The 102,138-nt window shown below is 40.1% G+C and overlaps 1 protein-coding gene across 1 annotated transcript; it reads left to right on the forward strand.

The window, feature by feature from the left end:
- The first annotated feature begins 2,968 nt into the window (after window positions 1-2,968).
- On the forward strand, window positions 2,969-90,914 carry FAM171A1 (family with sequence similarity 171 member A1). Its single transcript, XM_059818488.1, has 8 exons — window positions 2,969-3,062; window positions 54,798-55,025; window positions 60,411-60,503; window positions 65,539-65,697; window positions 70,790-70,966; window positions 84,646-84,762; window positions 87,269-87,383; window positions 88,146-90,914. The coding sequence occupies exons 1-8, from the start codon at window positions 2,969-2,971 to the stop codon at window positions 89,845-89,847; spliced, it is 2,685 nt and encodes an 894-aa protein (XP_059674471.1). The 3' UTR covers window positions 89,848-90,914.
- The last annotated feature ends 11,224 nt before the right edge of the window (window positions 90,915-102,138 follow it).

Raw genomic sequence — 102,138 nt, forward strand, 5'->3', positions numbered from 1 at the left:
TATGTCATATGATGACATCTCTTAGTCATGGAATCCATATAGGTGAGCTGTATTTCCCAGGCTAAATAAAACCCAAAAGCTATGAGACCACCAACCTAACAAAGTTGAATTTCATACCTTTAAGGTAACTTACTGAAGTTAGGTAGCAAAACAACATAGGAAGGCCAAAGCAGTCTGTAATTCCAATGAGTTGTGGTAGTTGCCAATGCACAGCCAAAGGAGAGGGGAAAGTGCAACAGTGAGTGGCTCCAAGTAGTATTCTTTCTTCTTTGAAGGAAGAAGGCAATGATGAAAAGTTAACCTTTCATATGCCTGTAGCTTGTAGTACGGATTAGGAAACATCTTTTGCTTGAATGTAAATCCATTGCAGAATGGGTCAAGTGAGCAAATGCAGCCAAAACTGAGTCTTGAAACAGACCATTTGTTTACTAGTGATAAAGCAAAATTTTCTGGTTTTGTAAAAGATCATTAAGGGAAGGGCCTATGTAAACAGCTTTCTGCTTTCTTAAATGTAAATTCTGGACAAAATTCAGTGCAATATCCTATTTCTCAGTGCAGTATCTCATTTCTTCTCCAGCCCCAATCATTATATGTTATCCACTGGTGTTGCAAGGACCATGGTATCTGTTTTCTGTGAAAATAATACAACTATATTCAGAAAAATGCATAGTCCTCTTTGTAACAAATTGCTCTAGCTTTCCTTATGGACAGAAACAGGTTTTATAGAAGTTTCTAGCTATGAGCTCCTCTTATTTATGCTAATTTAAATCCACAGACATCCAGAGAAAGGGAAATGGGATCTCAAAAAAGATGCTATATAATGTGTGACTATTTGCCACATGGCCAACCTTCTTTCTTTAGGAAGGAGTTGCCTCACAGTCACTAACAGCCCCTAAACCTTGATCAGTTTTGTCATAAATCCACTGGGCTCTTCAGACCATGCTTGGTACATGATAATCGTTTAGACATGACATGAGTTTACAATATTGAAATCTTTGTTTTATGATAATCAGAAGAAAGATCACATGATCTTTCTGTGAACTGAATAGCTTTTTTGTACCTACTTTACAAATAAATCCTCCAAATTCTCAGGATAAAAAGATAAAGTTACAGTGCCTACACCGTATTTGGCAACTCTCAGAAAATGTATTTGAACAACTTAATGGTAAAAACAGAGTAAAATACATTGTAATGAATTGGAGTGTCTCTAAAAAGGAACTGCAAAATCAGTTTTAACACTTCTGAGGCAGAAGAATTTCGTAAAATTCAGAAAAGAAACAACCTGTAGCTTGTAGTATAGCTACTCTGGTCAAATACTGAAGTGACAAAATAAACAACCATACTTGTTTCTAGAAATAAATGTATAACACATTGCATTTTTATGGCAAATTTTATTTAAAAAAAGACGTTACAAATAAAACCTGAAGCTTTAAGACACCCCTGTGAGAGATTAAACTTGTAGGTATACAAACTTCAGTCTCACAGGCAGACTGAAGCATTAGCAGTGTTTGGGAGCAGATCGTGGGAAATCCATGAGCCGGTGGGGCAGAGGCTTTGCTTTGCACAGCTGTGTAAAGACGTGCCATAATAGCTGTCTGTAACAGCAATCTCTGCACTGGAGGAAACATGAGGAGCGCCTGCTCTCCCTCCCCGAGGAAGCATAACGCCCAGCAGAGCCTGGGGAGGGAGGAGCGAGTGCTGTTGCATTGTATTCTGTCTCTGCTGGCCTGGAGGGAGGTAGACCAAGAGATGCTCTTACGGATGGTGCAAAACACAGCAGTGAGAAAGTCCCCGGGGAGACTGTCCCTGCCCTTGCTACAGTTTCCACAGTGCTGCTTCTGTCATGCCCTGGACGGTGCAGCGGTGGGAGCCCACCGCGCTGCCAGGGCCCCGGGGGGATTCTGCAGGCCCGTGGCAGAGCCGCGGCTGAGCTCAGCCTTCGATGCCAGCAGTTCAACCCCGAAGTTTGCCTTTCTCGTGCAGTTCGCGATAGCGTTTTTTAAAAGAGTTTGTATAAAAAACAGTAGACGGATGCATTTTCTGTTGGTTTTTGGTTGTCATTTTTTTTTAAACCGCTTTAAATACAACATCAGCAGCAGGGGACCAGGCCGGGGGACCACGCGCGGCAGCGGCGGCTGGGCCGCGGGGGACCCTGTGACTCGACACGTCTCAGCTGTGCCATTATAAGCCACCACGTCCGTCTTCCCCCTCGTCCCTCCCGCTGGGCTGCGGCTGAAGGCGAACGAGCCACCGCGGCGGGGGACGGTACCACCAAGGAGGCCATTTTGCAGCCGTTGGAGGGGGAGAGATAGAGAGGGCGGTGGGCGCGGTCGGGCGAGACCCGGCCCCGCGCGGCAGGTAAGCGCGGCAGCACCTGGGGGGGAGAGGAGGGGCAGGCTGCCCGCCGAGGCCACGCGCCTGCCCCCGGGCGGCAGCCTGTCTCGTGGGCCGGCGGGCCCCGGCGAGGCCGCCCGGCACTCCGCGCTGCTGGCCCCGCTGCTCGCCGGGGAGCCGCGGCCCCTCTCCCTGCGGCGGGCCGGGAGGGCAGGGCGGGGAGCGGCCGGCAGGGGGCGCTGTTCCGCCGGGCCCGCCGCGCGGGGCAGTGGGTGCCGCCAAGGGTTAATGAGCGGGCGGCGGAGCCTGGCTGCCCCTGCCGGGAGACCGGCGGAAAAAAATAAACGGGGGGAAAAAAAAAAAGAAAAAAACCAGATAGGCAGCCGCGGCCGCGGAGCACTCCCGCCTCTCCTTCCCCCCGCCCGCCCGGGGGGACAGCGCGGGACGCGGAGGCTGGGGCGCAGCGGCGGGACGACAATGCAGCAGGCGGAGAAAGCAGGAGGGGCAGCGTACGGCAACATGGAGGGAGGCGCGGAGCGGGCCAGCCCCTGATGCGGCTCTTTCTCCTCCTCCTCCGGGCAGCGGCTCCGGCGGCGATTCCCTCCCTGGTGGCGGCTGGCGGCGGCGGGTGGAAATGAGCAGGTCGGCGGCGCTTCTCCTCTGCCTGCTGAGCTGCAACGTGTGGAAGGCGGTGACCAAAACCTTAGGGGCGCCCGAGGCGGCTCAAGGTCGGTGCGGGAAGGGCGGCGGGACCGGCCCGCTTTGTGCGGTGCTCCCGGGGCGGCGGGGGCCTGCATTGTGCGGGAGGCGGCAAACTTGGGGGGGCCGGGCCGGGGGTTTGGGCGGGGGGGGGGGGGGGGGGCGTTGCGAGACCTCTCCCGGCTCCCACCCCCCGCCGGCTGCGGGGCGCAGCGGGGGCGCCGCCCGCTACAGAACCCCCCACGCCCGGGGTGGCGGAGGCAGCCCCGCGGCGGAGGCGCTTTTGTTAGCGGAGGGGGCAGGGGCTGCCGCTGGTCTCATTGTGCTGCCCCCTCACTCCCTCGGCGTCGCCAGAGCTGTTGCATTGCGTCCTCCTCCCCCGGTTCCCCCCCACTTCCCGCCGTGCCCGCTGCGGGGCCCGACGCGGCGGTGAGAGGCGGGCTGAGGGACACCGGCGGCCGCAGGCCCTGCCCCCGGCCGTGCGGGACCGCCGGGCTGCGGGCTCGCCCCCCAAGCTGGCGGCGCCGCTCGGCCCGCCGCTGCGGGACGTTTCCGGGCCTCGGCCGGGCCTTTTGTTCGGCGCGGTGGGCTGCCCGCCCGCCGGCCGGGCGGGGGCCTGTCACGGCGCCGGGAGGCCGCTGCGCCCCTTGTCAGCCGGGGTGAGACGCTTCCCCGGCCGGGCAGGGTCGTCCTCTGCCCTCGCCCGGGCGGGGGCAGAAGCCGCAGCGGGGCAGTGCCCGAGTCCCCCGGGAGGCCGCAGCGGCTCCTGCGGCACCTGGAGCGGCTCCTGGGCCGGACCAGCGTCCTGCCGTGGGCTGCTCTGCCCTGATTCTCACAGGTGCCGTGGTGAGGCATCCCCTCGGTGGCGAGGTGCACCTGCCCTCCAGCCCTCACCCTGCGTGGAAACTCGGCGGGCGGAGACACTCCCCGTGCCCCGCTTGCCCTCGGCCTTGCGTTTGGTGGCAGGAGGGCACCCCCTCCGTCAGCCGCCTCCCGCCGGGCTCCGACAGGGATCCTGTGGCAGCATCGCGCCTGTCAGAACCACAGCTATGTTAGGAAGCAGAAAACTTGTCTACCTAAGGGTACGAAACGTGCTAGGAAGAAATGCGTCCTCCCCCATGGTCAGTGTTAGCCTTGTGGCATGTGTTGTCAAGTGCCAAAATGTGTCATCTGCAATGAGAGATAGTACGCTGGCTTAGCCTTCGTGGCAATGGGTTGGCAGCAGCCTTCCTGTTGCAGTGGGGTGGAAGTACACGCAGAATCATTAAGGTTGGAAAAGACCTTTAAGATCATCAAGCCCAACCATCAACCCAACACCACGTGAAGAGTACGCTATGTCCTGTTTCCTCTAAGCTTTCCTGTCTCGCATGTCAGTAAGAATCAGTAAGCGATGCTTGCTACAGGAAGGAAATCGTTAAAAGTAACCTTTTTGAAGTCTCTTCTTTCGTGGTTGTATTTGCAGTACACTAAGTAAGATCTAGGTGGGCCTGTGCTCTCGTACAGAGTATTCAAAAGGTATTGGTATCTTGTAGCAAAATCTACCATGCTAGGCAATCTGACATCAAATGTAACGCCAGATTCTGCCTTTTTATAAGGACAAAACAATAGCAGTTCTGGAATAAGAAGTACTAAACTATAACTCAAAGGCTGGTAAACTCGGGACTATACTGAGTTTATTGATAAGCGGCCAGAAAAACAACTGTGTTCATCCCTTGAAGCTAGCACTTCAGATACCAAGCTAATATCAAAATGTATTGTAATTTCTGTATCATATGGAAAGGCTCTTTCATATATGTGAGCAAGGTGGTGAGGTATTGGCAAAATTTTGCCCTTTCAACTGCCCTGTCGATCTCATCTTCTATTGTCAAGCTCAATTCATGGTATGTGGAAAGATTTGTCTCTATAGCTGCTACATCCACATCAAGCCTGATAGCTGATTATTTAAGTAATAGCAGCTATGTCAGTGAATAGAGAACACTTCTATCTAAATAGAATGGTCTAATTTTATCTTCTGTGTAAGAACATCTGAGTGTTCATAGACAGCATCATTTTCCAAAGTCTAATTACGACCCTAATTTTTACTCTTTGGACATGCACATTGGTAAGTGGATATGTAGAGCTAATCTCATATTGAAGTGTATTCTGCTCACTAGTTACCGGCTACTTAGCATGACTCTTTTTTGAAAGTTTATGCAATGCCAGCTTGTAGGCTTGAGTAAGTTCCTAATCATCAGGTGTGAACATCTTCTGGGGAAAAGGGTTTTAGTACCAGGCACATTCCTTGTTTGTATACTGAGCACAGTAAGTGCTAAATGGTTGTAAAACCTAAACCAACTGTTTTTCCCTTCTGCCCTTTTAGCACCGTGGTGACAGTTGTAGCTACAGGTGAAGGGCCATTGCCAAAGTTCAGGGATGTTTGCAGATGACTGACTTTCCCCTTGTGGCTGGGAAGAGACTAATGAAAAACCAAGGGACTGGAATAAAGGTGGAGGTGAGGAAGACAGAGGATGCCATCAGGGCATAATTGCTTCAGCTGCAATATTTATTATTGGACAGGTTACAAGAGATTAGGGTGGAAAGCCCCTCTCGTGTTGGGACAGATTAGATGAGACTCGGTTAAGATGTTCCATGCCTGTGTTAACAGACCAAATAAATAGGTCTTGGATTTGGAGCTATTTGAAGGTGGGATTTGTAGTCAGTGTTCTGGTTAAGGAAAGGATGAGGAGTGATGCTTTGCATCAAGCATTTCTCTCTTTCGCTGCTGTCAGCCATATGTTCAGACAGTTCCAACTTCAAATTCTGCTTGGCCAGACTGATTACATAATTTGTGAATACGGAAAGTGTTGGTAATTAAGCTCTGCATTTAGCACCCTATTTAGAAAATTGGATGACTTTAGCATGCTGTTACCTTATTTGATTCATTATGCAGATCTGTTTTGGCCTCTGAAGGTCACAGAGGTACTCTCTAAGTTTCAGTAACTTATTTTCTTTAATATGGTGAAATCCGCACAGATGAGTTGTTAATTTTTGTCCCTGTTGATGCTTAGAGCCACAGCAGTGTACCCATGAAGGTACACTTCAGGGTTGCTAAGGCTTTACCTCTTTAACTTCTCTCAAATACTTAAAACCTGACAAGTGTTTCAGGTGAGGACTTAAATCGTGGGTGTGTGGGTGGGGGGTGTTTGTTTTTTAATTGTTCTATCAGGTATTCCCAAACTTAAATTGGTTTGAATACTGAAATGAATGTGTAGAAATTTTGATTAAAACAAAAAACCCAAACCAAACCTTAAGCTGCGTTCCTGTTGGGAATTGGTGATTTGTCTGTGTACAGACAAAATACACATTGAATTTTCTTCATATGAACAGATCCCTTTTAAACTTAGGGAGCCTTTGCAAATAGGGATTTAAGAGTTCTATGAAGAGGTAACACTAACCCAGGGAGAAAGTAAGCAAAATCAGTGTAATCTGAGAAGGGGTTAAATTTCTTTGTTGCCTGTAAACTTTGCTTCGCAGTAGACAAGGATGATTCATTCATAGATTCTAGGAAGGCTCTTTTAAGAGAAATCCTAGAATATTGTGGTGTAGTGCAGAAGTCCAGTATGACTTTTGTCTGCTGCAGTGGGTATTGGTTTTAATTCATGTCTTCATTGGTCTTCGTATTTCATTAGTTCTTCAAAATGAAGAAGTTATGAATAATAAAATAACATTTGAGTAATAAATAGCACCCAGTTCAAGGCCTAGTTTACTAGTAGATGAATATGCTCAGGATGTCCCACCTTCATAATACCAGAATGAGATCAGACAGATACTTTTTTGCGTAGTATGATGGTGAATAAAAGTTCAGCTGTTGTTGCATAGTCAGAATCTGCGGTATCTTCTCCCTCTGTGTGTGTGGAGGACAGGAGAGTTGATGCTTGAGTGCTGCTGTTTGGAATTGCCTGCCTGCCTGCAGACAGCCATTACATTACTTGACATTTTGGAAGCTAATTTCACAGCCATTTCAGCTGGAAGTTTTGTAAAGGCTTCTTTTCTGGACAGCACAGTAACAGCTGTGAGGAGACTCTGAAGTTCTTGGCTTTTTTTTTAAGCCAGTTGTCCCAAGCTTGCAGTTTTAGCCATGATGATAAAATTTAGATGATGCAGAAATAATGCCCTTTCATCTTGCACTGCCGTATTATCTCTTCTCAGCTGCAAATTACTAATGACCTTCAAATGCAAACATTTGTTTCATTGAGACCACAAATGGACTCATAAGAGTAGAAGCTAAACTGCTCTAAAGCAGTATAAAAGACGTTGTTTTATTTTAGTGGAGGAGCAAATTATTTACTTCATACTAGATGGTATTGTAAAATCTTAATGAGGATTTGTTGATTTTATCAGTTATCAGATCCAGGTAAGCACTAGATTTGTTTTGGGTTTTTTTTCATATTTACCTTGAACTACTAATGCCTGCAAATGCCTAGTAACTGCCTAGTAACTGATTCCTCTCAGTCAGATGAACAAGTTACCTAGGTGAGCTGAGGGTTTAAAACTACAGTCTTTTTCTGCTAAACATTTGTGTTCACCCTTTTGGCTTGTAATACCTTGCAGTAAGTGATTCAACTTACCTTAAATAATGTGTGTATGCACTTGTCAAGTGACAGCAAATTCTCACGCTGGCTTTCCCTGTGGTCATTTGTCTGCTTGTGCCTTGAGACAGTGTTAATTGCCATGTGTTACCTAACACAAAAGTTAAAACAACCTTCTCCCTCTCCCCTCTTTTTTGTCTTTTTTTTTTCTTTAAACCTCACACTGACATCTCTTACTGCTTGAGACTAGAACCTGGTTCATGAAATTTTTAGGGATGGCTGCTTTCTGTGCCAACTTCTGGCCAAGTGAATGGTTTCAAATAGCAGTCCCCTCTTTACAGCAGAGGTTTCTGGTAGCAATGAAATGCAATTTTACCATATGCCTGTTAATTTAACAGAAGCCTGTATGTATTTGTGTGCTGGAGAGGAAGAAGGATTGTGCTTCTAGGTTTGTTGGAAGACTTAACATCTCCAATAGTTTTGGTGTATGGAGGAGCAGAAATGTCATTCTACCTCCTGTTAGTACAAACTTCAAATTAGCTTTTTACTCTTGTCGTCTGTGGGCAATGACTAGCCACAGTCTTGGTGCATGAAGAAACCTGAGAGGAAAATGCATGGCAAGGAAACTCGATGCATGGGTCATGTCAGTATAGGTATGCATAGAACCTGGCAGCTTGGTGGTTCAGCTTTAATGGCATTTCTTAACAACATTGCTTGGAGTTTCGCTGTTGGATAGCCGTATGGTTGGGATTGATGCTTCTTTTGCACATATCTCAAATTACTCTAGTATATTTGAGCAATACAATTGTGTCATGTACCTTGATCTTATAATTTAGGGAGATAGCTATTTTTCCAGTCAGCCAAAGGCAAACTAAATAATCTCTCCAAGATACCTGCAACTTGAAATCAAAGTGTGCACTTTCAGTATTTCTGTTACCTTATACCCGGATTACCTTATGCAAGCTGCATTTTTTGTAGGATTAATTTCCCTTTGCTCCAGTATATATCAGTTCTCCCTTTAGATATGAAGAAAGGCAACTTCTGAGAGAATGGCACTGTCAGTGTTCTGCCTTTCCCACGGGTCTCAGTGGTTTTACCATTTACCTGTCAAGGAGCACAAATAAAGGAGGCAAGAAGCCTGTGTAAAGGGTTGTATTTACTAGAACAAATGAGTTTAATAATAATACATACTAATAATATACACTAAAACATTTTGTTTTGGGAAATACCAAAGAGAACTGAGTGCTGCTTTCTTTTTTTTTTTTTTCCCTCCAAAAATTCCAGAAACATTTTCCTTTTAAGTTGGTTTACATTAGGTTTTCAGTTAATGTAATATCTGGCTTGTTGTGCATGGGTGATAAGCATTATACACATCCTTTTTACAAACACAATATTTAATTTTATTGGAAACCGGAAAGATACGTATATATTTGTTAATACAGAGCCATAAGCATGTGAACATACTGTAATTTCTTGTTGCTTTTAATAAGTGTATTGAATCTTTCACTTTAAAATATTAAGACAGAATCATATTTGACATAATGGTGAGCCTGAGCCCTTGAAAGTGGTATTTAAGTATATTTCAACATAGAGCTACATTTTCATTTCATGTAAAATGCCAATGTTCTGGTTCAGGTATACCTGTGTCACTTTTTTGCTAGCTTGAAGAGCAACAGATTTTGAGATGATCTGAAGGAAAAATTCATTTATGTACAGTATAGTCTGTAAATTTGGCTCCCTCACTAGCTACTTGGGGAATTGGGTATATTTAAGCAGAACTGTTGTGGATATAATGTATGTTTTGAATAGAAGCAGTCTCTGCAGGCAGGGCACAAAAGTTCCTGGAAATCCAACACCAAAGCTGTCTTTTAATTGTTCCTACTCTTAGCTTTTGCAGTTCTATGAGTTGTCACTGCCTGTGCCATACTGTGGAGGCATACTAGGGAGTGAAGTCCTGTCTTTATCCATTATCTGTACACCTCATGCACCAGGAGGTGAAGCCTCCTTGTCCCTGTGAGTAAGGACCTGCACCATGGAAAACTCTGCTATGCTGCTGTAATGGTTGTTTTTCAGATGAGGAGGCAAGAGCACATAACAGTAGAGGGAACCCCACATAAGCCTTGCTGGACTTGGGGTGACTCTTGTAGGAGCCACCCTCAGCCTCTCCGCCTTGTGGGAACAAGGCTTGGAGGAGACATGGCAGCAACTGCAGTTAGCAGGGAGGAAATGGAGTGTTGGGGAGGGGGGGAAAGCCAAGGGGAAGGAAGTAGCAGCATCCTTTTGGCTTGGGGACAACAAAGGAGCTGAATCCAGTAAGGTGCAAAATGCTTCCAGTTTTCTTAAGTTCTAGCTGTAAAAGTGCTGAGAACTACTGTACTGTGTGGTAGGTGTGAGTAATACAATAGCAATGTTTAACAGTAAAGGGGAGCTTACCTTGACGGTCAGTAAATGCTGAGATAAATAAGGTACTCCTCCTTTGTTAAAGAAAACAAAAAGGCCTTTCTTCTTCATGCAGTAATTAACAGAGGTGATAGCAGTGTTGGGAGTTTCCTCTTGTTTCATCCCACCCTTGTGGTTGTCATTACTGAAAAAAGGGTGTCTTTCATCCTTTATAAGCAAGGGCATATACTAATACATCAACAAGTATTTATCAAACGATGTTGTGAGACTTGCTTGATAATAAAGCAACAACAAATTAAGGTAAATGTTGTATTTGGACTGCTGCTGGGAGGAAATTAATGTATCGGCAGTTTTGTCCAGCCCTCTTGCTCTCCACCATACCATGAACAGTTGTGCGAAGTGAAAAGTTAAGATCCAAACATCTCATCTCTCAGTCTGTACTTGATATGTGAATGTAAGACTTCTCATGCGAGGGATATGCAATTCTCATCCAGGGTAGGAGGCGTCTCACCTAACTCAGGTGTCTGCAAGTCTGCAAGTGTCTACATCTTAGCTAGTCATCCATAGTCCTTTTACAGACATGAAGATCTAATTTTTTCAGCTAATGGAGCCGAGTGTCATTCCTGTCACCTGGAGTAAGCACATTTGGTCAAATGAATTGTGCTGTGTAGATCTCCACTGACTAGCATGGCAGCCTAGACAATGCTGTTTTGTACTCCTATTTAGTCAGATGAATCCTCCCTCAGATGCTGCAACTGGAAGTTTCATCAGCATGGTGTTGCCCTCTGGCTCAGCCTTAGACCTACAGAATATATACCATGTAATAAGCTATGTGAAGGAACACAAACTGCTGATTACCTGGCTGGGTTATCTTGCATTTCTCAAGACTCAAACATTTCTAAACCATTTGTCTTTGTAGCATTATGCTCATGAGCCTGAGTGTTTCACTCCCAAGAGTAAATAAACAGAAAGGTTTAGAAGCAAGTAAGGAGGCTTGCAGAGTTGTTTGGGCTTGTCTACATGTTTTTTCCATGTTTTTAATTAGCTTTGTATTCCCAAGAGTTGATTCATTCTGGATTAAGCCACATCGTTACTCTCACCTTTGTCTGTTTTCTCTTACTGGCATTTGTGTAGCAATGTGGTAAACCAGATCGAGGAAGTCATCTAACTGAAAACTCCTGTATGCATCAGTTCGGTCTTCACTTGGATCACTTCCCCAGTTGGATTCCTCGGGAATTACACAAATGCTGTTGCTGGTGCAGAGAGGAGCTGATAAAGAAAAACAAGGACTTCATGGCAGCAGTGCCAGTTGATGCAGGATTAAATTGTTTGTAGAATTATAACATAAGATGGGGGCACAACATTTAGCAAGTTAACTGTTTTAAAAGTTACTACTCAAAGGAGATGGCTATTGTCTGAAAATGTGATATCACCCCATTGCTCAAAGAAAAAGCATAAAGAATTTCTTGCCAACTAATTTGCCTACGGTAGACGAAAAAACTGCATTAGAGCAGTGAATACTGGCAGACCTGGACCTAGGTACTGGCAGATGATTTGAGATGCTTTCAGCTGCAACCATCTCTGTCTCCATCAGGACAGGTTTTCGTCCCTGCCTCAGATACTCCAGTTTGTACCCTGCATGGTAGTTTAAACAGAGCTTCATCCACAGTTGCAGCTCAAGTGAACTGTGAGATGTAGTGCTCATTGAGTATTTCTCCCAGTTGTAGGGTAATGGGTGGGTTAGTACCCGAGTCATCTTTTCTCTGCTCTCTGGATGTCCCAAATGGCTTGAGAGGAAATTATGCACTTTGGCCCGTTTAAACACCAAAGAAATGTGGAGGGCAGTACTGGGCACTTAGCATAGCATTCTGGTAGAGTAGCTTTTGTCAGCTAGCTGTGAATGTACGATCTGGCTTAATTAGCGCATGATGCCTGATAGTGTCTGGTCACTCTTCTCTGAACTGTCTGTCAGCCAGAGCAATTCCCACTTTCCTCCAGATAATTGCCTTGCTTTCCTTAGTTACTGCACTTCTGCATTGATGTCTCCTAGATTAGGGTGTCTGCTGAGAGATAAGAAGTCATTCCTTATCCTGCCCTTCCTCCTTCTGTCCCTATGTCGGCCCTCTCATATCTTGAAAGGCTTGGAGTGCTTTTGCTGCAGACTGTCAGGAAGGTCTGCTAGGGAGTGTTCATGGCCGTTTCTTGTTTCTGTTTGAGTTGGGCAAGCATTGCTAGGGAAATAAATGTGTTCAGGAGCTCTGGAGACAGGACTGATGGTCTGCAGGGGGTGAGGTGGACGAGGGCAGGAACACGCCGCTGGGCAGCAGGGCGATAAACTTGTCCAGGCGCCGCATTGTGTTTGCAGAATGTGTGGTGGCATCAGCTCAAGATGGGAGCAACAGTTGCTCTCTTCGCTTCCCTCTGAACTGTACTCTTGGCAAGTTCTGAAACCTGCTGAGTAGCATGCTGACCTGGACAAATGTTACAGTAGTTTAAAAAGCTACTTGTGGTAATAATGTTGACAGACACAGTGAAGCACAGCAATATACTTGCTCTTTTAGCTTTACTGCTAGTACCCAGAGTATTCTTGCAACTCAGCTTATTTCAGCATGTGTTGCTGCAGTTGAGGTCCTGGCAAATAACTTAAGTTTGAGCCAGTCTCTAGGTTCATGATGTATGATTTACAGGAGCCAGGAACACAGATGTTTGAAATGAGAGCTGTATTTTCATTGTTTTGCAGAGTGCCTGTGTGTGGGGACTGTTACTTTTTTCCCTACTATTAAACTTTAAGATGAAGCAGCTTGTTTTCTTCACAAGTTAACATTTCCTTTGTTCTTACAGGATAGTAATAATTTCATTCTTCAGTATATGCTAGCTAAAACTTTTTGGAGGGAACTATGGCATTAAACTTACTCAATGCAAATAGTGTTGTTAGCAATCTACATGAAAATTAAAAATACACTTACTTCAAGCAGCCTGAAGCAGTAGGAGCAAAAGCGTCTAATGGGATGAATTTCAAGTTTACTTATTGCTGCAAGCTATTGAGTTATAACTGCAGCAGGCTTTGGAATATTAAGCTAGTAAACGTACTTTAAAAATAAGTTGTTGAAGAAAGAGAACCTGTTGTACTAAAATTCTTGTTGAAAACTATTAGTTTTTCCAGACATTTGATTAGATAAGAACTTCCTTCTTTAGATCAGATATGAATACCTATCTGCTCTGTGAAGCTTTACCTCAGTGAAAACTACCTGGCACTCTTTGTCTATGTTCAAAGTCTTGCTGGAGATATTGTTTTAATTAGTAATTTTACCTGTGAGTATGTAGTTAATCTTTCAGTAACATTCTCTCTTTTTTTTTTTTTTTTAAGCATGGTTTACTACTGCTGCCAAAAGAGCTGAGTGAGCCCTCTCAACAGTTGTTGTTATTAGAAAGGGGATCGAAGCAGTGTCATGTCACAAGTTAACTTTCTGCACAGAAAAATCCTTGGGTTTTGAGGAGTGAGGGGCTAGGTAACAGAGGGTAGAGCAGTTTTTGTGGTGGTGTCCTCGAAAGGTAATGGTTAGTCCCATATGCGAGTTAATGCATGCTTTTAAGTGAATACTCCATACTTTCTTAAATTCTTCTGTGTTGAAGAAAAATCAAGAAAGAGTGTATATAAGCTCTCAAGTTCAAACTTTTATTTATAAGTGATAGCCCTGTAGATTCCTTCAGAGCAGTAGAGAATCTTTGTTTACCATGGATGATTGCACATAAACAAAGATGCTTTTTAATATCTGATGCATTTGAGTATTAAGTCTTGCATCAGTTAGCCACTCAGAGTGATCAACTGTCATCTTCTCTTGCCCCTAGCCTAATTGCATGGTGGAAAATACTAAAGCTCAAATTCTTACGGCCAAACTGAGGTATTTCTTCAGTCCAGGTATTATTTAATCTGCATACCCATGCCTTACAAAACTGTGGTAATTTTAGGATTTCCAAGAAGGTATATATTGAATTGGAGGAAGAGCAAATGCACAGCAGTGTTTCCTGACCATGATGCTGACATGGGGCAGAAATTTCATTGCTTCACTGTTACTTTATGCCATTCTGTCTGTCTACTGCTATACAGATTAACAGCTAGTAAGGATGTACTCTAAATAGTCCATCATGAAAGAGCTTTGGTACATCTGGGGGCTGGCTATAAACAAATAGTATCTGATAGTATCGTGTTGCAGGGCTGGTCATTGCTTACTTTCTGGTGTGTCTTTGTGGAGATAGTAAAGTGCAGCCTTCATTACTCCAAAGCTTGTTAAAATTCAGAAGAGCTTTTAACAGCCCAGAGGCTTTGAAGGAGATGCATACATTTGCCGAAAGGAATAGCGCTTTCTCTTGCTGAGTTGCATCTCTAAGTTATTCTTAGAGCATCTTGAATGTGTATTAAAAGTTAGTATTAATAAAAGGGCGTATCTTCCTTGGAGAAGAAACACTTGTTGCTTACTCTCCATTCACAGGATGAGGAATATACTTCTGTTGTGCAGAAGATAAGGTCAGGAGTAAAGAGAAAGTGCAGTGACCAAGATGGCACGCTGTCTAGGTCAGGGCTGGGAAGTAAACCAAAGCCACACAAGAGTCAGGTCTTAATTCATGCCATTTTTACTTCAATGATTAGGGAGCATGACTAAGATACTCTGTCATGGCAGTTTCTTCTTGGACCCTTGTGAAATAATTTTTAGATTTGATCACCCTTTTCTTGCCATTCCATGCTTTTCTTTGTCACTCTTGCACAAGTGTAAAGGGTAAAGGCAGAAAGCTGCCTGACAGTGGGCAGCGCAGTGGTGCGTCAGTAGTCTGGGCTTGCTTTCGGCCTCCTGGGAAGCCAGACAGCCCCCACCTGCTACACTGATGTTCAAATTTGAGGACTTTTTTTTTTTTTTAAGCAGATATATAGTCGTTTGTGCCCACAATGGAAGGCAAGCTTGGTTTCTGAATATATATGTGTAATGAAAGTAAGGAGAGGGGAAAAAAGAAAGGCAAAAAGAAAAAGCATAAATATGATGGGATGCCATGTTGAAGTTCCTATATAAGAAATGAAGTTTGAATGGGTTCCAGCTACAAGTACTAAGAAGTGTCTTCCTTTTCCTCTTGCTTTTTCCTTTACCTTCCCTTCCATATTGCATTGAGCTTAATTTTTAACTTTACTGCAGTCTGCCAGAAGACAACCTACATTTTCTAAAGTAGTCATGTAAACAAATCTGTATTTCAAACATACTCACAACCTTGATATTGCTAGTAACATCAGAATCTCATTTCATGTTCTTAAGCAGCAGGAGGATAAAACACCTCAAATCCAAGGTGCTGTTATAAAGTCAGTATACTTGCCTGTAGTTACAATGCAGAAATAAGAAGCATAAGAAGCAATTATTTTAATTCAAAGAGTGAGGCCACACAGATAAATGTTGATTTCAGAGAAGTTTGCTGATAACTATTTGAACTTATAAATAATGTTCTCTGTGCTTCTAGTATAATATTTGGTTTAGATTTTTTTATTTTAAACCCAGACTGATGACCCATGATTTTATGAGGTCGCCATGTATTGCATTCACTGGACCTCTTTGCCTGAGAGGGAAATAAAAATATTGTATGTTTTATACCATGTTAAACAGAATAGGGGGGAAGAAAAGAACTTAATGTTATGTCCATTGATCCGTTTCCTTGTCATGAATTATTCAGATAGTAGTATGATTTGGTTTGTTAGGCTTTAGGGTTTTTTTTAAGCCTTGTGAAGGGGAGAAAAAATACAAACATAACTAGGTATTATACTGATGCTAGGTATTATCTTCACACCTTAATTTATCTCAGTTTGTGTTAATTACCAGGTTTCTGAGACAAAAATAGTGAGTCAGTACGATTAGCTTTCTTGAATGACTCTGAAAAACTATGAATTTAGTGTTTACTGGAATCTTCCTGTCTTCTTACTTCTTGAAAACTGGGATGGATACAGTTGCGGGTTAGAGACCTCAGCGTTTGTGCACGCACATGCAGACATGCACACATGCTTGTCTTGTAAGGCCATATGGTATGAATCAAAGCTTACCTCACAGTAGTAAAACTGTAATGCATTTTCCACCATTTTCAGTTATGTGTTCATGGCATGGTATTCTGTACTTTGAAGAACTTGTAGTGATTGTCCTTTGTAAATGGTCATTATTCTATGAAATTAATGTGTTATCCAGGATACTTGGCTTCAATTTTGTCCTTGGATTGCTGTGCCTATTTCAATAACACCAGAAGTTGCTGCTTCTTTTCTGCTTGCTTGCTTTGTTCAATGCAGCTTTGGCTTGCAAATGTATACAGATGTGTTTGTTCTTTCTTGTTCATGGCAATAGATTTGAAATAAACCCTTGATAGCAGATAGAAGGCATGTGAATTAATTTAGTATATGAGTATGTGTACTTCCTTGTTCAAGATTTTTAAACAATCTGTTGAGGCCTCTAATTAAGCATCACTGGCTTCTGTTCTTTTTTCCTGCAGTTCTCCTGATAACAGTATGCAAATAACATGAATTCTTGCAAATTTCCAACTTCCTCAGAAAAAGTGGATCTTAATGTTAGACTTTTAAATCTTTTACGTAAACCTATATCACTTAGAAATTTTTTTCTGTCATTCTAGTAGCTCAAGACAATTCAGCCTTTAGTCTATGATAGTGCCTTTGATACTATTAAAAATTATCCATTCTAAAAACACAAATATGCTTAGCATTAAAATGGAGAGCTGACCTACTTTATCTCTTTTTATCTGTATTAAGGTAAGTGGGGTTCCAGAGGTAGTTAAGATACCTTAAAAACTGACCAGGTGTTGAATCAGATGTATTTACCCAGAACCAGTGAGTTCCGTGTATTTCTAGTTCTTTTTCTTAACTCAGTGGTGCTTTGTGCTAGAGCCCATGTGATTTTGTATTGATGCTTTTGACCAAAGGAAAAAAAATAATATCATACTTCCAAGATAGTATTACCTCGATGTAAAGTAAGACATTCAATTAAAGCCACAATATCTTGTAACAAGAGAATGGGAATTTCATGGATATTTTTAATACAGGTAAAAGTGACAGAATAATGTCTTATTCTGCAAGTTATGCTAGTGAAAATCAATACTAGTAGGTTCTTCTCTTTGGTACTGATAGTAGGTTCTTGGTTTCTAACTACTCCTGTACCCTCAGTATACCTGTTTGGAACTGATATGCTGTCATGCATCAGAAATATAAAGTATCAAACAAAGTCATGCATATTTAAGTAATATAATGTGTCTTCTACACTGATCTTTTTGTACAGTTTGTAAACACTCTGATCCATCTCTTCTGAGTATGTCTGGTGGCTGAATCTTCTGCCACACTTGTCATTTTTGATAAGAGGACTTCTGTTGCCAGCAACTGACCTTGGTGGAGTGGCCAGTAACTTCTTCACGCAGTCATGACCACCTTGACTTTCAGAGGAGATGAACATATGTCCTCCTCAGCGTGCTCCCATGGTTCCATTAGAGCAAGGAGCACACTCAGGCCCAAGTATGAAGGAGATGAATAGTTCATCAGGGAGTTGTACTAAGACTTACTTAATTGTTTCCCAGTTCTTGTTTCTGGAGGCTGTCCATCCTTGTGCCGGTTCTAGAGATGTTTTATGCTTTGTCAGATTCACTTGAACTTGCCTCTGACTGGCGTTTCCAACTGTGCATTATAAAAGTTGTATTATCTGGGTGTTTACTCATGAGTTAGCTGTCCCTGACAACTTGGCAATGTTTCAACCTGTCCTTCCAGTTGCTTGAAACACAGCTGCATTTCACCTTCTGAAATACTCTCATCCGTGTGTCTTGTTCTTCTCCCAGATTCTTAATCCCCATCAGAAGTGATTGAGAAGGATTTGATTGCTCAGTGGTTCCTGGAGAGAGATGCTGAATGTGTAGGTGGAATAAGGCATTTCACTGGCCTTTACTAGCACACAGGGATGTGCATAGATGGGGCTGTAGCTAGAACTGTGCTTCTGTGTGTGTGGTTTTCCTACTTGAGGGAAGCATGGTTAGCTTGACAGCCATGGCAGTATCTCATGGCTACTAACTGTTGTGGTTTTGGCCAGTCCTTTGTATTCTTTTTGGCACATTGGAGCCAGACTTAGAAAGGTCTGTTGTGTTGGCTTTCTGCCAACTGAGGATCCTAAACTGCAGCTTGTTCAGTGTGGGCTGCTGTGGCAGAGCATACAGCAGTGAGCAGGCTGTGCTCCTCTTCATACTCATCCCAGCCCCGCTGCTGCTGCTTTTTGAGTAACTCTGCATCCAAATCGTATGGATCTGTGCAATAATTAAAAGGATGATTCTTCTGAACGTTTGGTGAACTCACTGGGGGAAATAAAGAAATAAAATAATTTTATTGGCTTCCGTTCAGAAGAACAGTGGCTGCTGTGCAGTTGTTTTTGCCTTGGTGCGTGAACTTGGAACAAATGTCTCATTGTTTTGCTTTCAGTACTTGCAGGAGGCAGATGCTGGGCTTGCACTGCCTACCACCGCTGCAACTTCTTGCTTGGCTATTATGTATCTGTAAATAGCAGTACTGCATGAGGGCCCCAGCTTGTAGCTGGGATTCTGCTGGGCTGTAACCTGTCAAGTTGTTACATTTTTTTCCTTTTTCCATTGCCACGGAGGTAAATAGCAGAAGTTCTGCTTTGTGACTCCTAATGCTGTGAGCTGTGCAGTAGGGAAAGGCAAATAAGGTAGCAACAGAGGAAAAAAAGTTCTTATGAAAATGCAAGTTGTTGGAAGAGGTAAACAAAATGGAAGAGGATACACGAAAGGTACCCATCTGTGTCTTACTGGCTTTGGCTGCTTGTTCTAAACCGGTAAGAGAAAAACCAGTAAGAGAAGAATGGGTCCACCCTTATTTGCCAATGGCTGACATGCTCAAGACTGCTTCAGAGCTACTATCCTACAGTACTGAGTAGGAGCTGAAGGGTAGTTTACTGTTCATTAGTTCTTGCTGACAGCTTGGGGTTGATGGAAGTGGATACTTTTTAGAGGGAGTAAATTTAGTGCAAGGTTATGAAATGATGGGGTAGCAGTTTATCTGTCTTCAAATGTTAGCTTCTCTGTCAGCGTTGGGTCTCTCTGCTTTCAGAGGGTTTGTGTTGCCCAGATATAGGGGCTTGATGTAGTGATGTGTGACGTTTGTATGATGAAATAGCCTTTCTCCATAGGTGCAGAAAAGAGGAGCTTATGGGGAAAAGGGCATTTACTTGAAGATTTATAAACATAAGCACTTCTCTTTCTTAATCAATTGTGCAAAAGCTTCTGTCCTAGATGTTCCCTTCAAAGACAGCCTTGGATTGCTATGTGGCGCTTGTCCTTCAGTTCTTGTAATGCTGACCTCGTCTCTGATCTGATTTCACTGTGGCTGGGTTTTAGTGCTATACATTGGTCTTTACTTTCTGAGTACCGTTAACAAGAAACCAGTGTGGTGTGTGCTTGAATAGTGCCTCAAACTGCTCCTGTTTAATAAGAATGCTCAAGGTTTTATGCTCTTGTTTGTCCCTTTCACTGCAGAGTGCCATTTGGCTCTGTCCTTGTCCCTCCTCTCTGCATATCTTCTCCCTCTAAAAAATCATACTGCTCTCTTCAGCCTTACCTATCACTTCTATATAGGTCATGTTCAATTCTACATACTCTTTTAATTTTGATTTCTCTCTCTGGTCTCAGTCAGCTCCTGGCTACACCATAATTTATTACAACTGACAGATTTGGAGGAGGAGGTCCTCTGCTGTGTCGTATCTCTGACTATTGTACTGATGGCAGATGATCGTGCTGTGACGTTCCTCTGCTTGGGTGCTTTAAAAAAGTTCCAGGGTGGAGGAACTGATATGTTTCGCAAATTACAAAACCCAAAGGAGTTTAAAGTAACAGCTGCCAAACAGCTTTAACTCTTTACTTTCAGTCTTGGTTTATATTATGAGTGAGCAATGAAGTTCACATTTTTTTTTCATAAAAAAATATTGACTGCATTGTGAACTGATGAGAATCAGATGCTAACTTTTTATTGTGTGATTCTTTAAAGAGTTAAAACATGATAGCAAGGGTGTTAATCTAGCAAATGTCTTCTGTTCATGTTTTAAACCCAGCATAAACAGGCATGGATGTTTTTAATAAAAAGACAGATATTTAATTCCAAGAAATACATAGGTCTTATGCCAGAATAAATGCAATTTGTGATTTCTGGTTAATTTATTATTATTATTATTTATTATTTATTTATTTATTTATTTTAGAATTATTTCCTCGGGGGCCATTTGTAGTCTTTGGAGCACTTCATAACTTTCGGTAATAGTCTCAAGATTTTGTGTATTACATAAACTTCAGATTTCCTTGCTAGTAATCTGTGTTTATTTGACTTTCTGAAAGCTATTATAGACACCAGCAATAGCCTGTACTTGATTTTTGGATTACTGTTTTTTTTTTTTTAAACTTTTTTCCCTCCACTTCTTTGGTCTAACAGGTCTACCTTGTCTCCTTTGCTTTCAGACTGGAGCAGGATGATTGTTAACTGCAGAACATGGAAAGCAAATATTTGCTAGTTGAAAGTAAAGGGAGGCTGTCTATTTCTCCTTTTTGGTGTGCAAAATGATTACATGTTGTTTTCAGAGTGAGTAGCTTGGTCAGCATGGCTGCAGTTGGTGCTTGTATGCAGAACAGAAGTGGGGACTAGGTGGAAGTCCTTAGTGTTATATTGTGGGTCATACCAAATGGCCCTTCTGCCGTCTGATCTGCGAATGTATTACTGCAGAAGTTACATGTGGTGTGCAAGATGTGACCACAGCTCTCTTTGTAGATGGGGAGAGGTAATGAAGTGCAGCAAATGTTAACTTCTGTGTTTGACCTAAATATGTTTGGAACACAGTTTTGAATATGAATCGTGAGCCTGATGAGAGCGTAGGAGTATGGGACTGGAACAGACTGGATTGTCATCTCTGTAGCAGGTGCCATGTGAGCTCTTCTTGAATCTGATTGACCTCATCTTAAAACTGAGTTCTGCTTGATTCTACCATTTCTGAATCAGAGGATGTTTCAAAACATTTTACTGTTACTAGTAATATTGTACTATCCAGTGCAAATTTGTCAATGCTTTTTTATCTCCAACAGCAACTAAAATAGTGAACTCATAGCTCAGGAGTGACCCAACAGCTTGATCCATCTGGTTGACTGAAAGTCACAGTTATACAGATACCTTAATGTTTTGTTTTGTTTTTTTTAAAGTAAAAAAAAAATATACAAACTAAAGATTGGGCACATGGGGTCACTGCCAACAGGGATGCTGAAAACCCTTAGCAGCACAGAGGCACAAGTGTTCAGAAAAGAAGGCAATTAATTCCTATCCAGTTTGTATTCAGGACAACTTAGGTAACTGAACTGTAGAGTTAAGCTAGTCTGAACCTGATAACCCTCATACTTTCCTTCTCCAGTCTTATCCAAATGAATGTAGCTTGCACGTGGTCCTGTTTCTTAGAATGATAACATTTTAGACCAGCTTGTGAAATAGAAAAATAGCAGACAAGCTTGCAGGCATAAAGTTTTTATCCATGTCTCAGATAAAGTTGGCTTTCCAACTTGTACATACCTCAGTACAATTGCTTTGACTTTTAAGTTGTTAAGTTAATATCGAGACAAATTGAAGGGGGGGCGGGGGGAAGCATGGTTAACATCCATCAAATTGGGGAAAGGAAGGCATTGAAATAGTGGAGGGCTAGGATCACAGAATGGTTGAGGTTGGCAGGAACCTTTGGAGGTTGTCTGGTCCAACACCCCTGCTCAGGCAGGACCGCCCAAAGCCAGTGGCCCAGGATTGTGTACAGATGGCTTTTGAGTATCTCCATGGATGGAGACTCCACAACCTCTTTGGGTATCCTGTGCCAGTGCTCAGTCACTGTCACAGTGAAAAAGTATTTCCAGATGTTCAGAGGGAACCTCCTGTGTTTCCGTTTGTGCCCATTGCCTTTGGTCCTGTCACTGGGCACCACTGAGAAGAGCCTGGCTCTGTTATCTTTACAATAAAGTCGGAAATGAGGAGAAACTGTGACACATGGTATTAGCATAATTATGCCACATTCAAAGCTGATTTTTCCAAGTTGAACTTGGCTGGAAGGTGGTGCTACTGATAAGACCAGAAAGGGTGGAAAGACTTTTGTGTTTGAAAAATTAACAAACTTTTACTAATTGTTCCTTCAGTAGAAGATACCTGTTTTGGAAATCAAGCCTTGCATGTTTCTTCGAAATTATTAATTCCATACTAGAGCCAAGAAGTTGCCAGTATGCCAGGTTATTTTGAGTGGACTTGTATTGCTTTCATAGCATTTGTTGTTAAAACATGAACAATAAAGATAGAAGGTGGACTGCCAGAAACTTTTGATGTTTAACAGTTGCCTGTGATCTAAAATGTCTCAAGGATGATGTTTTCACACTGCATCTGTCTATCCAGAGCTCTGGCTATGTAGAATGTAATACACAGGGACCTATGGTAGTACCCTGCTTGTATAGTTTTTTTAGTGCCATTTGTGTTGGCACCTATATCTTATTTGATAAGCAATTTTATAACATACTCCTTATACTGTTTCCTTCTTACAGGTAAGATATGATCATATTATCCTTCCAGATCTAGCAGAATCAGCTTTGAGTGTTGAAGCAGTTAGTGAGAGATTGCTGTTGTACAGTTTGGATAACTTCAATTGATTTTTCACCAAAAACCTGTCAGCAGCATTGGTGCATGGAGTCACCACCTGGCTGCTTTTGCGCTGATACAGATGAGGTATGCTCAAGTAATGCCCTGCAATTCTTCAGTTGTAGGAGTAATAATACGCAGATGAGGGATGGTACTAGCCAGCTTGGGTATAAGCATCTTCATCTGCTATTGATGTTTGTGATCATGCAGTTTTATACACCTTTGGTATGCATGGTGAATAGCTGTTATAACAGTATTTGATCCCATTCAAAAGGCAGTCTTATTCTTTTGAATGGGATCAGAAGTGAATGTTATGTACCTATACAGAAAAAGTTGCTGCTGCTAGTCTGAGCTCACAGCTTTGCAAAGCTATGTGGGGCTGTGTTTATTCTCTTGATGTCAGTTTGTGCCACCTGGCACAGCTCCATTGCATTCAATTTTTCCTCCTTTCCCAGAAAGGAGGAAACAGGCGCTTCAGGCCCTGAATAATCTTCTAAACATCAGTGTGTGGTGACTGGAGATAATAAACGAATTATTAAACTTTATTTCTTGTTTGTATAATGTTTTTTGGTACCTAGCTTTTGAACTACAGATGAACTTGCTCAATCATACCTTTGTTTTTTTCTCATGGCATAATTAACTTAGTTTTCCTCTAGTAGAGATTGCTCACATAAATCATTTTATATGATAGATTGCATCAGCATTTCAGAGTATATCATTGCATTCTTTTTTGACTTTCAGCTTTCTGGGACCTAACACTGCATCCCACCCAGTACTTCCAAAACTCTTGGCTGCCCAAAAAAAAAAAGGGGGGGGGGGGGGAGGGCGGAGGAGGAAAAAAGATTTCTTAAGATTTCTTAATTGAGCTGGTTGTCTGAAGGCCAGACCCTGTCATCCCCAGGTTAATCCATATGACCTGCTGCCTTTCTTCAAGAATTTTGGAAAAGGCTATGGATAATAGCAGGTGATTGAGCTCCTGAGCATAGTAGGAGTTATTGTCACTGCCTCTGCACCAGAGTAGGAGATGTAGCTGGAAATTCCCCACCTCAAGTACGGCATGGAGCCGGGGACTTCTGCAGTCAGTGTCCGGCTGCTGGATGGCCTGGCACAGGGGGCTTCTCTCAGGGTTATATCCTGCCTTTACAGTTCTTGAGACCAGACCACCTTTTAAAAGCACTTTTTTCTTTTTGTTATCAGTTCTAAATCCCTAAGAGTTGTTTTCATGGAAACATCGTAGTTCAACCTATTTATAGCATTTATTACTGTAATGCTGTACTTTCAGTTGTTACAGATAGGAAGCTAATTCTTATATAAACTTTCCTAAACGTTTTTATCCCAAGATCTTTGTATTCTTTTGCTTACCTTACTGTCCTTCACATTCTGTGGTCTGTGGTTACACAGTTCTGCTTTTCTTAGGGAGTTGAAATGTTCTTTTCAAGGTTGATTACCAGAAAAGTATGTGCTTGCTTTGTGCTGTTGTTCTGTTAATGGCAGTCACAAAATGAACCTCATAATATTAATATTAAACAGCATAAATACATCCAGTCATACCCCTATCCTCCACTTAGCATATACACTAATGGTCTTGAAATAAATGGTTTCATGGTGTGTGCCATAACCCACTAACATGAGAAAGCATCATATTTATCAGGATCACTTTTTAGCAAAGTTTGAGTCTTAGAAGATTACAAGTAAAAATTTATCTAACTTTTAACTTGATAAAGGCTTCGACATGTCTTCGGATTGCATTTGTATTTAGACTTGTAGAACTGATGTCTTGGTGTTGTTTTTATACTACTTTTGCTCTTTTATTTGCAAGAGTTGGAAAATGGCTATGACAAAGAACATTCATGACTGTTTTTCAGTTGTTTCCTACAAAGCTGAAATTTTGATGGATAGACTCTTGTAAAAGCTGTTTTGGGTCTTTAACATGTTAACATTGAACATTAGCTGCTGTTAATATTGAATAGGGTAATAGTGCTGTTCCTGTTAAGCTTATGGAGCCCAAACCTTACTGTACCTGCGGTAACAAAGCTGTTAGTAATGTTTCACAAGGATTTTGCTTTACATTTGGCATTGCAAAAGTATTTGTGTAGACCAAACACACTAGTCTGTGAATAGATACTGAATATTTTTACTAGTGTTTTTTTATTCACACTTCTAATAATAACATTTATAAAGTTTTAATTTTATAACATTCTTTACAACATGAGGCAACTATATTACGGTACGAATTTGTGTATTTTGGGACCAATAACAAGAATTTCTAAGTTGGAGGCTCACCAGTTGTTAGTTACAGGGGCAGAAATAGATACAAAAGTATTGGTCAATCACAGAGTGTTTTATGAACCACCAAAGTGATTATGTTATCGAAAAAGCAGATGTGATTGCAGAATGTGCTGGGTGAGTTTTTCTCAGCAGAAAGGGTAATATTAATGCTGTTGTAAAGACATCGGCAGCACCTTCCCTGAAATTCTATGCTTCCATTCTGTTTCTTATTTGGAAAAGATTAGTTCAAACTTTTGAAAATACCTTTTAAGTTGAGAAAGCAAAAGAGGATGTATCTCAATTAGTGGAGAAGAAAAAAAAAAAGAAAAGGGGCTTGGCAAAATGAAGAGTGAAATGTGATTTGCTCTTTGCAGATATAGATCATGTTGAAGGAAAGAATAACATTTGACATTTTGGCCATGAGAAAACTATGCAGGTAAAGTAATAGCTATTGAGGAATGGGGTTTTGGCATAGCAGCCAACTGCATAGGGGTGGAAGATGTGTAGTTACCTTTTTAAGACAGAACTTGAAAAGCTCAAGCTTTTTTTACTATGTATGTTTCTTGTGGTGACAGAGGCCTGGGTTTGACTAGCCACAAGATTCCTTTATGTCCTTTATTCTAATTTAAAACATTCCTACTAAGAACAAGTGAAAAGAATAGAAACATAGAAAAGATGTAATAGTACAATGAAGATCCAGCTAAAATATTTTTCCTTTGTTTTTCAGTGGAATACTGAAAAAAATCCTTATCAAAAATGGCCTGAGGTGACTCAGTATTTAAAGAAAAAACTAAAACCAATACAAGAAGTTGAAAAAGTGACTCTCTAATTTCTTCAGATTTACACTTCCTTTTGTACTTTTATTGCAGCTTATTAGGGATAGTATGTTAGTATTTCTTGATAATTTTTGTACAGATTACCTTTTTTTTAAAGCGTAAGTCATTTTTGTCCCTTCTTATTGCCAACAGAACTCGTACTCTGTTGAAAATAATTAGTTTTATTCTCAGTGCACGTGGAAAGTCATTAATGTGTGGATAAGGGACTGAAAGGAGAAATATTGTAACTGCACTTCAGTGCTGATTTTAATGACTGGAATACGTAAGAATTCGCTTTCTTGTTTGTGGTGGGTTTGATTGTTGTTAATCACTAATACAAAACCACAACTGGATAGCAAGAGGGATATGAAAAACAAACCAAACTTGTAAATGGAGCTCCTAATTTTGGGAAAAGTTAAATGCCTATTCTATGATCACACAAAGGTGTGACTACTGCGGATGTTGTCCTAATGAGTTGATGGAATGAAGTTTATATAATGGTGGCTGTGTTCTTCAGCAAACCTGCTTGCAGAACATCAGTCTGTGGGTTTCTTTATATGCTCATTTGTAGTGTAAAAGACTTGGGTGATTGTGCTGGTTTTGTCTGGGGTAGACTTAATTTTCTTCATAGTAGCTAGTATGGGGCTGTGTTTTAGATTTGTGCTGGAAACAGTGTTGATAGCACAGGGATGTTTTAGTTACTGCTGAGCAGTGCTTACACAGAGTCAAGGCCTTTTCTGCTTCTCACACCACCCCACCAGCGAGTAGGCTGGGGGTGCACAAGAAGTTGGGAGGAGACACAGCTGGGACAGCTGACCCCAACTGATGAAAGGGATATTCCATACCAGATGATGTCATGCTCAGCATATAAAGCTGGGGGAGGAAGAAGGAAGGGGGGGACATTTGGAGTAATGGTGTTTGTCTTCCCAAGCAACCGTTACATGTGATGGAGCCCTGCTTTCCTGCAGATAGCTGAACACCTGCCTGCCGATGGGAAGTGGTGAATGAATTCCTTGTTTTGCTTTGCTTGCCTGCACGGCTTTTGCTTTACCTATTAAACTGTCTTTATCTCAACCGACAAGTTTTCTTACTTCTACTCTTCCGATTCTCTCCCCCATCCCATCTGGGGGGAGTGAGCGAGCGGCTGGGTGGTGCTTAGTTGCCGGCTGGGTTTAAACCACAACAGTGATAAAGTGGCAAAGGCTGAAGCTTTAAATAGACTACCCAAGTATTCTCAATACTTGGGTAAGAACAGAGAGCTAGTCTAAATATAGAGAGCTAATTGATGCAGTATTTAGCTATAGTTTAATGTTATGACCAGCAACTGAGATAATTCAGAATTTTAATAACATTAGACTTTTTGACGCAAAATGTATGAAGTTTTAATAAAGCTCAGCAAATTTGAGTAGCTCTCAAATTGCTTTTGAGAGGAAGTGGTCAGATTTGTTTCAAGAAGCTTTCTATGGTAATTTGTTCTTTGCCATTCATAGTGCCAAACATGGGACCCTGGGACAGGTATTGACTTGGGAACGTTGTATTGCTGAGTTTCACAGGAGAGCAACAGAAGTCTCTAGTTTCTGTCTATGGAAAACCATTATCTCAGAAATAGTTAATGTCAGTCTTTCCCTCTCAAATGCTGTACTTTGTCCTGGGAAATTTGGTCTACTCTGTGTGTTCCTTTGCCTTTATTTCACATCCATATTGAAAATATAGTAACATTATATTTTAGCTCAACTTTTCTGCATGGTTCTTGGTGGGAATTGTACTTCTGATATTTTGCAAGAATGCTTTGGGTTATGGAATATCCTTCACGAGGTCCCACACACAGCTAAGTCTGTCCACGTTTACTGCAAGTAACTATTTAACTATTTTCAATAGTATTTAATGTTTTAATTATTTTTCAGTCAAAGAATGTTCTGTTTCTACATTTGGTTTGACAAAGTTGGTTGCTGGTTGAAAACTGGTCCCAAGTGAAACTGCAATAAAAGTAGCAGAAAAAGGACTTGTTTCTGGTATCTGTGTGGCGTTGTCTTGTGCCTTGCTTGCTGCTCCATTGTGGTACATACAGTCCACTGTGGCTTGCCTGCAAGTTGATCTTTTCTTGGATAGTTCTCTCTAACAGTTTCCTAGATTTTTCTTTTTTGGGGGGACGGGTTGCGGTTTTTTTCTGGTTTCATTTTCTTCTCTTTTTTACTTTGCTTCAGAATTTTGTTGGACCTCAACAGACCATACAATGCCATCCCATGGCCACTGTGTCTATCTACAATGAAAGGGTAGATTTTTAACCTAGGTCAGTCTGAACTGAGCAGTTCTTTGCCTGGGAAAGACTTTTTTAATCCTAATAAAATGGATGGAGGATACTTCCTGATTATCCAAACAACTCTCTCATGGGGAGTTTCTTGATAACCATGAAACATCATAAAGGATGTATGTTGTGAGCAACTCTTCTTATCTCCCAAAATATAAAATTGAGTAAGAAAAATGAATAGACTGATATTCCTGCATACATGAAAACCAGAGTACAACTCTACTGTTCATCACCCCAATCACTCATCTTTTTTCTCTACCACCTTTCGGCTGTACTACCACCCACTACTCCAGGCCAGTGACTTGATCTGGGTTAAAACTAAATCCTCCCCTTCGTAGGTAAGTTTTTAACTAGGGTCCATTAACCAGCTTATGAATGTGGGGAAGTGGAGGGAGTTGAAGGACTAGAGTTTTCCCCTATGAAACCATTAAGTGCAACTGTACCCTGGTAAGTCCCTTCTGGAACCACATCTGAAGAAGGTCTCTTCTTGTACCCACTGGAAATTTGCCCCCCATCAGTTCTTTTAAAATTCCTTTATCGATTATAAGTGCTTGACAGACGGAGCCCCATCTGTCATGATACCATTATCTGTTGTAATTCTAAATTTGCTCTCACTTGTAGTGTTTGTGAGAATACTTTTGGCATTGTTCTTAATTGTTCCTTGGACTGCTTGCAGAGTTATAACCTTGAACAGTGAATTAACTCTTGGGGAAATGGCGTAATTTATTATATGAGTTTATGCAAGACAATACTCTTTCCCCTATCCTTTACTTTTTCTCTTTCGTATGTGTGTTATGCAACTTTTTTTAATTAGGCTGCCTTTGTCACTTTCTTGCCAATCTGCAGTATCGAGCCAATGCCAAAGGCAAATACGATGTTAGATACAGTAGTGGCCTTATCTGGTGTGGCAAATCCTATTTCCATTCTTAAATGAATATTTTTTTTAAAAATTTATCTGTTACTGTAAAGTCTGATATACCTAAATCCAAACCACAGTAAAATATTGCTAATTACTTTGTAGTAATTGTGTATTTTGGGTCTGAGTGTAGATTAAGCTATGTCTAAAAGCATGAAGAAGTGTATGGGAGTGCCAATATAATGGTTTACTCAGGTGAACAGGTTTAATTATTTCAGTAGTCACACTAGGAAATTGCAGAACCCAACAAAAGATAACACAATTCATAGGATCACTGGTTAAAGTTCAGCCTGTATACATCATTCAGGAGTCCCTGATCTGTAAATTAATATTTGTTCCTACTGTAAAAAAACAACCCAAACTGCCCAAAGGCACATTCTAGTGTTGCAGCCTCATTTCCCAGCTTTGATACTTGGTTTTAGTCAAATCGGTGACTGAGTTCTGTCACAGAGGATCTATCAGGTGGACTGTACCTACCCTCTGGCTGTGGATAGCCCTAAATTTGTATGGCTAAACCCCATCTCAAACACACAAAGAGGAATCAATGGACTAGTTAATTCTCTGTGTTGCTTGTTGTCAGTTAAAGGACACTGTACCCTGCATTGTAGTAGGGGAATAATTGGCAAATGTTTGTTTTGTTGAGGACAATACATTCCTATTTTTGAAAAAGTTAATTCAGTAGTGGAGTTGGCTTACTTTTAATATTTTGCATAATTTCTGTTAATATCTTGACAAATATAAAACGACTGGCCAGTTAAGAGGATATCTGGGTTGAAGAGGTTGATAATTCATGCTCCATTGTAGATGTTGCTTTTGCTGTCAAGAGATAACTTACCACGTTTGACAACGACTTACATTGAACTTGACTTCATACACTCCTAGAGCTGCCTGGGGGGTAATTTTCTTATTAGATAGTTTTCTTAACTTGAGAAAAAGCTCTCTTCAAACATCTTATGGCTCAAGAGGCTACAACCTTTCTCTGGTTCAGTGACTGGAACTGGGATGTCCAGTTGTCTCCTTACACCAGCAAATTTTGTGTTCATTTTGTGCTCTAACCTGCTGAAGAGATATTTACTGGCAAGATGATTAGGATGTGTGGAATATGGAAAAGTTGATGTTTAAAGTCACTAAAACAGGTATCATGACCCATAACAGGGACATGAATCTACAGAGTAGACATGTAAGGACTATTGATACATTTTTATCTGTGTAACTCAGCAAAAGTGCAGCCCATCAGATACTTTTTCAGACTCTCTCTGTCTGATAATCAGACAAAGATGTGAGTTGAAAGTTACTGAAGTTAATTGTAATGACTGTTCATCAGCCTGTCCTTGCAACTGTTTGGCTCTTTTGTAGCTCTGGTGGATATACTGTAGATATTGCAGTGATACCAAACCCCCCATCTTGTCTCTTGGTAGTATATATGTGCCTAAAGTACAGAAATCGGACTTTCTTTGTAGAATTGACAGCAGGGAAGCAGCAATTTGAGTAAAACCAAGGAAGAGCTTGACTCTTTGCTGCTTTTTTATGTAAATTATATTGCGAAGAAGTAGAAAAAAAAAATAGCTTATAGCTGGACATAAGAAGAGAGAGGAAATAGAGCTTTCTGTCTGGAAAAAATGAAGGATCTTTAGACTGAGTTGGAATCTCATCTGGAACCTCATGAAGGTCATCATGCATCAGTATTCATAGCAGGTTTCCCTCCTTCTTTCCCCCCTACACACACACATATTCACACTCACTCACTCTTTTTAGTAACAAGCAAGGGCTTGGAAAAAGTAATAACTGGTATCCTGGATCCAAGATATAGAGCACTCCTCGTAGTCTTACTTCCTGTAAAGTTGGAGAATTACTTCAAAAGGATAAATGTCTTTACTTAAAGTACCCATGAATATTAACATTCTTCATGGAGATTTTTTCCTCTTATCCAGACAGTATAGCCATATTCAGATAGAATCATAGAATAGTTTAGGTTGGAAGGGACCTTAAAGATCATCTAGTTCCAACCCCCCTACCATATCAGGTAGCATTGATAAAGTTACAGAGCAAGACGTGTGCGGAATGGACAGACCTGCAGACCCTCTAGATCTTTCTAACCAAACTTCCTTTAGAGAAAAGGACTGCCTTAATGGTTCATTTCCTTGATGTTCATCCTTTCTGTGGTGTGTGTTGCCTGATCTGTAGTCCCAAACTGGATGGCATCTGTGTGCTGTTGCAGAATGAACTCAGAATAGTTCTGATGCAGTCAAATATGGGGTTATGTCCATTCCAAGTTACCTTGTTTAAAATGCGAATTGGGTGTGTACTTACCTGTCATCAATATCTTGGAGAAAAAATGTGACTAGTTTAAAAAATGGAAAGTAATCGAATTATACCTCAAAATCCTGTATGCTTTGCTTCCATGTGATAATTGCATCAATGCTGTTTTCCAGTGGTGCATGCCAAGAGGCGGTTTCTGTCCTCAGGAGAAGGAAACTGTGCACATTCTTTCCTTTTGTCCTTTTCCCCAACCCAATGCACAAAGGCAGATGAGGGATAAGGGATCGAGACCTGCAGTATTCTTCTATGTTGTATTCCCAGGAAGAAACATCCCTTCAGTCAAATGTTCATGCAGATCATTGAAGACATTTTCTGAAGATTTAATTTGCTCTTTCTTCACTCATGTAGCTTTTTTTTTCATCTTCCAAAAGTAGGTTGTCTGAAGTCACATGTACTGTGTAGCCTATAAACACAGGCTAATATGGTTAGCGAGCCTTTTCTACATTCAGCAAAGAAGTCTAATTGAAGGCATCCATCCAATAACTTTTCTAAATATTTACCAAAATTGTGCAAGTTTTGGTCATTTACCATAATGCTTAAATCCGCTAACAGCCTTAAAAAAGAAACTTTTAAAAAAGCCCACAATAAACAAGGTAGTGATCTAAGCCAATTTAAGTTGGCTAAATGTGAAAGATTTTATGCAGTATTTGGAAAAAATACAATTAAGCAATGTGGGTTCGATTTATGTTATTCTTGGCAGGTAAGTGGTGTTGCTTTTGCATCACCATATTGCCTTTTCACTTGCATGTATCATGTTGACTTGTGAGCAACTATATTTACTTGAAAGCGAACCTTTCATTGCTCTTTAAGCCCTGTTTGTGCAAAACCATGCTTTTAATGAGCACGCGCATTTAACTGTAACAGATTGAAAACAGGAGGACTCTCACAGTAGAAAAATTTGTATTTTGAAAGCTTGCCCACTACTATCCTTTGTTTCCGACGCTAGGGTAAACTAATGCAGTGTTACAGCTCAGGCTTCTGCTTGCGGTTGGGCTTTTTTTTTTTTTTGTTTGGGAGGAGGGGATTGGCTGTAATTGAGGGGATATATCCATTATATTCACATATAGGTACTGTTAAGTAAGGTACTTTTAACTTCAACTAACATTCAATGTGTATGTTAACTCAAATGTCAAATGAAATTGAGGTGTAAATGCAGTCATTATTGAAGAGATCTTGAGGAGGCATCAGGAATGAAAGCACTCCAAGGAGAAATGGAATCCAATTGATTTTAAAAAGTGGCTTGGTGATGATAATGTTCTCTGTTAAGCATGGAGGAAAAACAGATAGCTTTTTAAAACAGTTTCCAGGCTGCTTTAGTGTTACGTCTTTTCCATACTACTCTTTCACTGTATTTTCTCAAAGGACATCTTTCAGCAAGACCACTCTTTCAAGATGGTTTAGAATAAGATAATTTATTGCAGCACAGTTTGAGTGAGAAGTGTTTCTTGCTATATAAAATCATACAGCATCCACTTTGCTTTCTTCTTTAAACACAGTGGACAGCAGGCAAAAAAACATATGGTTGCAAGATACGGGGGCATCTAAACTAAAATCTCAACATTATTCTTTTCTAGGTGTAACTAAAAGGAGAGGGGAACATATAAAATGCAGGAGTCCTAATTTTGTAGGCGGGCTTGTTTGTTATCAATACATTTGTGGATTGACTTAATGAATATTCTAGGAAAGCTGGAACTGGAGCATCTGAAAACTAGAATATCACTTAATTTCATTGCTTCAGTGTATTCTCTTAGGACATGATTTTCCTAGAAAACTATGTGGGTTTTATGCATTGCTTTCACCCTCATAGTGGTATCAGTATTGATAACAGGCTGATTAATTACATTTTTAGCGACTTTGTAGTGGTCAGAAAGCAAAGGGAGATAATACGACTGAGGGTTAAAGATTGCTTTGTGAAATTGCTCTAAACTGACAAATAATGGTTTGCTGTCTTTGACATCTGTTAAATAAATGAATAGAGCTGAATTTAAGTCAACTAAAGGGAACACTGCTGTGTTAATCAGTTTCCCTTTTGCCTTTGCTTACCAGGTACTTCTTGGAGAGACAGTTTGACTACCACTGGAGAAATGGTGACCTTTCCTGGAGGTGCTGGATTTGAATGCTTCTGGCAGCCTAGAACAGATGATATAAAATCCCTCCATTATGTCTCCAGTGCAGGATTTTTACGCTCTTAGAGCTTTATCTGATAATTGCAGCACTTTTGATCTGCAAAGAAAAGAAGTCAGAATAAGATAAAAGATCTGAAAGGCAAGTCAAATGCCAGGGAGTAGCAGTCCTGCATTGAACAGTCCTGTTGCTTTCTTCTGGTGTTGAAACCTCCAGAGCCCTGGAGGAGCTGTAGTCATGGGGAACAACCTCAGTAGACCTGGAGGGTAGCCGAAAACCATTGTGGTGCAATCGTCCTGCTCACGGCACTGTCTGTCAACTGTTGGTACATGGTATCTGGTTTACAAGGGGGAAGGTAGATCTTCACGGAGTTCTGCTTCTGGCTCTGTCGCTGTAGGATTTTACATTGAGGTCAGTTTTTATCAGTGGGCATGCTGTGCATGAATGGTATGATTCAAGCAGCCACACCACATTGCTGGATACATCCTGAGGTGTGACATATTTCAATTCTTAAACATATTGTGTTCATATGGTACTGAATAAATATTCCTGGTTTTGAGCTACAATACTGAGAACCTTCCAGTCCTCAAAATGTCAGATACAGTAAGCTTTTTGCTTGCAGCTTACAATTAAACAACCGCCAGACTGAATGGTGCTGAACCTAAAGTTTGCCTAAAATCATAGTATGATTAAGGCCTTTCTGGTCAGGTTTCTTAGCTCTGTATTAATACCATATGATGCAGTGTTCTAGCCCTGAAACAAAGCCCATGTGAAGTGAAAACTGGTTTCTTGATTTAACTGCAAGAAAGTTAGTCCTCACTCTCCTTTATGCGTCTGAGCCAATACTTCTATTAAAGAAGTAATGCATAAGGACTGTAATGCATAAACCCCACAAAGTTTTGTAGGAAAATAATCTCCTAATTAAGAGAATACAGGCAGTGAAATTAAGTGATGCTCTAATTTTCAGATGTTTCAATTCTACCTTGTCTAGGCTGAAGGCAATTATAAACTTCACATTCAATTGTTTCTTTTTTATTAAATGACTCATCTTAAACATTCTTTCCTTCTCCTCCATGAAAATATAATTTTAAGATAGGCAATGTGGTGGTATCGCTAATAGCTGTAAACTATATGAGGGTCTATACTAATAAAATAGGTTGAATTCCTGTGGTGGCCAAGTTTTATTCTGCTGCTGGCATAGAGCATGAAGAAAGCACTTCATGTGCAGCAGCGGGCTGTTAGTGCATGTCCTGCTGTGGTGAACTGTTGCCTTCTCCTCCCTATAACCACAGATGCCATAGTAACCTTCTCAGAAGGGAAACTGCTACTTTTAAAACACTACCCACAGACTGAATTTTCTACATTGCAAAATCTCAGCAACCTATTATGTGTTTCACTAGCTGTCAAGGTATTGACTGTGAAAGCTTATAATGCAAAATTAAAAACTCTGTATCCTCGTAGATTTGTCAAAAAGCTGCAAATCTATTACAAGTAGAAAAAGCAAAGCATAGTTAGATGTCTCAGTGATCTGCACAGCCTTCTTTACCCTCCACAATTTTTTTTTTTTTCCTTTTGCCTGGTTCTGCAGTGTAACCTGGGGCTCCATGTGCTGCTGAGGCTGATTCATTGAGAAGATTTGCATAAAGCAATGTTTATTTCTGTTTATGATAAACCCAGAATAACTCCTTTATTATTCTCTTGATATCTTTGCCCAATTAATTTTAAAAAAGAGAGATAGTCAGCAGCTCACCCTTGCCCACAAATCAGGCAATAACCACTGGTCAAAATGAACCCTGTCTAAAACATTACCATGTAGAAATCAACTTAGTGGATTTTTCATGTTGGTGGCAGTGGAGTGTGGATGGCAGGGTGTGTGTGTGTTTGTTTTAAGACTGAGTAAGGAGAAGAGCCTCAAACTGTGGCTTTGGGACTTGAGTGTGGTGACCCCACAAGGTGATAGAAGAGCGGTTCTTGATTCCCTGTCTGCTGCTGGGTTGCTTGGTTTCAGTAATGCAAGGAAATCTGTTTTCAGCACTCCCACATGACGGTTCCTGTGGCAGCAAAGCAGGGTGAGAGTTGACTTCTGAAACAGGCACATGAGGGGTTCTGCAGTGAAAAATCAAGGCAGTGATTAGTGCGTCACCAGATTCCTGCTTACTCTCGCAAGGAGGTTGTTGTCCTCAGCCCACTCACCCCATTGCGAGCCCTCTTGAGCTAGCTTTGAATAAAAGAGGCATTGTGAACGTATTTGCCAGGGACGCAGTCTCCCGTTCAGCACAATGAAGAAATACTTCCATGTGGTCACTACGCAGTTCACAAAATATCAAGCCCTTATCAATCTTTTTTATTAAAAACTAAAAAAAGGAAGTTAATAGAAACATTTGTTCCCTTACAGTCACCTGGTTCTCTGTTGGTCCCATGTGTCATACTGTAACATCTCTTGTCACACTTCCCTGGAGGAGCAATGTAGGAAAGAGCATGTTGGCTAGTCGTGCACTACAGCTCAGGCTCCTTAGCATGAGGAGTGTCTAGAACTGAGAATCTTCTCCCATGCCTGCCAACGGTCTATTCCCTCAGTTCCCAAGGGTGCTTGTCATCCTTTCTTCCTTATAAAACTTTAGCTAGTCACCTTCCTACCTGACTCTGTCTCAGAGTCTGGGCAGAACCTAGGCTGGAAACTGGAGGGATCTGGTCACCTGGTGAACTTCACTGCTGGTTTTCCTACATTAAACCTACTATTAAAGTGGTATTCTTGGAATTCTGTTTCATACACATCAGATGATTTAGGTCTTTTATTATTTTTTAAAGATCAACTTCTGTGAAGAAGAGACTGTTTTGTTTTTTTTTAACTAGATGTGAATTTAAAATATGAATGTAGGATTTTCCAGAGCAGATACAAGAAAAATAATTTTAAATATTCTTTTAAATACTCTATTTTGTGTGGTTTTTTTGAAGCTCTTTTGTAAACTATGGATTTATTGTGTGTGTTCTATTTTAAAACACAGGTTGAGTAAATCTTCAGATTGTAGTGTATAAGACTTGAGTAATAAGCTGTCCTCACTAATGGTGCTTTTGAATTTCTCAAAAATCCCAGTATAGCAGAAGCCAAAAAAGCAAAATAAATGAAGCCTGTGAGTCTGTAGAATGTAGGTATGATAGGCAATGCTACTCATACTTGTAATGCTGTTGACCATGGTGGTGGTGTCCACGTGCTTATACCTTAAAAGCTTGCTTTTTTGGGTGCTTGTTTATGGTGGTCTGGCAGCTGGACGTGAGTAGGATGTAAAACCAAACAACTGCCTGGTAAACAGCTTCTGTATTCTATATGATCTCTGGCACTTCAAAGTAAAATTGCGTTAGTGTTAAGAATTAATTATCATCTTCGTGTACTAACCATTTGAACAATTCAGAACTAGTTTGTTAGACGTGTACAGGCCAGAGCATTCAAAAATAGGAGCCTAACCTTACACTCCAAATGTTGCTTGACTCTTTCCTAAAGGTGTGCTGGTGACATAGGAGCATGAATCACTACAGCCTCTGGAATTGTAGAGGTGTATACAGACTCCTTGGAAAACGTCTTTTTCCAGACTTGCTAAAGCTTGTGGTTTCTGAAGTAGCTTAACCTGGTAGTGAGAGTCCTGCAGTTGTCCTTTGCAGCACCAGTGAGCATTTCAAATAAGTCTAGCAGAAAATTTCTGTGTAAAAGCTAGCAAAAATTTTCCTGGCCTTGAGGAACATAATTAAGCTAATTAAAAAAAATAAAAATCATCATCTGTAGTCATTCAATATCCAAAAAATTACAAAGATTTTTGGAGTTAAGGTGGGATAGAAAAAGCAGCTATGACACACATTTCATATTTAAGCATACTATTTTTACTAGTTTTCACTTTAGGTATTGCTTCATAGCTGATTGCCGATGTGTTTCAAAGATGTATAGACGTCCTCCACCACCGTTCATCACTGCAAGTGACAAATCTGTTCCATTTGACTTTTTTTTCCATAAAGCAATGTGCAGATAATCTTCTAGCACTTACTTAGCTGCTTAACATATGGTTTACTTAAGTGTTTGCAAGAGCCATGTTAGATGCCTTTCTCATTGCAGCTTGCTCTGGTTTTATCTTGCAAACTGCAGCAAGTGCCCCAGATGCTGATTGCTGTCACACAAACTATGCCTAAGCTTCGGGGGGGGGGGGGGGGGGGGGGGAGAGGGGTCCATCATGCGCCTTGTAGTTCTGGCCAGGGTGGGATCCAGATAGCTTACAGCTATTCCAAAATTTCATCTTGTGGAAAGCAAGTTGCAGGAGTCAGAGGGGATGGCATACTCCTAGGTCTCCCCCCAGCACAGGACTGGGATCATCCGAAGCAGTGTATACAGACCCGAAAGCCAAGAAATTTCCCTAGGTCCCATAGCAGAAGGATGAAGTTGGTGTTTTTACACAACTCGGGTGGTTTCAGGGCACGCGGTTTGATCTACATTCCCCCCACCTCCTGATACCCTGCTGCTGGTTTTGATGCTTGCATGACGTGAAGTCAGTACTTGTATGAGTCACTCTGTGTCTCACACAGGGGTGGGGGGGAGAAGGGAAGGAGGGGGAGAGGGGTGTTATATTGTTGCAGTCCCTGAGCACCATCAGAGCACAATGTGTGGGTAGAGAAGTGTTTGTATCTCTTAGAGCCTGTCTTGGCTGCTGTGAAGGGAGAAGGCAGGGCCTTGAATTATTTTTTCTCCCCTCTCCACCTCACTTCCTTCCCAGCGAGCTGACAGCCCTGGGATGGTGGGGTGAGGGTAAGAGGCTGTGGGAGGTAAGAGGCCAAAATGACCTGGTGGGCCTGCAGGAGAGGATGCCAGCTGCTGAGCAGAGCTGCCCTGTTCTGCAACCTGGCTCCGCGACAGCACGGCTGCGTACAGCCCTTGGACCAAAGCGTCTTGGGACACAGCAGTAATGTAGTCCCGTGCAAACCAAAGAGAGCAGTCTGAAATACTCAAACTTTTTTTTTTTCTTGTCCCAACACTCCCACATCCAGGGGGAGATGATACTTTGCATATACAAACCCCACATGCGTAGGAGGATCTTAAACTTGAACAGCCAGCTGCTGTAATAAATAAAACATAGCAAATGATCCCAAAGAGAAAGGGGAAATGGGAGTCAAAAGGCCAAGGTGTTCTGGCCCAAAGCAGATGTTGGCAGTATCTAGGGTGGATGTCCTGGAAGAGGAGTGAGTTTTGGATGATGTCAATGAAGTGTGTAGGTCCAGCTGTGGGGGATGGCGTGAACCCCCCAGCAGAGCACTGAGGAGGAAGCCCAGCTGCTCTTTGCTATCTGTAGGGAACATAGCTGTGCACTGCCTCTGCTGCCTTACACCTCGGTCCTGAAGAACTTGGCATGTAAGGAAAGCGGAGCAATGGGTGTATTAGTGACCAGGGCCTGTGGCACTGTGTAGGTGTTATACTTGCACTACCGCACCAAGGAAAAAACTTTCTCTGTGTCTTGCCTGTCTTGATACTCTTGGATCATTTTTAAGGCAGGTACAAGTAAGAGCAAATTGCAACAGTCAAATCTAGAACTGATGGGAATTACTGGAACGTGATAAAAGACTTACAAAGGAAGGAGGCTCCAATATTCAAGGAGAAAATACCTTTTTTTATTTTCTTTTTTTTTTAAACACTCCAGTAAGACAGAGGGACAGCATCTGCAGACCTATGACTTTCCCATAAGCATCTCTCCTCGTTGTAATTTCCTTGTTGCAGTAGATGGAGAATGTCCACCTCTTCCCATGTCTTCCTGCCCCCTCCCATCCTACCTAAGCTGCCAGACATGGCAGGTAACCGGGTGGGCTCCCAGCTGTGTTAGCTGTCTCTGCCTGTGGTGTTAAAGTCCATTTACTGCTCACACCAACTCAGCCCAAAGGCCTTTCCCTTCACAAGGATACATTCACTCATCTTTTTTTAATCTAATATGAGGTGAAAGTGCCACTGAACACAAAACCTTGTGTAGATCCTCTGCGAGCTAATAAATTGTTAGAATTAATTTATTCATAGGCTTTAATTTAACTCATGCAAAAACTAGATGCTGCCCTATCTTCATTACATTTTCACCTTCTGTTATTGCCCAACTTTTCTTTTTCCTAGTGTGGAGCTCCTTTTCCTAAATAGAGTCTGTGGGTATCTGCTTCTTAAGAACTCCAAACCAAGAAGCAACCCCACTGTCATCTTAATAGACTTCCTTTATGATTCAGCAATAGTTTTCAGCCTTTGTGCTTTTATGGATCCTATTAAAAATATTAAAAAATCCAGTAACAGTAAAAATGCTAGTATAACACCAGTCAGTAAGCCTTGTGGCTTGCTTTTTTAAGAATTGCTCTTTTTCAGGTGTCATTTGTGAATCTCTTGATGTAACCTGTAGGCTCAAGGGCCTTGTACAGAGCCTGAAAAATACGGCAATGAAAACCAAAATAGACCAATAGGTGATTGCTTTCCTTGAAAGGGATTAGGTCAAGTACCCATGTGTTAACTGTTGCAAATGAGTGATATGCGAGAGTAATTAGGGCTGATTACACAAAATGAGAGGAAGATGCTGTTTTTGTTGTGAGTCTGCTGGAACCTGTGTTTTCCTCACCCTAGATGTGGGAGCTCCAGGACGGGTGTATCAAGTGGCTTTCCTGCTGCTCTGAACTTCATGGTCATACCATGTTCCAAATACTCAAAATATTGTGCTACATGATTTTGTGGGCTTCTTTTAATTCTGGATTTCATCGATTTGGGAAAAACGTTTGTTAACTTCAGAACTGAGCTGCCACACCTGCTGGAATCAGCATGCCTGCTGTCACCGCAGTAAGCGATATAAAAAGGATGCATATTTTCAAGAGGACTCTTTTTGGGAGCAAAGTTGCAATTAAGCTGTTGAAAGCTGAGTAGTCTTAATTTAAAAAACAGTTTCAAATTTCTGTGAATATTGTAGGATGAGCTTCTGAAACCTATTTTTCTCTGCAGGTTGGTGCAATCTCATGTGAAACTTGGGATGGGTTGTCTCAAACTTTTGCAAAGAGCCAAAAGTGAAATATATGTGTTTTGTTAGGTTTTTTTAACTGTGGCAGGAGTGCTATTTAAACATATTTGCTATAATTGGCTACAACTGCTATTTAAATAAAACTAAGCTTAAACAAGACATATTGCTCTAGTGTAAATGCATTTTTTTCAGGTTTTTAATTTTAATTGCTTGATTGAATTCATCTGTAGCAGAGCTTTCTTTTTCCTTTTAAAAAACATGTTTATTAGTAAGGGATGAAGTTTTGGAGTGGGAGGATAGCAGGGCAAACTTACCTAAATGTGAAGCAAGGTGTTTGACAAACAGCTCTGAAAATTCATAGCTGAGGTACTAAACATGTCTTGTCATCTTGTCCAAGTTATTTCAGCAGTAGCTTATCAGGCCAAAGAGGAGGTCGTTTTAAGCCAAGGTTGTTTTAAGACTTCAGCACAAGAGCGGATCCCCAGTCCGGGTTTCCTCGGTGAGACCATCAGCCTCGTGCACCTTCTTACGCTGCACCAGGAATCTGGGCTGGGGAAGATGCTCTGCAACTGCTCTGCCTGCCAGAGAGGCTTCCTAGTTTGGAGTACTGCTGCCTTTTGCAGATCCTTTCCCCATGCCCTCTGATGTTGCCTGGGCAGCAGAAAGGAGAGAACCATCAAGGCCAAGGCCACATGTCTTCAGAGTCCAGGCTTTGTTATGGCTGGTGTAACGGGCAGTCCCCAGGGCATTTTGCCAGGTAATCACTCTAGTTTGTGGAAAAGGATAGGCATGGTGCAAAAGTAGCTTATGGTTTGCAAAGCCATCTGCTCTTACCACTGTCTGTGTTGATGGTAAGTTTAGCACTGCATCCCTAAGTGAATCATGAAATTTCACCCTTTATGCTTCACAGGTACCTGTTTGATTTTTAGAAAAATCTTTTCTACCAAGGGAATTGGAGCAAAGACTCTAGAAAATAAGTTTGCTGAGGTTCCTAGTTGAAAAGAGATTTTAAGAAATTCCACCCACCTAACTGCAGTCTTAACATGGCAGTAACAAAAATGAATTTCACAAACAGCCTTCAAAGTAGACAGCAATGTTTTATATGTAAGCATACCCATTTAAAAGAATACAAAATGTATTTTGCTTGGCTTTGGTACTGCAGGTAACAGAAGAATCACCTGAGTTATTATCTTGCATATTGTGTGCTACTTATGATCCCAGGGTTTTTGTGGTCCATGTGAATATAACCACAAAATAATTTCAGCTCAATTTTGATATTCATTTAATGGCCAGAAAGATGAACTTAAAGTTCGGATATTGAAGGTTGTTTCATTCACATTAGCTATTAAGGATTGTTACTTGCCATACTTCTTTAGTTAACTACCCACTCAGATGGGAGTACCTGATTGAATGGTCTAAAGCTGAAGATAAAATCTTTTTTGCTCACATTGAACATCTTGGCATTAGCGTAACCCAGCCATTTCTGGGAGAAACTTGAGTCTGCAGATATGCTGTTTTATATTGCCGTTTAAGGCAATTTGAAATTGATTTTTAATTATTTTGTCTCTTCCACACTGCATCCATGTGTATGTGGGTAGAGGATGTTAATGTGCCTGTATAATTTTGTTGTAACTATGCAGAATCAGAACTGTCACTGTTTTGCTGTGCTGCGTTGGCTGATACTGTAACTAGACCAGTGGACGCAGAGTCCTTTCCTCTTTGTAAATATCTAAGGCAACTCAGCTGATCGTCAGCATCCTTGGACTAGACACCCAGTTCCTACTGGATGAGTGCCACTAGATTTCCCAACCTGTCTTGTATTTATGACTAAATATGGTAGGATAGGTTTTAAATTATTGGGCTGGTTCCTTTAAAATATTCGTTAACTGTTGTATACTGGTATTTTTCTTAGCAGTTCCTTTGTAAGTGTGAGAACAGAATTAATTGCAAACAAAAAAAAATTGGAGTTTATATCCCTGCGTGAAATACTTTCTTGAAATTAAGAAAACATGTATCTGTAATCTTTTTAGAATGGGTTTCGGGGCAGTGATATGGATGGATAGTGTTGAGGAAACTTTTAAGTAAATGCTGTCATTTTTAATGTGATTAGCTGTGCCTTGTATTTTCAGTTTAATTGAGCGTACATATATGTGTACACATGTGCATAACGTACATGAACTCTTCATCTGTTAACCATATATTCATCTTAGGCCCAACAGAATACAGCATATTTTGGCATTTCAGAAGTTTGTTGTTGGTCTTGTATGTGTACTTTTTCATTTGCTTCCCAGCAAATTACCCCAGCACATCCTGTTAATGCAGCTTCTGTATATAAGTTTAGCATCTGTATGATTTGGTTATTTAGAAATTCCTCCTGCTTCCCCATTAACGTTGCTTGTACGCAGTAGATCGCTTTCCAAACATACAGCTGTTTGTTTAAACCCATATAATACTTTAAAATGCTCACTTAATGCATAGACTAAATGCCCTACAAAATAGTCATGTTGCTGTCTGCGCCAAGGAAGCAGAGAGTGCCGCTGGAATGTTTTCAGTTCTACATATCTGCTTGTTAATGGGAAAGTGGACATATTTGTCAAACTAAGAATGCCAGCAGCCCCTTGTGATAGCGTTACTTTTAAACAGTTGTGTGTTTTGCAGCACGAGTATAAGAAACAGAAGTGGTAAAATGAAAGAATCTGAGGGATTCTGTGCTGTGGGAGAGAGCTTAAGCAGAGTGATGTTTACAGCTATAAATATCTAAACCGGGGTTATGGCAGAGTGTAAGCAATAACCCCTTTCTGTTGTCAAATAGACAAACTAGTAAATAATACAGAGTCCAGTACTTTCTGACTGGGCTCTTTTAGGTAGGCCACACGTGGAGGGTATAATGTTTAATATGATATGTATTTATTTGAGGATATTTAATGTTACGTGGGATTTTTGATTTAGCACAGTGACAGAAAATACGCTGAAATCACAATACCAGTGTAACTTGCACTTAGCAAATAGAAAATATAGCAATGGCAGTTAACCGTTCAATCACAACACCAACATGATCCCTGTTGCTGATCTCTAGAATATGCTCACCATCATGACGCTGGGCAATACCAGCCACTGCGAAGGAACACTTGGGTTAAAATCAGCTCAAGCCCATTGCTCTCTTTGAATTTATTTATTTCTTTTGTTAGTTGTTTAGTTTTTATACTCCATACTGAGCTGAGCCCTGTATACACCCCCTCCCCATGCCAGTCTGGGAGACATACAACCTCTCAGGGAGAAAGATTTAATCCACTCAACTGTGGTGTAGCCAGTCGATCCACTCAACTGCTACAGCTGTTGATCAAAGGCCACCCTCGGGTCCTATTTGTGTTGAGATAAAGTCAGCTCTGTTTGCAGCAGCTGTGTCAGTCACACCCTGCATTATTCCCTGAGCTTCAGGGCATGTTGCCCTTGCCCATCTCCTCTGAGCCTTCCATAGTTTATTGGCCAGTCACAGCATTTTACATTGAGATTTATCTCTGAGGAGAACAGATAATTCACCGATTTGTTTGATCAGCCATTTCTGCTGTGGTTGGTTGGTTTTCAACATTCGGATTTGTGAACCCCAAGAGTCCTTCAGCAGAGTGCCATCCCCTTCAGGCCCCCCCTAGGCAGGCAATTATACAACCTAAGCAAACTTGTTTCTCCAAGTCACTTTCACACATCCCCAAAGTCTGGACCACAGACCTCCAGGTTGAAAACCTTTGTCTCCTAGCTACAGTGGTAGTCGTGGGACTGTGATAAGCACCACTGGGAATCGAGCTGTGAGGTGACCAAGAGATTCAAAGGTATGCTCCAGTGCTCTTCCCAATCATGGAAAATAATATAAGCTGGATGAGCAGCATATCAAAACTCTGGTCGTTGTCGCTTTCTGTTTTTTATATAAAATGAGTCTGTAAGAAAGATGCAAGTGTAACTATACCTGTACTTTCCAGTTATGATTGTGAAATTGTGGAAGAGCCAATAACTTCTGATCTACATAATTGACTTCCAGTGTAGGGGAATAGAAAGTAATTTTTTTAAATTCACAATTTTACTCTGATTAGAAGTTTTTTTTCTCATGAAATCTTAACAGCCCTAAAATTAATCCTCTGCCAAGAATTAAGATCACCATGGCTGTTATGATAATTTAAACTGAAGCAAGTTTTGGTCGCTGAGTCAGTTGTTATGCTCTGCATATATATGCAGTCATCACAGCTGAAATATAGACAGTACAGCAGCCTGGTTCAAAAATATTAATTGAAAAATTAATTGACTTGAATCAGAAGGCTTCTTCTGCGTGACTGAGATTGGATGAAGGAGTGAACAAAGGGTAATGACAAATGGCTGCGTGTCAAGCTGGGGATGCTTTACAGTGTTAGGATGAAGGGAACTGTAGTGGGTCCGATTTTATTTAAAGTCTTTATTCATTATCTAGAAGATGACCTAGATCACAGGTTAATGAATTTTTTTTGTCATTCCAAATGAGGAAGTATAAACATTGTTTTGAATAGAAAAATCTCAAGAACTTGGAAATATAATAAATTTTTTTTGGAGGTTAAGAAAGTTTCAATATAGACAAGTTGGCGGGTAATTAATCCTAGTGCTATAGTGAGGAGAAATCAGAAGTCACAGCAACTGGCATGTAGAGATGTTAATGAAGGCATGCTTTTTAGGGTCAGGAGGAACCAACAGTAACCTCCTCCCTCCACCCAGACAGAAATGCTAACTGTAACTGTAGGGGTTTTGGGTGTGCAAGAGCAGTTGTAAGCCCTGTATAGTGCCCGTGCAAAAGTCCTCACTGCTCCAACTCAAACCCTTCCCTGGCATTGTCACAAGCATCCTATCCTTATGGAGCCAGGAGATTTTACTGCTGTGGTGCTGGTGTGCAGTGGTAGAGGTACCATAGTCGGGAAGTTATCTGGGATTCAGTTTGGGATTTGGGACTAACACAGAATAAAGGTCTAATCAACTGTTCATGTCAAATACTGACCTAAAGCTTATCTGAGTCAGGAGAGGGACAGGCAGCTTTCCGAAGTGTACTTAGGGGCGCGGTTACTTGAGGAGGACTCTTTGGGTGTGGTTCTGTGGTACAGCTGAACTGACCTAATTGCCCGTGAACCAGTAGGGCTGGTCCCGATTCCCTTCTTTTCCTCTGCCAGTGTTGCACTTGGCCAGAAGGCTTCGTGCCTCTCTGCCCCCACACCTGCCTATTCTGCTGATTTTGGCACTTGGGCCTGCATTGCTTCAGCAGTTCAACCTGATAACCTGGCAACAAGCCATTCGTTTTGTTAGGCTGGTGCTGTGCTGGGTTAGTAAATGGAACCAACACAGTGACAGTTCCAAGGAGCAGCAGAGCAGCCCAAGAGAAGGAACAGGAGTCCACAGCCGGGCCACGCAGATGGGAGGGGAAGGGATGCTCCTGGGTTTGCGCTGCTGTGGCTGAGCAGCAGTGCTGAGCTCCTCATCACCCTGCAGAGCTCTCTGCTCTGTCTGGCTGGGCTGGAGGAATGAGGTTGTTACCGTGTGTAGCTTCACCTATGCTTAATTTTCCTGTCTGCCAGCTGGGGATAACCTCTTCAAGGAAGGAAGTGAATATAAATTGACCATTTAGTTATTTGAGAAAAGAGAACATGCAAGTGCCTAGATACAATTTTATCGCAAGAATTTGCCTCTGTACCTGTATTAGCTTACCTCAGTGGAGTACTGAGATGAAAGTGGAAGTCTGCACTGCAGACTGCAATGGGCACGTAGAGTCTCTTGAGTTGGGTTTGTTTGAATTGTTACAGTGGTTTGTTTAAAAAAAAAAAAAAGACGACAAACAACTCAAGTAAAAATACACGCTTCCAAAGTGACATCTAGCTTTGCTTTCACAACAGGTTTTGGAAATAAGTAGAGATTAAACCTAAGATTAAAGCTACTTGGAAATAAGCAAAAAAAGGTGCTTGTCTCCTCCCCGCCCCATTGCACATGCACTGGTTCACTTAAACATAGACTACATCTGCTTTAAATTGTTCTCATCAGATGCATACTGTTATTAATAGAGTTCGGAAAAAGTTGTTCCAAGAAAATGTAACACATCCATTCATGGCTAAGCAAATCCAAGCCTTCCCTTTTTGCCCTCCCCCAAACTAGACTGGTGATGCAGTAGGTATAAAGTTGGCTTAAAATCTCTGGGAGCTGTGCAGCGGCTGAGCTCAATGTGTTGTTATCCTCAGAGCTGATGGTGCAAAATCAGCTGTGGTCTTGTTTGAGTTAGTGGAGAACTCTAATGCTCAGCAACTGAAAAATATCAGTGCATTAACTTTTCATTCCATATTGATCTCCAGAGTTTCAAAGAACTCTATTAGAAAAAAAAGAGGGGGTTGATCAGGGATTACTTTTTCATGTCTTGTAAAGAATGCATTATGCGTGTGGCAAGCTAAAGCTTTGAAACGCAACTTCCATCTGCACTCCATGACAGTATCCTTATATAATTCCATGTCTAAAAGACAAGGTTTGGAAATGAAATTAGTTTGTGTCATGCACAGTTCCTGTAGAGATCAAAGGCAGACCCGTTAATGCAACTACTGCTATTCATGAGTTTCATAGCCGTGTGAGTTTCAAGTTAATTATAAATGCTTGTTTAATCACTTAACAATAGGGTATCAGAGTCTCATCTGGGCATTATGCATATAGCTCTCACTTTTTTAATTAAAGCAAATTCCTACCTTTTTTTCCAATAAATTAATTTTGGTAATGCTCTAGGCTCTATCAGGTCAGGATATGCAAATCCGCTGTTAAATGTTGGACAGTTGTGTGATAAATGTCTTTATTTTATTATACTTTAACTGCCCCTCCCTCCCCCTAGAGTACATGGTTGTGTAGTAGCCTGGTTGTCACTGGAGATGGGATAAATTGCTCTAGTTCTTATACTAGAGTTCCTTTTGTGACATTTTATTAAAATTTATGTGCATTATGACTAGGAGATAATGTATTTTGAGATAAACTAATGTATTTATCATTTTAGTTTTTAAATGCTTTGTTTAATAGATTTTAAACCTGAAGAGGCAAGTAGCACTTTGTCTGACCTTTATATCACAGACCACTGTGCTTTATTTGAATATTGAGGGTTGAGTCTAATTATTTTAGTTAAGCTAAACCATTTCATTCCTCTGGAAATTAAATTCTTGTGCACTAGAGGAACCAGCCACAGTGCCAGCAATGCCTGAGGCACTTGCAGTGGCAAGGAATGTTAGATGATAAGTGCAGATGAATCAAACTGTGCTGCAGAGAAGGGTGAAAACGCCTCAGGTGCCACCCAAGAGCAGCCTCCTCCACAACCCCAGATCCTGCTTGTCCGCTGAGATGAGGTGAGCATGATGCTCGGGCATCACAGAGGGGCTTCTCTGTGCCAGCAAAGAGAGTGGACTATGCAGCTCCAGTTGTATCAGATCTCTATTGTTTCTGAGGAAGAGCAAAGGAGAGGAATAAAAGAAAAACTCAGAAATCACAGCCAGTTGTGCATTTGGGGGAGAAAAGTTCCTCCTTGGCTTCTGAGGTGTGAGAGTCATCACACTACAAGTGCTTAGAGCGTGCAGAGGACCATACTGATATCTTCCCCATGACCTGTAAAGCAGAAAAGTGTTTAGCAAATTCAGATTGCAGTGCTGAAAAGGAGCACTGCAGACAACCATTTGGGCTGGCTTCATAAATGTTCTAGAATCAAACATTGATTCTATTAACTCCAGAATTAAACATTAATTGTAAGCCTTAATTAAACACCTAGAACTAAAATTAAGCTTTTTTTTTTTTTTTTTTAAAGAAAGTAAATCTTCCCATAGTCTGTGAGCACAGGTGAATCTGCCTCCTAGTAAGCTGTGCTCTTGTTGCTAAGAAATGATACCTGAATTTGCTTAAGTTCAGTGTACAGCTGTTGGGTCATACTGTACCTCTGTCAGCAAGACCAAAGGTCCTCAGCTGACTTTTTTTTTTGCAGTTTCCTTGTTATGCACAGTGATCCAACCTTCTCTCAAATAACAGAAGAGGTAGGGTTCTTCAGATGGCTAGTCCCAAGGCTGCTTCCCTGTCCACTGGATTTTTATGTGGCTCTTCTCTGAACCCCTCTGCTTTCTAACTTCTTGAAGTCTGGGCCTGAGAACCAAGCCCTGTTGTGTGGTCCTTACTCAAGTTCTGAACAGTGCTGTGGATGGAAGTAAGGATCTTTGTGCTTGATGCCAGGGACTGCAGCAGCCCTGGTATAACCTCGAGAATTGCTGAACAGGTGACGAGCAGAAGCAGACCTCCTGCATCCCACCCTCTGCATGGTCGGGTTCCCTGTAACATGGACCAGAGCCTGTTCTGAACAGAGGATGTCATCGTCTTTGCTGTGAATTATCTACAAGCAGGCCTAGTCTGCCATTTGAGGTGGTACTTGTGAACTTACTTTTCAAGTGATGGCATCAATGAATATCAGAGTCTGTGTGCTTCTGGAGGGATTTTACATACACGTTTCCTTTTTTTTCATATGAACATACTCTGCTACTATTTTGAAGTGTGGTTGTCAGTAGAGCCTTCTTGATGCAGTACATTAGAAAGACATGACGATATGTAAATGCTTGAGTTGGCATCTGTGGCTAGGGGATGGGAGAAACTCCTTTTTCTGGGAAAATATTTTCCTTTAGATAAATGAAAATCGTATTGTTTGGCTGTAGGATTGAAAACAAGGCATGTTGCCAGTAAGCTCAGTCAGAGCAGAGGATACAATTTTAAATGAAGTTCATAATGGCATTTTTTAAATGAGCAGGAAGTTTTCTTTCTCTAATCAAAACCTAGATAATTTAAATATCTCTTTCTCTGGTAATATCCTGACATTGTCCATGGATAGGGGACCCCCAGAGGAAAAGATAAGTGATAACGGATGCCTGTGTCAGCCTGTTCACAAAAGAGATCATCTGTCCAGCAGACGTCGGTGGGAGTCTGCCTGACAGAGGGGTGTGTGCACAGAAACCAAATTGCAGGATTGGGACCTAAATAAAATTGTGATCTTTGACTTCCAATCTGTGTCATAATTTTTCTCTGTTTTTCCAGTATTTGAGATCTGACAGTATGCTATCACTCGGATTGCTCAGGATTTTTCTTTCTATGTAACATTTGGCTTTTTTTTTTTAAAAAAAAAAAAACCCAAAACAGTGCTTTTCACTTTTCAGGAGTTCGGTTATAGCAGACAGTGCTGATGATACCAGTTCTGAAGGAAACTGTTCCCAAACTGGGAGTTCACAGCAATATAAAGAGCAGTTGTGAGTCTAAGAAGAGGGGTTGCAACTGCAGAAATAGTTGTCTTGTTTACTTGTATTTCAGAGGAGGCAGTACGTTCATAAAGCAGATGGCACAGGAAGGATTGCTCAGAGAAAGTTTAGACTTAGTAAAATCTAAAAAATCAGATTAAGAAGACAGATGGGATTCTGGATTGGAATGCTAACGTGTAAGGGGGTTTTTTTGTCTTTTTTTATTTCACTTTCCCAAATTATAACATTGGAGATGCTGGGTATTTTTATATAGCTGACAATAAATTTAGTACTAGAAAACTGGGAGAGAGTTACACTGAAGCAGCTGTTTTCACTGTAACTAGTAGTTTTGGTTTGTGCTTGTTTGAAAAACAAGTAAGATGTGATTGCTGAAAGAAGACAAAGGATATAACTATAAGAAAAGAGATTTAGGCTAGACTTGCTTGAGCATACAGATACAGCAACCTTCTTCTCTTTGTGGAATGTAACCCTGTATTTGCTGCTTTCCCACTAACCTCCTTTTCCCACTTTGCTTTGGTATTCTTGAGCCAGAGTTGCAGGGTTTCCCAGATGGCTTGCACTATTTAACATTTGCGAGTGGCCCATTCCTAGCTGCGCTTTCGGATTGGGACACACAGTCTTTTTGCCCATTCAGGCAGGATATCTTTGCTCATGGCTTATCTCTTGGAAATGAACAGTTAACGTAAGTAGCTCTTGCTTTGGACATGGAACATTCCTGTAGGAATATAATGGCAGGGCACGCGCTAGTGGTGCAGGCAAATTACTCTGGCTCTATCTACGCCCACCTGCATTGCGCTGCAAGCCAACAGGGAACCATGTGCCAGACAGCCCAGGTCTGAAAGAGTCACGTTCACACCAGACTGGTCAGGAGCCAGGTATATTAAACAGGGCTATCGGCTCAGGCATAACCTGTCCTGAATGTGGCTGGCCTGTTTGGGGAGGTGAGAAAGATCACAGCTGCCCTGGGTGAATTCATCAGCCCGGGATCTGTCACCTCAGCCATCTCTGCTTTGCTCTGTGGTGAGGAAACATCAGCACTGTGCACCTTTATGTCCCCTTCCTTCCTCCAGGACCTCAGGAGTAGCAGAGAGCAAAGCTCTTTCAGAACTTAGTAACGGAATATTCCCACTGTAGTAAATAATAGAAAGCACAACAGTGCTGTCGAAGAATGAAGCACACTTCTCTAGCAGTTCATGTTGTCGGAGTTCATCTTCTGCAGTGCTTCCAGTTCCCTGCCTCTATCGTGTTCCCCACTTACTGCAGATGTCCTTCCTTCTCTGAGTCTATGTGCCTTTAATTCTGTGTGAGCTCCTTGCTGTGGTAGGCTGTAAAACTCAAGAATAATCTATCTGCTTTATCCACACTGTTTTGCTGACAGTACCAACTAAAACTTTTGCCAGATATTTTAAAGACTATTCCTTAGCTAATAATGAGTCTTCTAAGCAGCTTTTTCTAATTAAATACTACTGCTGGTATACCTAATCCTTCCGTCTAAGACCTCCCTATTAAATTGAGGTCAGACTGATCTTGGATCACTTGCTGTCCTTCGCTCTCTTCTTACCCTTCTTCAGTCCTCCTGTTCCTCAAGAAGTGCCTGAGCATCTCCTAATAATTCTGAAACTTACTGTATAGCTTTAAGTTTTCATAGTAGTCTCTCTTTATAGATTGTTCTCATCACTCTCACTGTCTGAGAGGAGGTTTTCTTCAACAATTTCTCTCCAGTTTAAAGCTTGTAATCATTCTGTTGCTGTGGAAATTACTGTGATAATGCAGATTTAGTGTTCATGAATTCACTGCTGCATTAGATAAGAAGAAAAAGGAGCTGTTGCGTGGGAGAAAGCCCTGAATTAAGCAAGTTATATACATTTCACACGTATGTCAGGGAAGATAAAACATGAAAAGGAATTAGGGTTGTTCAGGATGCTAGGATTTTCTCTGTCTTCTCAGGAAAAAACAAGTCTAAATATTAAAAAGGAGGAGAAAAAAAAGCCCAGTGTCAGATCTAGGGACTGTGGTTTGGAACAGCAGTTCCAGTCTGTTGCCTTTCAGGACATCAGTCTTCCATCTTCGGTGATGGCCTTTGTTGTTTCTGTTTGGAAACAGGATTTTGGAAACCCTTATCCTTCCTTATCAGAACGAGAGAAGGATGCAGACAGAAGCCCTTGTATAGCTATAGAACGAAGGATAAAGGAATTTCCTACTGGGGATACCCATGGCTAGCTCTCTTGTTTGGGAAGAGAGGGATGGATTTGTGTATTCAGGAAAAATTTGTTTATCAGTCTTTGTCTCTTGATCAATTTCAGTCATAGTCTCTATTCTAGAATTTTGGATGTCTATAAGGAATTAAATAGATTTGATACTTCTGTTGTTTTCTTACCCTCTTCCTTGATTAATATTTAATATTCCAGAGCTCCTTGGTTTCTTCTTATATGTGGTTGTTTTAGAAAAGTCTAAACTTTCATGTTACTGAAATTGCTAACCACAATGTTCAGCTTGTCCTGTTTCCTTGCTTTTTCTTTAATGCATGACCCATTATTCTTAACCGCATCTGTTCTTCAGCATTCTTTGCTAGGCAATGCAAGGTGGGAAACATTAACAGCACAGCTATCTGACTTTAGATCTAAGCGTATTGTTCCTGTACATTTTGAAAATAAAAACTTATGTTGCTTTTTGCCCTCATGTTTGTAAATACATGTACAGTTTGTAAATACATAAATACAGATGCGTTCCTCCTTTGATTAATGTGGCTGCCTTTCACATGCACAAGATTTCACAAGTTGCTTGGTGGTCAAGGCAAGGTTTCTAAGGAGGCATTCTGTACATGCACACCAGAGTGTATGGACACTGCTTTTCACTATACGTTGTTTTCTTTGACTACTAAACGCAAAACTGGGAACAAGTCCAGAATCTTTAATAGCTAGAATGTATTTCATGCTGATCCCCTCTAAATTGGCATCCTCCATTGCCAAGTTCTAAAGTGAGGGCTGTGATGATGATGATGAATTTCTCTAATGGGGTTTTTGTTCAGGGCTGCCTGACACTTATATTTTCTGTACTGTAGGATTCAGACAGAAGGTCTCCGCTTATAAAAGGGCCCAATATCTTTCTGTCTGAAATGCCCTTAGGACAGAGGTGCTGATATTTTTGTATTAGATCCTGACATCCTTTTAAAATTTTATATTGTTACAGTACGTTTCTCAGCATACTCAGCTGTGTCGTTTCACTATTGAAATTCACAACAGAGATTTGGTTAAGTTCTTTGTTGTTCTTCTTGGTGTTATGTCTTGCTGGCTCAGGGCTTACACCAAAATAAGTTCTTAAAATCCTAATGCACAGTAGTAATATAACAGAACTGTACCACTGATACTGTTCTGTAGAAATCAATGTATTGTTTTTAAATATATATGAAAAGGAGGTCATGCTCTCTTTTCTGGGCAGCACATGAAGAAATGCACATGGAGTGTGAGCATCTTGCTTGTTAGTGGTTGAATTCCCCTGACACAAAAAGGGAGTTTGCAAAATATCATCCACTACCTTGGGGAATGGAGTAAGCAGAGGTATGGGACTTCAGGCAAGAACAACAGAATTTCCAAAGATGAGGGTGAGAACGAGACAAAGGGGAGAGTGGGAGAGAAGAGAAAAGAGGAGGTAGGTGCTCATTTAGGAGAACAAGGCGACTGTAAACGAAAAAATCCAAGGAGTGGCTTGGTGGAGGCATTGAACCATTGCTGGGTCTTTTCAACACAGCATTGCATTTAAGTCATAGTTATTGAAGAAAGGCAACAGCTGCTATTTTAGAGCATGAGGCAGAGGAACTATTGGAGGGGCAGAAAAATAATCGTAGATATAGAGGAATGCCTTCCAGAGGGACTGTCTTGCACAAAACTTATGTAACAAAAGCCTGGTGACACAATGCATGGTGTAGTCATAGGAGTGCCCCGGAGTGGACAAATGTTGTACATCTGGAAACATTTAGACAAGTAATTAGTTTCTGGAAAAATGGCAAATTACTCAAGGAAAATGTAGTCCATTGTGTTAGCTTCTGACTGCACGTCTACAAGATGTATGATTCTCCTGACTTCCTTAACCATCACTTCTTTGCTTCTCATGCCCACCAGTTGTATGTGGGGACACGTAATAGAGTAGTGTCAGGGCTGACAAGCAGATATCACTAGGGGCTGTGACATTTTTGCCCCTTAGGAAAAAGGGCCAGTGAACAGGGTGGCAGGGGGGGAAGTGTTCCTGTCTTCCTTACTGCTAGCACTCTGCATCCCACCTGGTGGTCCTGTGCTTTGAGGACAAGGACCTGATACTGTGGGCTTTCACCATTTTGGTTAGACTTCACCAGGGAAGTCCTGTGCCAGCTGGGGCAGTCTCTCCCACCGGGGTTCAAAATCTCTGACTGTAACACAGCCCATTCCATTGCCCACTTTCTTCCTGGGCTTTTGTCACAGCATATTTCCTCTGTTCCTTTGCTACACAAAGAAAGAAATGTTTTGGGGAAGGGGTGAGGGAGCACAGCCTACTTCCAGCCTTTCCCTCTCCCCACTGCTGGTGGAGAAGGCTGGCTGGAGCAGAGGCACAGCAAGGCAGGGACGTTAGAGAGTTACGATGCCGTGCTATCCGTGACTAATACATGTTGTCTGATAGCACACACATTTAGAATTATGATGCTACTGTGAGACTGACGTGTTGCCCATCAAAGGAAATATTGCCTGCCCCTGGTGATGTGCTGCCCAGCTGCATGTGGGTCATAGGTGGACTATAGATGCCTCCACAGCTAGAGTTAGCAGTAGGGCAATAATTCAGGACCTGGACTGGCTTGTGGCAGAATCTGCAGTGTCTCTAAAGAATGACTGCCCAAAATGAAGAACTGCAGGCCAGGCACCAAAGTGTCAGAGGTTAGCACTGAGCCCTGTATCTTTTTGGTATTTGGTGTGCTAACATGTTCTAACTGCTGCCTCCTGCAGAACCTTTTCGGACAATAATTGCTGTGGTTGTTTGTCATTACAGAAGTAACGCTGAAGGTCCACGTAAGCGATGCCAGCACACATCAGCCAGTAACTGAAGCCTTCATTGAGATTTTTACCAACCAGATCTCCATTGCATCTGGAACCTCAGGAGCAGATGGCACTGCCTTCCTCAAGTTTCAGTATAAGTTGGGCAATCAGCTGATAGTGACTGCTAGTAAACATGCATATGTGCCAAATTCTGCACCATGGAAACCTGTAAGATTGCCTGGTAAGAGATCTTTATTTTTGTTCTGAGGTAAGATTTTGCATCTAAAGGAAGTTACACAGTTTTGTATGATGTGTTTTAATGCTTACAGTCCTGGGTGGGAGGAAAAACATCTGTGCATTTCAAAAAAAGCAAGGTTTCTTCCTCAGTTAAACTGTGGCATCAGGGCTGTGCAGAGATTCGCTCTCCTCCTGGCTGTCCTTGATGCAGTGCTATGTCAGTTTTCAAACAACTGTTGGTGCTCTTACAGCTCCACAGAAAATACAAATCTATTCCAGATCTTTTTCTTTATGGGAACTCTGTTTCGAAGTGCTTTGTTCCAGCAGCTGTGATGTACTCGTTCGTCTCTCTCCCAGGGTGTAGCAACAACTGTTGCACTGTAGGCTGTAGCGTACAAAAAAAGTCCTGGCCTTTCAGTTTTTGGCCGTGTCCATAGGACAGTTTTAATCTGCGGTTATGTCATCCAGATGTACGGATTTTTTCTAACTTAATTAGCATGGTTTGTTTCTTCTGCAGGCAAAGAAATATAACAATAATACTTGCATGTTAGTTTTTATCAGAATGCCTTAAAATTTTGTGGGAAGTGGGACGCTTTATATTACTTGTACAGGAGGGGAAACTGAGTCATGAAGACTATTTCTGTACTGCTAAATAGAACAGATTGAGGGTGGCTTTCAGACCTTGAGACCTAATGTCTAGATGAAGGTCACATCCTCCGTTTTCATCTGCCCCAGCCACAGTTAGGGTCCAAGTAGTTTGGGAATGGTCCCAGACTTGTATTGTACCAAATCACACCTAAATATCACCTCAGATTTGATAATTAGCCCAGGCCAAAGCCATGCCAGGTTTTAATTGCAGTAATATTTAAATAGTCTAAATGATCACAGGGCAGTGTTCAATCCCATGCTTTGGCTCCATTTTATTTATTAATGTCAACATAGCCAGAGGGACTGTGTGACTTGCTGCAAGGTCAATCAGAAAATGTATTTTCAGATGGGGAGAGGAACTTGAATCTCTTCAAACCCAGAATTATGCCTTAGGCATTTCAACATGCTGTTTACTCATCTGCATTCGCTTGCTTCAGATAAGATAGACTGACTTCTTCTGCATTTCCTTTACTGTATTCTGCCACATTTTCCAGCTACTTGATGGAGCCAGGCTCTTAGGTGCTTAGTGAAAGAACAAGAAGCAACTGAAATGAGTTGCAACAAGGAGAGTTTCAAATAAAAAAAAGGGAACAATTCTTTACAGCAGCAGTAGTCAAAGATTGGAACAGCTTGCCCAGAAACGTTGTGAAATCTCCATCTTTAAAGATATTCAAAACTCAGCTGGACACCCCTCTGCTTGGTTGAAGCAGGTGACCTCTAGAGGTCCCCTCCAACCATAATTGACTCTGTTTAGAAATTTCCTTGACCTCTTTTTCTGTTTAAATAAGATGAAGTGCAGCTACCTCAGCATACTTCATGTACTTCTTAAGACATAATCATATATGATTAAAGCATGTAATGACTTTTCCTTGCCTGAACCTTTTCTTGCCTTGTGTCTCGTATCTTTCTGACTCATAGCCTAGATCTTTTGAATGTGACCTACTCTTCCGTGGCCTGGAGTTTGTTTGGTTAGGTATTTTGCTTGTTGCTTTTTCTTAAATATTGATTTTGAGGGAAAAGAATCAAGTATGGCATTATTGTTTTGATATGTCATTGATGTTTAAAGAGCAGTAATTGTATACAGTTTCCACAAAATCTTTCCTTCCACGGCTGAAATGTGAGCTTAACTCAGAAAATAGATTCCTTTCACCTTTGATCTTCCCCCATTGAAACTGGTAGATAGTTTGCCATTGATTTAATTGGGAGTAGAATCCTTTCTTTTGCTTTCTGTACCTTGAACTTAATCCTTTCTTTGATTAAAGAAACAACAAGTTACAACTTGATACACCCCATGTAGATTTCATAGGTTGTTCTTTGAATTACTCCTTAAAGGGGACATGACATAAATGTTCAGGCCCAAGATACTTAGGCTGTTATTTTTTGTATTGACTAAGATGCCTGTAGTCTTTAAAAAACTTTCCAATAACTGTTTGTATTGAAATGCCCTCTGTTTAAATGACTATCATGCATGTAACCAGCACAGTATAGAAGTTTTGAAAACCATGGAAGTTTTGTTGTTGTTATTCTTAATGCAGGTTGAATGATGGAAAACAGGCAGCATATTTGATTCTTGATTCTGCAGTGTGCAGTCTGGGCACATGTATACAGTGGGATCCTCATTTCCCAAAAATGCCTTTTAACAGTACTAGTAGTTGTCACCCCACAGAGCAGATACGCCATTCTGAGCAGCATTCCACCCACAGTGGTGGTTTAAGCTAATGTGCCATCCTGTGTGCTGTGGTAAATGAACTATAGACACATTTACTTCAAATGTGGAAATGATAACCACAAGCAGGGAGTAGGTTTGAGAGTGGGTGGTAATGTTTAAAGTGCTGTAATAGGACTTTGCTGAAGGATCAGGATTCTTCCATCACAGTCAATATGCAGTAGTTATAATCTTATGCTGAAAAGCTGTGCAGCCACTGCACTTGTGATATCATTGTAATAGCTTTAAGGAGTAAGCACTGAGGGTTTTCTGTCCTCATAATTTGGCAGAAATGAAATTTTCTTGTATTAACCAAAATAATTACTAGCTCTTTACCACTTAACCAGGAGGATTATTTATTTACATAGTGATAAATGGTAGGAGGAAAAGATTAAGATCTCTTTTTCCATTAAACTATTTATCAGCAGAGCCATGACTCCACTTATTAACAGTTCATTAATTTAACATCACTTGAGTTGTTGAAGTGTTCATGATGGAAGATGTGCTCATCTATCTGCTCTTAGCTACACGTAAATAATTTGGAAGAAAAAAAATTGTGACCGATAGTCCATATTTAAGAGGATGTTTTTGGAGCAGTGTGTGCAATGAAGAGACAGGAGTTGCTGAGGCAGTACAGTTCAGAATAGCTGGTAGGGTCAGTCAAAGCAAACCATGGTATCCACTGTGGTGAAATGTAGTTCTAGAAGCAGAGGATGCTCGTGGTATTTCTGGGAGAGGAGAGCTCATCTGGAAAGCAGTGACTCTGCAGAAGACACTGAGTCATGGTAGATGAACGGCTGAAAATAATGTCCCAATGCAGCACTGCAAGAAAGCAGAATAATCTGATCCTTAGCTGTAAAAAAGGTAAAGACTGAGAAGATGGAGTATAGTATTTCAGAACTTGTCCTTGGTGCAGCCACTCAGGGAAACGTGTGTCCGGTTCTGCATCCACGCTTCAAGAAAAATGTTTAAAAGTGCAGGGTCATATCAGGAGAAATTAAAAGGTTGGAAAATACAGCTTACAGGGAAAGACTTGGAAGTGCTTAATTTATTTTGTTCACCAGAGAGAAAGTCCATGGGGTAATTTGATCGTAGTCCATCAGCACCCGCATAGAGAACAGGAAACGGGTAAGAGAGAATTCTTCTGTCTAGCAGGCTTGTATAAAAAGCAGATCAAATGGCTGGAAGTCTAACCTCAATAAATTTTTATGGGTAAAAAGACACATAGTTTAACTGGTCTCATGATTATTTACTAGAACATTGATGTTGCAGTGTGTTCTTCACACCTTTAAAAGAAAATTGGATAGTTTTTCTACAACATGTTTTCTAGTTTAATCACAGCTATTGGATCTGAAGCAGTAATTAATTCAGGGAAGGCTGTAGTTACACAGGAGTAAGACTGGATCATCACAGTCATCCTTCTGCCCTTAAAAACTATGACTTTCTGCCTTTGTCATGCTGAGAAAAGATTGTGCAGAAAAGCCCAAGGGAAGTTTAGAGGTTATATATGCATTATAGTCTGGCATATATGGAAGAAGATGTTGGCATGGTTTATTGTATTGAGCTCCCCGGGGTGTCTGAATTATGTTAGATTTCTTCATACAAATTAAGTTATTGGAGTAAAGACAAACAAATTTTGTAATTGTGTGGCCTCAGTGCTACTTACACTAAGCTTTCTTACTTATGTTGCCTGATGTGTAGATCTGTTTCACATGTAGAGCATTGGAAAGAAAATTCTCAGCTGTACTTGCAATAACATGATTTTTTTTTTTTTTTAGTCTTCATATATGTTATTAAGACCATCTTTTAGATGGTGGTTCTTATCAATGTGTTTCTCCTGGTTTCTTCCCCTTTCTCCTGTATTTCTCCCAAACACTAAAATTTCTGGTCTTTAAAAAGAGAATATATTTCTTAAAACAGAAATAGTGTACAGTCTCCCTATTTGTAGCTAATGTCTATGTAGTCTCTTGGATTAAGCAATACATATTCATTTAGAGGAAATTTGTGAAGCTCCAGAAAATCAGAAGAGTTTGCGCTGTTCTTTTATTAATCGGTTCTGGAAATGTCTTCCTCAGCTTATGGTCATTTCAGAATGGGATGAGTACTTTCCAGGTGCAAATGTGGGATGCTGCCCAGTTAGCAAAAATTACTAGTCTGCATTAATCTCCTCCTCTCCTTTTATCTTTGAAAGCTATGCATGGACTGCAGGCAGCTCTACTTCTTACTGTTTTCATGGGTGCAGGAGTCAGGTGTGCTCGGTGGCTAATTCCATACATATTTCTGGTCTTCTGGGTCTGAAGAACTTGGCATGAAATTGTATCACGTTCTTCACTCTCCAAAGATGTGTGTGCATACAGACACAGCCCCCTGTAAGGAACGTCAGTACACAGTGGCAAAGGAGGTCCTTGCAGGCAGATTTCTCGCAGCAAATACCATTTATCTGTTCCCTTTCGCACCACTGATAGAATGACAGTAATTCTGCTATATATAGCACTTCTGTAATGTAGGTGGTGACTCAGTAAGGACATGCTGTATTTTAAAGCAAATTATTCAGACTTGTTCATCATACTTTGCCTTTCTCTATGACTTCTTATGTAAGCATCTCAAAGTATTTAAAAGTTAAGTTTCATTAAAATCTTCCTGAGGCAAGAACTGTAGTCGTTGCACAGAAAAATAATTCAGTCAGACTGAGTTAGTATTTCACTGCTTTTTATGTAATGACAAGTCTTTCTGTGGAGCTGGGAATTACAACCTGAATCCCTGCTTTACACTGCACTCTTCTGTACTTTGAGCTACCATGCATGACTTGCAGGAGTCAAAGTGTAGAACATGTTGTTTAGTTCAATAATAATTACCCTGGCAATTTAATTATTTGGTTTAGAAAATGTACATGGTTTCTATCATGTATATAATATGATTTTAATAGTTTGGGTGGCCTGCTTCTGCAAAAATGTAGAAGAAAGTAAGTTCTGTTGTTGTTGGGTTATTTTTGTAAGAATTCAGATATATCCCACTTAAACCACTTCTTTCCCACAGTGTTCTCTTCACTGAGTCTCGGCCTTCTTCCTGAACGCTCAGCTACTCTAATGGTCTATGACGATGTAGTCCAGATAGTCTCAGGATTTCAAGGTACGCTGGTTTTTGGAAGTCGGAATTGAAATTTGAGTGACACTAAACAAAAAGCCTGACAGCCCTATACTTTCTGAACTCTATCCCGTGGGTGAGACTGGTATTTTGCGGGGAGTTCTGAGTTCCCCAAGGAATGCTCCTCTGTGGGATGGTTTTACCAAATTGATTAATAGGTAAATTCATTCCTAACTGCTATGACTAAAGAATTTGAATTACTTGGTAATAAACAAGTTTGGACTTTAGTGTGCCATTTGAGAGCTAGAGATTAAATTTCTTTTGCTATCTGTTGGATGTCTTTTTAATCTAGCCTCATTTAACTATCCTTGCAGTAAACATTTTCTGATGTTCTTATTGTCTAAGAATTTTCTCTGGTTTTATTTTGTTTCTTGCTTCCTACTGTGAATGCCCTAGAAATTTAGGGCATAGAAAAATTGCAAATTTCTTATATCTGCATTGTTGTATACCCTATATAAACTTGCTTTTCTTAAGTACTTCCTGTGGACCTCTTAGCAGGCTGCCTGCAAAACCACATACTGTGGGATGAAACCCACTGTATTAGAAGAATAAAGTTCAAATCACCTTTTCGTAAGGCCAAACACAGAAGTTAAAGCAACTGTAGTATCAGTCAGATGAACACTGTGTTTTCTGAATTGCACAGTAAAGAATAAAATGTTCATCTGACCTAGGGATCTGACCTAACTTAGCCCAATTAATGTGATAGCTGAGGTAAGTCTGTTAACAAAAGAACAGAAGTTTTTAAAGATACCTTGCTGAGCCAAAGCAAGGGGACATCCTTCCTGTGAGCACTCTTATTGTAGATAAACTGTGTCTTATTCACGTGTATTATGATTACCATAATTTTAAACTCTACCAGATAGTTAATAAACAGGAGAATACTACCTTCAATAATATTCCAAGATAACCTTGTTTTATCTGAGGGAATATAATACAATTATGCCTTCTTGACATCTTTTTTTACTGTTAGAAACCATCCAGACACAACAGGCTTTTCATTAATGATAGCACTAGATACGACTGGAGCTGAAAAAGCACTAAACAAATTAGGGAGCTGATGGAATGCTCAGGAGCTGGAGAACAGCACAGCTGCCATATGTATATTCTGCAGTTTGAGAGCTGACATTATCTAACAAGGTAAATTAGATGGACGGTGAACTGTGATAAACCACAAGGGATTCCATTAGCCAAAACATGAAACATTGTTTACCAACAGTATTCTACTAGCATATTGTATTAAATAATCTTGTTCTTATGCAAATGTGCTAATATTATGCAATTAACTTAAAAAGAACAATCTTTTCATGTTTACAGCTTCCTTTCTTCAAAAAAAATAGGGGATGTTAAAGTGGTAGAGGGACATTTAACAGCCAAGTGACACTCACAAATATTTTCCACATAATCTTGCTCCCTTCAGTGAATTGATCCAGGGTGTTCCCAATATATTTAAATTAGAGTAATATAACTGGTTCTGCTGGTATAGCAGAGAAAGAGGATATAGGAAGACAGTGGTACCCGGAGTATTCTAAGGGTTGGGATGTGAACTCTCAGTCTTGCCCAGTAAAAACTATTTTATGGGACCAGCCCACGCTCCTTTTCTTGGGAATTCTCTTGTGATGAAACCTAAATAAAAGACAGCCTAGACATTGTACCAGCATTTGAATGGAGCCTCTCTAGTCTCAATCCAAAATCCTTGTGACCTAGTTTTTTCTCTGTTACTTCTCCAATTTATTTCCCAGTAACTTCACACTGCTTCAGAAGAGCTGATCAAGAGTTACCTTAGTGCCAAAACGAGAGCAAACCAGAACTCTTTATACCAGGAACAGACTGGGAACACTGGTGTTTGAAGCACCAGTCAAAGGGAAAGAAAGGCCTTTCTAGTACAATAAGTTACCAGTTGCTTTTGAATAATTAATCAAGCAAGCGACTTATTATGCAATTGAGAAGTTTGCCAGAGTTGATGCAGCTAGCTTCATTTTCATGATAGCATCACAATCTGCTGCTGTGCTTTGTCAGTAATTGCGAGGGATGGAGCTTGCCAGCCACTGGATGATTTAAATTTTTTAATACCGACACAGTGACTAGCTGAACTTCAGCATTTGGTGAATGGAGCTGTGTGGTTACCCTTTATCTGCCTCTGACATATGAACAATCAGAGCATGAGTTGATGATACTTCAGATGTTACTTCACATAGACTGAAGCTCATATGCTAGTGTGGTGCCATGTGTCACACATCCAGCATGCCTTACAGGGACTGCTTGAGATGGTTACATCTTCAGGTGTGTGCTGGCAAACTAGAGCTGACAGCATTTGAATCATGACTGGTGTGTTGATGAGACAATGTTTAAAGAAGATGAGATCAGTGCTCAGCAGTCCTTTACCTCATGGCACTCACCAAGTGGAGAGAGCTCACATGCCAATTTTATACTCAAATATCTTTGGGTTTTGTTTGGGTTTTATAAGTCAAAACTAGATACCTTCAGTAATAGAAGCAATAATAATAATCCACTCCCAGTGATAAGTGTTGACTTGTTGAAAAATAAGAGTCTGGTCAGCACAAGTCTTTCTCTCCATTTTACTACTTCCAATTCCCTCAATAAGTCTACTCCCAAACATACGCCCCAAAATCCTCTATGACCTCTGCTAAAGGAGTACATCTTCTAGCAAGGTGGTGAGAGAAGTTAGCTGCTTCCACAAGCCTTTTTCTGGTAGCTCCCGGTCTTCTGCCACTTTGAAGTCTCTTGCTGGGTTTGGAGAGACCCAGCTGAGGGAAGAGTCAGGGTGAGTGGCAGGTTTCGGGTGAATTCAATATCAAGGAGTTCGTTCATTAATCTAGGGTGTGAATTAACTACGCTGCACTGATTTATTGTATGTATATGTACTATCTACTATGTACTATGTACTAGAGGAAGCTCTTTCTTCCACCTTAAAACTTGCATCTGAGTTGATTGCTGTGCAGGTTTCCTGACAGGTTTGGGGCTCAGCCATAGGAACGCTTTGCATTGCCTGTAGGATTCAGGAAACTGAGGTTGGCTTTCTGAGTCCTCCCTATCTAGTTAAAATTTGGCAGCTCATAGCTCTCCCAGTGCTACAAAACAACCATTTTTCTATAGAAAACCCTAGACCCTCCCCATAAACTACTGTGTTACAGACTCAACAACAGTTACTTTGGTTTTAATTCTTAGTTAGTTCAGATATTCGGAAATATAATACCAGTTCTTGGCAACTTGAATAATTCATCTTAACCAGAGATTTAAACAGCAGAAAACCCTACAATTTTACATTGAACTGTTAGTGATAATCCTAATGCCAGTTTCTTTGTTGTGTTTTTTTTTCCTGTTTTGCTACTCTGGATGCTTATCCCTATGGGCCATAGGAGCCCGCTCAGCAGTGCAGTCAGAGGTTCCCGAGTGTTTGAGCAGATCTGTCCCTGAGGTACAGCAAACTACTACGATATTGCAGAGCGCTCAGGAGATAAGTCTTCCCCGAGTTCATTGCAGTCAATTTATTTAGTCTTTTTTGTTGTTTTCCATTTAAGCCTAGAAATTAGGTAAGGGAGATTTCTTCCTGTTTCACACGGGTGTCGTTTAATGACTATCTAAAACACTTAAGGATACTGCCAGTCTTGAGAGCCTGCTGTAAATACTTAAATGTTTCAGAAATTAAAAAATGAAAGTGGTTTTATAGCTTTTTCTTGCAGAATTACCAAAGAAATGACAGCTAAACAATGATAAGCTCTTTGGAGATACTTGTCCACCTACATAGCAATTTTTATTGGTCAATACAAAGTTTATTCTGTGGAATTTTATGTTTTCACATAGCTAGAGCTCCTGCTAGAAAATAATGTAAGAAAAGATTCCAGTCTCCTGTTTAATGACACTGGCAGTTATAAAGCTTAGGAGTTGTGAGTCAAGCTCTTTAATCTTTCTCACAGTGAAGTTACATGTAACCTAAAAGTGCTGCCAGAGACTAATAGGAGAACAGAAGCAAAATTGTTTTGAGTTGACATCTTTGAACCGCATAGTCAAATGTGAATTAAGAAAAAAACTGCTTGCCTCTTGATTTTGTGCTGTGTGAGGAGTGTTCTGTGAGTATTCAAAATGAGCTCCGGAGTATACAATAGCTTTTGATTTAAAAATTAATTTGCATGTTGCACAGAAACTTGCAGATGGAATCTTGCTGTGTGTTCCTAAACAGTAGTAATGGTGAGCATCCGTTGAAAAAGGCTATTGACTTTATAAACTGGGATTTAAATGAGACATGAAATGCAATAGTACATGACACAGTCTTAAATCATGTTACAGCAAAGACCCTTCAATTATCACCTAGTGATCCTGAAAAAAACACTAATACTGTACAAGACAGGAAAAGAGAGAAATCTGACATGCCAAGTAATCTGGTTCTGTTTAGATGTGTTCTTTGCATGGGAAAATATGGAAACTCTTCTCACCCAGGCTTTGTCAAGTGAATTTTTTTATCCAGTGTTTTAAATAAAAAGTTACTATTATCTCAGGACTAGTGATAGTTAATGTGGCCAAAGCTTTGTAAAAATTAAATATGGAAATTACACAAGTTAATTGGGACTACAGGTAAATTGTAGTCTCTTAGAAAATCACTTTAAAGAGTGTAAGCTAATTTATCTTGCTATTTCAAGAAAAAATGTAAACAAAAATGGTGAAATGGTTGCTTTTCTAAGCTTTCACATGCCCTGTCTCAGTTTTAGTTTCAGTTATATTCACTGTAAGAAGTGTGTAATGAAATTTGAGGTGATCCTGGGAAATAATGTGGTCAGAAAAGCTTCTGACATTAGATGCTTTCCCAATTTTGCTCGGTGATACTTGTGGAAAAATAATGGCAACTGGAAAATAAATGTAAAAATACTGTTTTTCCTTCTCATTTGTAATAGCCTTCTGATGTCTCTGTCCTTTTCAAGATATTTCAATTTGTAATGAAAAAAACTGTAAATATGCTTCCATAAATACAAACACCTAAATATAAAGTCACTCTTAATTTTTTTAGGTGCACGGACTCAGCCACAAGTTCACTTTCAGAGAAGATCTGTGAAATTACCAGAGAACACTAGCTACAGTGATTTGACAGCATATTTAACTGCAGCCAGTTCACCCTGGGAAGTGGACAGTTTTCCTTATTTGCAAGGATTAGATGGAAATGGAACAGGTAACCCACTACTTTGGTTTTGCTCTGATTTCATATTGGTCCAGGGATCAACTTTTGACCATATCATTTCTTCCATTCCCTGTGCCAGCAAACATTCTTTAAAATTTGGATGACAACTGCCCTACCAAAATGCTGTTCCAATAAGCAAGAGAGCAAGGTCTGCTATCCCTTAAAAAGAGCTACTGAATAGCAAAGATGAAGACTCCTTGGCCTTGGGAGATCAGAAAAGTTTGTTACACTTGTAGTTTAGAGTTAAGTCTCAAAATGTGTTGCATGTGCACATACAAAAATGGAGATTAATGTGGAGGGACAAAAGGAAATGTAAATTGAGAATGCCATAAATTCGTGTTTAATTTTTTTCTAAAAATAAATAAAATGCCTCTATAGCAAGGATTTAATACTCTGTTGTTTCAACTAAAAGTTGTTTCAATGGCTTTGAATCTATCTTCAGCCAGAAATGTACAAATTCATCTAGTGCCAAAGGGAAAATAGTGAAAATTCATAGTAGAAACACAACCGCTGTTAAATTCAAAACTGTAATACATTTTTATGACTGCAACTGCCTGTTACTCTTCTTCCACTTCTCATTTAGTCTTGATTGAAATAATTGGTGTTGTGTAGGCTACATAAAAATAGAATAATTGAGCACAGAAATCTTCAAATTCTTAAAATGCTGCTGTGAAGAGGAGAATAATGTTTTCTCTGTGTCTGTATTGGGTTAGAAAGCAAGCAGTGGACTTTGCAGTGCAGCAAGACAGATTCAGACTAGTGATTAGGAAAACCTTGCTATGGTGAGGATAGTTTAAGCTGTAGGATCAATTGCTTGAGGTGCTGGACAGAGGTAGACAATCACCTGTGAGGATGGCACAGGCGTAGCTGAGCCTGCTTTGAAGCAGGCTAAATAACCCCTTGAGGTCCCTCTCTGCTGTTTCTTAGGATGTATTTACTTGTGATGTGTTGATCTAGGTGACTTTGAATGCTAGGTCACGTGTGTAAACGGTATGTACTGAGCTTGCTATCTTTTCCTTAAAAACAAAACCAAAAAAGGCAAAATAAATTTCCCCTTCCCTTTGTACAAATATGAGTATCTCCTTTCCTATTACAATTAGAAATATGTCTGCTACCTTACTCCAATCCTTCTGTCTGCTCCAGTGAGTACATATCATCCTATCTCATTCTATCTCTCTGTCGTTTCCCTATTCTCATCTTCAACCTTCAGTTTTCTCTGGCTCTTCATACTCAGACATGATCAAATATCTCTTATCTTTTTCAAAACAAAAGAATGCACTTGATCTCACTCGTCTGTCTACTTCCTCATGTCCTTTCTTTTTATCTCTAAACCCACTGAACAAACTGTTGACAATGTGTGTGGGATTCCTCTCCCAAGTCTTTCCTTAGTATTCTGCAACCCAACTTCCCACACTTGCATTTATTTAGTGAAAACAGGTCTTGCCAAGATTTCAGATGATCACCTGTCATGGGAACTACACAACCAGGACATCATCTTTCTTCTGTTTTACCTCGTAGTCTCCTACAAAACAGATGAACACACCCTTGGTTTTTTTAGTCTTCTGTATGCTTGCATGACGGGAACTTTTCTACTTGAGCCCTGGATTTTAATTTTATTAGCCTTCAAGTAAAAGTGTGTCACAGAAGACCAAAATGACCAGCAAAGAAATGGAGTTTAAGAGACTGAGAAGAGCCTTGTTTTCTGAATACTGTAGTATTCGGTATGGTACAATACAGATTACAAATACAATATATTTGTATATGCACTATCATATAGGTGAAATGTCCTGTATTTTTAGTAGAAGTTTCTCCTGCTGGGGAAACATTAAACTTTAAAATCCTAAAGTTGGATTGACTTCCTTTTCTTCATCTCCAAGCGACTTGGTGAAGATTTCACCTGACAACCTTCTGAAGAAATAAAAAATGAGATCACCACCTGCTGGGGATTTTTGAATATTTCTGTTCTCAAGAGAAAAAGAAAATGTACAAATGTTTATGTACAAATTCGTACATAAAATGTACAAATTTTAGAATTCTGAAAAATCTTAGCATTAATTTGCATGGGAAATTTTGGAGTGTTCCTGAACACTGCCCTTTCTCCCCTCTCTCCCACCTCTCCTTCCCCCCCAATTACTCTTCTGTTCTTTCACAGTTTATTTACATGTCTGTAGAGTTTTGGAGAGGTCCTCCCATTTGTTTCAATCAGCTCAGTTCTCTGGCTAGTGTTTATCCAGTGTGACTTTACAGTTGTTCTAACTAAAACCTATTCTCTGTGAGTTCAACAGTTTTCACAAAATCCCAACTGGGTGTTGAAGTAGTAATATGGAACCGTGAAAATTCATTGCATGAATCAGCATGTTCCAGAGATAAAAATTCAAATAATTTAGCTGCAAGTGGTGACAAGCCTGTATAGTGTTAGCTTATTGTTTGTATTAATCACCAGTTGGAGAGCAGTAAGGATTTCACAAAATCGTGTCCTTTTAACCAAATTAAGCAAAACTTTCTATCGTCTGCAGTAATGGACCAAGCTGGCTAATAACCACTGCTGCTGCTGGTTTTGTAGGCTGTTTGTTTCTTTATGACGAGTCAAGTCTAAGTCACAGTGGATTTTCCTCTGATTATTTTTAGAGCTATTCACAGGTCACCGATGTCAAAAATGACAAGGGATAAATGAAAGCTGACATCTGTTGAAGTACATTCCCATTTAATCTGTGCATGTGCTTATCAGTTTTATAGCATGTGAGAGTTTCATAAGCATTGATTTTAATTTACCTTCATAACAGAAAAGAGAAAAAATTATCTTTTTAATGAGCGTTTACATACTATGCAAGATGGCAAACTGAAGGATTATTTCTTCTTGCCAAAGTTCAGTGGATTTCAGAAATTTCTACGTCTTCTAATACAACTTGTTCAGCCCAGTACTGAGCAAAGCAGTGGTGCATCTTAAGTAAATAAAATGCGAACAGTGTTTCACAACCAGAATGCTTTTTCTGGGGCTGAAAACTCATTTTTACAGATGTTAGGCAGATATGCTTTATCGAGACAGTAATGAAAGAAAAATTCAAAACTTTCCATATATAAAAATAAGTAAAATATAAAACATAATTTAATCTTAGATATTAATCTAAATGTTTCTAAAATCTGAAGTTACACATTTTGTCATTAGGAATTTGTATATGCCAGAATGTAGTCAGGTTATGATACTTAACAACAGGAATTTATTTCTCTGATACCAGCCTGAGAAACCTAGCGGCCCAAGTCCAGTGACCTGGGGACAAGCATCAATCTGACAGAAGTTATAGGTGTATGGCAGAGGCAGTGGATTGAACGATTAGGAATAAAGGAACAGCTTTTTCCCCACCAATTCCCTCCTCTAACTCTCTGCTTTATATTCTAAGGCTGTAAGGGATGATATTGTGCACCACTGGAGCCTGTAATATAAATGCTTGGGTGGGCTGGTAACCTTCCCCTACACCCTAGTTGAATTCTCAAACCTTATTTTTCTGTTTTTTTCTCTCAGTTACCTCTGTTGCTTTTTTATATGGCCATCTTCAGAGTGCCTGTTTTCTCAGCACTTTAATCCTCCTGGAAGATATGCTTCTGCCCCTCAGTTCACAGTAGATCAAAGCAGAGCGTATGCCTGGTGTGTGCGCTTTCATCCATCCTTGGCCTGTCAGCAGTGCAACAGTGATACTCGCCTTGAAATCTGCAAAAATGTGCATCAGAGTAGATGCTATAGTAAATTAGCCACATGCAAAGTTACTCCTGGTTATTTTCCATGTCTTCAGTTTGGGACCTCTTGCAAAATCCAAAGAATTTAACATTCTGAGGAGTTTTGTCTTTTTTTTTCCTTCCCTTTGCCACTTCCCACCCCACCCCACCCCCATTTCCTGGTGATGTCTTAACTTTGGTGAGCTGTTACTCTGAGACATTGAATTTAATAAAGGCCATTCCTTGAGACTTACTCACTGTTAAGAGAAATCCTAAAGGTCTTACTGCTTTCCCACTGCCGCCTCAAATGTACTCATCCTGATGAACGCTGGCGCTGAGATACTGCATGTTCCTGAGGACCCCTTGTTGTGCCTTGGTATTGCAGGTGACATACCACTGTTGGGTGTGAATGTGCTTTTACAGGCAGTATATGCTGATGTAAGGCACCGGGATTACAGGAGAGGCAGTACCCCGACTCTCTGCCAGCCAGGCACCCCTGTTCCTTCTCTCAGATTAGCCCCACAGCAGGACGAGCAGCTGCACAACCCCCAGAGCCAGCACGAAGGACGCGGCAGGGCTGCTGCTCTTAAGGGCAGGACTTCTACTCTTAGCAGCAGTCCTGCTGCCAGGTGAGCTTGAGCCCCTTGTGAAGCTGGAAGCTCCATCTCTTTGGTTTAAACTACTACAGCTTTGAGTTCCAGATCTCCTTGGTTTTAAACCTAAAGCTTTTTTCCCACTGAATACATATATATGTCTGGTATTTTTCCCTGTCATTGATTCATATGGTTAAATGGTTCAAAGGTTGTAACATTATTTTTAAATTGTGTTGTCATGAAGTCATGTCCATTGGTGTGCAGTTTAAACATAAAGAATAATTATTATCTTACATAGACAAGAAGATAACAATGTGTATCCTAATAATCCATTTAGCTTGGTTTATTTCAGTGAAAGGCCAAAGGAAATACATCCTGGCATCCTTAAACATATGACCAATCATGCTTGCAGTGTCACTGTTTGGGAGTTTGTTAGTTATAGTACGGACTTATACAAATAAAGGCTTGTGAGGTGGGTTTTTTTGCTGTGATTATGGCTGTGATACTCATATGTCTTTAGTTTAAGATGAATGAAGATGAGAAAATATATGCAGGAGATTTTTGTATTGTAGTTTTCTTGTCTTCAGAATTTTCCAAAGTTAGTGAAAAATACAGAAGCATATACATCTTGGGTTTTTTGGATTTTTTAAGGTAGGGAAGATTACTACTACTATCCCTTGAGAAATATGTCAGTCTAGTACCACAGTGTCGAACCACATGGGTGTATCTTAAATTCCGGGAAATTGTGTAGTCACAATGTTCATTCATTCTCTCGGTAGGAAACAGCACTAGGTATGACCTCACCCCTGTCACTGCAGTCAGTGTTCATCTCCTCAACAGCGATGGGACTCCAATCCCTGTGAATGGCCCCATCTATGTAACAGTGCCTCTGCCAACGAACAGCAACTTGAAGCACAATGCACATGTTCCAGCATGGAGGTTTGACCAAAAATTTGGTAGGTAACATCTAATGGTGATTCCCTAGACGGCTTCATTTGTCTGAAACTAAGGTCTCACTGCATTTATTATGTTAATATAGTAAGGTCTTCACTGGAGTGTACAGAAATCTGTTTTCTCTCTAAAAGGAGAGAAGACTGAGTTTTATTTATCAAGTAATACATAGTATATATGCAAATATACTTGAGTAGCATTGTGTGCTGCTTCCAGACAAAATTTTTTTGTAAATGTACCATTCACAATTAAATACTTTATGTAAAAACTATCTTGAGAGAATTTGATTTCACCCAGAGACAGAAGCAGAGAGACATATTCACTGCGGCATTGAATTGGAAGTCTGGAGAAGAGGAAACTAACCTTATCTTTGCCACCAGCCAGCTATCTGACCTTTGGTCCATCTCTTGTCTCTAGCTCAGTTTCCTGCCTGCAAAATAGGAAACATAATACTGACTTCTTTTGTAAATCACTTTGAGATTGACTAATACTATCAAGAAGGAAAGTACCTGTAAATGATTAAAAAAAAAAAAAAAGGCAGCAGGTAAAATTGATGAAATATTTTGAAAGGACAGAATGGCTAATCAATATAAGCTGTAAACTGCACTCAGTTTTTTACATTGCAGGATAATGTGTGCTGTTGTGAACAGAAATTTTTCCAGAAATATGTGGTTTAGGCTCTCTATTTTTGTTTTGGTTTTTTCATTGCTAGCTGGTATACTGTGCTGGCCTTTTTTACACCTTCAAAGTGTAAAGGATTAAGGGATGCATAAGTCTTGTGCTGGTGATTCCCCTTCAGTTATTGCACTGTGCCTTCTGAAGTATGTACCAGGTGGTTGTTAAGAAAAAGATGTGAAAAAAGAAGGATGGAAGGTGAGAAAGGTAGATGATGTGAGGAAGAGAGGAAGAAAAAGGAGCCAGAAATGTGGATCTGTATAAACAATCGGTGGCGTTTTGTCCCTGCAAGGCAAATGTTTTGAGCCAGTTTATGATCACATCCAAAAGTAGAGCATGAAACCAGTGTGTTGGAGGAAGGGAGGGGAGGGGGGGGAAGAGAGAGGTGAACAGGAAAATAACGCTTTTCTTCCTTCCTGCCTCTGTTTGCTGAAAAAGTTGATGTATTTCCAAACAGCATGCCTATAAATCTTTTGTCAGAAGTTGGCTGTATTAGAGAGTAAAGCAGTAGGATTTAATGAAGAATAAATTTGAATATGAAATAAAATTGAATAGTAGAAAAAGAGTGCAATGAATGGATTCAGGGTTTCCCTTAACTGTGGAAATGTCACTTTTCTTGTGGTGCCCTGGCAGTAAGTTTCTCTACATTCTTCCTGAAACTGATATTGATTTGTGATTCTAGCAACTATTTTGTTTTCCCTTCTTCAAAAAAAGATGGGGAAGACTGACTCATGTTTACTTTCTCCACAAGAAGCAGTCCATCCCCAGTCCTTCCTGTCAGCTGTGTTATAGCTGCAGCCCGCCTCATTGCTAGATACTCACTGCTAGTACATGGTTCTGATTTTGATTATGGAGCTTTCTCATTTATGGCCAAATTTCCATGCCCCTGCAGTGGGGCCACAAAAGCTCTCTCTTAGTATGGAATGTGGTTTTTACTTTTGTATATAAAAAGCTAGTTATGCTATTGTGTGCAGTATATGTTAGTGTAGATCAGTACAGGTCAGTTAATTAGTGTTTCAGGTTTGAGGCTCCCAATCTTGAGACAAGTCCAACCTTGTTTGCCTCATGACAAACTGCTGGAGCACTTGTGTTATTGGGAGGGGAAGGCATGAGGACCACTAAACAAAATGCATCTTTGTCAGGCCACTTAGCTTCACAAAGCCACGGAGAGGAAGGTATTGAAGACTTATGTTATATTAGACTTATATTGCTTAGACTCCAGCTCACACTTCAGCTGAAGTAAGCATCTTTCCATGAAATCAAAGGTACTGAACAAAGATGTATTTAAGCCCTGACTGCAGCATGCCAGACCTAGCAGAATTTTGGCCACATCCCAACCAATTTAAATTAGAGTAGCCTAATTTAATAAGTAGAGCAGCCACTCTATCTTGTGCTGGCTACATTAGCACTCTAAGGGCTGTCAAACTAGCCATATGTAGCGTGAACATGGTGGTACCCTGTCATTTCCCATCCCTGTTGTGCTTGGACTGTGAAGGGAGGAGGATGGATGATGACTGGGATGGCTCCATACTGGAGAAATCCTTAACTGGCAAATAAGTTGTTGTAACCCATTTGCACTGCCGGATCTGTGCCTTGTCAGGATAGGACCTCTAACGTTGTTATTCTGATTTTGTCTTTCATTCCAGGAGCTGCTTTTTTCAGTGCTAGTTATGTTGCGGTCTCTCTTTAATAGATTTTCAGTAGCTTAAATTTTCACACTTGTATCTGAAAATTGAGTAAATGCCAGAGATGGAAAACTTTGACTGTATTACCAGGCAATAATGCAGTGCTTCTCTCTAGTGTATTAGAAATACAGTGGGCGCTTGTTCATGCAAGCCATTGTTTTTGTTTAGAATCCATGTGGTTGTCATCATTACTGCATGAAGTATAATTTCTGCTCTAAAAATCAGAAATACTTTTCACTTTTAGAGGAAGGAGTAGACAAGGGACAGAAATAATACAAATATGTTTTAATCCTTAGAATCTGATACATTTTGCTGATTTCATAATGTACTAATATAGCCCCAGGGGCATCTGATTAAAAGTGCAGAGATTTTCATAGTTTCTACAGAAATTAGGCGTATTTGCATATTACGGCAGCCAAAAATAATTAATGGTATTTTAGGATGCTTACCATAAACAATCTGTATTTTCATGACCATGGTTTCTGTCCTTGAGAGAGAACTGGGGAGAGAAGGAGGAGAAGCAGCATCGTCTACTTAAGGCTGAGGGTGGCTCCGTTGACACTGATGAAACACATAGCCAGAAAAAGCAGGCTGACATCAAAATAAGACAATCTGCTGCATCTATTTTATACTGTTCCAAATGAGATTTTTCATTACAAAACAAACTTACTGTCTTGCACACACAACAAGCAAATTAAAGCAGTAATACCTTTTTGAATAATTAATAAAATGAAGAGCAACTATCTATGCCCTGGAGAAGTTTTAGGGTAAATGAATACATCCAGCTTTGGTTTTGTGTTGGAGGTGCACTCTGCCACCTTTGACTGCAGCATTTCTTAGTGCTGGTATTCATAAGCACAGATGCATTGATGTTATGGAGACTTATACACTAAAACGCAACTTAATCATGCCATGCTGTTGACCTATCCATATCTCTAGTGTTTCACACTACTGTGGGAGAGTGGTTTTATTTCATAGTACACACTTAGAAGTTTAAACATAAAGAGATATGGAGTCTCATTTTTATAATCAGGATTGCTCAGTGGGGTATTCTGCATTGGTAGCTTTTTTTTTTTTCAAGCGCTATATTGTTTTTCTCAAAATTTGAAGGGGCTGAAAAACTTTTTTTTGTCTTTATCCGTAAACAGATGGTTGGGATCATTACTTCCTCCCTGTATATTTGCCTTGATGTCAGTAAGATTTAGAGCATTATAATTAGTCTCTCTATTCTTGGACACCAGATTTCTGTCTAAGACTTCTATCTAGCCTTGTCCTCTTCAGTCAGAAATGAATATTACAGATCACAGTAGAAATGAAACTTTGTACCTCCTGTATCATTTCCAGCTCCTGCCAGCTGGACTGAATAACACAGCACTTGCTCAGCTGTATTCTCCTCAGCCCCCATTTCAATGGTTTATGCTTTATGTTAAGGTGTCTGTTTTTCATTGGATTCAGTGAGCAAAAATGTAAGACCGGCATTCTCCATTTTAAGTCCTCAGTTTCATCCCATGTGGTATGGAGGCATTATGTTGCACCTAGACCTCTAGATCCACATCTAGAGCTGTATGAAGGACTTTAAATTATTATCAAATATTCCAGAGTGCATAATATGGAAATGGGATTTATTATTCAGTGACAATACCAATGCATCTGCTAGTTTATTAATCCCACCAAATAACAGGAAAATATTTTCAACACTGTCTTCAACCTTGTGCGGCAAAGGACTCTGGAGTGAAGGGGTTAAATCTCCACCCTTTTGCTCCTCCTCCTTAAAATGTGTTATTTCTTGTGCACTGCGTGTAAATGAAGTTCGTAGTAGTGTTTCTCTGTTCTTCCTCCTCCCTGAACACTTGGTGTACATCTTTGATGTGACCATGTTGTTGTCTTTAAATTACTAGCTTCTTTGCAGAGGAGGATGTTTCCCCAGTGCCTGAAATCTCAACCATGTATTAATGTAAAGTGATGGCAGAATATGGAGAAGAGTATCTTGGGGAACTCTTTTTATAGCTTTATAAAGCACAACACTTTATGTACTGTGCTGTCCTTGGTCAGTGCTTTCTGACTGCTTTTAATGCCGTAATAGATTTCTAAATACATTTGAAAGTCTGGCACTTACTTTTTCTGGGTGACGTCTTGCCTTCAGTGGTAAAATTTCCACTGAGTTTTGTAGAGTCAGAATTTCCTGATGTTCCTTCCTCAGCAAAACGAAGATAATGGTTTCTGTGCTTAAAAGAAGTCGTGAGGATATACTTATGTATAAACAGTATCGGTGCCTACTGAAACTTGGCTGCAATATGGTTTTGCTGTATTTCATGGAAGTGAGATGATGCTTGTTTTGCGTTCATAGTGTTTAAAGGGAGAGAGCAACAGCTACTGTCAGGCAGAAAATGTAAGCAGGTTACTCTACGTCTACCTGTCTAGTTAACTGCACATTATTTGTAAATAAGATGATTTGTAAAAGTCTCTGATTTAAACTTCCCATGTGGTAGCAACAATAATCCACCCGAAGAAAAGATTAACTTATATTTTCATAGTTTAAAAATAAAACATATTCCTTTTTGTTGTGAATTCAGTTAACTTCTGATTGCCACCATATTCAATACACTGCGTGACAGACAGAAAATAATAATTTAACAAAAACTTTTGCAGTCTGTTGCTCGATCTGACACTGGGTATGAGTACATGCCTCTGAACTTGGATAGATGGCCTGCATTTGGACTACATGCAGCTGCACACATGGCCTGAGACTTCATGCACTTCTCCGTGGGTTTTATTGGGTTTTCTATGCGTGAGAAATGGACATATTCAGGAAAACACATTCCCTGCCCCCAAAAGTTTGGATTTAATATAATCAGATCCAGAACATTTGGTTCTAGATCAGATTCACTGGTAATGTGGAGATTTATTTGCAAATTGCAAGGAGAAGACCAAGCCTCCAAAAAGTTCATAGTTATCCTATTTCTGTAGTTTACAAGTTCCTTGACAATTTGATTTTTACTTCCTTTTTTATCTCAGCTCTGATGGTTAAATTATTCTTAAAGACTACATACACTGAGGAATACAGATTTTTAACTAACTCCTCTCAAAGAATTTCGTATTTTGTGTGTTGCCATAGAAATAGCAGCTACCAAACCCAACTTTTTAGCATGTATGATGATTATGTAATAGGTGCAGATGTAATTGTGGAGTAGTAAACAGACCTCAGCATTGAAAGGAAAAGAAGCTTTTCCTCTGATGCTTCCCAGTGTAGCTCACTGAGGTGTGTTTGTCACTATCATGATTCCTCTGGAGAGGTATAGTGGATCACAGGAGGCAGTTCTGCTTATTTATCAGTACATTTGTATGTTGTTTTTAAAATGGATGTTGTGGCTTACACATGTGAAAGTGATGTGAATGGATTGTTTGATCCTCTCCCCACCTCATATACCATCTGAGTTGTATTTGTGGCAAAGCAGACATGGTAGGGCATGATGGTGGAGCTTAAGAGGATGTTGAAGGAATCAGGTTGGTGCCAAAGTGTAATGCTATAAGTAAATAATCTACTATTATGTAGTCAAGGAAATAAAACTGGAAACAAATAGTATGGCTTCTGGGAACAGGTTTTAATAATGTTGTATCATGTAGATACATGTAGCCCTGTAGCTCCACCTACAGAAGGCATGCAGTAAAAGAGGGGAAGAGGTGGACATCAAAATTTCAGAAGTGGAGAAAAGACTATTGCGCTTGTGCAGCTGCTTGAATTGGAGAGGACTTGGAGATTGGTGGAAATACAGGCAGGAGTGCATAGAGCTGGAGTGTGAAGTGTCTGAATGGTGCTGGAAGAGGCTGAGGAGGACCTGGGACAACTTTCCTCTGTGGCCTTGGGATGGTAGATCAAATCCCATTGTGCATCAGCTTCCAGCTTGAAAAATAGAAACTGAATGTGAGCGTGATGTGAGGCTGAATGAAGGAAAAGGCATGCAGTGTTTTGAATTGCCTTGTGCTTTTATTTATTACTTGTTCTAATAATTTTGTCAATAACTGACTGAATTTGATTAATAATGTGGTGAAGCGAATATTAAAGGCAGTATCTTTCAAGTACACCAGTAACTAGGGATGGTGGTCCAGCAAGCATAACTAAGCTTTCCCTTTTGAAATATAATTATTAACTACTAATTACGTACGGAAGTAATTTTCTTTAATAAGTCTCTTCTGTTCTGGCATTCTGGAAGGAAATGCTAGCAATGCAAGCAGTTCTCTGGACAACGTGCACTGCCTTCTGCCCAGATGTAATTAAAATTATTAAATAATGAAAACTGGCATGTTCTTTTGTTAAACACTTGACAGGTGATTTAAGGGAAAAAATTAGTAGAGGTGGCAAAAACTACAGAGCTTCTCAGACACTAGCAATAAATTGAACCGTTAGACTTCCTTGCAAAAGTCTACAAGGTATGATGTTAAAAGCATTTTCCTTACAGTACACCAAATGGTGGTGCTGCTACAACAGTAGCAGTATTTAGCCCTGGAAGGCTCGTGTAGCAAATTCTGTAAGAGTGGAAGAATATGAAGGTATGAGCTCAGAGCAGGGACATTTATTTTTTGATGTTGCTTAGCAACTCCAAAAACAAAACTGTAATATTAACTCGAATACTATGAATTCTTAAACCCGTGTGTATTGGGGGGAGGGGAGGAGGAGAGTAATCTTTACCCATATTCAAGAAGGAAATTTTCATCTTCCAATTTCAGTGGCTTTTAGCTTTTTAGAAAATGAACGAAAGTAAAACCAAAAAACACATCCTTTTGTAGTAAAACTTCCCATGCTGATGCAGATTAGAGGTGATTTTTGGTTGGAAGAAGAAATCTGATAAGCAGCTTTCAGCTGGTAGATTCAAAAGCTATAGATTATGTATGTCAGAACATGCTTTAGGAAGTTATTTTCACAAACTTGCCCTTGATTAACTCTCCATAATAACATTGCCATTTGAAGTGTCTAAATCAATTACTTCTAGAAACACTGTTAGTATGTTTTGAATATCCTTTGCTGTCCCACACTCTGTCTGATAACAACCTGCCTCATTCCTTTTGACACGTATATCTCCATTTAACTGTGAATCTCTGCCTAAGCAGGCAATCTCACAAGACATCGCAGACTTTACAGAAGAGATCCATGCTGAAAGAAAAGCACTTCTCATTAAGGAATATTTATTGAAAATGCTATTAAGTAGTACGGTTAAAAGTATCTTTCTTTTCTTTCCAAAACTCTTTTGTCCAGGGAAGGTAATCTTGTGAATAAAAATAAATTCATATAATGGGATTATGCTTAATTTGCTCTCTGGCTAATTAAATCCTCTTATTTGTCAAACCTATTGGATGGAAATAATTCATGCTGTAAATAGCACAATTTTGGTTCCCTGCTTGAGTGGGATTGAATGATCCTATCGCCAGTTACAAGAAACAAAATAAAAAGCAAACAGTATTTGATGAAGGAAGGAGTTTCCTACCAAAAGCTCTCGTGTAAAAGTAATTTATGGAAAAAACCCACCATAGCTACCATATATTTAAACACTAGCAATATTTAGACTTCATGACTGTCCTTAGGGAAAGCTGCTGGCTACAGCACACTCCTCTGACAGTCATTTACCAGAACTGTTTTGATCTGTGATAGGAAGAATACACAATCAAAGTCAGCAGAAGTCACTGCCGCAGTAATGATGTGGGAGGCTCTGAAATGGTCAGCTTGGAAAGTTAAACCTGAAGCAAGCAGTATTATACATCCTCCCAGAGAGCCAAGTTCTGAGCTGGGGTGCCAGGGTGCAAACTCCCCTTGCAGCCAGCACACACAGCTAAGAGGAGAATTTGTCTCCTTTCTTCTTGACTTTAATAGGAGTCACATGGGTCTCTCTAGAGCAGATGGCCTGGTGTGGCAGTCCTGCCTGAACAAAGCGCGGTCCTGCCTCACGTAGGCCAGTAGGAAGTTTGCCATTTGCTTGAGCTGGAGCAGCGCGGAATTGTCAGCATGAAAGGTCGCACACATGGAAACTAGAGAGGCGTATGATTCCCTGGATTTCACCACAGACTAATTTTTAAAGTAATAAGGTCTAGCTTTAAAACATGGAAGTAATGTCTTATTCAGAGGCATCGTGCATCTAAACTACAAAAGCAGATCCATTCGTGCTGCCTGGATCCAGCAAGCTGTCTCATTGAATAGTTAGTGTCTTTGAAGACAACAGGACGTCTCTTTTCTGGGCAGACTGGCCATACGTGCAGTGACCTGATTGTGCAGGGAAATAGTCTAGAATAGCTGTTCTGTAATGGCGTTTCTGCAATAGCTGCCCATCTGGACACAGTCCGTGCTGAAAGTGCCATTTTTCAATCTGATTTAGAATTAAACTAAATTAAATTACAAAAAGGCATTTTTAGTGCAGAATGTGTGTTGAAATGGAGATTTAATGGGCAAACATTTTGCTGTTAAATTTATTCATGATAACCCCCTCTTGCCCCCATTGGCAAGTCCTACAAGCTGCCTGAGATAAATATGCATGTTCATCAGAATCAAAGTTACTGCAAACTATTAAGATGCTTCTCTCTAGCAGAATTTATTTCTCCTGCTCTGCTGAAATCTTCAACTTGTTTCTGATATTTGGGTATTTTTGCAGCCAGTTGGAGCTCAGCTTTCTTTATCTGATTGTTTTTTGATTTGTATTTCTTTTAAAGTACTCTCATTTTTATACTCTTTGTAGTGTTAATTATGGTAGTTCTCTTACCTTGCTTTTAAGTTACCTATATGAAGCAGTGCTGGGTAGCTGTTTTATAAGCTTTTTAAGAAGACATTTGTTAAATGACACCATTTATTCTAAAAGGTCAGTAACACTAAATTTAATTTTGGTGAGGAAAGAGTTAAGAAACTTCTTGATTCTCCCCCTGCCATTAGTTTGAGCCAAGAAACAGCTCCCCTGACTTGAATCCTGGATCAGCACATTGGCTCCACTGAGCAGTAATAGAGGAAAAAGAGGAAGAGAACTGTAAAAATGATCTATAAGCAAGAATATCTCTATATATAGAAGTTTTCCGTGAAGCACCAGACACTCTTTAAGAATTAATGGCAAATTGGCCCAAATCATGCAGTGCTTACAAACGATACTGACCTTGCTGTTTCTCTCCAAAGATGCATTGACATGTTTTCTTTGGAACTACACAATCAGTCTTGAACAAAAATGATCAGTCCCATTACATCCAGTTATTTGTACTACTTTTTATTTATAATCCTGTATTGCTTGTTACTTAAAAATTTTTGCACATCGTTTATAAAACTTAATAAGCTGTGAAGCTAGTTGATTGTGCTGACCTGGGCAGGGGGAGGAAGTATATATTATAGGATATTTGGAGAATAACGAATTAAATTATCATAACACTTAGCCATGCAGGGAGGTAAGACATCTCTTCCCTCCTAAAGCATTCTGCTTAATTCTCCTGCAGTTGTAATCCTGCCTGCACAGAAAAAAATGAATGCTGCTTGCCCTTACTCCATTTGCAGGCTAGTGGATAGAAAAGGACAGAAAAATGGAAAAAGTTCTTTATTCACTGCCCCTCAGTCTCCTCCCTTGCTTACAAGAGCAAGTATGTGAGGACACAGAAGAGGGTAATTAGCTGCATTTTTAGAACAGGAAAACATCTTGTTTCCCACTGCAAGGAAGAATCTGGGATGGGATAGGGAATTTGTTCTCGAGGCTGCACAGCAATGAACTCTTGCTTACTCAAGGCAGCTTGAAACACTAGGACCATAGCCAGTAAGTACAATGTGATTGGGTTTTGTTTGGTAGAAGGTCCAACGTTAGTCATTACAGCAAGGCATTGCATGCAGGGAGCTACAAGAACACTGCTTGGTGTTTAATGGTAGTTGAAAAGCGACCAGGATATTAGAACCTATAAAGGATGAAATATGAGAGAGACCTGGAAACGCCTTGATGGATTTGCAGAATACTGATGGCACATCAGTTCCCTCCAGTAATACTACATTGGCTTTTGTGTATTTGATCACACAAGAAACAATACAGGACTTTGTGTTTCAACTGTTTCCACTCAAACCTGTTTTGCTGCTGCTGTTGTGAAGGATGGAGTTCTTTATTCTCTTCATCCCACGATGCGGGAGGATGCTCTGTTTTATGAGAGGACTGATGGTAAGAGATGGTGGAAGTATGAGGTGAGTTTATCACCAAAGTGTTGGACCAGGAAAGTATTAAGAAAGGCAGCTGATGAGATTGTGTACCCGTGGTTCCCAGGAACCTGTACTTGGTGTTGTCCATTTAAACAGTAATTCTTTTCAAGCTGTCATCACATACTAATGTGTAGGGTATGGTCAACAAAAGCTTTGTCACTCTTGTTTAAAGATGACCAATATTGGATATACCTGTTACACTTTTTAAATTCTTAACTGTCCATAACAGAGAGAGGGAATTACATTTTTCCCTAGTGTTACACAGACCAATACATTTCCTCGAGTATATCCAGTGGTTAGCAAAAACAGGTGACCTAAATGAGCAGAAGACAAGCATGAAACCTGACTGACCTTGTGCAGTAGACTCTATTGTTTGCTTCGATTGCAAATACAGGGATTTCTTTCGTTGCTAAAATATGAGCAGTCTGAGCTGCTGCTTGTTTGGCAGGATGGCAGCTGAGCTCTGCTTGCAGTGATAAGAAAGCAGCCTCTGTTAGCTTCTTGATCGCTGCATTATGCAAGCAGAGTATTACTGAGCAAAAGGCTTTTAAAGAGGCATGAGGAGGATTGTGTTCGTTAGAATGCAGTGTAATGTGAATAAGGCAAGCTGGACACAAGTTCCCCCTAGTGAGGGAATCGATAATAGCTTCTGCTCGAGGAGGTAACTATAAAAATAGACTACAAAGATAATGAACTTTGCTAAATTACATATGTATGTGTTCCACTTGTGTATGAATTTCAAGGGCTTAGAGACAGTAAGAGAAGTACGGGAAGCATGATGAATTCATCACCCAGGTCCTTCCATTCTTTTTTTTTTAATCAGCACTTCTATATCTCTTTTAGTCTTAAAGTTTTGTTTCACATAGTTGCATATTTCAATTGTTTGTTCATATTCTCATTGTCTGAACATCGCAGAAAAAAAGTGACAAAGTTTAAGTTTACAGGAGTTTTCTTACCAAATGGCATTTTAAGCACAAGATAGAAACAGTTATTGACCCTGTGGGCTATTTTTCACCTTGTGGCTCAGGGCTATTAGTATGACATCTTCCTCAAAAGTGCATGGGTAGAGAATCTGAAGGGATAGTGGCCATCTTAGTGGAGAAAAGGAATCTACTTTTCCTAGTTTTTCCAGAAACTTCACGCATAACTGTGGACAATTCAATTCTATTCTTCCTGATAATGTTTCCTTAGAAAAGGTAAACTAATGGCTACATCAAGGTGTTCTGATATGACAGTTATGGATGCCATATGTGCAAATCTATCCACACAGATTTTGGTCCTTTTGGTACTGTGAATCAAAATTACTTGTCTTGTGTGACTTTCTTTATGAAATAACAGATTACTGCTACCCTATACAGACTGGAAGTGATACTTGGAAAACTGAAAATTACGTCAGTAATTCCTTTTCCCTGTTGCCCACAAATTCAGTTTGGTTGCAAATAGAGTCACTATCTGTCAATAATAGTCACCTAGATCTAGAAATCCTCTCAAACGTGTATTTTTCTAAACCTTTCACTATATTCAGATGGGTTTATTATTAGCCAAAGGTGGTGGACTTTAAGGGTGTACTTACATAGGAAAAATCAGTAGTAGAAAGGAAATAAATACTCGGCCATTCTCACATGTACACGATTTGCACAGATGGATAATCTAAGGAATACAGAGGAAATCATCAGGATCTCAGTGGTATTAAACCAAAACAACAACAGCATCTCTTCTGTGGGTTCTGCACTCACTGCTAAGTGTTCAGATGACTGTCATCCACAAACGCTCGTGCTTAGTCCTGAGTGACATCTGATGAAAAGCACCATTCCGGCAATTACATGCAGAGACTATTTAAAGGAAAGGGAATCACACGTACAAGATGCAGCTTGCCTTTAAAGTGAGCATTTGAAGCTGAGTAAGGTAAATGCAGCACTCTGTCCCCCCTTTGCACAGAAATACAAAGCTGCGCTACAGAAGTGCAGAGGGGTTTATCCCTTCTCTGTACACAGATTAGCTGTACTGGTAGTGGCCACCAAAGTGTGTGAAGAACATCCTTAGTGAGTTAATGCCCTCTGTTATGACCCACTGGAGATGCCAAGCCAGGACTGCAGCTTCAGGAAACACTGTTTGGTGCCAGGGGTGGCTTCCCAGCGACTGCTCTCAGTGTCCAGGCCAGCAATTCTTTGTTTCTTTCAAAGAGAATAAATATGGGAGCAGTCTACAAGCCACACTGGACATTTAACATATCAGAAACTAAGGTGAATTTTTTCTCCTACAGCCCCAGAATCAGGAGTCTTAATGAATTAAAAAAAGGCATACAGCTGATTCAGTTGTAAAGGTTTTTCGTAGCCTGATTCTTGCAATAAAATTTATCTTCTGAAAGTAGAACAGCTCTCAACTAGTGCAGATTGTCAATCTGGACTACTTAAGAGTTATGTGTACTTAAACACATTGCTTTAAAATTGTCAAACTTATTTATTTTTAAATTATCATTTGATAATTCTAAAAAATCTATTACATTTCCTTTGAGAAACATGTTTTAAAAAACTCATCATCCATTACCATACAGTATTCCTGGATGTATACATATTCTGAATGACTAACGTTGCTGAATCAAAGTGATGGTGCAACTTAACTCTACATTTATTGGCAGTAAGATTCATAAACTTGTTTCTCTATAGGAAAACCAACATTTTTAGGAAGTATTTTCTTCAGTCTTCTAAAAGTTGACAGCGGGAGCTGATAGAATAGTGGTGTGCAGAACTCACATGTGGTCTGGAAGATGTGATGTCTCTTGAAATACAGTTTTTAAGTTGGCTGTCTACATATAATAAGCTTCCTTCTTTAAAAAAGGGGAATCTAATATGACAATAATTATTTTCTTTTAAGCCTTTTTGAAAATTTATTAGTTTTATTTAATCTTAAATGGTTTTTGTGTACAAAGCTTCTGAGAAGGCCATGGGGATGACTGCTTGCGGGAGCTCTCAAATGCCAGTGACAAAAAGGCACGATCTCCCACTTCACAGCAAAGCACACAACCCCTACAGCACATTGATAGGTTTTCTTACTGCTTGCTTTTCCATTTGTTTGCAGAGGAAGCTGTGAGTATATCTGTAACACCTTCCTACAACCTTTACATTTACAGGGACGTGGCTGAAGAGTAGTTTGGGCCTTGTACAACAAGAAGGAAATCAGTTGACTTGGACTTACATTGCACCTCAGCTGGGCTACTGGGTTGCAGCTATGTCACCTACTATCCCAGGTAAGATGGAATTGAATTTTATTGATATTCGCAGCATTGAGTAATTATTTATTCATAAATAATGTTTGTATTTTTCAGAATGACCTCATCTGAGATGCCACAGCTTGATCAATAATGGATTATTAGAAAACAGAAATCTGAAAGTAAAGGGCTAAAATATTTTGGGGATTGTGGGGGGCAACCTTTGTACTCAAAACCTCTGAGTCATTTCAATGGGAAACTTTTTAAAGCGTTCCTGCTTTGATGCATTTATGTCACCACTGCCCGGTAGAGCCATTGCTAGAAAATGAGGAGAGTTGTATGATCAATGTACTGGTGTTCCAGCAAGTAGAAAAACACGTGCTGTGAAGTTTCTGCACAGAAACTCCCAAAGAAAAGGATTCACTTAAGACCAACGTCATCCTGGGTTAGACGTTTACTAATGCATTGATTGATTGTAACGTCATTTTTTTCTTTTACGCTGAAGATACCCATTTTGCCCTGACTTATGCTTTGCATCATCTTGGTGACTGATTAATTTACACTGTGAATAACTTGGCGTAGAAGTTCTAGGAAGTGTATTAGCAGCATGGCATCAGTAGATGAGCTGACTGGTTGCCATCTGCAAGCCTCCTGGCATAACTGTGGAAAATCACTTTGAACAAGGCATTATATGTACTTCTGTGCCTGTGGAGATTATTAATGTTGCCGCTTCCTGTTCCTTTTTTCTGTCTGTGGCTGCCTCAGATTTCCTAGTATTAGTTCTTCAGCCACCAATAATCAGATATACCTCTGTGTATAAAAAAGCCAATCAATCAAACCGAAAACTCCTCCTCTTAGAGATTTTCTTTATTAGGTTTTCTGGATGAAAACCAAATACAGTAGGAATGAAAACATTCTTGCCTTGGCTGTGCAAGCTAAATAGACTATATCTAACCAACAAAACAAACTCTAACATGAGGACTGTTTTTAAAGTCTGCTTGTGTATGCCATGAAGTTGTTTCATGACATGCAGAGCATTTGGAGGTTTTTGCTGTGTTATGCCTTATGCAAGCTTTTTATTTGATGTTATATTAAATGAAACTCCTGGAATATTCAACTGATTCATTGCTGAACAGAGTTTAGAGGCAGGTGCAGATCTGAATAAACTTATCATATTGAATTTAATTGAATTTTACAAAATAATTGTACTTTAAGAAAAAGCAACTGCTCTGAGGAAAATATTTCCCAGCAGAGCTCTGTCCCAGACTGCAAGGAAGTTATACTTGTCATAAAATTGTGCTTTTAACTCTAAGGCTAGAAGGCCTGTGACTCTAACAGGAGAAGGCTTATTTGTCCTTGCAGTTTAACTTGTATGGCAGGATTTCTACTTGTGTTTTATTTTTCCTTCTTTCTGAGGGCTAGATCTGGGTTCCTAAAACTTTCTTGCAATGGGAACAACATTTTCATGAAAAATTCAAGTGATTTAGCTCTTCTTCTTTTTCCTTAATGTCCTGAAGCAACAGTATCAATCAATTATGTAAAGGTAGTGGCAGGACAGAATGTATAAAGATTTAGATTTTCCCAAATGCAATATGCTTGATGTTATTTTTAATCAGGTTAATGTCTTTTTGCTTATTTTATCTCCTCATTGAATCTATTTGATTTCTTAGCTCAAAAAACGGCGAAAATGAGCTTTGTATTCCTAGCAGTGGCTCTACAGACCACTCAAGATCCACAGATGAGGTTTTAAAAACCTCATGATCTAGAACCTTAATGTTGGCCAACTTTGCTGTCCTTCACAGCACATGCATGTTACTCTGTCAGCTGGTGCTGTACCTCCTTGCCTGCAGATGTAAACTTGGGCCTTTGTTTCAAAATCATGATAAGGATTTTACAAACCAACAGGGTTACACATACGTAATTGTGAACAGATGCTGTCCACATGTGTGCATTCCTTTTATGTTAGAACATTTACTAAGCGCTTTGGAACCTGGAGTTACAACACTGTTTCACTAGTGGCCTGTTTTTTAAAGCTACTGAAGATGTGCTTGGCTTGGCTTGATCTAGACTTAAGAGCACCAACACATCTTCCAGTGAATCCTGTACTGCACTGTGTGTACTGTTTAGTGCAAAGGACCACAAATGTTGCTAAAGAGAAGTTTTTGACCACAGTGCTGCTACATGCATTACAGTGCTGGAAGATGCTGTGATGGCTTTTCTCCAGTGATGAGAGCTTTGGCGCACTGTGTCGGCATCAGGACCTGGAAGGCAGCATTCACTGATGCATGCTCCCATTGAAACTAACTACTTTTCTGCAGAATGATCTATTTGGACTTGCAGTCATGAAAACCAGCATATGCTTTCTCCACAACTTGCTTCCTTCGCCAGAGATGGTCTGCTTAATAGGCACAGGGCTATGAGTGGCAATGTTGCTCACTTAGCACCCTGGTAACAGGGGAAGATGTCCCACTCTTTGTTTAAAGTCTTGTTCCTCTTCCTGTTTGCAGGTTGTTGCAGGTCTAAATTCTCTTTTCTGGCCTTCCAGGTCCCGTTGTAACACACGACATTACCAGCTATCACACAATGTTTCTTTTGGCAATTTTAGGAGGGATGGCTCTCATACTTCTAGTCTTGCTGTGTCTGCTTTTGTATTATTGCAGGTAAGATTCACCATCCTGATTACTTAGTTCATGTTGGAAATGTAAGCTTTTTTGTGCACATGAAAATAAAAGATTTTGTATTGAAACATTTTTACTTGGGCGGGGGCAGGAAAGCAAGCAAGCACTTGAAGAAGAAAGAAACATCAAATTTATTATGTTCCTGGTTACATGCAGCATATACAGTCGCTGCTTTTCGTAGGATCACAGAATGATAGGGGTTGGAAGGGACCTCTGGAGATCATCTAATCCAACCCCCCCCCCCCACCAGAGCAAGTTCACCTAATGCAGATTGCACAGGAATGCGTCCAGGATGGTAGTTGAATGAATTGCACACACCTGTACCTGTGTTTTCCTTGTAAGATGTTCTGAAACCTCCTATAGAACATAGGCATAGGTCCAAGATCTCTATCATTGTACCTGTTCTGCACTTGCAAGTGATCTTTTTATTAGTCTTATATTAAAATGAATGTTAAACTTTTATCAGCAAGTGTATATTAATGAGTGATTTTGTATTTGCCTCCTCCAGACACTTGCTCCAATTTGTAATTGGTGCTTGAGATATTTCCCAAATGACGTTAGTTATTCTTTAATTTTATCTTTGCTGCTGGGATAAGCTTTTAATTGTTAGGTTATGTAATAAAAGCTCAATTCCCCTAATATTAATCACTACTTAAAAATCTCCCATTAAGACACACTTGCTGTTCTTGTTTCTGTGTACAACAGTCACAAATGTGTAACTTCTTTTGTTACCGGCTTTTATAGAAGAAAATGTTTAAGACCACGTCAGCATCATAAGAAACTGCAACTTTCCACAGCACTGGACACTTCTAAGAAGGATCAAGCAACCTCTATGTCCCATATAAATTTAATATTTTCACGTCGTGAGTCAGAATTTCCTGGCGGGCTGTCTGTTGCTAGCAATGGACACACTGAAAACTCAGGTGCAAAGGAATTAATCAGTGCTGTCCACATGGAGATGGTATCACCTAGTGGAGAAGCAGATATGCATACACCTATGCTCAAACACTCATTCAGTACTTCCCAGGAGTTTAGCTCCCGAGAGGAACTGCTCTCTGACAAGGAGAAAGACAAGAGCAGAATTTCCTTGGATGACCTGACTCCCAGCGGGTCTCTAAGAAAAGACTATCACAAATCAGCAGATAGTTTTCCTTTAAAGCCAAGAAAATCTACAGAAACAGCTGAAGGCTATGAGTCCCCTATCAAAGATGAGTATAGGAGAAGTTACAATGCTATGCTGTCTCAGCCTTTATTTGAAAAGCAAGAGAGAGAAATTCAAGTATCTATGAACCATATTGCTACTGGAAGTAAATACAATATTCAGGAACAAATATACCCCACACCTTCAGCCCCTGAAAAAGAGCTGCTGGACTGCAGACCTACTGATTGTATGATGTCTCGTTCAGTTGATCACCTTGAAAGACCTACATCTTTCCCTCGACCAGGTCAGTTAATCTGCTGCAATTCTGTTGACCAAGTCAATGACAGTGTTTACAGAAAAGTTTTGCCTGCATTAGTTATCCCAGGTCATTACATGAAATTGCCAGGAGAACACCCTTTTGTTAGCCAGCCACTGGTTGTACCAGCTGACCAGCAGATTGATATAGAAAGACTTCAGGCTGAGCTTCCTAACCCTCATGCACGGCTTTTTCCACACACACCCCAACAGCTGCAACCCCAACAGTTAGCATCCCAAGCAATATCTCAGCAACATTTGCAAGATGCAGGTGCAGCTGAGTGGAGTCAACAAAACGCTTCCATGTCTGAATCTATTTCCATTCCTGCCTCACTTAATGATGCATCCCTGGCTCAAATGAATAGTGAAGTGCAGCTTCTTACAGAAAAGGCTTTGATGGAATTAGGAGGTGGAAAGCCATTGCCTCATCCTAGAGCATGGTTTGTTTCTCTAGATGGGCGTTCAAATGCTCACGTTAGACATTCATACATTGATCTCCAAAGAGCTGGTAGGAATGGGAGTAACGATGCCAGTTTGGACTCTGGTGTTGACATGAACGAACCAAAATCTGCCCGAAAGGGAAGAGGAGATCATCTGTCTGCCCCACAGAGTCACCCACCAGTGCAAGAGCACCAGCAGAGAGAGCGGAAGGTTTCAGATAGCACAGCATACACACAACTTGTGTACTTGGATGATATGGACCAAAGTGGCAGCGAGTGTGGAACAGCAGTTTGTAGCCCTGAGGACAATGCTCTACGATGCCTGCTAGAAGGCACTAGTAAGAGAAGTGGTGTGCAGCTGCCCAGCCTGCAGGAGGAAGCAAGAACTGTGGATACCAAACCAGAGCCATTAACTAGTCCTGAACATGGAACATCAGTTCAAGATGATGAGGAGGATGAAGAAGATGAGGAAGATGACCAAGGTGAAGATAAGAAGAGTCCTTGGCAGAAACGAGAGGAAAGACCACTAATGACTTTCAATCTGAAGTGAGCTATTGTGAAAATCCACCATTCAGTGGAGTATAAAATTGCCAAATATTCTTTCTGTGGAAGTGCTTGATTTTTTTTTTGTTTTGTTTTTGTTTTTTTTGTTGTGCAGAGAAAAGAGAAAAACAAACTGTGGTGAGCAACATTTGAAAGAACTTAAATGCATTACTGTGTAAATGTTAGAAAAGAATTAAAATCATTCCTCTGATATAATGGCTGCCTCCAGTGAGATAGCTGAACAAAGAGTGTGATTGTTATTCCATATACTTGATATTGGTCATCCAGGATGTTGAAAATACTGACATTGTTTTGGTTGGTTTATGACCTCAATCTCCTTATGAATGGGAGCTGGTAAAGCTTTTGTTTTGTAGGCCAATTTTATGTTGATAATGCTACTGAAAGTATCTTAAAAACAGAGTCTGACACATGGTGTCCAAAATTGTGCATTATCTCAATGAAAGGCTATGCATTGCTGCTTTTAGTAATATTTTGCTTATACTATGCTTTTCTTAATTTTTCAAGTTGGTTGTAAACATTTTATGTCCTTTATGATAAACTACTCAGCAATTTATTTTAATGTAAAACTGCAGGAAACTTGAGTAGCATCCCTTAGCATTGAAGCCTTTTTATGAAACCAAACTGGACTTTGTGTCGACTAAGATTCCTCCAATTCTGGTCCCATGTACTCAAAGTGCCTTTTTTACAGTAACAATGAACAGTCCCTTCTTTTGCTAACTCCTTTTAATTGTCCCCATTTGGGATTTTATAAACTTCTGAACTTATACCTTTTATTTTAAGCTGCATGCCAAGAGTCCCATTTTGTGCTGAGCATTTCTCATTTCAATACAGTGTATTCTGTAGCTATCATGTATATTGTGGATTCTGTTTAGCCAGGATAGACTTAGAAGACATTTTAAAGGGCCCAGAGTAGCCGAGAAGATAGTTTCATTGACTGTATATATTGTTAATTTCCTCTGGAATCATATGAGCTAATCATGCTCATATAAAATGAACTATAGACCGAGCAAGTGGACTGAATCTGTCTAGAAAAATTTGGGGGGAGGGGAAAAAAAAAAAAAAGTACTATCCAAAAGTGCCAGAATGACTCTTCTGTGCTTTCTCATACAGAGCTGCTTGGTTATCCAAAAATTATAATTGAAAATAAACTGCAAAAATATCTTTGTGGATTTTTTCCTCTGTTGGTGGTCATCACATTATTTTATATTATTTAATAAGAAAAATACTTTGATTTCACTTTTGCTGTGCATATTTATGCTTGTGTGACTTACTAACACACTTTTCTTATGCAGTTCTCATGACCTTCAGTCCATACTGAAATTTAGACCCCTTTTCAGAAAAGCATCCTCCCTATCTTGAGATATACGTAGCTTTTTGCTTAAGTATCACTGAAGACTTTGGAAATTAAATCCTGGTATCACCAATATTCTCTATGGAGTCATGCTTCCTGTGGGACCATTTTTCTTTCTGAGATTTCTATGGGTACTCACACTTATTGCACACTTCTCACTTCTTCATGAATTGGGTTCAAAGAAGGGAAAGTATACGGCTTCCACTCTTGTGGAATCCTTCATATACATTCAGTTTATCATGTTTCATTCAATTATTTTTACGTGGCACTAGCAGCAGTCATGCTTAATAAAGTTAATTATTATGCAATATCTAAAGTGATTAGAGAAAGTGTTACATAGTTCCTATTTAATTTTTAATAATAAGCCCTGACTCGGATTCATTGCTCTTTTTTTCAGTAGATTTCAAGGTTTTCTTAGGATGCCAGTGTTGTAATTTCTATCTTACTGAATGTCTTACTTGGAAGTCTGAGCTCGAGCCAGGAACTGAATCCCAACTTCCTAGTTCCCGGTCGAGTGCTCCTCTCCATCCACAAAGCCACATCGCCTCTGTTTTGCTTTAATTCATGTTTGGAATGGTATATGTCGCAAAAGAAATCTAAAATAATATTTGTGGAGTGCATGAATATTGAAATCACCGTATTAGCAGTAAGTTATGTTTTAGTCATCACATGCATTCCAGGTCCTTTCCTGTTCTGTTTAAGAATTTTGCTACTGACCACATGCGAACTGGCTCTGGGGTCTGGATTACTTATTGTCAGTTTGTGCAAGGTCGCTGAACAGAAAAATACTACTTTAAAGGAATAGTATTTATCAGACGTCAGTAAGTGCTTGTAATACAGTGTCACTTATTAATCAGAAGGCTGCATCAAGTAAACATTCTGGTTAAAGTTTCTGCATACTAGAATTATTATGCTATTTAATTTTCAACTTTCTGTTGTCTTAAATCTGTCATTTTTAATTACATTATTTTCAGATTCCTTTGCAAAGTTTCTGTTGTTATTATCTTGTAAAGTGAGATTGTTGCTATTAAATTGCAGTGGTTTGTTTCTTTAATTGTGTTGGGTTTATGTTCAAAACACATAGTTTGATGGTTTGATGATTTGTGGTCCTAATACAGCAAATATATTTGAACAAACACAATGTGGATATTTTGCAAATCTTCTTCAAAATAGCACTTTTTAAATTGCTGTGATATCACCAGCCATATAGTACTTTGATTTTGCAGAATGTATAGTTTCTGAAATGTAATTCTTAGTATATCCAATACTTCTGAGCTACATGTTAGATGAAATTGAAACAGTAACACAGATCAGATTATGGTTTGAGGTTGGAGTATATCCATTGTACACACTTTGTTTAATCTTACAGTCCAGTAACAAGTTCTGTGTTTTAATTTTCAAAAACATACTGAGGAAAATACTTTGGTAAAATATGAAGAAATTGTGTTGCTTGCGTTTTGCAGTTGCACAGTGAAGTAAGTACCAATAAAGGTTATAAAACATAGAGAGCAAGGTGTAACTTGAATAGGTCTTGGCATCAGCGGCTCCAAGGGATCTTAGTCCATGTAAAAGACAACCTAGAAAAGCAGTTGTTTTCTTATTTTTTGATGGCAAGTATTAATGGGGAAAAAATGCAAAAAATTGTGACGACAAAGCTTACAAAAGTAATAAAAATATATTGGGCTTAAAAAAATACTAGGAATAGGTCTTCAATTAATCTATCAGCAATCAGGATTTTCAAATGGATAATTTTTAAATCTTAGGTTATATTAGTTATAAAGTCCATTTATATCACATGGCCTGTTGGGAGTTAATACACTCATTGAGAGTCCATTCACTTCATGGTTTTCCCCCAGCTCCCACTTTGTTCCTGCTGGAATATTTGCTTCTCAAAGCTTATTAAACTGTCTGTAAAGCACCTTGTCTTATTGTGATAATGACCTTTTATTATTTGATTAAGTGCTTTGTCAGGGTACCAGCATGCTAAAATCTCTACAAGTAGAGGGACAAAATGGTTCCTGCCTCAGAGCATTTGCAATCTAACACATTACACAAATACAAAAAATTGTGGTACTGAGCTTAGATGAATGGCTTGCAAAGAAACCCCACCATTTAGATATTGCTTGTGATGCTTTTCTCTCTTACAGGAAGGATTGAGTAGCTTTAGTAGAGTGAATTAAGCACTCTTGAAATACCTTGCCAGTATTTTCATTTTCTACCCTTCATTCTATCCGTGAATGCTCTGGAGGACCAATTTTATGTCAATATCCTAAACCAGCACGGCTGAAATTGGTAAGAAATTACATGTCCCATGTAGGGTTTAGCCTATAGAACAGTACAAGTGTAAGTAAGCAAGTGTTGGATTAGATATTTACTCTTTCTCTAGGAAGGGTACCTAGTGAACTAAAAAAGGCATTATTTTTTCTCAACCAAGGAGAATTCATCTGAGGATTAAAGCTTGTTATAACACAGTACCTCTTAAACTATCAATAGGCTGTAACCTGGGGCATGGTGGCATCCATCCAGTACATCCTTGGACTTGGTCAAACTAGAAGAAGAATGTCACTTTGCTTTTCTAAAATGTATGGGTGACAGGTAAGTTTTTTGTTTTTTTTTTTTTTAATTAGTGCTGCCATTTGGGTCTCTTTAGCTTTGGAATTCTTAAAGTTGGAATACTTGCCACCTGGTGGTGAACTGTTTCTCCATATATACTATGTATAAAATACAGTTTATAATTTCAATATAGGCATAGTTTATAACTTCAATAACACCAGTAGGCAGCTGGCACAAGGTCATCAGTTGTTTCACGGGCCTGCTGTCAGTCCAAGTAGAGACCCCTGTCACCTTGAGAGATCTTGCCCAGCATCGTACCTGGGCAGTATTCAGCTTATAACATCTCCGTTCAAATCAAAATGCATCATCACTGATGGCAGTGTAGTGTGTTCAAGTGTAAATGTGCCTGTTTTGTCTCGCCTTGTGAATAGCACCTTGGTTTTACATTAAAATAAAACAATTTTAACTACTGTTGCAAAAATTGAGAAAAGTAAGAGCAACTCAATTATTATTCTTTTCCTGTTCCTCTGCTTACAGACAAATGTAAGCTGCAGGTTCAGTGTTAACTTTACTCATATTATATATATATATATGATATATATAATATATCATATGATGATATATCCTATATAATGATATATATACACACACGTGATATTTTCATGGTATCATTATATTTTTGTGATATATGTCTCATATTTTCATTTCCATTGGAATTGGAGCTTCAGGTAGATGAGTAGGCAGCAGCCAAGTGTCATTTTCAGACTCGAGGAGCATTTTTTTATGTTGCTCATGTAATTCCAACTGATAAACTGACACTAGGTACTGTCTTCTATTTGACAGTAATAACAGATGAGTATCTAGTTGTTTTTAGCAGCTATCCTCTGGTATCCATAGATTATTAGCTTGCAAAATGTGACCCCTGGTCTATTGTCACCTAACTGAAGTACGTCTTGTTTTATTGATGTGCTTTTTTCTAGGAATAAATAATGCCAGTCAGTATGTTTGATCATTAAATATCTCTTCTGCCTTGGAAACTTATAGCCATAGGGAAGGAAAATGTCACGACAATAGGGAAGTACAAATGAAATAATTGTTTACAGTTTATTTTTGTAATTCTGGAGAGAAGGACTTTGTGTTCACATGACTGGAGATATGGACTCCTGAATAAAACCAGCTGAGGAATAGTCCTGCCAGTTTTGTATTATAAAGGCAGGAAATGGTGCTTGAAATACTGCAGTGGGATGAGAAATCCCACTTTCAAAGGAATGGCTGGTCCTGCTGCAAGAGGTGTTGGGCATCCAAGCTGGAAGAAATTATTTCAAAGGGCTCTAGTTATACGCATTGGTTTTAAAGGGTTTGGTGATTTAGTGGTTGCAGGGAGTCAAAAAAAGCCTCAGGACTGTTTTCTCCCCAGCCCTCACCAGATTTTCACAAGCACACTCCCAGCAGTGTTGGCCCCTAAGCTTCTCCTCTCCGTGGGTAGAAACCCATTGTTGTCCTACTCTTATGCTGGAGCTTACAGCTCTGGCTGTGGCATACACACCAGCTGCTCCAGGTAGATTCTGTTCCCTGCACATTTCTTCTGGAAGTTTTCCATCAGTAAAGGAAGAGGCTGGAACCACATCTCAAACACAGGAAAATTTGCATGAAAAGAAAGTAACACAGCAGGAGATTTGCCCACACACTACCCTTACCTACATGCTTAGGGCAGGGCTTTTCTCTGTGTCCCCTGCCTCTGCAGGTGAGAGAGGCTACGGGTCTTGGCTTCCCTCTCCCCTGTCTTCAGGGAATGCCCCTTCTATAAACCCAACCCCCTGATTCCACCTTCAGTTTTGAGCCATGCTGTGAGGCCAACATCAGTGGGACATACATTGTGACACTCCAATGACATTTAGGTAAAGCTATTTTTAGGTGTTGGTGAGGGTGAGCTCTCTCAAGCTATCTACCTTTTTGTGTCTATGCCATTAGCTCTACCTTGAATTTAACACCTCGTAATCCTTAACAAGGAGGGAAACAGAACCTAACAGCCAAGTTCCCCCAAATGAGGAGTGTTTTGACAGTTGGATTCATCTTTTGTTCCTTGAAATCAGCAAAGTATACCTACATAAATGTATGCGTGTGTGCGTGTGCACGCATGCACGTGCACATGTACGTATATAAATGCATTTAATATAAAAGTTGGCTTAAATGCTAGTTTCAGCATTTCAACATCAAGCGATGCTAAAGTAAAGGTTGCTCACCTGGGCTGACTGGAAGAACCAGTATAAGAGCTTATAAAGGCCTGTATTAATTAACTTAATTGTCCTTGTGACCTGACATTGCAGGGTCAAAGCCATGCCTGATGCTGAGTTTCTGCTGTTCCTATGCCCCTGACTTCCATGAGATTTATTCACACTTGCCTACTAGCCTAGACATGATGTCTAAATTCCGTGATTAAACCTTGCCTAATGTCTATATTTTAAGTAATTTACTCTGCAATTGTTGCAACATTTGACAGAGGCTTTTCTTTTGCAGAAAGTTGTAAAATTCTGAAGGGTAAAATCTTACTGTAAAATCTCCAACAATTTTGCATAGAAATGGAAGAGTTATAATAGAGTCTGATTTCCCATTTTCTTCATAGGAAAGACATTGTGTCCATGAGACACTTCTTAATTCAGTGTAATTCTCCATGCAGTAGGTGTGCATCCTGAACAATGCTGTTAATCTGCTTCTGACCACCCAGAAGGTATGCAGAATCCTTATTGGCATTATCCATTTATCTGATTTGTAAGTTAATGGGATACTTCTAGTTGGAGCAACCTACAGAACATTGGAAATTATTTTCTGTTGGCTAGCATGGAAATGTGGGAAATACAGCATTTACCCAAAAGTAACAACATACTGTCCCTGAGTAGGTTGTCACCACAAGAAACATTCTGTTTGTCGTAAAATACGCTTCTTATCCAAGGTCTGCTTGTCTTTAGACTGCAATCTCCCAAGACTGGAAGAGCACCTTTCCAAATAAAAGTGGTTTATGCTAATGGGAGTAGGTAATGAATACTAAAGTATTTGATAGACATACTATTTGTTTGGGGATAGCAAGACTTTTAGGTTTCCTTCTCTGGACCTGAAATTTAAGAACTATCCTACACAAGATTCTCAAGGTTTCCAAACTCTAGTCTCCATTTCAGGGTGAGAGAGGGCAAACATTACTAGGGCAAACAGGACATGTAGGAGCACCCTAATAGTTCTGGTCTGTTACAAATGCTCTTGAGAGCTGTAGTCAGGTTGTAGCCTCTTCACTCTAGCAGGAAAAAAAAGTACATCTATCACAGGAGAGAGTCCCTTTTTGTTTGGGAATAAAGTACTATCAGAAACAGACAAAAAGAAAACTCTGAAAACTTTCATTTTGGAAAAATACTGAAATGGTCAAGACATGAAGAATAATTCATGTATCTATCACTTCATCCATCCAGAATCAGGGAAAGAAAGCATCTTGGCTGTACCTGCAGCCTCCCTGCAAAGAGGAGGAAACAGCAGGACCATTGATAGGGGAGAACTGTAAAAGGCTGATGGGAGAACTGATTTAGGAGCTGACAGGAGTAAATTGGATTGATTTGGAGATTGGATGTGCAGAAGTAATTGCTGAGTATTGGTCAGAGCTCCTGCAGCACCAGGGTCAACATCGTCTTTGTCAGTAAATCTGTCACCACTGATTCTCATTCACATATATCGTTTGAGAAGGGTCTGAAAGAGTCAGGAAAAAAATAGACATAGAAATGCAAAATATGTATCTATTTGTAATAATCATTATTTAAGAGTCAGCTCTGATTATTAAATATCTTTTAATGTAAAACATGATTTATTTATTTTTTACCTTTTAGGGCTAGAGACCCTAAGAACAGAGGAATTGCAATGCTGGAACCAGTCTGAACCTGTGTTTGACCTTGTACCCGGCTTCCAACAATCATCAAAAACAGATGCTTTAGAAATCTCTACTAGTAATAATAACCCCACAGGATAAAAGTCTACCTATCCTTATCACTTATACCCTTAAGCACGAGGGTTTGTATTTATCATACCCATTTTTTAATGCAATGATATGTTTTCACTATGTATGTAAATGTCCAACCCTTTTTTAATGCTGTATAGCCTCTGGCCCTTGCTGATGCAGGCACCAGCATGGAGAAGTAGATGCTTCAGAGCAAAAGGTAAGATGTAAAATAGGAGAGGTATGGTATGAGCTGCATTTTAAAACAGAATTCAACAAAAAATGTTGAATGTCAAAGTGCAGCAGAAAGAGTGGGCTGTTTTGAGAGTGCTTGTCCCCCAGTTTGAATGCTGCAGCCAACACAGGCCAGCAGCAAGTGGGCTGTGGGATACAGGCAAGGCTGCAGCTCACCAAGTGTGGTATGCAGCAGGAGGCTAAAAAGATGTAAAGTGGGTGAGACAAACCATAAAGATCAGAGACGTGATCTCACATGGATGCAAGTGTACAACATACGGGATCACAAGTTCATATCATTCCCCAACCATTTCTACCTATTCTCATGTTAGCTGTGACAGCTATATAGATGTGGTTTGGTGCATTTGTTCAGTGGATTTTGAATCTGTATTCTCTAACCCTTGCATCTCATTCAGGATTGAAGAAGACAGTATTCAAGTTCTCAGCATAAAGAGCAGCCAATTAACAAAAAATAGTTGTGAAGTAGTACTAGTGGGCACTTGTATGAAGCGAAGTCTAAACGTAATTGATTGCTCCATAACCTTTTTTTAATATTTATTAGGAAAATAGAGAAAAAAACTAAACTATTAGCTAATTTTCAAATTGGATCAGTTTTGCTTCCAACTGACCAGATTATAAAAAGCTCACAGCAAGTTGTTTATTATTATTACTTGCAATATCAAATCCATTTTAAATTATAAATGCTATGAATATTTCAATGTGATGTGTAAGGATAGGAGCAGTCCTATGACTGCATGAAAATTTCAGGCACTTTTCTTCTGCAGTGTTTAAAACTGAAAACACATAGACCAATCAGATGATGCCAATAGTCTGAATGCTGTATTATATATCACTGGCTCACCGGGATGTAATTAATACATATCACTAGGCAGGTAAACAAGTCTGGATTACACCTGGCTGCTTGAGGGAAATTGTATCTGTGACTGGCTGGCTTTATTCAGTCGCAGATGAGAAGGGTACAACCCTGACCACATACTAGACAGTCTCACTTGATGTCTAATCCAACAGGCAAGATCATACAGACCTGGGTGTGAAGGGTTCCTAATCCTCAGTATTTTTCTTACTGCCAAGCTTAGATGGCTCCTCCCTTGGTAGCTTAGGGTTCTTTTGAACTCATGTCGGCCACTGATGTGCCCAAAGTATTTGAGTGGTTTTAGGGCTTCATTTTGAGTCCTAGATTTTGCTGTGGGAGTCAGCTAGGAAAAAGTTAAATGTGGCAACACCGAAGTCCATCTGTGGATCTGGGCCTATACCCATATGCTTACATCCAAGCTGGCTCAAAGCCTCTCAGAATTGTAGGCATGGGTTAATTTTCTGCAGCCATGACAGGCCCATGACTGCATCTGTTATGGAAAGCAGAGAGACAGAACCTGGAAAAAGAAGCAGGATGGGGAAAGATGCAGAAAGCTGGGATTTGTGGTGATGTAGAGGGTCCCCTATACACTGGTCTGTTCCTCGGTGGCTAATAGTGGTGGGAGCAGCTAGGCAGAGTTACATCTGTAGTGTTTTATTGACCTTTCTCTCTTCCTTTCTTCCAATTTGTTGCCATAAGCAACTGGATAGCAGCAAACCTAGACTCACTCCTAAAGCTCTAAGGAGACCTATGAAAATAACCAACCAACCAACCAGCCAACCAACAAGTAATTCATCAAATGCTGGAATTATTTTAACTGATTTCATGATATGCTGTTTAGTATTAAGTAACTCCTGTTTAGGAAGTCTCTTTTCCTTTATTATTCCTTTTTTAGCTTTTGTGTAAAATGACTGTGCTTTCTTCTTTTTAATCTTCATAAAATAAAAGGCTTTTATCTTCCCAGTACATCTAGGAAGAGGTCTTTTTAATCAATTAAAACCAGTAAATTCACACCTTCACAAACAGGCTGTTTACCTGGTAAGTTTAAAATGAAACATTTCTGATAGCTTTTGATGGTCTGCTTAGACTGGCGCAAGCATGTGGGTTGTATCTGCATCACTTGTATGCAGCAGTTTGGGGAGTTCCCAGACATACCCACCTGCAACAGCAGAGATCTTGGAAGTACAGATGCCCACAGACAGCCTGTTTGGGCACATCCGGTGCCATGCATGCTGCTTAACTGTCCCAATGGTAGATACTCCATTAACTTACTGTGGTAGACCATGTGGGGTCCTGAAATTCAGGAGTAGATTTTTTCACCTCGCTGCTCTGCTTTGAGAAGACATCTATACATGTGATAGCCAACATCTGTCAAGTAGTGCAGCTGCTGAGCAGTGTCTGTAGAGTGAATTTAAACACTCTGGGAATCTGTCTGGTGACTTCAGAAATGTGAAGCTACATCAGAAATCCCCAGTGCAGGACAGATGCATACCTCTCACTTCTGGTCAACTTCTCTACTTGTGGTATAAGCAAAAGTCACATATTCATGAAACACAAAGCACAATTCAGTGTTGTCATTTGGCCTTGTGACAGTCGAATCTGGCGTATAATCCCACTTGTGCCTCTAAGGAGGTAAACTATAATATCCATAAGAACGTTCTTCACGCATGCTATGAAGTCTAGAACAGCAGCCACTCTGCAGCTATACTCCTCCTGTTCCCCCTTCCAGGGAGACCTTCTAGCAGGGGACAGCAAGTGGTAGCTTGCTGGGAGAGATTCATATTGCCTCTTTCACCATCTCTGCAAGAAGAGTCAGGATGCAGGCTTCCTATACTCCATTTGTCTCAATGAAGTGAGGAAAATTGTGGTAAAGGACAGAAGATGGTTAAACCCACAGTTTCTCTAACACAGTGATTCAATATAGCTGTTTAGTCATTGACATACTGTTCTTCACTTTCTCCTATACATTATTATGAAGGGAAAAAAAATCATTAGCAATTACTGAATTAACTTCTCTCCAGGCTATGGGGCAGCTGTTCACAATTGCTTTTTATTATTGAAAACTATTAGGTATTTTGCCTTTGTTTTGAGACTTCCTTTCTCTGCTATACACTACAACTGACCAAAGGTTTACTTCTAAAGGTCCTTTCAAATTGTGGTAACATGGTATGCTCATTTCCCCTCTGAATTACAGCGACGGCTTGATATTGGGAGGTCATACTTAGCCAAGTGTTAATTACAGACTTCATCAGTTTTGCAATAGTTGAGGGTAGGCCACCTGCCTAGAATTTTTTCTCTCTCCCTTTGCTCATTTGTGGAAGATCAACACCATCTTAACAATTTAGCCATATTCAGGAACAACTGCTGTTTTTAAAGATAGATGTTTTTAAAGATAGATGTCACAGTTTATTTTATTTGGAATGTGCTGGTTGAATATTTTCTAGCCTTTTTGATTTAGTACCCTTGAATTTTCCAGTCACCACAGCTAGTATTTAAAAACTGTCAGGACAGAAAACACCTGTCAGATGATGGAAGTCCAACATAGGTTGCAGTCACTGAAGGTTTGAACGTAGCTGTGAGACATCAGTGTGCCATGATAGATCACACAGCTGATAAAACCATACTCCATTCAGAATTGTCTTTCCCGCTGTCCTTTCACAACAAAGCAGGAGGGGCTTCCACAAGTCCACTTGCGTCAGGAAACAAATATTCAGTAATTATTTGATAGCACAAGGGCAGCACTTTCTTGTGTGATACAACTGACTACTTGGTTAGACCAAGTTGGGAGATAGTTTAGGAGAATTGTTATAGACGAAGTAGAACTGACAGGGTGACCTGGGCTTTGGATTTTTTTTCATTACATTGTCTGCCTTTGACTCTTCAAGAATCTTACGGATTTGAATCACAAGTTCCTGTGGCAACTTGCATGTTGTAAAGAACCAACTGCAGCAGGACACAGTGGCCCAGGGCTGGTGCTCAGTACGTGTAGGTTCAGAGTTTGACTGTGAGGGCACAGCTGGAGAGGTATCTAGCTGTCTTCTGCTTGGCCGCTGAGATCTTTTACTTGGCACGCCACCTGCAATATCTGATAGAGTAAAATATTACACCACCTTAAATAAAAAATAGGAAAAAGTAATCCAAATCACCACATTAAATCACAATGGGAGGAAGCAATATCTTCCTCACATTAAATTACTTTCAAGAGGGCAGTAGGGATAAGGAGAAATTACAACTGATGCATACTATTCTTAGGTTTTAATGTGATATTTGGCAGCACTGCCAAACCAAGCAC

This window comes from Gavia stellata, chromosome 6 (genome assembly GCF_030936135.1).
Source record: "Gavia stellata isolate bGavSte3 chromosome 6, bGavSte3.hap2, whole genome shotgun sequence".
Taxonomy (NCBI): Eukaryota; Metazoa; Chordata; class Aves; order Gaviiformes; family Gaviidae; genus Gavia; species Gavia stellata.

Bases quoted from the DNA above. Each gene is read 5' to 3' on its own strand.
- FAM171A1 (XM_059818488.1), top strand. From the start codon at position 2,969: ATGAGCAGGTCGGCGGCGCTTCTCCTCTGCCTGCTGAGCTGCAACGTG. The intron at 55,026-60,410 runs GTAAGAGATCTT...TCTTTCCCACAG, and splicing joins GAAACCTGTAAGATTGCCTG to TGTTCTCTTCACTGAGTCTC. The intron at 84,763-87,268 runs GTAAGATGGAAT...CTGGCCTTCCAG, and splicing joins TATGTCACCTACTATCCCAG to GTCCCGTTGTAACACACGAC.